Source organism: Ochotona curzoniae, unplaced genomic scaffold (assembly GCF_017591425.1).
Source record: "Ochotona curzoniae isolate NIBS_2020 unplaced genomic scaffold, NIBS_Ocur_1.0 contig_3498, whole genome shotgun sequence".
NCBI lineage: Eukaryota > Metazoa > Chordata > Mammalia > Lagomorpha > Ochotonidae > Ochotona > Ochotona curzoniae.
In genome coordinates, this window is record NW_024465885.1 from 4179851 (window position 1) to 4324029 (window position 144179).

The 144179-nt window shown below is 37.7% G+C and overlaps 1 protein-coding gene across 3 annotated transcripts; it reads right to left on the bottom strand.

Moving 5' to 3' along the window:
* Positions 1 to 7691: 7691 nt before the first annotated feature.
* Positions 7692 to 113830, bottom strand: NECTIN3 (nectin cell adhesion molecule 3). 3 transcript variants are annotated; one of them, XM_040980509.1, is made up of 9 exons: positions 113465 to 113636; positions 90648 to 90989; positions 77133 to 77429; positions 74866 to 74983; positions 66339 to 66490; positions 46872 to 47010; positions 44868 to 44952; positions 9069 to 9131; positions 7692 to 7978 (listed from the first exon to the last, which is right to left on the bottom strand). In XM_040980509.1, exons 1-9 carry the CDS (start codon positions 113634 to 113636, stop codon positions 7802 to 7804), a joined length of 1545 nt encoding a protein of 514 aa, XP_040836443.1. In that variant the 3' UTR covers positions 7692 to 7801. The 3 variants fall into 3 exon arrangements, with proteins under 3 accessions (XP_040836443.1, XP_040836442.1, XP_040836444.1); XM_040980508.1 differs by lacking the exons at positions 7692 to 7978; positions 9069 to 9131; positions 44868 to 44952; positions 46872 to 47010 and adding an exon at positions 58249 to 60001 and having other exon boundaries at positions 113465 to 113830; XM_040980510.1 differs by lacking the exons at positions 7692 to 7978; positions 9069 to 9131; positions 44868 to 44952; positions 46872 to 47010 and adding an exon at positions 59664 to 59975.
* Positions 113831 to 144179: the final 30349 nt, after the last annotated feature.

Here is a 144179-nt window from a genome sequence, read left to right on the forward strand (position 1 = left end):
AACCACATAGTTCAAAGCCACAAAAATAAAAGGCAATTTCTGGTAGTTTACAAATAAAGACTATCTAAAAACAACCACACCAGCACCTACTATTTATAAAACAATCTTAAATTCAAACATAATCTCCCTATTTCTGCATTTCGCAGAATCTTCTTCCTTTTACAGCTATATTGTTCCAAAACTGTTTTACCAGTTAAACTACAGCTTGGGTAGTCCCTCACAAGCAAGTATACTACTGACCACTTCCTATATATCTAAGTAGGAATAATTCAGATGACTAAAAACTGATTTTCACTACAAAAAGGTGTGACTAAAATATTCCTTTTGAACACAGAGGGTATATTAGTATTTCAACCTGTGCTACAGAGGAACATCTTTCTACTTGGAGACTTTTTCCGCTTATCCGCTATGAATGTATATAATACAGGATATTTGTAAGATGGTATTCTCCATTGATTAGTCAGGACCCACAATATCCAGGTGCTGTGAAATAGCAGAATTAACCTCAGTTTACATGGAGAACAAAGACCTATGGTAAGACCTTGCCAAGGCCAGGATGTGACCTCCTTAGATGCGAGAATGTAGCGAGAGCCAGATGTGTTTTTTTGGAGGGAGAGAACAACATTAATCAATTTAATGATATGGGGAAATGTGTGAGGGGGATTAATTCTGGTTACATAAATGAAAAATTCAGAGCATAAATAATGTAAATAATCCAGTGTGAAAAGGTGATAAAGCTCTTTCTTGAGGACAACACTTAAATGTCTAATTGCCAGCCCCCTGCCCTGCACTATGAAAGGCCTATGAGGTAGACAGCGTTAACTTACAAAACTGAGAAGCACACAAGTGAGAGGTTAAGACCACACGGCGAGAAGGTAGAGAATAAACAGAAACTTCTACAGATGGACAAGTGGAATAACCCCGGGATCCAGTAGCAATATCAGCTACTTATTTTTACTTTTCTTTTTTTATAAAGGACTTGTAATTTCAATTACAGAATGAAACTTAACCTGAGAAGTACTTGTCTGGGTAGTGAAATACTCATTTGAAAAAGTACATACAATAAAATTTTCATAAGACTGTGGGGAAAATGAGCATAAATAAGCAATGATGTATGCAAGTACAAACATTTATAACAGATGTTGTCTTCAGTTAAAATAGAACGGACATTAAGCCATCAGTAAGATGTAGGAGAAGAATTTAATGCAGCCTGATCAATCTGCTAGGGAGAAATTTTAGGAAGTATTCATCATTACTGCAAATGGTATTGAAAAGAACAATAGCATTAATTCGGTTAGAAATCCATGTGCCACTTGGGGCTTCCGAGATTCACTGTGAGTTACTAAGGAAAAGTAGCCTCTGGAGGAGACACACCTACAATACGACAGGCCACAGTTCTAAGCCAGTGTAGCAAATCTGATGTTTTGGATTCCCAGGGTGTTTTCCCTAAAGTGTTCTCTAATCAACTTATACAGTTAAATCCCATGTCATGGTAATAAATACATCTAGTTTAGATCAGGATACCAACAATTGTGCTGGGTCACAAGGAAGCTGACTATAGAAGCTTTACGTAGTACTGGAGAAAACAAACAAAAAAATAGGAGTGAGGCAACAGCTGGTTGTCGTCCGACATTTAATGCAGCAAAAGATTATCTGTTTGAAACAGCTGTGTTTAATGTATCTACTGAGGATTTGGGGGGATGGCAACTATAATTAAAATCCAAGAGCCTATCTCTTTGAATCCAACTTTATACTTTCTCCGTAAATCATGTGCTAATGGTGACTGTAAGCAATAAGGCTGTGGGAAGGGAGATCTTCGGAGGACAGGATCTTATGCATTTTCAATTCATGCAGATTTGCTCTTTTCCATGTATCTTCATGGCAATATTATTCACACCATGCTTCTCTGATATATATGCATTGAACCCTTCACAGCTACAGCGTGAAGAATTTAGCTATTTTTTTTTTATGTTGCAGATCTATCATTTGATATACATTATAGCCTTAGCCTCTACAGAGGTACTGGAGCACACTGGAGGATGGATTAATGGAAACTTATTCATAACTAAGAGGAACGGAGGGTATTTTAGTTGTTGGTGGTAGTTTCTTTTGTCCTTAAGATTCAGAAGTCATTGTATCAATTTGTAATATTTGATAAAGTGGTGTTTAGTGTCGTCTGGATTTTTGGTATTCTCTTTAGCTCAGCTCAAAACTTCTACAGTCAAACCACAACTTGAAAAGAAGAGATAACTGATTCACTAAGGGAAGTAACAAATAACTATTTTAAATGGTTAAACTGACAATGTAGATGTATCCTGTGTTTTCCTGCTTCTGATCTTTTTGCAGTGATAATTTTAGAGCAAATGTTACAAAATGCATCTTGCATTAATGAGATAATCAAATACAATGATCTCTGAGTTGCATTTTTTCTTTTATTTTGAGTAGCAAATTGTAATCAGACTCCTGTCTCCCTGTTTACACTTGCACGGACACACATAGTAGTAAAGAAAAAGTTGTCACTAAGGATAAATCCCAGTGCAGCTCTATTCAGCAGGTTGCAGACTTCAGAAAAGTAGCTCTAACCCACCCTACTGTGTGGGCATGAAAACCCATGAAATTCTTAGAGTTTTTATACCATCTACCATTTCTCTACATTATTTTGGTATATGCTAATTAGTTTTCATACAAACTCACAGAATATCTGGTTGACAACTAAAATAGTCTAACTAGAAATACACCTTATAAGGATGGAGGGTTAGTATCTGAAACTCAGCTCATGTCACAGGCTACCACCAGACTGTTAAATAATGTTTTAAATGGTTGAGTTACAGATGTTAAAGGTTATGTGATTGGGCCCAGCCATTCTAAGAACAGGTCCAAGAATCCAGGATGCCCAACAGACCTGGGATTTCTAACCCATTCACTGAAGAAATCAAATGGTCAATGAATGGATCTGCTGGCGTATTTTGAGATTTACTTCTAATTTGTAGGTTGTACATGGTTCAGTTACCTAAAAGGAAAGAGTTAAGATTTTTTTCAAGCTTGCAGGACAGGTTGGATGACTGTTTCAATGTGTGCTTGTTCATAAACATGTAGGGGACAGTATTAGTTTTAAAATATGAATTTGGTATCACGTACTACTTATTTAGTTTTCAGAAAATGAGACCCACAATGCTTATATAACTATATCTACTGTAGACTGCCAAATAATTTAACAATGAGTGCCCAAACTGGCTTAGATTAGCTCAAATTTTTCTTTAAGGAGGAAACTTAAGTACATACAGGCACAATAGTAACCTAGTCATATTTTGTACAATAAGCTGGCAAATATTAGCACCTGGTCTGACAATAATACCTGATCCTTCTATGAGGTCTGCAATTACCCAAGGATGAGGTCACAGCCTAGAGCCTTCCCTGTCAGTCAAGCACAGGAAGGGAAGCAGAAGGCTAAGCTACATTGCAGGAAGGGGCAAGGGGGAGGAGCGTGGGGTGGAGATGCTAACATTTCTCCCCGCTACATACTTCTTTTGGCTTTCTACCAAAGACAGTCCCCTTTCCAGTTATCTGCTATGCAGATACAGATCTTACCCCCCTAAAAGTTCAATAATGGTGAAACAAAGGGAGCAAGAAGTGTATCAAAGAACCACATTGAGGGAGGAATCTAAAGGGAGAGTCCACTAAAATGCAGTCCACTGAAAATGGAATGTTTTCATTATTTAGTCATCATTTTGAAGCTATGATTAATCTAATAAGTATGAGAATTTTCTGAACATGTGGAGATCAAAAACTAGAATTACATAATGAACACATGTACTTGCTTCCACCTCAATAAACATTTTTTGTGGTTTTCTTCAATGGATCCTCTCTGTTAAATAAATAAACAACCATTAGCACCACTCCCCAAAGGCAAATTAAAAAGAAAAACATCTGGATGAAAAGTGGCATGACATACGCTTGTATTGCAGAAGAGCAGAGGCCTGTGTGGCCACACGGCACCTACCAAAAGGAGGATCCAACAAGGTCTGGTGGTATCCAATGCGATGAATCAGGTACAATTTTTCCCTTAGTATACCAGCTATATTGCATACTCTGTAGTCAGGTTTTGACATCAAACCATCTACATGACAAATGTTTATTGTAATAAAGAAATTAAAAATAAAGATGTCTTCACTTGCTCTTGACTATACATACATTAGGTCAAACTGAAATCCCATGTTGCCACCTGGTTACCAATGGAGATACTAAAACATTTTTGATGTAGGTGAGGGCACTGAAAGTTTAGGTTCAATTGCAACAATAGAGTTATAGATATTTGTCAGTGTGAAGAGAACATAAAATTTTCTACCATTATCTTGTTTAAGTCTCATCACAGGAGTTTGGCAGGGAAGGTATTATAATCCCTGGAAGCAACTGCCATCTTAAGCAGATACCCAGACAAGTTAAATGGCTTGCTTAATTTTCTATGAGTAGAAAGGGTTGAATTTGGAAACAGGACCTGTTCTCTTGATCTTTGGAATAATTGTCTATCCTGCACATACCTGTGAATAAAAGCATTGAAGAAAAGTTCTAATAGCACCAGAAATCAGCAAAGGTTAGGAAAGAACTGAATAATGAAAAATAAAACAGTAAAGTTCAGAATACTATTAAAAGGCCTTGGGAAATAATTCACAAATAAGATTGGAAAAGCTCTTTCAGTGGACAAGACCATAACAATTAGTAAGGGAACTGGCTTATTTAGTTAACCCTGTTATTTCTTTATTCTATATCATGTGCATATTATAGAGAAGCCAAGCACAGGTATATTAAATGTTACAAAGTATGGGCTTTTTCAAGCTTGGAAAACATGACTAGAAACAGGAAGACCTCTCCAGGAACAGACAATAAATCTATGCTATTTAAGATTCTGTCCCATGCCAATACTTTATTGTGCAGATGCTTTTAGTGTGGTGTATAAAGAACCTGGGGACAGTGCCCATCGTGAGCATGCACAACTTTCTCAAAACATTAAGGCTGTGGGGACGATGCATTGGCTCAACTGGTTAATCCTCCACCTCCTCCTCCAAGTACTGGCATGCCATATGGGCACTGGTTTGTGTCTAGTATGTTCCTCTTCCCATCTTGCTCCCTGCTTATGCCCTGGGAAAACAGTGGAGGTGGCCCAATGCCTTGTGACCCTGCACCCATGTGAGAGACTCCTTAGAAGCTCCTGGGTCTTGGCCTCAGATCAGCTTAGTTCCAGCTGTTGTGGCCATTTGGGGAGTGAACCAGCAAATGGAAGATCTTTTTCTGTTTCTTCTCTCTGTAAATCTGCCTTTCTAATAAATCAATCTTTAATACAAAAATCTAAAGCTGCAAACACAGTTGCTGAGTGTCTGGGAATCTATTTCTTTTAATGTGTTTTATTTTCTAGTTAAGGAAAAAGTACTTAACCCAAGTTTCATGCACTGACCTTTACAAATCTCCAAAATCTACAAAGCATCACCAAGTAGTCTAGGCTCCAAATTTAGAAAAGGCTTATTTAGGATGTAGTTTTTTGGTTGAGGAGGCTAGTTGATCAAGCCTCTTTTAAAGCTTCCTTCTAATTAGCTCAGTTTCTTTTTTTTTTTTTTTCCAGAGAGGAGCCAGGAGAGACAAAGTCAGCAGCTGTAACAACTATCCATTTACTAAGTAAATATCACAGCTGACAGGCAAAGAGGATACTGAACAAACTGGCTGCAAGATAGGTGACCATATCCTGAATTTTGTCCCTCATAACTACATGAAAAATGTTGAAAAGTTCAAAGGTAGACTGTGGTTTTCTTACGACAGGGAGGGCTCTGAGGTCAGACCAAGGGCTCCTGAAATCCACTGCTTCCAAATCCCTTCTTCTGGCACTAATGAAGATATCCGTATTCCCCCTTGGTGGGTAAATGTGATGCTATTGTGTAGCAAAGCTACACAATAACCTGCTTCCCAGAATCCTAGAGAAACTAGGGTTATACCTAGTTTATAATCTAGAGTTTATAATGCAGGATTGATAAAAAAAACTTCACTGTTAAGGATAACTCTGGCCAAAGTCATCTTCCAGTTGGAAACAAGCGCCAGCATGACTATACCTTCTGTTGTACTAAGTCAGCAATGTGTTCCGTGCAATGAATGTGAATATCTTCGTAGCTTACAAGGGGGCAGTAAACTCTTAACTCTGAGGTAGTGCAGTGATTTAGCCATGAGAGTCACACAGACCTTTGGCCTTCCGAATTGCTAATCATGTAGCCAAAGCATTAGGTTGAAATACAAGCATCCTTTCTCTCAGAACTACTGGCCTTCCAAGTAATGAGGGAGGAGGGAACTAATATATTATTTCTATAGAACAATCTGGCTAACTTGTCCAAAAATGTAAAACATGGAGCAAACATACAAAGAACTACATCCAGCACATTGATCATGAAGCATCTTTGGTATTTCATTGGGAATCTATATTACTATTTTCCTCTCCCGGCATAGTTTCAGGTGGAATTGTATACTATGCAATCTACTTAGTACTTACTCTCTCCTTTCTTCACATGTATGACAATGTTGTGGTGTTTTTCATACTGGCAACACATCTCAATTCTTCCAGAAAATACAATGAAACAACAACACTCTCCTTTAGATGAGGAGAATGAACGTTTGTGTATCTGTGTTCCATTCATTCCAGTTTACCCCACTATAACCTTACTGTCTGACACAAAGTTAGCAAAGGGAGGTAACAAAACTCAAAAGACGTTTGCAGATATCCAAGTGTTGCATCTCCGTAAGTCCTTGCATTTGATTTTGAGAAAGTCTTTATGGACCATGCATGGTAGAAGAGGAGGAATAAAGGACATGTGAGTTCAGCACACATAAGCATATGGGAGATTTTGTTTTCAAAATTTAAGTGTAGTAGTTATTTCACAATGACTCTTTTCCAGCAGGTGTTTCAGAGGTAGAATAAATATGGGTGAAAAGTAACAAGAAGAATGCAGCAGGGTAGCTAAATGTTGAAAAGAAATTTCAATAGTGAAAGTTGAGCTTGTTGTGCATAATACCGATGAAAAGAGGGATGAAGCTAAAGGCTATCTGCCAATCAACAAGGGTTTGAGCATTTAACAGGTGTTAAGCAGGCTAATCTGGCTAGTACACAATTAGTAAGAGAACAACCTTGGTCACATGCAGCTATCTAACAGCAGGCAGGTAACAGCAAGAAATAGGCAAACTTCAGGACCTCGGTGACTCAGAAATAACACACATTACAACACAAAGTTTAAAGTCAACGAATAGGCTTGAGCTTTAAACTGCTTTTTTGTTTTCTTGTTAGTAAAATCTGCCACCTACGCCTCTGTACACAGGTATTGTATTAAGCATGTCAGGATAATTCAAATGTAAGCTAAATAATTAGTGAAATGAATTCTGAACTAATTTTTTTTTTTCCTGCTTGCATTTCAGATGAACAGGCTGGGCTGCTGGAGACCCACTGAGGTTAATAGTACAACCTGGACTTGCATTCCAGAGAATCACTGCAGTCATTATGGGCAGAAGCTGTACTTTCAAATGAACATGTCATTGTAGCCAAATGTTAGTAGTTAAACACCATTATCATTGAACACACAAGCCTACAGGTCAGTTCACAAACACAGCTGTGGCTGAAAATCCTTAATCAAGGAAAGAAATTCACTGCTGGCTCCAAGTTATTCATCAGCCAGTACCCTTAGACCGGCATTATTTTATGTGAGAGAAAATAATTATTGGCTTCAGTTTCTGTCCCCAAAAAACATTGTTAGAATACCCACTGGAAAAAGACAAATCACACATAATGTTCTCGTGGGTTGATATAGACTCTTTGAGGGTCGTTCAGATGATGTTTGCCAGGGCTCATGTCTTGATAGCATATCTGATTGTATAGGGGGTACATCTGCTGAATCCCATCTTCTCCCATTGCATTCTCATCTTCGTAGTCAGACCTCTTGCTGTTTAGTGCATTCTGGAAATTTAAACGTTGCTTACATTAGTATAACAGATGCGTATATTTTCTAGCACTCAGGTCAAAATGGGCAAGAATAGAATTTTTTTAATATTTATTTATTTTTATTGCAAAGCCAGATATATAGAGAGAATAGGAGAGACAGAGAGGAAGATCTTCATCCAATGATTCACTCCCAAAGTGACTGCAAAGGCCAGTGCTGTGCCAATCTGAAGCCAGGACCCAGGAACTTCCTCCAGGTCTCCCATGCGGGCGCAGGGTCCCACAGCTTTGGGCTGTCCTCCATTGCTTTCCAAGGCTATAACCAGGAAGCTGAATGGGAAATGGAGCTGTTGGGATTAGAACTGGAGCCCTTATGGGATCCTGGTGTGTTCAAGGTGAGGACTTTAGCTGCTAGGCCACCACGCTGGGCCCAAAAATAGAATTTATTATAGTCAGTGTCCCAGATTCATTACTTCAAAAGTTATTGAATGGTAAGATAAAGTTTAGCAATTCATCATTTTTCAATCATTGCTTGCGGTACCTGTATTAGAATGGTGGCAAATTCTAACATAGAATTGTGATTAATGAGGACTGTGATCAACTTCAGATCTTGAAACTCAGAACTGGTTTTAAAGTAAACCAGAGAACAAGGTGGTGATGTAAGGAATCTCTCAAAAGGGGCTTAAGCTTGGAGTGACTATAGGAGAAATGTAAAAACCTCAAGATTCAGAACTGGGGCATTAGAGAGAGGACAAAGCATGAACTGGCATTTGACCACATGCTTGAGAAAACAGAGAATAAGAAATACTGCCAAAAATATCCAAGCTTGATCTTGGACCAGAGCTGTCATTTACTATAAAATGAGTCCCCCTTGATGTTCTGTGGTATGTCTAGCACAGAATTGTCTGCCTAGTTCATGGTTTTATAAAACTTGAAGTAATTAAGAGTAAGCAAGCTCAAGGACTTTACTAAATAGTAACTTAGTAAAAAACGGCACTCATGTAGGTGAGAGATAGGGGGAAAAAAAACCTCTCAAAGATACCAAATATTTTAACAAGCATGTAATCATGTTAGCTCTCTGCTGATGTAACATGACCATGTTACTTACAGAAGGCTGAAGATTGTCAGCTTCCCTCTTTTTGAATTCAGCCTGTAAAGCCAAGTGTTCAGTCTGGAAAAAGACAAAAGATACATACTTCAAAACAAGCTCAGGGTCCACTTATTGATCGATATCAGTTAATACTCCTGCTGTTAAGAGTCAATCATGTCTTGTTAAATGTCTACAGTTAAGCAAAATGTTATAGAGGAGGATGAGAAAATTAACTACATTTCTTTTCTATTATATTCAGCATGGTGTGAGGTCCACCTGAGTCGCTGGTTTTAGCAGTACACACTGGTAAAAGGCCACGGCAGAGCCAGCTTCATGGACATACAGCTAAGTCACACAGGGTACCTGGAACCCGATGCTCTGTAACTTCTAATGTAGGCTTCTTAATTTTTGTTGCGAGTTTGTATTCTGTGGGTAGTCTTTTGAAAAAGAAGAACTTGCCTCCAGGTCTTGCAGCCCCTGATTGTGGGTGGCCTACCTCCACTGGCTGGATGCGACTGGTTTTTGGCTGCTTCTCCCCCACCCCAGTTTTCCAATCCTCAAGAGGCCCCACTGCTTATTCCTATCCAGCCCTGGAAGAGACTGTTTAATGAAAGTCAGGGTAAGAAGTGCACGTGCTGAAAGCATCCTTCCACATATGCACGTGACTGGAGGCTACATTTTATTTACCACAGTGCCTAATATCTTCCTTAACAGTCTTATGTTTTGAACAAAGGACCTCACAAATTATGTAAGTGTTCCTGGTATAAGTAAACTTGGGGAAAAAATAAATTAGTATTGGTAGTGCTTTATTAAAATATCCTTACTGTTGTTCTCCTTCCATGTCAATACAGATAATGAAGGCATGAGTACAGAACTCACAACTGAATCTGACTTGACAAGAGGCAGGGGCCAGTTAGAAGCTTCTCTTTAGAAAGAAAAGCTGCTGTGGAATTTCTGATCAACTACAGTCAATCCATTCTTTTTGGAGATGTTATCTAGTCATTTTAAAACAGAAACGATTTCCTATTTATAAGCTCATTTCCCCCTCTTTAGTATCTTCTGTGCTGTAATAGAACCTGAGTGCATCAGGGTTCAGTTTTAGAAGCATAGGTTAATAAAAGTCATCATAACGCAGCAACTCCTTTACCAATGTCAAGGAACCTCTAACAGAGCCGTGCCACAGACCTGCCACACCCTCTGCTTCAGTGGCTCCCCACCTCTCACCACAGCTTAACTTCTAAGTCTGACACATCTGTAGAAAGGAAAAGCAACTAAAGTGATATTCCCAGCAAACTCAGCTTTCAAAACGGAATATATACTTTCTGCCAAATGGAGGGCAACCAAAGACGTCTGTTGGTTATTATGGTTTTTTTCTTTCTCTCTCTTTTTTTTTTTTGCCAGTTATTATTTGTTACGTACAATAGTTCAATCATGTGGAAAAGTAAAAAAAAAAAAAAAAGTAAAAAGGAACTAGGAAGAAATGTGACAACAAAAATAAAAGGTGTTCATGAATACGGCCCTTGTGTATTCCTCTCCAAAGGGGGCTAGGATCATTCCATGATCCTAGAAACAGGATCATGGTCAACACTGAAAGAAACCAAATTCCAGGAACACAGTGATTACAGCCTCAAAAGACAACCACAGAGGTGATCAGAAGATGTGCTGTTCTTTGTTTATGCTACAAAATCCCAAAGGCAAAGATTTAATATGACCAGGAGAGAAATGATCAGTAACACTTTTCTGAACACACTGGGTAAGAACTCCATTTGATCTCATTAACAAAGCATAGTAACATTCACTATACCTCACATGAGCCAAAATTTTTTATAAAGTAATATCCATGTAAATTGTTTATAAAGATAAGGCTCCTGCACAGACCACTGAAGACCCTGATTTGGAGATAATGATTTATGGACACCTGTGTAACTATTCTGCATTATGTGGCTACCCAATCTCCAGCAAGATTCCATAGCTTTGGTTCAACACACATTAAACAATCCAATGGTAGGCGTGTATGTGTGTCCTGTCTATCCACATACCCGCAATATTGAATATGCTAATTTTCTAACAACAGATTATGTATTATAATGAAGTCTTTGCCTCCCACAAAAATTGCGTGGAAAATATGGAGTACCCACTTAACCTCTGTGCTTCAATACAACCCCTCACTTCCAACCACCACCAACATCCCGTATCACAACACTGCTCTTAAGACCAATGATCCATCATACTGTGTCATCATCTAAAGTGCATTCTTTAGGTTAGAGCTCGTTCTTGGTGTTGGGACCATATGGGTTTTAACAGACATAGAATGTCCTGGAAAAGTTAAATATCAATGAGAGGTAGCAATTGATGGACTATGTTAACGGAAAATTTGATAGAGCAGAAGAGTGTTATTTTTTTTTTAATGATTTATTTTTATTATTTTGTTTCATTTGAAAGGCGGATATACAGAGAGGAGAGACAGAGAGGAAGATCTTCCGTCCGATGATTCACTCCCAAAGTGAGCGCAAATGGCCGATGCTATGCCAGTCCGAAGCCAGGAGACTCTTCCGGGTCTCCCATGCGGGTGCAGGATCCCAAAGCTTTGTGCCGTCCTCCACTGCTTTCCCGGGCCACAGGCAGGGAGCTGGAAGGGAAGCGGGGCTGTCGGGATAGAACAGGTGCCCATATGGGATCCCGGGCGTGCAAGGCGAGGACCTTAACCACTTGTGCCACCGCGCCAGGCCCCAGGACAGTCTTAAGCCCAAAAAAGTAAAAACCTTTCTACTGACCATCTGCTGCGTCCACAACAGTCGTCTGTTAAGCACTGTTGCACCTAGATTGTCTTTTCTACTCTGCCAATACCATCATGGTCACAAACTATATCATTCTATATCTTCACCTCATCACTTCTTTGACTCTTCATCCACCTTCTGCAAACAACTACAACACCAGCAAGAACTTTCAAAGAGCTCTTACCCTCTTATTACCACTGATTATTTGCTACAAGAGAATATTCTGAAACGTTTTCTGCCTTTAGAAAGAAATGAAAGGACAGCATTTTTAATACACTCACTTCCTGAATCTCAAAGGCATTTAACTGACCTACTAAAACCTTCACTTAACATAGAGCCTCAAACTCGCCCCTTCCTGTTGGAAGACCATGCATCCCTCTTCAGTTCCTTGAGCTCTAATTTGTACTTTGCAGCCTATCAGCTTACACTCAGTGTGCAACTGGACTGGCCACTGCTGGCTTCCCCAGTCAAGCATTTGCTAAGCTTCTCTGACACACCCCTTGGCTAACCTTCCATTGCCACTTATAGTGTTCCAGACATCATTAAACATTTTAATGTGAATTCACTATTCTTTTATGGAAAGAGTACAGGTACTATGACAAATACACAAATAATGAATATAATAATTCTTTGATTCTGCCTTATCTTATCTGGTCTCCTACAAAAATGGAACAGATTACTATAATCTATCTGCCAAGAACCTCTGGGCCTGTGATAACATGGCATTTTTAAAAATTATTATTTTTTAAATATTTTTTTAAAAATTATATAACATGGCATTTATATTACTTTTCCCTTTTCAATTCACATCTATTTGTGCTTTTGTTATCTTCCCTATTTCACTACTGACCAGTGAAACTGTAACTCTTCTCTAAGACTTCAGAGCTTCAGGTTAATACCCAAGGTTCATGTGGAAATTACTTTCCACAGGACTCCGAACAGGGAGGCTTCAGGAATTACTGGGTCACTGCAAAGCCAGTCATTTTCTCTGAGCCGAGCCATTGTTCTGTGACCTGTATTCCTTTATTTCTGGTCTACTCCCTGTAAGATGCTCTGTTTTTGCCTCTGAAAGGCACAAAGAATTCCATTCTACTGACATACTTGGCCTTAATGCTTCTTCCTGACAACTAATACACATTTTCATTTCTGCGTCTACTCATGGTGGAGAATACCAGATAAGTCCTTCCGTCATAAATTGCTTTTTAAAAAGGTTTCAAGACAACAGACAACTGTGTTAAACAGGGCTGGGATCCCAGAAGAGTGGAGAAACACCTGCGTATGTACACACACACACACACACACACACACACACACACACACACACACTACCCTGTGATAGTCCTGACTTCCCCGATGTATGAGAGGAAGCAAGTTACAGTGCAGCAGTGTTTTTGCTGAGGCAAACTGAGGCACCTGGGATCTGACAGGTACTACAGAAGGGGATTCACATAGGAAAAGCTTCAGAAATCTGCATAGGAGAGATTCCATGGCTCAAAACTAGTCTGGGCTTGCACACAGTAGACAAAAAACATTTACTGGAGAAAGAAAATTACCAGGGGGCTCTTAGATTAATAAGTATTAGTGCATGATTAGAGCTGCTGACAGCTTCCACTTCACTGAGGATTTGAGACAACTCAGGAAAGACCCCAGGTAAGTAATGTTTTAGAAATAAACAAAAGTAACACTCAAGAAAATACTATTCTAGAACACTGTAACAATTAATGCTTCAGATCAACATTTCAAATTAACTCACTATTAGAAAGCAATTCAATTCTTACTAAGGAAAGACAGTACAATTTAAATAACCTGCAACATAAAATTCACAATGTCCAACATCCAGTTAAAATTTACAGATTACCCCCAATAAAAAGGAAGAAAAAACCCAAATTAGCAGAACCTAATTCAATAATCAAAAGTATGACTGAGTAAGTACACAAAAGCTTTATAACACCCATGATAATATGTTTAAAGTTACAAAGGAAAACAAAAGTATGAGGATTGACAACGATGAGAAAGAATCAGAGACTTCTAAAGTTAAAAAATACAGTACCCAAAAAGGCAATGTCACTGGATGATCTTAATCACCGACAAGAAATAAGATCAGTATACCGAAAGGAAAAAATTACCAACACAAAGAACAGAGGCAAAAAGCTTTAAAAAAAAATAACCCTAGTTATCTAGGGAATTATACAATGAAGCATTTGTGTCACTGGAACCACACAAGGGGAGAAACCAAAAAAATAATTGAAGAATTATTAAAACTTTCAAAACCTAATGAAAAGTATAAACCAATAGTTCTATAGAGCCCCATGAATCCCAGAAACCCATTCCCACACATTTCAAAGCCAATTAGCTAAAAATTGGCAACAAAGAGAAAGCGAATATGTTGCCAAAGAGAAGGTACAGAACATTTACAGACATAGAGGAAAGAATTCTCCATATCTTCTCACCAGAACAAAGCAAATGATAGACAATAGCTTTGAGAGTATGCAACTAAAAAATGGAGCTCAAAATCAAAGTCCTATATCCTACACCAAAGTATTCAAAAATGAAAACAAGATGAAAATTTCAGAAAAATAAAAGCTAAAATAAAGTTTTTGATCTATATGCAAGATATTAAAGTGTAAAACTTCTTTAGGTTGGAGAAAAGTGATTCCAAACATAACTATTATTCTTTTTTAAAAAAATGCTATAGTTTGAAACTAAAATAAAAATTCAAGTGGATAGCATGGATAGGTCAAACATTCAAGAACAATAAGGGAAGGAGGGAGAAAACAAGTATATACTGAAGTTTATATAATACAAATAAAGTAGCATGATGTTATATTACAGAAGATAGCAATAAATTAAACATGCATATATTACAGGGGAGAGGGAACTTTTTCTGACAAATATCATTTGAATGTTTAAAATATTATTCATAGGCCATGAAAAATTATCAGCTTAAAAATTAGCCTGCTATAGATTTGCTAAATTTTGAGTGCTATCTGCAGTTGCCTTGGCACGGCCAGACCAAATGATTTTGCAGATCTAACATGGCCCATACGCCAGACATTCACTACTTCTTGACACAAATGACAAAAATTGTAAAAACAAAGTGTAAGAAAAAAAATGTAAAAACAAGCAACAACTCAATAGATAAGAAAACTAACTCACTCAGGCAATTCAACAGCAAGCAGGAAGAGAAGGGGAAAAAAAATCAAAGACAGAAATAAAAATCAAATAATAAGATAATGAGCTTAAGTCCAACCATACAAAAAATAATAGACTAAATAGAGAAATCAAAGAACCTACTGATTACTGATACCTACTTATATACGATATACAAAAATATATGTAAACATAAAAATACAGATAGGCTAAAAATAAAAGGATGGGGGAAAAAAACCATACCTTTAAAACATAAATTGTTAAAAAAAAGTTTAAGAAATAGAGTAGCTACAATGATATTAGGCAGAGGATTTCACAATGAAGAAAATTATGAGATACAAGAAATTTTCACCATGACAAAAGGATCTTATACATACATTTATCAAATGGGAGTTATAAAAGCAAATGAATAATTTGGAGAACTGAAAGAATATATAGGTGGGAATAACATTCTTTTTTTAGTTACTAATGGAAATGTAAAAGGAAAGTTAGTATGTATTTAGGAAGTTTTCAGAAACAGTACTGACCAACTTAGCCTAACTGACATTTATAGAATCTACTGAATACCCATTTGTTTCGGTGTACATGGAATGCTAATTATGCTAGAACATAAGCTGCTGGATCATAAAAAGTCTAACATTTATTTTTATTATGCAGATTTACAGAAAGGAGGAGAGACAGACAGAACTGCCATTTGCTGGTACACTCCCGAAATGGCCACAACAGCAAGAGCTGAGCCGACCTGAAGCCAGAAGCCAGTAGTTTCTTCCAGGTCTCCCACAGGGTGCAGGATCTTAAGGCCTTGGGGTTGTCCTCCACTGCTTTCCCAGGCCACAATCAAGAGCTGGATGGGAAGTGGAGCACCTGGGAAACCAACTAGCACCCCCACATGGGATCCGGGCACATGCAAAGTGAGGATTTTAGCCACTAGGCCTCTGTGTCAGGTACAGTCTAAATATATTTAAAAGCAGTGAAATCCGTTACGTACTATTTATACAAAAAAAGAATTCATGAAGGACAGGAATTTGGTACAGCAACTAAGATGCTTTTTGGGATGTCTCCATGCTGTACACGAGTCCTTGCATTTGAGCTCCAGTTCTGCTTCCAATTCCAGCGACCTGCTTATGGTCACCCTGGGAGGCAGCATGTGATGGCTCAAGCATTTGAGTTTCTGCCATGTGGGAGATAACAATGAGTTCCAGGCTCATATACTGAAGCTATCTCAGGCCCAGATATTGTGGGGCACTTGAGAAATAATCAGTGGATCAAAAAGCCCTGTTTCTTTACCTGCCCTTTCCCTGTTTTTGAAAATTAAAAATTAGTAAAAACCACCTGAAAAATCTTACATATTTCAAATTTAAACATACTTTAAAATAACTCATTTACAAAAAGATAAGTAAGAAAGATTAGAAAGAATTTGGGGGCCACTTTTGTGGCATATAAAGCTAAGCTTCCACATGTGGTGCTGGCATCTCATACAGGCATTGATCAATTAGTATCTTGGCTGTTCCACTTCTGATCCAGGTCCATGTTTATGGCCTGGAAAAGCATCAGAATATGACCTAATTCCTTGGGCATCTTCTCCATGTGTGAGACCCAGAAGCCCCTAGCTCCCTAGGTTCTAACTTTGGGTTGGCTCAACTCCAGCTGCTGTGTTAATCTACGGGGTGAATCTCTGCCCACCCTTCTCTCTCTGTAATTCTGCCTTTCAAATAAAATAAAATAAAATAAATCATTAAAAGGAAAGTATTTTTAACAAAACATATTAACTAATGTTGCAGGATTTCAAAGTAGTACTTAAAACAAAAATTATACTTTTATAGGGGTGGGGAACACCTAGGCTGTCTAAGGCCTACAACATCATTTGTTCTGACCCTGCCAAGGAAACTGCAGATGGAACTCAAAATTCAACAAATCCATAGCAGGCTACTTTTTAAGCTAACAATTCTGTAAGGCCAGCCAATGATGTTATAAACTATCCAGATAGCCATTGGCAGAAAAAAGTTCCCCACTCCTGCAGTAATGTTTGTACTAGAAAGGTCTCAAATTGTTGGTCAAAGCTTTGTTTTTAATGAACAACAACAACAAAAAACCAAACTAATTGCTATATTAATAAATAATAAAGAATCTAAATAACAAAAGAAGAAATATGTTATGAACAATCTGGTGCCAGATGAAATGAACAAATATCTTGAAAGACATAATTAAACTGCTCTCTATAAAGAAATTGGTGGGACAGAAGAAGCAACTTGTAAATTTAATCAAACATTTGAAAAAGGATTGTAGTACATTTAGTATCAATAGTACTAAAAGTACAAAATAAATTCTCAAATAGTTTTACAATAGATTATCCTTGGTGCAGAATTTTCTCTGCTAAATTAACCAACTGTTTGTGTTCTAATGACTAAATTCCTAGTATGTAGACATGATTTCTTCACACTGTAAGAGTAACACATAATTACTGACTACTCTATGAATAATTCATAAAGAAAGGCTTCTTCAAGACACACAGGATATTAAATTCCTATGAATTGTCTCTGAAGAAATTAATAAAATATCAGTGACACCATGAACTAAAGGCCAATGTCCTTTTAACTTTTTTTCATAATTGAAACCACATTGCAGGAGTAACAACTATAAAGACTGAGTTCTAATCAAGCAAAATTTATAACAACATTAATTAGGTACTTGTTTAATGAGACACATAATTGTTACCGTTCTCCATGATAATTATGCATATGGGAAAGCTATTCACATGCACGTCTCTTAGTATTATGGTACATTCTCAGCATTCACAGATTTAACATTACTGGTTTCAAGCATTCCTAAGTGAATGTAAAAGCTTTATGACAGGTAGTAATTTGTAATTTTGTTGAGGCACAAATTGGAATCAAAACCTAGGAGGGTTTTGTGATTCAGCTAATCATAAAGCAAGTTAATGAGTTTAGGGACCACTCCATATCACTTCTCAATATATCTTTTATTCTCAACTTTTGTATAAGGATTTTATAAAAGACAGGGCTATTTAGAAATGCAGGGTTTCTCAAAAGTCTATAAAATGCCCTCTGTGAATATCAAAGGGGTTACTGTATTATTACTCAACCTTTTTCTTTTAAACACAAAGCTTTTCCTCGTTATTTTTTAGCTAATTTATAGTTATTTAATATCTATCAATCACAATTAATGCAGGTTGCTATCACACACATAATGTAGATGTATTATAGTCTGGATTTTAATTTTCAAACCTGAACTTCATTTACTTACAGTTCCTCTATCTGTCAGAGTAGGGTTCACTTCTGTGATCTTTCCATGCATCTGATCCCCAAAATCCTAGGAGGGAGAAGTGGGGTGATAGCTCTCCAAAACCTTACCTATAGCTACCATGGTCCAGGTGCTCCTAAACACTTGCAAGGTACTATCAAAGCATGGGATCTGTTTTCATTTCTACTTTTAGTCAATGGTCCCTACAGAACTGGACCCTTTCCAGTTTCCACCGGGGAACCTGTATTGGTTGGACTACAAATCTTGAGTTCTGATGAATTATCATTTGCAAAGAACAGGGCAGAGATGTGTCTGAATAGTTCATGAGAAAGAAGTGAGCAACTTAAAAACAGGTTCTAGAACTCTCTTTCAGGAGTACAGTGAAGCAAAACTGGAGAAGATCTAGCATTAAAGAAAGCAAAGGAGTAAAGGGAACTCAATAATAGGAACACAGTTAACAAGACAGCATTAGGTTCAGCTTGGGAAAAAGTTAATTTCTAAGTACTGACAAGAGATTGTTCTTTCACTTCCTTTTTCCTCTTTTGTTTATAGTTACATTAGCAATTTCATGCCAAAGGCTTTAAGATACCTAAGAAATTTTAGATATCTATATGACAACATTTGCCTGAAAGCATAACTGAGGTAAAATTTTATTACAGCCAAGATTTAAGACAAGAAATATTCAAGTTGCTCCAGATGAACCTACTCATTATGCCCTCGAGGCAATACTCTTATTGCTCCCTTTATTAATCAGAGATGTGGAAGAAATGCTTACAGGTTCATAAAACTAAGATTTAAATATACATTTGTGAATTTCTGAAGCCTGTGTCTTAAACTATTTCATAAAAATGTGAATAAATTGGACTTGCATAATGGCTCAACTGGCTAACCATACACCCTTTAACATCTATCCCACCTGCTCATGGCCTGGGATAGCACTGGAGGATGGTCCAAAGCATTGGGATCCTACACCTGCATGGGAGACCTGAAAGAAGCTCCTGGCTTTAGATTGGCTTAGCTCCACCAATGAAGTCATCTGGAAAGTGAATCAAGTTGGAAGATCTTTCTCTTTCTCTCCTTCTCTCTGTAAATTTGGCTTTCCAATAAAAGTAAATAAAAAAAAAAAACCCTACCTATAAATTAAGTATAAATACTCTTTTCCTGATATGACTGTCAAAAGGAACTGCAATGTGGAGAAAAAGGAGGACGGAATAAACCTAAGATTGTGGACGTCAGTAATGGCCACCTTTCCCTGTACTCTACCTGTGTCCATACTGATACATCCCAAGGCCCAAGTTACTTTATCTCCTACCTGGGATCCAGCCTCACCTAAAAGAAAACACCAGGTTTTTCTTGAGTGATTCTGAGATCTGAAAGCTTCCATTTGCCTCAATTCAAGACTAAATATGTGGTGGTCATTTACTGTAAGACAATATTTAATATTTTCCCTCTTTTGGATGACATGTTTATACCATGCATTAATAAAGCTAGTAGTTTACAATGTAATGTCTAGTTCTCCAACTCATAATATTAAAGCTAGTAATTAGATAAAAAAGAATGATTGCAGAAGTTCTCATGGCAAATGGACTCAAGTCATAGTAATTTTAGGTATTTCATTCCTGGAATCAGCTCTGAACTTTTCTCAAGTCATATCTGAATTATTACTACTTTGCTGAGGAACATATTTTCTTATTCAAAAGTAAGGCACTGTTCTTTCTTATTGCCGGTAAAGGCATTTTATTACTTTTAGTAAGTATACAAATTAGATTTTAATTTTTTCAAGTGAAATCTGATATGGCACATTCTAATGAAATTTCTTATCTTGGCTTATGGTCTTTTTTAATCCTTACACTAAAATGTATAAAAGTGACAGTTCACCTAAATCGCAATATATATGCAAAGCAAAGCATCTAATTAAAGCAGACAGATGAGAAACGTGACAGGAACTTATTTGCAAACAAACTAGATTTCAACACACCATTCTCAAATGTTCCTTATCACAAGCCTTACCTTTTCAAAGGCAAAAATCAAATGCTGAGGCATCTATATGCACTGTTCTCCATGAAGAACAATGTATGCATAGTTCAGCATCAGAGTATTTGGTACTGTTACAATATGCACCTTTGCTCTTCAACCTTGTGCCCATACGCTATACCTAATTACTAACACACAGTGCTTTTTATCTCAATTTTCCCACAGGGAAACCTTCAATTTATCTACTAATATAATTTCATTCATATATCCAAATGCTCTCAAAGAGGATAGTGCCTTTTATGAATCAGGCACAATTCTGAACTGCCAAGCCAAGTACACAAATAGTATCCATCAGGCTAGGGCACACATCTTGGAGAAATGTGCGTTCTTAAGGCCGGCATTGCGGCACAGTTGGTCAAGCCACCAAATGTGATTCTGGCATTCCAAGTTAGCACCAGTTCTGATTCTGAGTGCTGCTCTCCCATCCAGCTCTCTAACATGCCTGGAAAGCAGTAGCAGAAGATGGCCAAGTGCTTGGGGCCCTGCACGACATGGGAATGAAGCTCCTGGCCTCAGGCTTTGGTCTGACCACTCAGCTCCAGTCATTGTTATTTGGGAACTGAACCAGTAGAGAGAAGATCTTTCTCTTTCTCTCTGTAACTTTGCTTTCCAAATAAATAAAATTTACCTGGTTTTTTGTTCTTTTAAATGTGTATTCTCAGGGAAAATAAATCAAATCTCATCCTCTATGGATGACTAAAATGTATAATGGTCAAAATTTTCAAACTTAGGTAATAGACATCATCTATTTCCTGTCTAGAGATCATGAATGTAGCCTCCCTCAATGTAACAATTATTCTAACACTTCAGTTGCTTCTTGCTTTAAATTATTACAATATCTATACTTACAATATTAGGGAAACATCTGATATTTCAAAATATAGGAGTATATTATATAAATGTCAACTTGTCTGAAAATGTCAAATTACTTTACAAAATGTAGTTCTGCCTTTTAGAAACTTTCATTTTTTAACCTTAAAAAGTAATCTTAAGCAATTAAAAGCACATTGCTGAAATTTAACTCATTGCACTGAGAAAAGATACTCTGTTAAGACTTTCCTTGTAGTTAATTAATCATACCATTTTTCACAAAATAAAATTTTTAAATATTCAGTATAAAACACATTTTACATCCATCAAAACGATAAGATTACTAAATCTAGACTACCACTTTCCTTATCTTCCTTTATGAAAGGTGAGCCAATACAGGGTCTACTTCAATTACCATTATTCTAATTCTTCCATGAGAGAATAACAAGTACAAATTTAGACAACTGAATATAGAAGAGTCTTTATTCTTATTTGTTTCATTATTCCCTAAGTCATCTAAGTTACCCAATGAATGTTCTTAGCCAATAATAACATGTATTTTTCTTGGAATCTTAAACAAATGATATTTTCTAACATTTCCTGTTAAAGGAAAAAAAAAGAAAATTAGGGATAAAAGACAATTACTTCAACATTGTAAAAGAGTAGATATATAGAGAGAAATCAGTCGCTACTGTTATGTTACGGACACCAATTCATTTGAATTAAAGAGGTAACCATAATCCTAGTTTTGCTGTGTTCTACAAAGGTGCCAAAGCTTGGAGTAATTTGCATAAAGGTACCTTAAGTGAAATGAGTCAAGCACGACCAGAATTCATCAGTGATCAACGTGAAGGTTCACAGTAACTCCACGACAAAAGCGAATTAGATTGCATTAATGTACGAAAGGAGGCGAGTCCTTCCACTGGACAAACCTTATCTAGCTAATGAGTCGAGGATTTTTATTATATCTTCAATTCATCCTTACTATCAGCATTGCTTCTGTGGTGATTTGTCATTGGATGCTGTGATGCAAAAAATTGGCAATAACAAAAACACAACTTTTGCTTACTTAAATCCAACAACAGTTAGACATTTTCCCTCTATATATACAAAATCTATGCTGTCTGGGCACATCATATTATCCCATAAAACAGGCTAACAAATACAAATAATATGCCATTCATTTATTGTTAGATTGGAAAAATGCCACCGGAGGATGACATTCCTTGAACTGAGTCAGTCACTCCCTTATGACATTATTAATTAATTATTATTATTAATGTGCATTCCATTATTAACAACTAAAAGCAAACTTTTGGACAAACAATACAAGTAAGTAGAATTTTTAAAACATGAACTCAAAAATCATGACCTGTTTGTACCGCATCCCAGCATGTGTTGGATTGGCCCTAGGGTATAGGTGATCCTATCTGGAAAAGATGCTACCTACAAATGTCTCTTGGGAGCCATCAGAAAGCATGCTGAAACAGGAGGAGGCCTTCCCTCATTTGTACACACTGAGTTCAGAAACAGTGTTCTTGAGAAGCGCTGTCCTGTCTGGGATAGCTGCCTTGAGAACTGAAAGTTGGGTTCTGCAGATGAATGCAATCAATATTAATGAAGCTGGTCCTTTGAATAACTCACCATCACTAATAGTTGACCAAAGGGTATGCAATGAATTTATGAGCATCTACTCTGCAGGAAATGAACAATTCTTCTTTTGCCTTGTCTTTCACACTGTTAAACAACAAAGCCAGGAAGTCTGAAAATAAGCGGAAAGCCTGTGGATGATGCCACATTTCCTTGGCTTCCAGTGTGTGGATTCCATAGGATTACAAGCTCAAATCCCTACATCAATAGAGCCCCTCATCCCCAAATTCTCAGGATCAGATGCATTTTGTATTTTGAAGAGGTGATAGGCATATATGCCATTTACTTACAAAGCAGTATGAGCAGACTCTAGTACAAAACCCCATAATCAAGCATGTAAATGTTTCTATGGTGGAAAATATGATTATAAAATAACACTGAGTACTTCTCACGTGGTGTTGCAAAATGAAGTGGGAAAAATGTGAAGCATTGAGAGCTACTGGAAACTGCAGAAACAGAGTAAAGACTAATAGAGGGCACAAAAAGACAGGAATTCAGAGACCAAAGCAATCAGCCTAAATTAGAAAGAGTGAAGATTATCTAGTATTAGCAAGACACAAACTCTAGTGGTAGGAAGGGAGGGCACACATGATCACACTGGAAGCAGTAAGCAGGACATGGTGAAGTCAGGTCACAAGCTTTCAAGCCCCCCAGATTTGAGGTGGGCACTGACCCAGGGGAAAAGCTGCATTAATCTGGCCAGTGATGATAATGACTAGCATCTTAGAGCCTTGAAGAGTCCAGGATTTTACTACTGGTAACAGAGGACAAAAAAGGAAAGACAGCAGAAACAGCCAATGAAACTCATCAAGCATGCTGAAGCTACAGACATGTACAGAAAAAAAAAAGATGAAATATTAGTAAATGTGGGCTGCAGTTATTAAAGGTTTACAGGACAAGAAGGCATATTTGTGAAAAGGGTAACAGTGGATAATTGAGATTATCACTATAGATTGGGCCTAGGAGTAAGAAGGATCATGTGCTCAATTCAACAGAACGAATTATTTTTTCTCAGTGCACAACAGGAGAAAGAAACGCCTTGTCAATTTAAAGTGGAAATATGTTATTGAGGAGGCTCGGGGTGGGAGTGCGGTAGGGGAATGGTTGCTCTTGACTAGAGAACAACAATTACAAACTCTGGAGTGGTGAGTGTGTGGCTCAGATTATAGACATGAAGGAGTAAAAGAGCCAGGACTAGAATGTGCTGAGTCAAATGAGTTAAGACTTCAGAAACCTATAGAAGATCCTGATTAAAAAGATCATGCGTGCTTGCAGGTCTAAGATCTAGAAGAGAAGACCATTGCTCATGGCCTGAAAATGGTAGGATGTGAGAAAACCGAGAGGGATAAATGTTATCACATGGACAGAAAACTGCTGCTCATGTGAAGATGAGAAGAAGTTGCAGGTTCAGAAATGGCCCTTCCCTGTTCATGCAGAGGAAGCATCTTGTTCTAAGAGTGATATGCACTTGCAAGAGGAGTCCTGTTTAACAGTTCTAGAATGAGTAACACATCAAAGAGAATAAGTACCATTTTTGTACTCAGGAAAAAGGCCTGTTTGCCTTTTGACTACAGATTGGTTTTTAAGTGAATGTGGCTTCTGTGGAGAAGGGCAAGAAAAGATAATATTTAATGTTATGTGGCTTGCAAAGCCAAAAGTTTCACCACTCTTCTTCCAAAGCAACTACAGGTTTTCTACTAATCTCCTTTCAGGGTCAAAGGACTTGACGAAACTGAACAGTACAGGGTAGAACAAAAAGGTTCTTGGAAAAGCTTCTGCAGGATTTCCCCGGTAAGCCTAGGTGCTCACAGAAAAACAAAACAAAACAAAAAATGAAGCCTCCAAGCAATACATGTGTAAATGACAGATGAAGGAAACAGCTGTCAGGAAAAACATGCACCTGATAACAATTTGTGGGAGGAGAATGTTGCAAATGGAGCACCATTAAAGTTTTACTTTTAGCTTGCTCAATAATTTAGCCTAAGGAACTAATTTCCATCTCTCTTCCTTAGTCATGTTTGCCCTCTACACTAACTTACATTGATTTCACATGTATTGGGGAAATATAAAGTTTTAGAAAATGAGTGCATAAAAAAGCTTGAGTGATACAGTTTTTCTTTTTTTTTCTTCCTGTGAACAGAATCTACATTAACTTTGCTCTTCTGCAATGTGTAAGACATTGGACTTTTTAAAATTTCCATCCTTCCATATTTCCGAAGATTTAAACATGTTTACAGTATTGTACACATTTTTAAACCTAGCAGCATCCAGGCTTCTACACTCAGGTGAAGAGGGCACCTGACGTGTGGGTTTACATGAATGCTCATGCATTGAGCAAAGGCGTAGCTGGAGACGGAGGAGCAATGCTGAGAGGTGCTAGAGGAAGAGTGTTACGACAGAAGAAAAAGGGTCATGGACAGAGGAATGCTACACACAAAGGATCAAGCTTGAAGGACATGAAAACCTACTCGTATAAGTCATGGATAAGAGTCATAGAGTATGGGCCTGGCGCGGTGGCGCAAGTGGTTAAGGTCCTCGCCTTGCATGCCCGGGATCCCATATGGGCGCCAGTTCTATCCCGGCAGCCCCGCTTCCCTTCCAGCTCCCTGCCTGTGGCCCGGGAAAGCAGTCAAGGACGGCCCCAGTCTTTGGGATCCTGCGCTGATGTGGGAGATCTGAAAGCAGCTTCTGGCTCCCAGCTTTGGATCAGCTCAGCTCTGACCTTTGCAGTCATTTAGGGAGTAGACCAGAGCATAGAAGGTCTTTCTTTCTGTCTCTCCTCTCTGTAAATCTGCCTTTCCAATAAAAAATACATACATCTTTTAAAAATAGTCTATCAGATTTCTAGGCTGCATACAAAGTGCCAACTTTTTTAGCTGCAAATAATTGATGTAGTTTTGTTTGTTTATTTTTGTTTTTGTTTTAGTTTTCTAGATCAACTTACCTTGGGATAAGCATGCCCTACCTCAATTACAAGTCATTACCAATTTACAGATACGGAAGCCTTAGCCTATAGGGAAATCTGTATTATTTGTTTGGGAACATGGTAGAAAGAACTGTTAACTCAAAATCTGTTTTCACAGATCTTACTTATTGTGATTTTAGATTCAATGTGTTAGTCTGAGTGGACAGCAGTGGTTCTAATTGCTGGTTGACTCAAATCCAATCCCAAAGATTAGACTAAGTGAAAATAAAAATTCTAGACTTCTCTTGTTGACTGTAGAGAAAGTTTTCAAAAGCTAAAGGTGATTTACCATGTAAGATCCATCTATCCAGTCACTCAACTGCACCCTCCAGAGGATTCTAGATCACTCCCTTCCTCTACAGTCAAATGTGACAGTTGGTACTGCTAGTATTAAACTCTCAGAATTAAATGAAAAAAATGGCATCTTAGAGCCAAAGAGACCAAGAGGCAGCATTTAATCACCAGGAACAAGGTGGACATGTACCACCATACAATACTTGCAGACATCAATTTGGCTGAAACTCTAGCTCATTAATCAGCATATCCTACGTTATCAAACTGAACTGGGATAGCTTCAGAAGCCCATTGTATTCAATATTTCTCTCCACTTCTTTACTCTGTGACTTCATTTACTTTTGCTTTAAAGAGTACAGGACATAAAAAAAATTGGTCTATACCTATTCTATGCTCATATTAAATGTACTTTTCTAATTAGGAATAATTTATCAAATGACTGTCTTGCTGGTAAAACACAAAAATACAACACGGTGTATAAATGCACATAAAATTAAAAAAAAGTCACGTGAGACTGTTGATATGGAGGAAAAGCAGTAATCGCAAGAATCTGAAAAATGCACATCATACAGTAACTGATTTTTAGACAATTCAGCTACATCTTGCCACTTGAGCTATATCATTTTGGTTTCCTGCTTTTCAGATCAGTTCAGAAACTCAAAAAAGCTAGTATTATCGGAATTTGAGTATATTAGCCTAAATAGTTACCACTAGTTTGGCATACTGATCCAAAAACAAAGATTAGGTTTAATCACAGCTGGATTAGCACAATGAGTGACAGGAGTTTGCAAGAATAAAATAAAGAATGAAGTTGTCAAATCAAACACACAAAACACACACATGCACAGAAATAAATCATTTTAAGAGAAGTACAGGATTAGAAACACTAAAACTAGACTCTATTTTGCTTGGCACTTACCATTCCTAGAACATTCTATTTTGTTCCTGTCAACATATTTCACGGGAAATATTAAACTAGAGTTAGCTAAAGGAGAGGGACTCATGAGCAGAAATAAAACTACCTTAAGTAGAGGACGGCTGAAAATACCAGAAACAAGAGAGTGAGTCTCAAATGCAATGAGACCAAGTCACAGAACTTGAAATATTTGAACAGCTATCAATTCCTTAAGGGTTGCTTAAGCATGTGAGGTATGCATAAAAACACTTGGGTTCTATGTGAGTGTGTATTCTTAAAATTCTACTTTAAAATGCTTAAAATAATTTTTCAAATTACAGAGATATTAATCAAGACTCATTCAGTTGAAAGTTGGCTAGATTTCTTATCTAGCAATTTTGACTCACAAAATGGAACATGCATAAACAGCAAAGTTGGTTTTTGGAGGAGGAGTAAGTTTTATCTCGAGAGGAATGCTGGGTTAAAAAACATAACCATACAGTGGGGCCCAGTGCGGTAGCCTAGTGGCTAAAGACCTCACCTTGAGCGTGCCAGGATCCCATATGGACACCGGTTCTATCCCAGCAGCTCCACTTCCCATCCAGCTCCCTGTTTGTGGCCTGGGAAGGCAGTTGAGGAGAGCCCAAAGCCTTGGGACCCTGCACCCGTGTGGGAGACCTGGAAAAGCTCCTGGCTTCTGGCTTCGGATTGGCTCAGCTCCAGCCATTGCGGTCACTTGGGGAATGAACCATCAGACAAAAGATCTTCCTCTCTGTCTTTCCTCCTTTCTGTATATCCACCTTTCCAATAAAAATAAACAAATCTTAAAAAAAAATAGTGATGTTCCCAGCTGAAGGGCAGTGTCTCAGATTTCTCACATGCTGCCTTAATCTATCTAAGTATTTCTCTTGGAAAGTGATTCATCTTATAATACTGCAATCCTTATTTATAAAAGAATTAAGTATGGCAAAAGATAGGCAGTTAACAATTATGAAAATTTTCACCAATGGTAAGATTAAACAGTTGCAGAGGCCATTAAAATAATGATACAAACTAGTCATTTCTTGTGGAACCCAAAATCATAACTCTTTGTATTGTAACTACTGTGATAAAAGTGGGGAAAAGAAACGTTCCCCAATAATGTCTTAAGTGTTTAGACTTCTAGCTACGTAGTACTTTGAGACATACGGATAGAAAATAGTAAGCAAAGATAAACCCAGCAGAACAAAAATATAATAAATGTAAGCATGGCCATCTTTGTATAACGTAAGTTAAAAGATTTACACCTTATCACTCTGCTTAATATTAGCAGAGTCTACTGGCATTTAACTTCGGTTTGCTTTATATTGTTCTAACAAGTCACAATTCACAATAAGTATCTCTTGGTGGGTATATTGGCAAGTATATTTTGACAAAGTGCCTGCATGCATCTTATGTCAATTGTGTAAAAACTGGGTTGCTATCTTTCTAACAGTAAGTTTTACACTTCGTTATAGAAAAAGGTCTGTTCAATATTAGCACAGGGAAAACTGGATGTCTACATACAGAAGAATAAATTAGATCCTATCTCTCACAATATTCAAGTCAATTTAAAATGGTTTAAATACTCAGGGGCCCAGCATGGTAGCCTAGTGACTAAAGTCCTCACCTTGCACACACCAGACTCCCATATGGGCGCCGGTTGTAATCCATGCGACCCCACTTCCCATCTAGCTCCTCACTTGTGGCCTTGGAAGGCAGTGGAGGATGGCCCAAAGCCTTGGGACCCTGTATCCATGTTGGAGACCTGGAAGAGCTCCTGGCTCCTGCCTTCGGATCAGTGCAGCTCTGGCCATTTGGGCCACTTATGGAGTGAATCAGCAGATGGAAGATCTTCCTCTCTGTCTCTCCTCCTCTCTGTACATCTGACGTTCCAATAAAAATAATAATAAAAAATTGGTTTAAATACTCAAATAGCAAGGAACCAGAAGAAAACAAAGTGGAAATGATTCAGGATATTAGAACAGACAAGGGTTGTTTTTTGGAAGCCAAAACATGAAAAGCAAAAGCAAAAATAGGCAAATGTGATTTCTTTTTTTAAGTTTTGCTTGGCAAATGAAACAATCAGGAAAGTGAAGAAATGACCTACCCAATGGGGAAAATATTTGCAAACCTTATATCTGACATGAAATTAATAAACAAAATAGACATTCAATATAAATCAATAGCAAAAATGAAACAGTCTCATTTAAAGCAACAATAGATTTAAACTGACTTAAGAAACAAGGCAAACAAATGACCATCAAGTGTATTAAAAGATGTTCAGCATCACTAATCATCAGGGAAACGCAAAGCAGAATCACAGGAAGATATCAACTCTCTACAGTTAGAAGACAACAGATCTACCACACGACCAAGTCATCACAGTTCTTGGGATCTATCCAGAAGAGATCAGTACATGAGAGTTAGCTGCACCTCCTTGTTTATAAGCAGCTCAGTTCACAATAACTAAGATACAGAATCAACCCAAATGTCCATTAACTGACGACTGGGTAAACAAACTGTGGTATATATACAGTACTGATCCCCCCAAAAGAATGGAATCTTTTGCAATGAAATGAATAAAATTGGAAATAAGCTTATGTTTAGTGAATAAGCACCCAAAAGATAGGTCATCTCTTCTCTGATCTGTGATAACTAATATGCAAAATAGAAAAAATATAATCTAAATAAATAAACAATATTGACATTATTGACATTTGCGGATTTGATAATTGTTTAGATTCCTTACCTATTCTCCTGAAAAATGAAAGGCATTTTAATATAACTTTTTGCTATGCATTAATATCTTTACCTAAGCGAGTGTTAAGCCTATGATTCTGAAATGACATTAAAGTATGTCATTGTTTAAAATTGGAATAAAAATAAAGAGTGCAGGATGGGTGGAGAATGCAGAGAGGAGGGAGAACATGGTGGGAAAGACCACTATGCTCCTGAATCAGTAGTGTGAAATAAATAAGTAAATTTAAGACAAAATAAAAATACATTTTTGAAAGTACTATCCAGGATATGAACAAAAGGGAACCTCTCCACACTTCTGGTGGCAATCTATGTCAGTATAGCCATTGTAGAAAGTAGTATGGAAATATCACACACACGTTCACACACACGCACACACACACACAAAACTATCATGATATAGTGCTCTGATTGGTGCCTACAAAGGAATGAAATCAGCCTGTTGGAGCGGCATCTGTACCCTCCCCTCCATGTTTACTACAGCACTATCGCTGGTAGCCAAAAACTGGAATAACTAGATTGCCCATAAAAAATGCTATACACACACAAATAGGATATTATATTCAGCCATTACAAAGGATGAAATCCTGTACCTGACAACATAAATGGAACTGGAAATCACCAAGTTAAGTGACACAAACCAGGCACAGAATGGTAAGTACTTTACAGAGACTAAAAATGTTGCTCTCAAAGAAGCTGTGGGTAGAAGGCGAGGGGAGTGGGGAGGAAGGGGGTCTTGAGGGATGAGGAATGGTCGCTTAGTGAGTGCAAAGTTAAGTTTAGGAGAAAGAAGTCCTGGTGCTCTATTTTACAGCAGGCTGACAACAGGTAATTGCTTGCACTTGCACACGTACAAAAGGATTGTGAATGCTTCCCCACAAATAATAAATTTCATTTGAACAATGTTATATATGTACTGAAACATCACATGATACCCCACAAACATGTAAGTTTTGTGCTTTAAAACACACATAATGGAATAAAAAAAAAAAAGACTTCTATAAACTCTGTATAATTTTCTTATCTGATATATGTTATATTATCCTAATTTATGATCTACCTTAGTTTTCTTAAAGGTTCCTTCAAAATAACAAATGCTTTAAATGTTAATGAAGTGCAATTTAGCACTTTCCTTTGTATTTCACATTTCCATGTGCTAGCACAATTAATTGTTAATTGTGTGTGTACATACATATATAGTTTCACAGATTAATATGAAATTCACATCTCCATGGGAAATAACCACATTAATATTATACAACTTTGTAGCTCACATCTCATGAATGCAGCCTGTAATTCCTCAGATTCTACTTACAAGTAAAGCCATCATTTCACATCATTTTTCTGAGCAGGTATTTGTGGCTTCCATGGGAACACACATTAACAATAAAGCATTTCAAATGTTTCAAGCTAAACTACACTTACATGCCATGTCTTTACGCAGAATTGATAGCCAAAATAATTAATGCCTGCAAAATATCTGAAATTGAGAATAACTTCTCTTAGGTGCCAAAATAAATTTAAATAAGAATCATTATGAACTAAGTACTTCTTTAGAAAACCTCAAAATTATCAGTTTTCCCAAGTCACTTACGTTCCAGAATTACAGCTAGCATTTTTTTTCCTGTCAAATACACACTGTGGTTAAAGCTACTATATAAAGATACCATTCAAAGTACATTTTAAGCTTCTAATGTCATGTGAACAGCCATCACCATGATGAAATGCAATAAAAAATATAATTTATAAATTTAAGAAAATTCTTTGTTATTTAAAAAGCAGAATATGTTCAAGCAATTTTTGTTCTTGTTAAATAGCTCTTTAAAATATTCAATGATATCTGGAATTGGCAATGGTTAGTTACTAAAATCAAATTTATGGAGAACACACTTAGAATAGAGTTATCGCTAGTACATGTGCTTCTAATAACTCATTAATTAATCAATTACAGTTGAATTTTACACTGAAATTCACATTTATGTAGAAAAATGTTATCAAGTAAAAGAACATTACTTTTTCAGTTTACTACCTGTATTATTTTCTCAGAAATACAAACTGTGAATCAACTGGACTACAAGGGGGCCTTGACATTTTAGTTCAAGAGTGAAAATACCTCTATTAATCCATATCTAAAAGCAACAGCTCAATACTTGAACAATGAGGCTTTTACTTCTTATTGCATCAGTAATATTATCAGAAAAGAATATTGGAAAAGTTTTCATACTCAGTACTCAAATCTATCTCATCCTCATCGCAACATTTACCTTCTGGTTCTAGCTCTGCTTTCTAACAGTACAGAGAAAGAGTAAACCTCCAAATCAAACAATACAGATCATCACAAAGTTTGACTCTGCAAAAAACAGACATGTAATTATGTAGCTATGGAAACAGTGAAGGAACACAAGCTGAATCTCTTAGGAAACGAAAAGTAGGCCTGAAGGAATTTAATATATTTTTCAGTACTAAGTTTTTGTTTGGTTGTCATGGAAACTAATAATATGGAATGATTATGAATGTGAATGTGTTACACATGTATTTAATCAACGGCATACACAAGTAGAGAAAGTGATTTTTGGCATTACATATATATATGGAAGTGATTTTAAGAAACCTAACACAGCTTCAGTGATTCAAACTAAAGAACCACTCCAGGTAAGTCCCCACTGAATTCCTCCCCTTGCCCCCACTTCCCTCCCCATCCCATTCTGCTTAACTTAATAACAAATTAGTACGTAGCCTAAACTGTGGAAGGATGCAATTTTTTAATTGACATGTCCTAAAAAGCACAGGAAGTGCTATGGGGCTTATTTCTTTTGCAAGTGAGATAACCAAATAGCAAACAACATATTTAAAATAACTGAGTCACAAACAGACTAACTGCTTGCCATGAATACATTCCCAACCAATGAAATCTCTCACAAACACAGTGGATAAACACCTCAGTTTGAGAATACATTCCAAGGAATCAACAAAATACATTTGGAATCACATCACACCCAAATTTAACTAGTGATAGAAACATGTCTTCTAGGAAAAAGAGAAATGTAATTGTGCACAGTAACAAGAAAATTTTTAATATAGCAGCTTGATAACCACAGAAACGCATCTGATAGCCTGCTAAGGCAGATTAGGTGATTCCCTTACTCTCATAAGAAAATGGGGACCAGCACCATGGCTTAACTGGATCATCTACCTCCATTTGCTGGGATTGCATATGGGAGCTGGTTGGTGTACTAGCTGCTCCACTTCCCATCCAGCTCCCTGCTTGTAGTCTGGGAAAGCAGTAGAGGACAGCCCAAAGCCTTGGGACCCTGTTTCTGCATGGGAGACCTAGTAGTAGTTCCTAGCTCCTAGGTTCAGTTTGGCTCAACTGCAGCCTTTGCGGAGATTTGGGGAGTGACTAGTGGATAGATCTTTATCTCTCCTTCTCTTTGTAAATCTGCCTTTCTAATAAAAATAAACAAATCCTTAAAAAGAGAAAAAGAGGCTGTTGTTCTAACTCATACCAATGGTTGACCTTGTTTCATGGCTTCTCAATGATGGAAATGTATAATGATGAGTACTGGGGTCTACTATATCCAGATGTGGGGATATAATGCAACATGCATCCCTGTTTCCAGACAAAAGATGGATTCCCAATGAAAATGTTGGACATGTGTAGACAATGGGATGCTGGACTCTCTGACACTGTCTGTACTAGCAATGCAGGGATACACTTAAATAAGAGACTGGTGGAATTAGGATTCCTTGTGAAATGGTATACCACTGTAGTAAAATGAGGAACATCTGTTGGGGAGTGGGAGTTTGGAGGAAATCCCAGTCCATATGAAATTGTACCACATAATTAAAAAATTCAAAATAAGAAAAAAGTGTGTGTGTGGAGGGGGGCAATGACAATAAAATCAACAGTATTCTTGATATCAGCAAGTGGTAGAACGTCTCCTAAAACGCAATCAAATAAAAAAATTCTTAATATTTAAAATAAAAAGCAACAAAAAAGAGAAAAAGGAACAATCCAGTGACTCTAGATAAAATGGCTAAAGCCAAACAACTGAAAAATATTTCTTTCAATGTTTTCTACCCAATAATTACTTTTTAACTTTTAAAGTATTTTAAATAATTGAATAGTCCACAGATTCAAACACAGATTGAAAATATTATGTCATGAATCCTTAAATATAGTACAGCAGCTATTTGCTTAGCATTACATTATTATTGCGGATTATCTTAGAGATACCTTAAAATGGTAGGATGGGCATAGATTATATACAAACATTATGCCATTTTATATAAAGTGTTTCATTATATTGTATTCTTCAGGGGTTTTGGAACGAACTTCTATAGGAACAAAGGGCCAAGGGCCAACTGTAGTTCTAACTTGTAGCTTTCTAGAAAATTATGTTTTACTTTTTGGGCTTTTTCTTTTGGGCCAATGGAGTCTTCAGAAAAATTTAATTTATTCATTTAAATATATTTTCTTCACATGTAAGAAATATCTAAACTAAAGCTATTGAGAAACTAAACGGTGGTGTTGTGGCACAGAGGATTAAGCTACTGCCTGTGATGCAAGCATTCCATGAGTGAGCCAGGACTAGTCCTGGTTGTTAAATTTCCAATTCAGCAAACTGGTAAAGTATCTCAGGAAACAGGAGAAGATGACCAAAGTGCTTGGAACTGTACTCCCGTGGGAGAAGTGGACGGAGTCCTGACTGCTGGCTTTCCCATGGCCCAGCCCATTGGGGCATGTGGGTGGTGAGCAAGCAGATGGAAGATCTAAGTATCTGTCGCTGTAACTTTGCCTTTCAAATCAGTCAATCAATAAGTCACTGTTAAAAAAAAAAAAAACTGTTTTTAAAGAAGAAACAACAAGTAGAGGGAGGCAGTGGTACCCGCTGACATAAGTGTGGGCTGGTCAGTGGGGTCAGCTGGGCTGAGCTAGGCTTCCACACCCATTATACGTACAAATGCTGAATGGGATACATGGCAGACTGGATCAGTTTGTTGCAAAGACCAGCATGCACAGAAACCATGGCTGGGAGCGGGCCTGGTTGGGGATCAGGGGTCACTCCAACTAGGCTGTAGTTCCCGCTAGTATGCATGAGGTCCAAGTGTGTGATGGGCATGGTTGGGCTGGGACACAGCACCCATTGGTTCGCATATGAGATGAGGCTAAGGACTGAACTGTCCTACTGTGTGTAGGCTGATTTGGGTGATGGATTGAGCCAAACCCTGCACTGGCTGGCATGTACTGGAGTCAGGCTGAAGTCATGTCTGGTGAGGTTTCTTTGGGAGCCCCCTCCAACTGGATCCCTGGAGTCAGAACTCCAACCAAAGGGGAAAATCACAGATTCCATGGTCTGACTGTAGAGTGCGTGTTTCAGAAATTGGTCCCCACAGTTGCTGACACCTGTGCAATGGAAGGCACATCCAGAAGTCCAGGGAGGATGTGACAACAAGCTCATTGGGGCCTGCACATAACATCTAGTATCATGGAGGGCAAACAAATTAGACAACTCTCCCAGATAAGCTTTGACAGTGAGTATCTGGGCAAATTAAGGCACTAAGGTGCACTATGTCAGCCAATAGACCTTGGAAAGATTTCCCCAACCTTGGAGCAAAAAAATCAACAGCATCTCAGAACTATCAAAATCACTTAATAAGCAGTATCCTCAGAACATGCTCCACAGTGCGGACCCTGGTATGACATCAGTGGTCATTGCTGATTCCTGAGTACTGACATGGTTGGGCTACTGGGAGTAGCCCACTCTCATTCTCTCCCCTCCTTCTCCACATACAGAAAGCAAAAAAAAAAAAAAAAAGAAGGGGAGATTGGAGGCAGCTGTCCCATCCACTTCCCCTCATTCCTTGACCCTCCCCACACTAATTAGTGGTCCACAAGGGCATGCATCACTCTCAGCCATGTAAACATCATCAAAAATAAAACTAACTTATTAAGAAAAAGATATTCCTTCTGTTAAAAAGAAAAAAGAATGTAATTCAGAATTATGTAGCAGTATCCTAGAGAGGTATCAAGTACAGGTGAAAGCTAGTGAACTGAGATAAATGTCTAAAAGGAAGATCGAATTTTTATTTTGGAACTTTTGTTCAATCACAATGAGCAAGAGTTAATTTTTTTTAAGATTTATTATTATAGGAAAGTCAGACTTACAGAGAGAAGAATCTTCCATCAGTTGGTTCATTTCTCAATGGCCACAACACCTGGAGTTGAGCCAAACTTATCCTAAGAGCTAGGAACTTCTTCTGGGTCGCCCATGCAGAAACAGGGTCCCAAGGCTTTGGGCTGTCCTCTACTGCTATCCCAGGCCACAAGAGGGAGCTGGATGGGAAGTGGAGCAGTTAGGACATGAACCAGTGCCCACATGGGATTCTGGAATATGCAAGGCAAGGACTTTAGCCATTAGGCTACTGCACTGGGCCCCCAAGTTAATTTAACACTGTGTTTATTTTAGAACTCAAAATTGGGATAGGTAAACTTAAACACATATTGACATGAGGATACAAATATGTGAAATTCAGGATATAATATTGTTATGCCAATATATAAGAAACATATTGATAACAATCAACAGCATGAGTTGTTGCCCCTGGTACTAACATGTGATAACAGATGCTATTAAACTCTGATAGTGGGAACAGACACTGTGGCAGGCATGAAATTTTCACAGGCATTATTTCCATCATATTATAATGGTAGCTACCAACAGCAAGTTTCCACTTAACTAACCTTTAATTTGTCAAAGATTTCACACTGAATTTAAAGAATCGTTAAAAAAAAAGCAGGGGTAGGCTCAGAGATGTGAAGCACAGGGATGAGTGAATCTAAGTTGAGAGAAACAGTCAACATTTATTTTAAATGCTAAATTACAGGTTGAGCATCCCTAACCTGAAACTCTGAATTCCAAAGTGCTACAAAATCTGAGAAACTTAGAGCTCTGAGTTTTGGAGAATTTTAGAATTTCAGTTTACGAATATTTCAGTTTAGACCATTATCTAAAATCTGAAAAACTTCTAAAGCTGAAATATCCTTGGTTTCTAACACTTTAAATAAGGGATACTCAAAGGTATTGTTTGCTCAACATAAATTGACTTTTACCAACTTCCGAATTTTAACATGTCAAAAGAACTTCAACAAAACAATTTATGCAGACTAAAATCAAGACTACATGGGCAAATTCAAAGCAGAGTGATAATATTCACAAAATTTAATTCAAATCCATTCACTGAAGACAACTCATTTGCTTTGTTCTGAACACTAAAAATAGCCTTCCCTTTCTGTCCAGAGTTCTTTGGACTTAAAAAAAAGGAATCGTCCAACAATAATTAGAAAATCAAAAATGTTCTTAGAGATAACTACCAAGCGCTGTGAAATGTGGGAAGTAATTTCACAATACTTAGCTTTCCTTAAGTCGTTTTTTCACTTCCAGTCACTCATGAGTCAATCAAGAGTCACTCATAATTAAGACTCACAGCTTCCTGATGGCAGTGTAAGTTCAACACAAATCTCAAATACACTGCTTAAAATTTAATGTTCAGATTGCTTCTCAAGACTGAACAGTCTAAATTTAATTCTTTTAAAATCAAAGCAAAAGCCACAATTCAGTAAATTGCTGGGTACAAAATATCTTTTTTTGCATCACTTTTCTGGGATATTAAAACTGTTTGTTTTCAAATATTGGCCACTGCATCTGAGTTAGTACGTTAGCATTTCCTATGTTTAATGAGCTTTAAAAATCTTTGGTTATAATGCTAAAAAGTAAAAGTTCATCTGTAGTTATTCTGAATTGATTTCAATAATGTAACTTCAAGGTAGCACCTTTTCCAAAAGTTCCAGCACAATGCTCAAAAATAATGACGTTATAAAATTTCTAGACTGTTTAAAATCAGTTCTTTAGTATTACACAAGTTATAATGATGAAGTGATGCTATTATACATCGATTTTGATGTTTCTTGACCTTGCTAAATACTCTGTATAGAGCAATTTATTAGATATCAATAGCATACAAAAGGAAGTAGTAGCCACGATTTAAATGACAAAGCCACACACAAATAGAAACAAAAATAATGAATATGTAATTTTTTAATAAGCCATTTTTCTAACAGTACTTATATTTCAAGAGAAAGAAAGATACGAGATTTATAATGTAGATGAAATCAAGTGGAATTATACTAAACGTCTCACAAAAAGTGTGAATTATGGGTCCACTGCAATGCCTCAGGGGCTAAATCCTCACCTTGCTATGCGCTGGCATTCCATATGGATACTAGTTCCTGTCCTGCCTACTCCACTTCCCTTCCAGCTCCCTGCCTGTAGTCTGGGAAAGCACAGGTGATGGCCCGAAACCCTGTGATCATGCTTCTGCCTGGGAGACCTGCAAGAAGCTCCTGGCTCCTCGCTTCAGATCTGGCTCAGCTCTGGCTAAAGTGGTCACTTGGGGAGTGAATCAACTAACAGAAGTTCATTCTCTTTGTTCTGCCTCCTCTCTATAAATCTACCTAATAAAAATAAATAAATCCTTTTAAAAAAAACCTTTAAGAAAAGTGTAAATTAGATGTTCTCTCTGAACTCTTCACAGCAGTCTTAAAATGACCTCATTTAATCCTTTCAGTTAAACACTATCTTTTTTTTATATTATTAATGACTAGAATGATGCTAGCTCCTATAATCATTCGCTCTACACAAAACTAGTTTAACTAGCTTTAGAAAGAGCTCTGGGAAGAAATACTGTAGAACATACTGTCAGAAGCCAAGAAGTTGAGTTCTTAAACATCACATACTTAATGCAAGAATGAGGGCAACATTTGCAAATAATTCTGGTTGAAGTCTAAGCTACTCCCCTTTTCATCCAGTGCCTTGTTGGAACAGCAGCAGATGATGATCCCAATTCTTGTGCTGCTGCCCCCAGATGAGAGACACAGTGAGGTTCCCGGCTTCATTGCTGCTGCAGCCATTTGGGGAGTGAGTCAGCAGATGGAAAGATCTCTTTTTCTGTAACTGTGCCTTTCAAATAAATAAACAAACCTTAGGGAAAAAAACCATCACTCCAGGTTCCATTGGCTACCTCTAACTGATACACATATAATAAGCCTATTATAAATTTTCTTGGACAAAACAACAAAACATCAATTTTCTTAAAAAGACTGTTGGCTTCCATTTGATTCTACTAAGAATAAATATTATGGTTACAATTTCCCTTCATCTACCACATACTCATATCTTTCTGCAATTTCCACTGCTTTTCTATTTCTATTTCCACTATTTTTCTATTTTCAGACAAAGAGCACTCTCATCCACTGGTTCACCTCCGCAATGCCCTCAACAGGTAAAAGACTAGGTAGAGCTGAAGCTGGGAGCCAAAAACTCAATCCCAGCTTTCTTTGCACAAGGTAGAGACCAACTAGCCGAGATGTCACCTGCAACCTCCAAGGATACAAACAAACAGTAAGCTGGAATGGGGAATCGAACCATGACTCAAACTCAAGTTCTCTGGTATGGGCTGTGAGGGTCATAGCTGCTGAGCCAAACGTCCACTTCCATGTGTTAAAAATTGTACTAAACAGGGCCCGACGCGGTGGCGCAAGTGGTTAAAGGTCCTCGCCTTGCACGCCCGGGATCCCATATGGACGCCGGTTCTAATCCCGGCAGCCCCGCTTCCCTTCCAGCTCCCTGCCTGTGGCCTGGGAAAGCAGTGGAGGACAGCCCAAAGCTTTGGGAATCTGCACCCGCGTGGGAGACCCGGAAGAGGCTCCTGGCTTCGGATCGGCATAGTATCGGCCCTTGCGCTCACTTGGGGAGTGAATCATCGGACGGAAGATCTTCCTCTCTGTCTCTCCTCTCTGTATATCCGCCTTTCAAATGAAAAAATAATAAAAATAAATCTTTAAAAAAAAAATTGTACTAAACATCTCATGTGTGTTAATTAATGTTTGATACATACTAAAATTAACAATATAAAGAGATAACAGCTACTTCTATGCCATGAATGACAACATGCATTTAGAGAGGCTTAATCATTCTAATTTCCCAATTTCTCTGATATGGTAAGAATTATGTAGACTGTGTCTTCTAAGTACAGCAGATCCTGAAAATTCTAACAAACAAGGAAACCCACTACCTTTCAAATTAATGCATTAAATTTTATAGTAAGTAGTAACCTTAAAGTTAAAAAAATAAAAAAGATACAATACAAAAGACTTCAAAATGCTCAAAAAATTAATGAGTGAGTGTAGTTTGTTGAAAAATTTACAAATTCTTATTTTTTCAAAACACATTTCTAATGAGCTTTTTTAAGATTTCTCACATGCATGGATTTCAAAAAATGTGTTCACCAAAATACATGTTATTTCAATTTTCTAAGAATTTCCTGAAGTACCCTTATACAGTTACTATGTTTTGAGTAAATGGAATTAGCAACTAACAAAATTAGGTTCTCCAAACATGCTTTAAGAAGTACAAAATATCTGTGAAAATATTTGAATTCTAAAAGACCAATCATAACAAGTGTTTGAAAGGATATGAGGCAACTCATGTTGGTGGCAACAAACATGGTTAAACAATTTAGAAGCAGAATTGAATATTTCCTTTAAAAGTTAAACAAAATATATACTTAATCATAGGACCTGGCTATCTCACTCGTAGGTATTACAAAAAAAAAAGCAAGCATCTGTTTATACAAGATTTGCATGTAAATGTTCTTAATAGCTTTGTTTGTAATAGTCCAAACTATGCTGAGTGTGCATCTGATAAGTACATATACAGACAAAACGTAGTACAAAATACAGCCATGTAAAAGCATAACATGAATGAATCATGACCATAAGAGAATACACTGTATGGCACTCATCATATACATTAGTCCTCCTTTCCCAGGTTGTTTTGGTAGTTTCAGTTACATACATGCATAATCAAAAATATTTATGGTTTTTTTATATTTATTTCAGCATTTACAAGAGCTTATTTATCACATAATTTTCCTAGAACTTTTTGTACATGAACAGTTTGACCAATTTCTTATGTTGGAAAGCTAACAACTGGAGAGGCAGGGGTGTATGTGTGTGTTTTGTACTTGTGTAGGGAGGGGGCCGTTACTCAGAAACAAACACAAAAATATCATGTGAAAATCATATTCACTGTACCAAGATAATCATTAATAGTGTAGAACATTTCCACAGATTCTGTCCTAATCTAGATGTCAGATAAACCGATTCAAATATATTGACATATAATATCTGACATTTGGAAAGAATCAAGATGGAATAGGGTAACGACACGTTTAAACAGACAGAGAAATACTAGCCAGTGTGAGGCAGAGAGGACACATTCCAGGAAATAGGAGAGGACAGAACAGCAGCAGATGGGGTACCTGGAGACTGACAGACACAGGAAAGCAGCGGACACAATGGTGTGGTGTTGCAGTGACTGATATCCCAGCAGCATTCAGTGAACAGTGAGCCAGACTCCAGCAGCAGCCGGAACTCCACCAGCAACCAGGTGGGAAGGGATGTTTACTGGGAGCTCAGGCGGTAAACCCCAAGAACTGCCCATCTTCCTGGTCTGTTTGATTTTTCCAGGAGCAGACAGAGTGGCAGGTCCCAGACAGGCAGTATGTCAACAGGGTGGATTTCACAGCCCAGACCACCTGCTAGAACTGAATTAGGCACCATTTCATTTTAGGAGGCAAGGGTTATGGGGCAGGACTGCGCATGCACAGAGCTGGGAGTGAACTCATTTCTGGCTCAGTGAACTGCAACAACATGGCATACTACAGGTTCCACCCAAGACAGATACAGGTAGTCCTCAGACCTGATGGCCAGCAGATCAACGACTCTAGTAGTGGCACATCAGACACCATTTCATACAGTATGGCAAAGAAGTTAAGACTGCAGGGAACAACAGTGAGCTGTGGAAGCGCTGTGCTCGGTGAGAACTCACTGAGCTCACTACATTGCACCGGTCCCACAGGAAAATAATACTGACTATGGCTTCGTACAGGTCAAAATAGGTCCGTGTGGCCCTTGGACCTAACAGCCAAAAGGTTATAGCAAGATCAATACCACCAACAACCTAGCTATATAGGATACCCTATGTCTCCCTAATCCTGGGACCTACTTCAACCAGAAGCGGGAGGAAGGTTGTAGACAAAGGTGCAGCCTCAGCACAGCATCACAGGAGGTGGAGAGTGGTGAGCTAGGAGCTGGGGCTATGGAGACCATGGTGGAAGTCTAACATAAGAACCCAGATCTGGAATTTGCTGGAGATGGTGAAACAAAGAGCTGTGTGCCAACTGCAATAAATAAAATCGAACTGTAGACCTATGGGTGACACAGCTTAGAAACCTGCCCTAAGGAGAAGAATCTCATAACCAGAAGTACAGAAACCAAAAGGAAAAGAAGAGACAGAGGCACGATGAATATTACTGCAAAGGAGCAAAACTATCAATCTCACAGTTAACATTGATAAAATTAAAAAGAAAAATAGAAAATCATATTTTTGATTGCTTAATTTTACAACAGAGGAAACCTCATGGTACCACATAATCAGTTCTGACTCCCCAAGACCATTGTTTACTGTCCATTACGTTTTCTGTAATCAAACAATTCCCATTGCTCTTTAATGTAACTTCATTTTTTTTTCTTTTAATGTTTACATAGTTGAATAGGGTGGGAAGGATACAGGGTTCGGGAAAAGTGGGGGTAATCATTGTTTCTATAGTTTCTATTTCTTCTTCCCATTTCTGGGAAGAGGAGAGAGATGAGGAGAGAAGCCATATCCAGCCTCCCAACCATCCCAGTATCAGGGATGGGGAGCAGCCACCCGATATCGACTCAGGGTCCCAATGTGGTACACAGTTCGAGGGTTCTACCCAAGTGGATGAGACAGTTCTGAAATGCGGCCAATCTCAGCAATCTATGAACAAGGAAACCTTTCCAATCCATTTGCCCAGATATTTGCTGTCATTGTTTGGCTGGGGTTATTTGTCCACGTGTTCTGGTCTCCACTTTCTGTTGTGGTACCATATGTCTTCTATAGGCCCCAAAGGGCTACCATATCTTCTATGCACACCAAGGCATGCCGTCCCAACATTTCATCCTTTACACTGAGAAGGACTAGTTCTCACAGGTGGGCCAGGTGACCCACGCCCGACCAGATTCCCTGTCCCTAGAGTTCACGGATCCTACACCCATTACACAGGTTAGTCCTAGGACCCTAGGTCAGGTGACCCAGGCCCTGTAAGGCCTCTGCTCCTGGGGCTTACCCAGCACCAACTATGCAGTGGGCCCAAGGACCAAAGCCAAGTGACCATGGCTCTGCCGGACTGCCCCTCCCCTGGGGCTAAAGGATCAAGCACGGGCCAAGAGGCAGGCCCAAGGACCCGGACCAGGTGACTTGTTCCCCACCAGAACCCTACCCTCCAGTGCTCACGGATCTGAAACCCAGTTTAACTTCACTTCTACACACATTCATGTCTTTTGTAATTATTTAAACAGTGTCTATATAATCATATTTTCTTAACAAAACCCAGGTCACATGTTCTAAATCCAAACCCTCTTTCCAATTAAGATGCATTTGTAAATATTTTATAAGTAACAAGTTATATAATGAATGGATTTCATCTAATAAAAAAAACTAACATTATATGCGATTATAAAGTTGTCCTAAAACAAATTACTAACAATTTCAAAACAAAACACTACCTCCCACCAAATACAATCTAGAATTCCTCTCGCCAATTACTAGCTTTGCTAATGGAGGAAAATGTATAGTTAGTTATTTTGTAAACGTTTCACACTACTTGTCATCTTCATTTTTTCTTAAAGTGACGAGTTATTACCGAGTTGTTTAAAGAACAGGAGTGTTTTAAAAAGATGACACTTCTTCACCCTCAAGACACATAACTGAAATTAATGACAAACCTGGTGTCCATTGACAGTGGGTGTGCACACGAGGGAAAGCTCTTTCCTGCCCCATGCCTGTGTAGTACACTATTACATGCGCAGCTGGTTAAGGAACAGGAGCTGACCTCTCAATAGAAACATTACAGTAGAATTTCCCACAAAGTTAAATTAATTGCTGACAATAATCTGCCATATTCAAACTAAAGATAAATATGTTTTAAGGGAAAAACCTCTGAAGACTATCTCCCAGGGGTACAGTCTGGATAATGCTAAAGAACCACTTTATATTTTATATGTAAAAAAGAATATGGCAAAAAGAAAAACTAAAAAACGAAACCTGAGAATAAGAGTTCAAATATTCTAAAGGTCTGAATGTTCCAAAATACAGAATACATTAATCCAGGTATATTACACAAGATATAATCCCCGAAACAACATTTTCATTTGACTTACAGTAAACTCATCTGAAGACACATTTTACAAATTACCACAATATGAAGTCCAATGTTATTGAGGATTTTAAAGTGTAATGTAAACTATTCATTGCTAAACAAAGGCATGCTAGAATCTGGATCTTGAGTATACTAAAACAAAATAAATAAAATACAGATAGATGTTGGCAATGGCAAATAAGATGCTGCTTCGGATGTCTGCAAGGCCCAACTTTGATGCCAAATTCAGCTTTCTGCTAACGCACTCCCTATGAAGTAGCAGATGAAGACACAAGTATTTGGGTCCCTGCCACCCACTCCTATGGGGGACTCAGCCGTGAGCTTTGGCCTGGCCCAACTCTCCATGTTACAGACATCTGAGTGAATAAAACAGCAGAAGAGAAAGTACTGTTTGCGTTTTCTCTCCCTCCTACTCTTCCCTACTCTCTGCATTTCAAAGAATAAGAAAAAGAAACTTAAATCCAGTACAGTACTCTAAAAAGAACTACTTCACTATACTCCTCCAAAGACATTCAATATTTCTAATTCTCATTTTATCTAAAATACATATTCTAATGAATCTGTATGTCAAACTGAACTAATATGTCATCAATCACAAGCTTTTGGTAAAAAGCCTAATATGATAGTGATCACTCTTATCTATACTCCTTAAAATTTACTAATCTGTAGATAAGATTTGATTCTCAAAATATTTCAGCAAAATTATTGAGCATGTTAAGAACTGAATGTACTGTGCAATAATTAACATATAATAACTAGACATTCTGAGAGAAAACATAAATGGCTAAGAATTTCCTTTACTGTATTTTATATTAAGTGTATTCAAGCACACATACCTGACATAGAAAGGTTTTCTGAGGCAAGGGGGGCGACCGTTCTTCATACACAGGAGGTGGGTTATGCGTGGGTGGAAGGTCAATCCTGCATTCAAAAGGCTGGTTACTGTGGTTATCACATAAAAACGTCACGTTTCTCATAAGCTTTGAGGATATTTTTTGACATACTATATAAATATGTAACTATATACTAGTCTCCATGTTTAATTTAGTTCTTCTATTTCCTTTTACCTATTAAACACAGTATAAAGGCAAATACTGATTCTAAATGTCCCAAAATCTAGGTTAAAATTGAGGGTTAAAGTAGCAATTCACACAAAAAGCTTTTGTAAAAACTATCATTAAGCAAGCAATTGTCACATTTAACTATTCCTACCAGCATTTTAAAGACAGTCGAATATTTGTGTCATTACACTTCCCTGCAATGTAGCACTAAAATGTTTTAAGAGTGTATCTTAAATCTTAAAAAGTTTATTCTGTATTTGAATTAATCTTCAAAAGCCATCATCACCTAGAATATTTACCACACAACCTAAGATTTACAATTAACAGGTATAAATCTTGCCACCTGAAACAAAGGGAACATTATATTTTCAGGAAGGACACTTATTCTGTTCAAAGTAACCTAATGTATATAAAAATATCAGCATTTTCACACATTTTAAATGGTTACAAAACTTACATATTATGTATCTATGTAATTTAAGAAAAAAAAATATATATACTCATTCTTTTGAAAATTACAACCTTTTCAGGATATAATTAGCAAATCAAAAGGTTGTCTTTACTAAAAGATAAAGTAAAAATTTTAAATAATGAAGTAATAATTTGATTTAATAAAATTTCAGTGAGCATAAAGTAAAATGACATAGAATTCAAATAAATAAAATTGTTACATGAATTTATCCTACTAGTAAATTACACATTTAAAACAATAGAAATGACTAAGAAAATCTGGAAACTAAGATGATACTAAAGATATACTTTTGACTCGAAAAACTCAATTACTGTGAAAGAGCACTTGGTTGCACTTTGTAGAAAATAACTGGTTCTTTTTATCTAATGAAAAACACAACAAATTTATACTTCTCAAAGGTCTAGGCGTCTGGGTAAGAAATCTGGCTCATGAAAGGACTTGTTCATCATCATATCATTAACTTTATCATGACGGAGCTGAAACTGGTTCTGCCATGTCTTAAGCCTACTAAGATCAGTGATGTAATTTTGTCACAACAGAGAGCAGAAATATCTACAAAGCACTTTTATGTACAAAAAAAATACACTCTGAAAGTTAAACTTGTGGCTTTAATATCAATTAAACACTAGCAACTGCACACAAAAATAATACCATTTATATAGAATTTCAATTTATAAAACATTAGCTCATTAGCTAATTCTCCCCTCCTGCAAGTTCCAAAATCCAGTTCTAATCCCGGCTGCTCCACTTCCCATCCAGCTTCTTGTTTTCGGCCTGGGAAAGCAGTACAGATTGGCCCTAAGCCTTAAGACCCTGCAACCACATGGGAAAACTGGAGAAGACTCCTGGTTCCTGGCTTTAGATCAGTACAGCTCTGGCTGCTGAGGTCGTTTGGAAAGTGAACTAGCAGACAGAAGATCTCTCTCTCCTCTCCTTCTTTCCATAACATCTGCCTTTCCCATAAGAAAAAAACTTTGTAAAAACAATTACCTTGTTCTCTCATCAAAATCATGTTAGGTAAGTAGAAACAATATGAATCCATTTCAATTATGAAGCAACAAAGCTATGTCTAACATACTGCTGTATAAAGTGTGTCCAGTATAATTTGTCTCTACCAGACCCTGGTAGTGTTCACATATCAAGATGTAGTCTGAGACATTTGGACCAAATGATAGCCATCTAACAAAGGTCTAATACAATCCTCATTTTAATCCTTTGGAGGCTATGTATGTATAGCTGCAATTGCAAATATAAAATTGATGGATAGTAAATATGCACAGTTGAACAGAGATAAAACAGTTACCTACACTTTGTCAAGATAGGATGGTCTCTTTTTCCTTGGAGTTAGCAGCACAGTCATAAAGACAGCGATGATGAAAAGGGCAAGGACAGCTCCAATTACGGCTCCAGCAACTGCTATGGAAGAGGTCTGCTTAAGTGGAACATCTGTAAAGTAACAAAAATTAGTCTTCTCAAACAATTTTTAAAGAGTTTTGGGAAATCACATGTCTTATTTTTTACAGTGTGCGAAGCCCAGCTGACTGGATTATTTTGTCCAAGAGCCATCCAAGAGGAGCCCGAATTGCACTCATTACTTCCAGTACCGTTATGCTACTACCCTTTCCCCTTCCACCACAGGACCCCATCTTTGTGTCTTTCCAATAATAAAAAGAATATTCCTCATTAGACATCAACAAACAAATCTATTCTCTATAGTCAAAGAATGTGTAGACCAGAAAACACTAAAAGTGAAAATAGAACTTTAGGATCTTAACTCTAAAGGTGACAAAAACATCAGTGCTCTTCATGAGCAGACTGATATACTTATCATTTTTATTCTATTAAATTTTTTAAAATTAAATAAAAAACCTTCAAAGAAAATCAAACAGACATCAAATATATTCCACATTATATAGCACAGAAGTGACACTGAACACTGTAAATTTTTAATATTTTAAAACAGAACATCTTAAAAACAGGATTAAATTACTAAAACAGTAATTATCACACAAAATTACTCTAATTTATATACACTTAGTACAAAGCAAACTTAAAACATCTATTTTAAGATTAAATGGAAATTCATTCCTATCTCCTGGCTTACAGGCACACTACATCATTTCAGAATACCAATTTCCCTTCCAAGACCATATCACAATTTCATAAAGTGCTAAAAATATGTAAACAGTATTTTACACAATTGTGAAAGTTATTTTACTTCATTAACCCCCTGAAAAAAGAGGAATCTATTAAAATTATTTCATTTAACTATGTATTTGCAAATACAATTATTAAAGGATATGATAAAATATCAATCTGTATTATTTTGGCAGTATCAGACATATTAAATCCAATAGTTAAGTTTTATGGGGTAATTCATAACATGTCAAGCTACTTCACATGTGCGATTCTGATTAAAAATGTTACTGAACAACACTCAGCAAATGAAAATTTTACAGCTCTTAAGTCAAATAATCTCCCAAAGTTCATAAAATGAATGGTTAGCGAAGAACTCCGTGAAATAGTTAGAATGGGATAGAGTATACAAGGATGCATAAACTTCCACACTTACACCCCCTAAAAAATTTTTTGACATTTTACAAAGACTTGTCTGTTCAGTAGGGAAGAATTCAGTTTTCACTTAACACTGACAAATATTAAACTATGAATAAATATAATTATTTTAGTATTCAGATATAGCAGTTAAAAAGTACTATCAAGTTTGAAATCTATTTTACCTACTTACCACCACAGTATTTTCATGCTCTTATAAAAACATATTCTTAAGTATTGTCCGACTGTCATTTCTAAAAATGAGTCATGTGGTACTTCACATTGCTAAAAGGAATGTCTTATTTTTACCTTAAGTATAAAAATTTCTTTAATCTACTTAGCCCAACACTATGGCTCAATCGGCTAATCCTCTCCTTGAAACGCACTGCAATCCCAGATGGATGCTACTCCAGGTTCTGGCTGCTCCCTTACATCCAGCTCCCTGCTAATGGCCTGGGAGAGCAGAGAATGGCCCAAATCCTTGAGAGCCTGAATCCACATGAAATCCAGAAGGAGCTACTGGCTACCGGCTTCAGCTTGGCTCAATTCCAGCCACTGTGGTATTGGGAGTGAACCAACAGAGCAAGACATTATCTTCCTGTCCTTCCTTCTCTCTATAAATCTGCCTTTTCAATTAAAATGTATTAAAAATCCTCAGTATATTTTTAGTTGGTTACTGAGCCTCATTCTAGTTTAAAATTCTTACACTAATATGTACAAGTCATCACATCACCTATTTCAGTTATCCTGATTGCAATTTTATCTGCAAATAGCAAAAATACCACACAATTATTCCGATACATTAAATCCAACTCATGTAATTCACCTGTTACCCTCCTTTGCTAACAGAGCTTTGACTTATGTTTTTGCTGTTACATTTATTTCAATATAAGCTAGATGAGAAAAATACTAGAAACCTAGTGCCATTCAGCATAACTTTGCACTTATGTGAAAAACAGATGTGAAAATACTTAGAAACACTCTGTTCTACATCATAATTTTTCATATAATAAATTTAGCTTGGGTCACAGGGCATGATTACAAAGGTGATTCTCTTAAGTTTTTAATAAACAGGCAAATGAAACCTATAAAATATGCTTTGACCAAGGTCATTCTAAGCACTGGTGGCACAAATAAAACAACCCATTTTTTACATTTACTCTGGACTATTGTAAAGGCCTCTATTTAACGTAAGTATACTTTTCTGATGCTAAAGGGTAAAGAAGTCCTATCATTGTTGTCCACATCTACAGAATTTAAATTTGTCCTCCTTATTTTATGATAATTGACAGTATTAACAGTAGCTATATTAAGACTTACAAAATTAGCCTAAAATAAGACTTTTAATCTACAGGGCATTATAAATTAACCAAATCTGTCATCTCTATTGAGGAAACTTTTCACTTAATCTTAGCAATAATCTAAAATTCAGCAGTGCTTTAATACTAAAACATACTTTAAACAGTTGCTAATTTTTAGATATTAAGACAACACTATCGCTATTTTTAATATAAATAAGTTAAGTCTTAAAAGGACACCACTTTTGGGCCCAGCGCGGTAGCATAGTGGTTAAAGTCCTCGCCTTGCATGCTCCATGATCCCATGTGGGCGCTGGTTCTCATCCTGGCGGCCCAGGTTCCCATCCAGCCCCCTGCTTGTGGCCTATAAAAGCAGTTGAGGACGGCTCAAAGCCTTGGGACCCTGAACCTGTGTGGGAGACCCAGAAGAACTCCTGGCTCCTGGCTCCGGATTGGCTCAACTCCAGCCATTGCGGCCGCTTGGCAACTGAACCACCGGACTGAAGATCTTCCTCTCTGTCTCTCATCCTCTCTGTATATCCGCCTTTTCAATTAAATAAATAAATAATTAAATAATAAAAAAAATAGACACCACTTTTAAAAATACTTCCACTACGCATTTTTTATCCAATTGTTACATTAGCCTTACAATTTCTAGCTCTGGGTTGTTACCATTAGTGGTCTGCATTCACAGCACATACTTTTATAATAATTTGTGCATTGTATTTCACCTGGTTCCATTTATTCTTTATTCATATGTATCCTTTTTTTATGCATACCTCTTCACAGTATCATAATAGGCAGATAAGCGCTGAAATGAGCAATTAGAAGACAAACGAGGCATGCAACCACTTACCTACTACATAATATAGTTTATATGGGAAATTAATTGTGTCAAATATATGAGCTACATTTCATATTTCCTTTTCTGATTCCTATGTTAATAAAGAAAAATAAAGATGTAATATATTTAAAGGTATTGGTATGTCAAGAATATTAAAAGTTAATACATGTAAGTATGAAATACAAAGGTGAAATTTTTTGCATTCATGCCAAAGTATTTAGATGAAAATTAAGAATTTAGGTCTAACAAAGTGTACAAATTGACACACACACACACACCACTTAGATTGTATTCCATCAAACCATTATAACAGAAAAAAATCAAGGAACCACAAAAATAAAACTTTACATTTTTAAACGCTAATCTTGTTCACTGCGTGACCGGTATCAAGCAACATTACCATCAACTAAGAAAATGTTCCACTAAATCTGACATGTTTAAAATTAGTGGCAAAAACAAAGAAGCAACAGCACTGAAACACTTATGCTTAAAAATTTTGTGGGGCCCGGTGCCGTGGCCTAGCAGCTAAAGTCTTCGCCTTGAACTCCCTCGGATCCCATATGGGCGCCAGTTCTAATCCCAGCAGCTCCACTTCCCATCCAGCTCCCTGCTTGTGGCCTGGGAAAGCAGACGAAGAAGGCCCAAAGCTTTGGGACCCTGCACCCGCATGGAAGACCCGGAAGAAGTTCCTGGATCCTGGGTTCGGATCAGCATAGTTTCGGCCGTTGCGCTCACTTGGGGAATCATCGGACTGAAGATCTTCCTCTCTGTCTCTCCTCCTCTCTGTATATCTGACTTTCCAATAAATAAATAAATCTTTAAAAAAAATTGTGTATGTAACTCTAAAATGGAATCTTGTTTTCATTGCAGCTATTGCAGCCCACATTAAACATGCACAAGTTTTATATTGACACAAATGAGCATTAAAAAGTGGTGGCTTCTTTAAGCATCTATACATAACTGAATGTGCACATGACACATTTGTAAAAGCTTCAGTGATGACATTATATGGCTAAAAGGTTAATGTGATGGCCCACAAGTCTAACCTCATTTTATTGCTCCTATACTTTGTATCATTGTATTACTATTTATCTCACTATTATTTAACTGCACTTTTATTTTTCATTATGACATGTGAGCCTTTATAACTACCCAGATATTATCTCTGAGTTTTGTTTCAAATTAAAGCACTCGATTTTGGTCAATCATTTTTTTTAAATTTCTCATTCAACAAATTCCCAAGTACTCAGTATGTGCCAAATAGTGTTAATTTTTAAAAATGAAAGAACTGCACATACTAATATTCTCCTTAAAGGGAGAAAATGGGATGAGAGAATTCATGAACACAGTAATTTCATGAACCAGAACATATTACTACCTATCTTTTTAAAGGGCATTTTAATACAATGTTTAAAAGAACTTCATACTCAGGCTGGCACTGATGCCTCCACTTATTCTAACCAGATAGAACACAATGGGCATCTATAGTATCATATGGCAAAAACGGAATGGGTTGCAGAACTAAATCGGGCAGACTGCTACACCCTCAGTTGGTTATTTCTTCTTAACATAATGAAAATCTTGTGACACATAAGAGCTCGGCTCAATGAAGTAATATAAAAATATAGCCAACAATTACAATGCGAAGGAGGAATGGCATGGGTTTCTAATACAACAGGTGAATACCTAACACATGGTCCAAGACAGCCAACCCATCTGAATTTGTTATATAGTATTACATACTTCTTTGTAACTGTCACTGTGGCAGAAACCAGTCTGGTAAAATAAAAATAGCACTAATAATGAAAGTACAAGTAACAAGAAAACAGCAATATGAATATTCCTCACCTCAAATAAGAATTTTATCAGCTACATAACAAAAACTAAGGCAATCCAATAACACGAGTCACACAAAGAAATTCAAGTATACAAGGCAGTAGACTAAAATACTTTACTAACAGAAATCTTCACAACCTATTCTGTGTCAACTAGCTAATGTGAGGGTTAAGATTACTCTGATTACAAGACAAAAATCTGGACGTAAAGATGAACTCCAAAAACAGTGAGATGAACCCTGATCACGTCCCTAACAGGGTGCAGTTTCTACTTGCTTCTACTTGTGTTCAAGAGGCAGCATTTTAGCTAGCACACTTAAAAATCAACTACCAACATAAACAGAACATGTAATACAACCCTTCCAATAGTGAATCAAAAGGCATTAAAAAGAAGTGATGCTGTCAAGGTTTTGAAGAAAATGAGTGAAAATGGTAATTTTTCAAATGAACCACAATCATATGGTTTTATTAACAAAACGCAGAAACATCTTAAAAGTATCTTCTGTTAAAATTTTCCATCAAGATTTTACCATCTACTAGCCCACTGCTTCAGTAACACATATATATTTTGCATACATACTAATTTCTAGTTGACACTCCAAAGAACTTATGTCTAGAAAAGATGGGAAAAAATCAGAAAAAAAAAAGTGAAGTTATGGTACATGCCAGTTGCTAGAAAAGATTATGGGGGAGAGCCTGGCGCGGTGGCGCAAGTGGTTAAAGGTCCTCGCCTTGCACGCCCGGGATCCCATATGGACGCCGGTTCTATCCTGGCAGCCCCGCTTCCCATCCAGCTCTCTGCCTGTGGCCCGGGAAAGCAGCAGAGGACGGCACAAAGCTTTGGGACCCTGCACCCACGTGGGAGACTCCGGAGAGGCTCCTGGCTTGGGGTCGGCATAGCACAGGCCCTTGCGCTCACTTGGGGAGTGAATCATCGGACGGAAGATCTTCCTCTCTGTCTCTCCTCTCTGTATATCCGCCTTTCCAATAAAAATAAAATAAATCTTTAAAAAAAAAAAGACTATGGGGGAATCATTAATGATTTTAAAGAAAGCTTTATAAGCCACTTGAGCTAAGCATAAAAAGGAAAGTTACTTTCAGATATAAGCTACAACACAGACATAATTAGATATCAAAGCACATGGTGCTTCCTGCAAACCCAAAATAACAATATGTGAAGATACTGAACAGGTTAACTGTTATCAGATCCAGACCTTGAATATCAAATAACTACTGAAACGAACATTTCATGAAAGCCAGTATATGTGCCTTCTGATGGAAGATCACACCTTTGTGTATGAAGTAATCATGTCCTCAAAATTGTCCCTGAACCTAACCAAACCTCTCTACCTCACTACCAGCTTACAGAGAACACAGGGTGAGTCACTTGGCGTGAAACCAGCACAATCTAAACTGTGAAACTCGAACAAAACATAGTTTTGTCCACAAGCAAATTGCCAAGGAAAAATAAGAGAAGGGCAGGTGATGGCATAGAATCAATGACATTTCTAGCAAAATGGATCACGTCCAGATCCTGAGTAAACTTTAAAAAAAATGACTAGAAAATTGGGTGTTTTATAATACATGATATTCATGAATTATGAATTGTTCATTTCCGGAACAACAATATCTTAATTTTAAATAGTTGTCATCTTTCAGAGCTTCATACCGATTCATACTGATTTATACTTAAACATGAAATTATTGTAAGAGAGCTTATGTGAGTATGGGTATAAGTGAGATAATGCTGATTAAGAAATAAGAGTAACTGAAGCTGAGGTTTGTATTTGATTTTTGTGTGACTTGCCATAAAATAAGCTTTAAAAATGCAGAGAAGTGTTCAAAGCTTTTATATCTAACTATCCCTAGCTTTTACATAACAGTGTCTCTTCAAAACTGGATTTCTCTAAGATACTTCTCATAACAGATTCCAATTAGGAGGTATCACATCCACCCATAAATAGTAAATCTGTATAAAGGAGTCCTCCAATTATTAAGTTTTGAGGATCATTTGCATTCTTAATTTTTCATTCTATATCTCACTTCTCAGCCTATTTTAATCAGCAGCACCCAGTCAGAACCTATTATTTAATAAGGCAACATGGTACACATGTTAACTGAAAGGTAAATAAAATGTCTTATCTTCCTATTGAACCATGATGCAACTTTCTCAAGTGAAATGAATATGAGTCACTAAGGTTCAAAAAAGTTGCTAAGAACGCACACAACAAAATCTTCTCAAAAACAAAGCTAAATTTCAAGCTCTGGACAGAAATCAATCACAATTTAAGTCAAAGATGGGAAACACAGACTATTAAAACATAAATCTTGCTGAATCATGTGCACTATTCCAAAGACATTTTTCAGCATTTTTGAACATGAGAAGAACCCATGATTCCAAGCTGTATGTTATTCACAAACACAACATGGCTTTTTCTAAACTGAAGTTTAAAAACACAATTTTAAGCATCACAAATATTAAAGGTAGTGAAGATGATAACCAATCAATCAAAATAAAAAGCATATCTGAACATAACAACTCACAAGCAATAATTAAACATCACTAAAGGTCAACATTAATATCTTATGAAATATGTTGTTCGCTTCAAAGTGAATACCAACGGACATTTCTTGGTACCAACAAGGAATATTCAACTCCCTTTTCTAAATTGGTGTAGTATTTGTATATCCTTAGAACATCTTCCCATATACTTAAAATCATTGTTAGATTAGTCATATTAACCACCACGATGTAAGGAGTTATATTGTACCTTTTAGAGATTAAGGGGAAAACACTATAAAAAGTTCAGTACAGATTAAATTTTTTCACACATTATCAAATGTCATTTATATAAGTATAAACATGAATATATAATATTTATTTAGGAATTATGTGATTAATATATTAGAATCTCATCCATAAACACTGTACCCGTTCTTTACAGTAACATAAAATTTTTAGGACATAAAAATTTTAAACAGAATTTTAAAGATCAAAGGTTAGTGACCAATATCCAATCTAGATGCTTACTATTAACTAGTAATGCTTAACATTGTATCAGTCTTATTTAAGAAATCGACTCCAATTCTGTAATTTGACCACTAAATGTGGTGCGCGCACAAACCCACACACACAGAGCAATATTATTCAATCATTAAAAAGAATAAAAAGAATAAAATCTTGACGTCCAGAGCAAAATAGATGGGACAGGAGTCCATTAAGTGAAACTAGCCCACTAAAGAAAAGCAAATGCTGTGTGTGGTCTTTCATGTTGTGGAAGTTAAAAGAAAGGTTAATCTCAAGGGCCAGTATTGTGGCACAGTAGGGTTAAACCAGTAACTGTGACACAGACATCCCCACGGACAACAGGTTTGTGTCACAGCTGCTCTATTTCCAACTGACCTCAGTCATAATGGTTTGGGAAACGCAGTCAAGGATAGTTCACGAAGTCTGACTCCTGCTACTCATGTGAAAGACCTCAAAGAAGCTCTTAAACTTTATCCTGGCCCAGCCCTGCTGGCCTCTGAGCTCATCAGGAGAGTGGATCTCTCTCATTCTCTCCACCTGCCCTGCCCCTCCCCCACCATCTCTCTGTCTCTGTTTGAATTTCAAATAAACAAATCTTTAAAAAAAAAGATATTTAAAAAGAAGTCAATCTGAAATCAGAAAGCTGATATGCAAAAAATGGACAGAATGATGGAAGAGGCAGAGAGAGACTGAATAAAGGATACCAAAAACTTAGTCAGAAAAAAGTAAAAGGCTTCAGTTATACAAAGCACATTGTGGTGAAAACAAGCAACAAAAATGTGTCTTTACTGTAAACACACACACACACACACACACACACACAAACCTGGAAGAAAGGAGCTGGCATGCACTAAACATGCAGGAAAGGTAGGGCAGACGGATGATGCATCTCACTTGTTCAGTTCACACTGTGCATATCAGTTGAAACATTTCTCTGTGCCTTACAAAGTTACCTATGTACTATATGCTAGTAAAATTTTTAAATAAAGGAAAATAGGTTACACACACACACACACACACACACATGCACACACAATCACACACCTTAGAAAATACCATGAGAACAAAGAAGGTAATGCAGTCATAGGTTCCACATAGAAATATCTCTGAAGGATTTTTTTGTCTTAATTTTTATTTAAATATTTCTTTCATGACTACTGGAAATAACACCTAGTAAGTGAGTTGGTAAAAAAAAAAAAAATTATCACAGTACAAACTAAAATTAAGCTCCAACAAAAATAGCCAAATTTTGAGAAAAGTTTTTATAAACAGTGTATTTTGAATTAACAAATAGAAGAAATAATTCAATCTGTTCTATCAGAATTAAAAATTTACTATAGGTATCATTTTTCCTTCTCTCACATTTCATATTGATTACTTCCATATATTAGTTTCTTACTTGTCCATCTTCTTCATTTCAGCACTATCTGCAAGTAACAAAATAGATGTTTCCCACAAAAAAAAAAAAAAGTTTTCTCAGTTTTAAACTTACATATTGAACTTTCTACACTCCCTTAATACAAAGAATGTAGTCTTGGTTGTTTAATAAACTTCCCTGTATAAAGCTATGAGATGCAACACTTATTACTGCAAAATCTTGCTGGTTTCTTTAATACTAACCAAAAAATCTATTAGGCACATGACAAAATACCAAATCTTTAAAATGCAAATAAGCATCATTATTAAAGTTAACTCCAAGGTTATCGACGTTTTAATGTATTTTAATAAAGAGTAGCTAGAAAAATAAGAGTTACATTCATCTTCATTGTATCAATGAAATATTTTAAGCAGTATCAAATAAAATGCCGAAGTGAATACAAAAATGCAAAAACTGCTGAAAACATGAAAGAAATAATTATATACAAAAAATAGCGAAAATATAATTTCATCTTTACTAAGATTATAATAAGACTTTCATATATTCTTATCATTAGCTGTGCACATCACCGATATTAAAAATTAATAAACTGGCACTTAATATGACTATTCATGTATACAAGTAAGTCATACATACAGTAAACATACACAAAGTTCTAACAGACAATAGTGCAATGCTTCCAAAGTCATACGTACTAACAGCATAATTCTTAAATTTGGAAATCCGCCCCCAATTTGCCAAATTATTTGTATTAAACACACAGATTAAATACTCACTTTTGGGTTTCTTGCTTACCTCTGTCACAAAAATAAAAAACCAAGGACACAGTGGTCACAACAGAAAAGGAAGTTCCAAAATCAGTAAACAGATGTTTTTTACTAAAGCTCTTAAAAGACATGAATAATTTCCTTCAAATTATACTCATACTGAGATTCATGTATAATCTTCATTGAGATTATTTGGTTTAGCTTCATACAGTAATTAAAATTGTTACTTCTAAAGATAAATTTGAAAAAGTCACACATCTGTATCTTTCATTGAAAGAAATTCTAGACTTATCATTCTGACAGCCCTATCATTGCTGATACTTTAATAAAAAATCAAGTCACTTCAATCACAGTGTATTACTAAGAAAGAATTCTTCCAATGGTATCAACTAAAATCTTACTATTTGTATAAAAGTGGTTAACTATATTAAACAAGACTTTAAGTATTAGTGTTATTAATTGGCGTTCCTTAAACTGGTGCTGTATTCTTATATTATGCTTGGGAAGAGAAATAGAATTTTCACAAAATATTTTTAATTAAAATAAGGAAACAACAAGTTTATAAATCACTTAAAATACTCTATGAACATGTTAGAATTCTATCTTCTGTAACACAGGTTTGATGAGGACTTAAAGCAAGGTGGCTAGCAGCATTAACAAAATATCTACTTTGTTTTTTATTAAAAAAATAATTTATTTATGATTCACCTATGCCCACCTCATTGCCCTGACAAAACATTTATCCTAAACAGTCCTTTTATTCAAATGAATCAATAGAAAAACATTCTTTGGGCTTCAAAACAGTTGTTTTACAATTCTATAGAACTCCACTGCAAAAGTAATTTAATTACCTCACAAAGAAGATCCATATTTGGAGACTTAGATAACATTTCTTTCTCAAAAGATACATGATTCTGGGAATATAATGAATTATGCAAAAATAAAATAAACAAAAACAAAAAACAAAAAAACTCCTCATGATATGTTTCCAGTTTTAATTGGGAAAACAAAAATCTCAAAACATACATACATTTAGAGGGAAAAGGAGGAGGAATTGCCAATATCGATCTACAATTGTTAATGACCGGTTCTATATTTTTCTACTTAAATTCCAAGTTTGAAAGTTTACTCTAATTTTTTTTTCTATACATTTACCCGTTTGAACAACATCAACATTAAATGACTAAACAACATGGTGTAGAAAACTTTTTATAGCTGAACTATTTAATTTCTAAAACTGAAACTGCGCTGTATTCAGATTCCTTCTCTGCAGTGTATTGAATTGTGTACCTCTTATCATTACAACTCATATATATGGATCACAAACATTAAAATAAGGCTATTGCTTTTTGTACCAAAATCCAGGTTTACAAGACAATATAATTGTCTTCCAGAGATGAAAAAAAAAAACTAACATTAATAATGTTTAAAAGGCATGTGTTTTATTCTTCCTGTATATATTTTAGACAAAATATTTATCAGCTAATTATGCTCTCTCACACACTGTATTCACTGAGTTTACTACCACAGTTTTAGTGCAACAAAATATCTCTGCAAAGCAACTCTACAGTAATTACGGCAAGGCTCATTAAAATGCAGAGGTAAATATTTCATTTGTGTAGAAACTTAGAAAATGTTTGAAAATGTTTGATCACACTGAATATTTGCTGTATGCTAAAAATATTTAGAAACATATCTTGAATTAACCTTTCAATCGATTTTGGTGCATTATGATTTAGTGGTAATAAACTTTGAGAGGTATATATTTAACAAACATTACTGAGAGTATAGTTTTGGGTAAACATTTAATACACAATGCCAAGGTAGTTTTTTTTTTTTTAATTTTTGTACCAAAAAGTCTTACATTTAACATTGACATTTCCTCTTACCTGTGTGCCTCAGATTAATAAAGTACTCTGCATTAAAATTTAAATCTTGAGACAGTAGTACAGCATTGAAAAAAACTGTAAAGCAGCTCAGATACACTGAATCTAGATTTTACATTTTCATTGGTCAGAATAGAATATAAAAAGTAAGCTTGAAAATCAACTTGAAAAAGCTTATTCTTCCTCAAGAAAAAGTATGAACAATCTGAAAATGATCAACAAGTATGAATGAAACATTGTACATAGTTAAATCACATTTAGCGGTTGCTAAACATACCACTCCCTCCTGGAAATTACTGAACCATCTACATGTGAAACTAAATCATCTTCATTTTCATCATAATGTTCATCGCCGACAAACTTCATTCCCATTTTTACATCTTCATAATAATCCATTGGTCTTTCAAATCTATTGAGATTTTCTACATTGTTCCACTGAGTCTTTTCAGGCTCTTCTAAATAGTCTTTACGTATTAGATTGTTCACTGGATTTTTGTTTTCTTTTTTTACACTGTCTGGATAAGACTCAAGCTCATCTTGTTGAAGCACATCTATCTGAGATTCTTTCTGCATATCAGACGGTGGAATGTAGTTCTTGGCAAAGTAGTCTCCACGGAACGTCCGTCTTCTCCTATAGCAGAATATTCCAGCCAGTACGCTCAGAAGCACTATGAAGAGAGCCCCACCCACTACACTAGCAATGATTGTGCCAATTGTGTCATCCTTAATTGTTGCCAAGGTTGATAATGGAAAAGGCAACTTTTTAGGTTCTGTTGCTAGATCCTCGATGTCAGCAGTTGAGGGTTGCCACTGAATGGTAGGCTGAAGGGTGGTAGTAGTAGGAGGATCTAATGGAAACAGTAAAGATAAGACAAGACACAGAAAGGCAAAGAATGTCAATGCAAGCTGATTCAGCAGCAAGTTGAAAAGATAGCACAGTTAATGAATATATACTCACAGTAACAATAGTTTTTCATTCTTAATTAAAATTAGGTATTGGAACTTGCATATTTAAAAAAATTACAAACTTGACATATAGTCAGTTACAAATTAAGCATAAACAATGAAACCTATGGTTTGAATCCTCAATTATTCTATTAAAATTTAAGAGGTTTTTTTTTTCCCATCAGGGAATAGGTTATCTTTTTTGCCTAATGAAACTTATTGTATTACATATTGCATACAGAACCGGTTTAAGAATTAGTATATCAAAAAATTTAAATCTAATAATTCAAATGTATAGTTTCTTAGCCAGTAGCACAACTGAACAAAAAGAATCAAAGACTAAAACCGGTTTCTTAATACTTATTTTTCCATAATGATTTATTTTCATGCTATAAGATTATCTTTAAAAGAATGAAAAACTATAGATTCTTGTTAAGTGGGCATAGTACAAGCCATTGTTTTAATAATTCTCTCAAAAATATTTTCCTTAAGTAAAGATAAATCTAGACATTTTAAGAAATGAACTATGTAATAAAGACCATTATTTAGCAATCACAAAATCATAAGTTTAAACTGTGTAAACCAAATTAAAATTATAAACCAAAGACTGATAAAAAATGTTCATTTTACATCTAACACTCTATAGGTTAAGACATCAGAACATTTAGGAAATTAAGGAATTTCAACTATATATGAAAAATTTAATGTCACCGCTTTAGAATGGAGTCTCAAAACAGTATCTAATATTTTAGAGAGAATGTTCTAATAATACTTAATATTAGATGCAAATGAACCTGTGAACTGAAATTAGATTATAGAGTAAATAGCCATTAATATTAATGCAACTAAACATAAACAGTCAAAATTAAAGATTGGTTAATTATCAATTAAGTAGTATCTGTAGGTCACAAAATAGAGTTTCAAGAAAGGATGAGTTCAAAAATCTTCCATTTTTTTCTTAGATAAAAACAAATGACCCAAATGATAATCTTCTCTAATTTTTAAATGAGAGGGACTGACAGAGTTTTTAAACAATGATTGTTAGAAAACTACTATATCTACATGGGGTAAGTTATTCTAATATTTACAAGCTAAAAACAATACTTACTGAAACAGGTTTCATCACGGAATGCCATATGTATAGAATGTGGTAAAAATTTAGAGGTGCAGTATAAAACTTAACAAACACAGCAAAACTAATGTCCCATGAATTCAAATTAAGATATACCAGGTAATGCTCTGAAGTACTGAATATTAGCTATCATAGTTTATGTAACATTAATCAAGGAAGGATTTTAATTGAATGAATTTTGCTATTAGCTGAATATATTTATTTTGAGGAAAACAACTTGTGGAACTGAAGGGTCATTTGTAGTTTAAAATAAGTAAAGCCTGAAATAATCCATTTTCATATTGAAAAACACACTAAAATTAAACCATTTATAAAAATACAATAATATATTTATAGTTTAAAGGGGTAGAATTACTAAGAAAGCCAAGTATTAAAGGCCGTCATCTTAACAATGATTCTTCAAAAGAAAAAAAAACTACAATAAGCTGCCACAGTACATTAAGTAAAAGAATATAAGTAAAACACAATTTGTATATTTTTATGTAAGATTTTTGGATTTTGGATAACTCTTGATATGGTAGTCTTTTTTTCAGAACAATGCATATACATGAGCTCTTATCAGTCTAAGATACACAGTTAAACATTTTTACCAAGTATCTTAGAAAAAGTGACATTTCTTATTTCTGCTTTAAGATTCTTTCTGTGAACACAAATGTCTGCTATTCTTTTCAGATTTAACCAAATACAGCTTTTATAAAAAATAACTTATAAAACCCTATTACTTAAAAATCTCATACTATTTTACTTTACTGGTTCTAGAAAGTTTCAACTACCATCTTCCTCTTTAATCTATTAAAATGAATATGGCTCTATTATTAATATCACGTTACAAAAAGCCCTATTGTTATTTTGTCTACCAATGTCATCAATTTTTATAACAGCTTAATGAAATAATTATAATTTTATAGATAAAGCACTAAGATACAAAGATTTTTAAGTAACTTGATCAAGTCATAAGGAAAAGTAGAGATGGAACTCAAGTCCAGTCTTATTTCAGTTTAACTTTTTACTAATATATGCCTGCCTTGCAATTATAATTTTATTAACATTAAACCGCACTATAATTCCTATTCAAAGAATGAACTATGAATCCCGTTCCCACTCCTTCTAAAATCCATCATTCCTTGGTCACTGACCAGTGGTTTCTTCCTTGTGTAAAGTATTTACTAATAATATGAAGCTAATATGCAGCCTGTTCTCTTTACCATCATTCTATGTACACAATCTGCAATCTGTTGACATTTGTTAGCTTTTTGTTCAGCCATCCCCATAACAGACCTAAAAGTTATGATCATTCTTACACTAAAAGCTGGGGAGAACAAAGATTAAAACAACAGTATAATCTAAGGAACTATTATTAATAACAACAATGGAGCTAAAAATTAAAAAAAACTCACTGACATACTTGTTCCTGTTTTCTGATTTAGAATGACAGTCAACAATTTATGCAAGAAGGTAGGATTATTTTGTAATCAGCAAGTATTATTCATAGTTCAAATCCTCCACAACATACTTTATCAATTTCAGTCAGTGTTTTTTTATATTCTTTGCTGAATATGTGATAAACTAGTACATAATAGGCAAATGAAAAATGAACTCTGGTAGACTGTTCTAATAACATGAACTTGTTTTATTTCCTAAGGTGTTCTGCCAAGTAGAAATACAAATAGAATGGCACCTATACTACAAAATCACATTTTTAGCCCAATAATGACTGCATCAAAACTACATGCACTGCTTTCCTTTTCTTATACACTTTCTCTGTATGGTTTACAAAAGTAAAACCAAGCATTTGAAAGTATAACAATTGCTAATTATGGTTTCTTCGTTTTATACTGTCTGGATTCTACAATCAGTATAAATTTAAAGTTCAAGTTTTAAACAGTTAATACAAAGCTTAGACATGGACCATTAGACAAGTAAAAATCTGCTTTGTCTATTTTCAAAAAGAAATGGCAAGTATTACTAAGGGAAAATGCACACTAAAAGCAAACCAGAAAAACTCAATTTCCAGCACTTAGTACTGAAAATAAAGATCCACTATCCCCCATGAGTGATACTCCACCATAGTATAACCCAACCACTGACTCTGAACTTCAATCCATGATGTTTTATCCAAAACTGTATGTTCGCCAAAGTGGTGAACATTTTCATTCAGAATTGTAAAGTCTCCCCAGAGTCCTAAAATACACTTAACATAAATATGCTTTTAAAAATTCATTCCTAAAAATTTTAAATGTGTATTTTAACACTGAGGAAAAAAAATACCTAGGGGGGAAAAATACACTTCCTTCTAATGATTAAAATTCACAATTTATTCACTCTGTGAGAATTACAGTCTCTTATACGGACAGAACCTACAAAGTTTTATTATAGTAATTTCAGAAACAGTGCTGCATCTGTGTTACTACACAAAGTTCTCCGAAGAATTAAGCAAAAATAGCAGAGCACACTTAAGTTACAAAACAAGACATAAAGGGAAGGTGGAATGTAATAATATAGGTTGAGATATTAAATACCGTGAGGAAGATAGAAGATCTCACCAGCAAAGGTAAAAACTTAACAAAGATATCAAATAAATGAGGCAAACTGCTAGGAGGATCCCTTAATGAAGAACATGTCAGGATGGAATGCAGCCAAATACAAAGACTTCTAAGGAAGAAATCTGTTGCATTCAAAAAACATGGAATCAAATGCAGCTGCACATGTAAGCATGTCCATGCAGCAAGAAATGAGTTCAGGGGGTGGTAACCTGGAGCCAGAGCACGTGCAGAGTCTCATAAACTACTGCATACAAAATTGGTTTTCATGGTAGATAAATAGATGAGTCTTTTGAGAAAAGGAGTGACATAACCTTCAGAAGAATGGCTCTGGCTGCTCATCTGGTGCTAGATTAAAGGAGAATGAGATTCAAAGTGATGGATTAAAATAATCTATTGTGAAGGAAGAGTTGCTGATGTGTGAGAACAAAGTAGCAGCAACAGTATGAATATACTGACTTGCAAATGACAAACATCATGAGTCAGGCATGTTGTCCCAGGATGGTGAAAGATATAAACTTAGATTAACACCAGTCAGTATATTTGAGTATTCAAATTGAGCCTTCATATTTAAAGGACTACATAACTAAAACACTGGGACTAAGATTTATTAATCATATCCAACAACAAATTGTACAACAGAAACAAAAGGTAAACAGCCCTTACAGAACCATATTTTAAATATTAAATTCCTGAAGCTTATCTTCTATGGGAGCAGAAAAAGATTAATATATTAATATTTAATTTCCTTCAGATTTCTACAAGTACTGCCTGTAGCAAGAAAGGCTAAGAAAACATACAACTCTACTCTCTCTACATTCATGCAAAAAGCTGAGTTTATCATGTACCAGACATTAAGCTAATTGCTGAGTAATCAGTGCTGAATAAAACAAAACACAAAATGCTAAACGGTAAAGTCATATTATATATAAATAAATCTGCATATGATTTATATAAATTGTGTACAATATGGAGAAAATAATAAAGGAGATGACTCTTGGATGGAGATTACACAAGGGCAAGACTGTAACAGTTAAGCATAAATCTAAAATCTTTACCTAATTTTTAACTCTGGAGAGATGAAAACCTAAATTACATATTATATAGTTACCACACAAACCTGAATTTCTCAAAGACTTTTCCCCCTTTTCCTCCTGAGTTTTCTATTTACCAGACATAAAGACTACTATTTTCTTGTAGTCAGCAAGAAAAATATTTTAATATCTGTAAGCAAGTATTTCCAGCTAATACATTACTTACAGCTACACTCAGTAAAGTTTCAGAGATCTTCTGAAATTTTGTGAATGCCCAAATTAATACTTAAGCAAACAAGAAAAACCTCACACTAAAGCAGACAATCTCAACTCAGACAGAACGGCTATCACCCAGAAAATCAAAAGGCAGTAAGTGCTAAAGAAGATATGGGGGGAAAAGAACTCTAATTCATTGTTGGTGGCAATGTAGACTGGTACAACCATTATGGAAGACAGTATGCAGATTTCACAGAAATTGGACAATAGATCCATCATACAACCAAGCCATCCCATTCCTGGAATTTACCCACAGGTAACAAAATTAGCACATGAAAGTATTTACACTTTCATATTTATTGCAAATCAATTCACAAAGTCTAAGACAGGAACTCAATCCAGATATCCATCAAATGATCACTAGATAAAGAAAACATGGTACACATACATGATGGAATACCACTCAGCCATAAAACAGAATGAAATCCTGTCTTTTCTAACAAATTAAATGCAACCGAAAATTAGTGGAATACACCAGACTCAAAAACACAAACATCTACTTTTTTCCTTTGATACATACTTGTTAATATAGAACACAAAAACTACACAGGAATCAGACATACACCTTGTGATTTTATTGTTGTCTATTTTATGCTCCCTTGGAATTATGGTCTTTTAAATTTTGCTTGTTCAATATTAAGATTGGTGGTGCATTACTCCTGTGATTATAGATAGAATGAAATCTTGTATTTGCAAAAATTAAAAAATGGAGGGGGTTGAGGCAGAGAGGCAAATACAGTTAACTTCCTAGAACTGCATCTATGAAATCTGTTCTCTTATGTAAGTTTAAGAACTTAAGGATTCAAATTAACAAATATCATTGTGGTGAAATCCTTTTTTTGGAGCATATAATGTTTCTCAATAAATCAAATTAATATCCCACTTTTTTTTTAGCAAAAATCCTGTTTAGTGTAGCCTCAAAAGGCAGGGGATGGGGAACTTTTGCTCTTACTGTCAAGAAATAATAATGTCTAGAAAGCCATGTGACTTATAAAAGGAATATTAAATATTAACTGAAAAAGTATCCACACATATAAATATTAAAATGTGCATAAACTTCCCATAGATCCATCTTTACATTTATTTAAATAAAGGCATGGCCATCATGTGAGTATTTCAGATAAAGTTCTTTATGACATCTGTTTAATTTGAGAAATCTCATTCTGACAAACCTCTTCATGTCAATTACTACTTAAAATTATACAGTTATTACAGGAATATTTTAAGTAATTAATTTCTCAAGCAGATAGCAACTTACCTGAAATGTAGATGATCTTTTGATCACTTCTCTGACCAAGAGAATTGGTCACTTTACAAACGTAAACACCAGAATAATTGAAAGTCAGTGGATGGACAAAATGAAGAGTATTGTCTGAAGCCAATAAACCATCAGGCCACTGTCCATCCAACCTACATTTTAAAAAGCATGAAATTATTTTCAATATTTTCAAACTGTATTTACTATCAGCTATTTAAAATATTACACAAAAGATTTTATGAAAAGAACTTGTATCTTTTAGATAGAATTCATTATGAAATAAAAGCGAGGTTAATATTGTTACACTTTAATAGACAATTTAAAACATTAAAATCCAGTAAAAATATTCTTTATAGGTAGTAATTTTTTAAAAATCTATTGAAGGGAAAAATAAGGGAGAAGAGAAATGAGAGAGAAGGGGAGCTTAGGTTCACCCTCCATTTGTCCCAATAAAGTGGCATGGGGTGGGACTCAGGAAAACAATCTAGGTCTTCCAAATGGGAGGAGGGAAACCAACCACCTGAGCTATCACCACTGCCTGCAGAGTCAGCACTAACACACACCTGGAACTAGAAATCAAAGCCAGCTTCTCTATTATATACTGTGGGTATCTTCACTGAACCACAAAGCCAAATGCCCACCTCCTCGATATTCTTTCAAAATATTAATCTATGTAAGTGAAGGCTAGGTAACATTATAGGATGAATAAGAGAAGTAGTATGATTAAAAGTATTTTCAGAAAACAGCAAGTTAGCAAATGATCTTTTGAAGGTATAATTAAATATCAAAGAAAAAATCAGAATTATGTATCTTTATAGGTTACAGCCATAATTCTATAATTAAAGTCACCACATTGAAATATGTGCTTTAGCATTACCTGTGACATATCTATAGAGCAGCATTTCATACTAAAGCAAATTCATACCATATCTCACTTAAAGATCACTTCTGAAGAACCAAGAAAGGTTTTCTTATCAATAGTTTTATTTGGAAGGTACTTATTAAACTAAGACACAGCACCATGTGGCATAAAGAATTTTTTCTAAACTGTGTATACACTATTTTGACTAAGAGACCCTGTATCTAGCATTATAAATTATCACTTGTCATACAAGTTTCACCACAAAAACCTTAAAGTCATTCACTGAAATGAAACTAAGACAAAAATCACTTGCAGCCTGTGTATACCAAAACACTAAGAAGAATCTACTTTATAAACTGCTTTTAAATTACACAAATTACTTTTAAGAGGATAAAAAGTCAACTAAATGTATCTATTTGTCATAGCATGGCCTCTGCAGATTTTTCAAAGTTCACTCACTCACTGATTAATTACAAAGCATTTACTATTTGTTACTTTGCTCTATTGATGTTGCTGGAATGCAGAATAATGATTAGACCCTGATCTTAATGTAAATAGATCAAAAAGTCATTACAAAGACAGCAAGAGCCAAAATAAAAATACGCAGAATGACTTAGTCTTGCAATAACAGGGATAGCAGATGGGGGGGAAAAAATAAGTAAAAACTTCTGGAGTTACTAAAACAAGTTAAATTTTCCTTGTCTGAAATGTCAGATGTCCCTGTTTTAGATTTGAAAATATTTTCATAGATTTTACCAGCAAAATTTTGGAGCATCTCAATGATGAAATAGTTTTGAACTTAGGAACACTGTAAAATTTGGTTTTCTGGATTTGGGGTGCTCAACCTATATTTTTGTTTAACAGCATTAAAGGATAAAGATAACACTCTCACATGGTTTAAAATACAGAAGAACACAAGCTGGTTATAAAAATTTCAAAAAGAAAACACTTTGCAAGTGCTTCCTTTCAAAACATGAACTCTATGGATGATGATTATGAACAATACAGTCTTAAATATTTCTGTATTTTGGGTCAAAAATTCATGTAAACTTTAAAGAACTATAAAAATGTGTTTATAAATCTCGAACATGGTTGTTAAAAGTCGAGAAAATCTAAATATCTTAGCAAATACACAACAAATGATTTTGCCAAATATCATTTATATTCTTATAGAAATATGTTCACTCTACACCATTACAAAAACTCATTCATACTTTATTACTGACAACAAAACCAAGAAATGGAAGAATTAAGTTACTTACTCAAAAAAACACATATATTAATTCTGGGATAAGAGTCTAGAACTGTAGGGCCTGGCGTGGTAGCATAACGGTTAAAGTCGTCACCTTGAACGTGCCATGGATCCTATATGGGCACCAGTTCTAATCCTGGCAGCCCTACTTCCCAACCTGCTCCTAGTTTGTGGCCTGGGAAAGCAGTCAAGGACGGCTTAAAGCCTTGGGACCCTGCACCCACATGGGAGACCTGGAAGAAGATCTTGACTCCTGACTTCGGATTGACTGAGCTCCAGCCATTACGGCCCCTTGAGGAGTGAACCATCAGACGGAGATCTTTCTCTCCATCTTTTCTCCTCTGTGTATATCATATCTGACTTTCAAATAAAAATAAATCTTTAAAAAAAGAAAAGAAGCTAGAACTATGTAAGTTATATTAACATCCAAGTGAGTAGACACCTTAACCAATGACTGCTTCCTACTTTGTTATTATTTAAAGGCAGAGAAAGATAGATACAGAAATTTTCCAATCACTGGTTTCACTCCCGCAAATATTCATAAGCAGCTAGGAGTGGGCTAGACTGGGTATCAGGACTCAAATTATTTCTAAATTTCACCTAAAAGTATCAATTGCTGTGTGCTAGAGTATGTATCAACAAGAACACAGAAATAGAATGATCCACCCTTGAAACATCCTAAGGCCTGAGCCATGAGGACAGAGGTTGTTCTGGTTTCAGCAGGCCTGGAGCCTGGGCTGTAGGGCATGAGCCATGCAGGCAGGGTCATCCCAGCCCTGACACCAGCCCAGCTTTGAGAAGACCTGGGACCCTGGGCCCAAGCCATGCGGATAGGGGTTGTCCCAATCCTGCCACCACAGCTGATCCACTTGAAGAGGGTCCAAATTGGGTTGTTGCTGCGTCCACTCCATGTCCCAAGAGCCAAAGTAGTCATTAACAAGCGGCAGGCCATAAATATGGAACAAGCAGTAGTCCATACCCTGACTAATGGGATCTATCACCTATAATGCTACTACATTAACTGAAAGGGGCATTACAAACCTTTACATGCAGGGTAGTAGCATTTACAGTCTACACAGGGGTAATCTATGAAAAACAATTATTTGGAAAATATTAAGATTTAATCTTCCCTTATTAAAGGACACTCAACTTGCAATGTATTTCTTTTCAGTTCTACTATATTTAATGATAAACGTATCTGTTTATTAGAATATACTTTTTAGAACAACAAAGACCATGTTGGGGGACACAGACAATGGCACGGACTAAAAAATTTCTGACTTACGCTATTGATTCATTACAAGATAGAGGTTTCTGAAACGAGAACTAGGCAAAGCCTATGTCCCTAATCAGCAGGAAATAGTTACAGAAGTTGGGATAAATCTGTATCCTTCAACAACCCTTAAGATCAAGGGTTGGAAATCTCTGAAGACAGAAGAAATGGGAAATAGGTAGCTGGCTTAGGGTCACAATAATTTCCTCACTCTATGCACGCCCATCTACCTACCTATTGACCAAAAGATATATTCCCCAAACATATACTTTCCCTCAACAGACAAGATGTTTCAGCAAAGTTTTTAGAAGACAGAAAATTATATGTGCTACACTTGAATCCAGTGTTGGTCTGTTATAGCTTTATTTATTCCATATTTTTTAAAAGATTATTCATTTTCCCCATGATTCCCCCTTTAACATCGCCCCTACCAGTTATTACAACAGTGTAGTCCTTTAGCAACATTCACAAGTCCAACATTCTGTATCTTAAGTATATCACAGCATTGTGGGCGACAGTAGAAAAATTTAGTATCTTATTGTCAAGGTACATTTAACAGCTTCATGGGGAGTCTTTCTTTCACTCAGGAACAGAAATGCATGCTACAATATACCTTCACATCCCAGCATGCTAGTCTCTCCGTTACATAGTTCAGCTATGAGAATACATGTATATACTTGATCACATATATTAGTATTTTGTATGAATGTTGCCGTATACCAGAGAACATAACTGTCCTTTTAAGACTGGCTTATTCACTGAGCATAACTGTCTCTATAACTGGAACCATTTTATTGTAAATGGTAGGTTTTTATTATTTTTAATGGCCAAGTAGTATTCCACGTAGTAGATGTACCGCATTTCCATATCCCATTCTTCTTTATACAGGCACATGTATTGTTCCCATGTATTTGCTACTGTGGACAGTGCTGCTATAAATATAGGGTTGCAGGTCCATTCTGCTTTTGCAGATTTCACTTTGGATATATTCCCAAGAGTCAGATAATAGCCACAGGGAAGATCAATTCTCAGTTGTCTTGGCACTCTCCATAATGAATTCCATATAGTTGTACTGACATACACTCCCACCAAAACCAGAGTAGAATATCATGATCCTCATAACTACAAGAGCAGGTGTTGTCAGCAGAGTTCTGAATATAGGCCAATCTCACTGGAGTTAGATGGGACCTCAATGTGGTTTTTACTTCTATCTTCCTGATGACTAGGGAGCCTAAGCATTTTCCATATGTCCATTAGCCATTTCAATTTGTTCTTTTGAAAAATGCCTGCTCATTTCCTTCACCCATTTCTTCACAGGGTGGCTTGATGTGCTGTCATTGAATTTCTGAAACTCTTTGTTAATCCTGAATATCAGTCTACTATCGGTTGTGTAGTGTGCAAACATTTTCTTCCATTCTGTTGGTTGCCTCTTAGCTTTGTTAACTTTTTCCTTTGCTCTACAGAAGCTTCTTAGTCGATGTAGTCCCAGTTATTTACTTAGGCGTTAACTGCCTGTGCTTCGGGTGACTTTTCTAAGCAGTCTTTCCCAATGCCTCTGTCTCATAGAGTGGTTCCTATGTTTCTCTTTAATAATTTGATGATTTCTGGGTGCAGATTTACTTCCTTGATCTATTTAGAGCTGATTTTTGTGTGAGATGACAGGTCCTTTATAGGATTTGCTTCTTACTTTAGGCAGGCTGCAATCCAATTGCCCACTGAATCTGTATATCATGTTCAATAACATGGATATTTTGATGATACTAATTTTACCAATCAAGGAACATGGTCAATTTCTTCAACATTTAGTGTCTTTTTTTTTTTTTAATGTTTTGTAATTTACAACAAAGAGGTCTCCCACATCTCTACATCTGTTTGTTGTACTGTTGGATTCTGTTAGCTAGTACTTTCTTGAAGCCATTTTGCATCCAAGTTTATCAGGGGTATTTGTCCATAGTTCTCTTTCTTGCCTATCGTGTCCATCTGTATTATGTCTCTATCAATATTAAGGCAACAAGGACCTTGTAGAAAGAGCTTGAAAGGATTGCCTTTCTTCCTATCATTTTAAACAGCCTGTGGAGGATTGGGGAAGTAATTTTTGAAACATTTGGTAGAATTCACCAGTGAAGCCATCTGGCCCTGGGCTTTCCTTCATTCGGAGTGATCTAATTACTGATTCAAGCTCCATCCTGGTTATAGGTCTATTTAGATTTTTAATTATCTCATTATTAAGTTTTGGTAAATTTTATGTGTCTAGAAATCTACTAGGTCTTCGATTTGTTGGTGTATAGTTACTTGCAAAAGCTCCTGGTTGATTTATAATTCTGAGGCAGGCATGCTTGTTGTATTTCCTTTTTCTTCTCTGATGCTATTGATTTGTATGTTTTATTGTTTTTTCTTTTCTTTTTTTTTTTTTTTTGATTAGTTAGACTAGTGGGGAATCTATTTTGTTGATATTCTAAAAGAACCAGCTCTTTAATTCATTCATTGATCTTATGTATATTCTTTTGGTCTCCATTATTTTTCTGGGTCCATCAGGAACCCGGTTAACCTGTTAACCTGGTGTCTCTAATTTCTTAACATAAGCATCAACTGAAATGAACTTTAATCTTAACACAACTTTTGGTATATTGTGTTAATTCCTTAGTTTGTTTCAAGCATTTTTTTTTTCATTTCTTCTATAATCCATTGTTCATTTACCAGTTTACTGTTCATCTTCTAACAATTCACATATCCTCTGGGGTATTTTGAGTTTTTGGTCTCCAGTTTCATTCCATGCCAGTCTGAGAAGAAGCATGTTGTGATTTTCATTTTTTTAATTTGCTGAGTCTTATTCTGTGCCTATAATTTGAGCAATCCTGAAGAAGATTTTGTAATAATGCGAAAAAAAAAAGTGTATTCTGTGTCTGCAGGATGAAAGGCTCTATAGACATCAATTAGGTTCATTTGTTTTATTACTGGGTGAGCTCTACTGCTTCTTTGCTGAGTTTCTGTCTGTCGATCTGTCCACTGATATTTCTGGATGTTATTTTCCTGAAGTCCATTTCCCCTTTTAAATCCATTAATATTTGTTTCACCTAGCTAAGTGTCCTGGTATCTTGTGGTTTCTTCTTGCTTAATGGATCCCTTAATCATTATTTGGTGTCCTTCTTCATATTTTTCAATGCTTTTCATGTCAAAATCTATATTATCTGATATTAGAATGACTGTATCAGGTTACTTTTCCTTTCCATTTGTCTGGACTATCCTTTTCCATTCTTTCACTTTGTTTCTGCACATCTTTGCTGGTGAAGCGTTTCTGTTATAGATAACAGGTGGGCCCTGTTTTTTGACCCAGTTAATCTATGTCTTTTGGTTGATTATTTCGGCCACTTATGTTCATGGTTGATTTTGACAGGTACTGATTTGGTGCTGTCATTTTAGCACTGAGTTTTTCACTGTTTGATTTGGGTGTCTTTTGTTTTATTGAGATGTTCTCCACATTTGCCTTTGTATTTGGGACTGTGATATGAAATGAAGCATCCCAATAGGTAGTTTGATGCACTAAGCCAGAATGCCAGTCCACCTAGACCAATGCTTTTCTATGTGATTTTATCTCTAAGAAACATCTAGCACATCTGAAAAGATCTTTGGTTTCCACGAGGCAAACAACTGGTGGTTTTGATTCTGGAGAGATTAGCCCAGATGTTGTTAAACATACTACACTGCACAAAACTACCACCACAAAAGAACAATTCAAACTAAAATGTCAATTGTCCCAAAGCTACAAAGCTTTATAATAGACTGAAGAGTTTGATAATAAAGCAGCCAATTTAGTACCAAGAACACAGAAAAGGTTTAGAATTTTCCTCACCATACTGCAAAAGATCAACATGAGGTAGAAGGATGGAAATAAGATTAGTAATATTATAAAACAAACCAACAGATTTCTCACAATTCTATATAAAGGCTAAGTCTTTCTTTCTCAGCAAAATAATGAAGGTTAATTAAAGAAACTGAATGTCATGAAGACAAGACTGCAATTCTTCCATTAGAGATTTGTTAAGGAAACTACCTCTCTACTGGATGACTCCAAGAAGAACTTACTAATGAGTACTTCTCACCCTTTTGAGTTTCAACTGAACATTTTATCTTAATTCCTCACTGTGAAATGACTAGACAATTAAGAAAATTAAGAATTATCTACAAAACGAAAGGTAGAATCAAACCAAAAAAAGAAAAAATAAAACTTAGGTAATTACAGATAATGTAAAGAAAAAACAGTATGATAGTGATTCTAATATTTCTACATTAAAAAAAAAAAGCACCATGTGTTTGTTACAGTAGAGAGACATTATAAAAATAGAGAATAAGGAGATGATAGGATAAAGTAGAACTGTCTTTCAACTTTATTAAATCATTTAGTTAATGGTAATTTTTTTGTTTTCGTTTTTTTACATCAAGAAAACAATTTAAGAAACACTTGAAGGGATATTTTAAAATAAACACAAGCTGTAGTAATGTGAATGGGGAAGGCGGAAAGAGTAAATTGCTATCCAGATTTGATAAATACAAATCTCAAGACTAAAAATGATCTATAAACAGAGCAGCATGAATGAAACCTTCAGTGTAAGTTTAAAAAGTCATGGATAAAGATAATTAAGGACAAACAATTACTATGCTACAAGTGCAAAATACTAGCTTCCTGGGCAAACAAAAGAAAACAGAACTGTGGTGTACTGCTGAGCTTTCCATACAGAGTATTAGCCTGTTACATGGAGACAAATAGTTATTAAACAGTTACCTTCACTCAGATTACGAAGGATTAGAATGTGTGTATGGATTTGTCTGTGGGTGAAGCAGTCCATAAAAATTAATTATTCATGTATCTAAGATGTCAATAGTGTTGAAAACTGGTAAATCAAAAAGTAACAATTTACCATATCATCAGAAGACTGTTAAAATTATTAACATATCTTCTGAGGAATAGATCTGAAGGAGTAGGATGACAGAAAAAGTAGGACAGGAAAACACTTCAAAAATCTTTTATTTGATTGAATTTCCCAGCTGTTTTTATAATCACTTACTGTACAAATAAAACATTTTCAATGTGCACTTAAGAATATTTTTCACTTTAAAATATTTTGTTTGTACATAACTTTACCTGCTCCACACAGATTTGAAGGGTGGTGGATTAGCATCAGCATTACACTTCAGATTAACACCCTTTCTTCCTACAAACCAATTTCCATCATATCCTGTCACTGAAACTTCAGGAGCATCTAGAAAATAAATCCATGATAGGTCAGATGATTACCCAATGAAATGTACCCAAAAATATTTCAGCATGTATACACTGAATGAGCAATTCTCTGTATCTACCAAAAAACTGTAACACTTATACTGTAAGGGAGGTAACATTACCTTAGCAACTTTAAAAAAGGAATGCTTGCATACCATAAACACAAAAAATCAACAATTTTGTATTGTAAAATACCACTAAAATGTGCTGCAGGGCAGGTATCTGCATAGTGGTTAAGACATCACGTGAGATACCAGCAGCCCATTCTGGAATTCCTGGATTCAAGTCCCAGTTCCATCTGCACGTCCAGTTTCCTGGTAATGTGCATCCTGGTACTTGTCACAGGTGGGAGACCCAGAAGGACTTGGCAGGCTTCCTGGTCTCACACAGCTCCAGCCCTTGCTGCTGTGAACACTCTGGGAGGAGACTAAAAGATGGAAGACACCTCTGTCTCTTTCTCTCTTCTCTTTCCTTCCTCCTCTTCTCCTCTCCTCCTCTCTCCCTCTTTCTGCCTTTGAATAAAACAAAAAGAAATCAAAGTGAAATAAACTCTTTTCAATATTGACAAAATACATGGAATGGTAAAAAAAAATGTTCTTCAAAGAAGTTTAATCTCATTCTACTCTCCAATTTTTCATTTATTTGGAAAGTCAGACGAGACAGACAAGTTTCATCAGCTAATTTACTACCTAAGTTTCTGCAACAGTCATGGCTTGGCCAGGACAAAGCCAAGTGCTGTGCCCTCCATCTAGGTCTCCCACACAGGTACTCATGCTCAATCACATAATTGATAACTACCCGGGTGTGCATTAACAGGAAGCTGGAATCAGAAGGGGAGCTAGAACTCAAACTCAGGCACTCTGATACAAGATATGGGTATTTCAAACAGTGGCTTAATCACTGGACTCAACATCTACTCCTAATCTCTTTTAAAAAGAGAGTGAAGCCACTAAAACATGCCCGAAAATACATCAAAATTCTCAGAAATGAATAAGATATAAAACTATCTCAATGAACAACATCTACATTCTCTATAGGTTCCCAATTTAAAGGAAAAAAATAAGCTATGAACATACTAAAAATATTCTGGAGGCAAGCCAATAAATCTAAACCATAATTTAAAAGACCTGCCTTTAGGGGAAAAAAAATACTTCTATAAATCTAGTATTGCATTCAAACAAACTAATAGCAAGTAATAAAAATTATAGAAAATATCAATTACTGATAGACATAAGTAAAGATATATGTGTGTGTACATATATATAAAAAAAATTGACATCACTTAGAACTCGTATCTGAATTTTTCAAAAAGGAAAAAGAGATAAAAATGAGAGCAGAAAAGTTTATCACAATCTGTCTAATTTTCACTGTCCATCATAGAAGCTGTCAGCAACTATCATCATTTCTCTTGCCCAATATTCAAAACTGCTATGTAAATCATGGAGAATGTATCAAAAACTGAGAAATAAAGGACAAAGTAGATACATCAATATATAAATACACATACACAATATATTTACACAATATTTACACATACAAAAGAGCACTGTGATGTGGACCAACTCTGAGTCTTATTTACACTAATTATGCCAATGATGTTCTTAAAATAATTTACACATGCGAGAATCTTACACTATGACCAAGAAGACTAGACTAGAAATAATACTGAAAAAATACAGGATTTTTACAAATGAACATGTGTCTAAAAAGTAGATTTCAGGATTCTTGTTGAAAACAGCAAGGGCAATATCCATAAAATTGATTAGCAGCTCAACTAAATAGAACAGAGAAATGTTTTGTTTCCAAATATTACCCATTTTAAAGCAGAAATTTCTACAACTACCTGAAGTCCAGCCTACAATAAAGCTGGTTAAGAGGTGAAGGTTAAATAATTTTAAGTGGCTAGCAAACAAACAACTTTAAAGTCATTTACACATCACTACAAAACTCATTTTAAAAAAAATGCTTTGGTTAAATGATGTTTCCAAGAAAATTTAAAAAAAAAGGAAAATGCAGGAATATGTGAATCCTAAACATTCAAACTAATAATATTTTAATAAGCGAGTATGTCAAAGAAAGAACAGTTACAACATAGCACAATTCCAAAAACAAAGTTAGCATTTACTTACACTGTATATCTAATATGAAAGAGTATCGAACATCCTTCTCTAAGGCTGGATGTTTTACAACACAAGTAATTCGCCTTCCTCTAGCAAATCGAGTTGGAAACAGCTTGTATTGGCTAACGACTGTTGCTGTTTCATTTGGAAAAGAAGTAGTGGTGGATTCCATTTCACCAAGATCACCTTCCCAGTCAATACGTGCAACTGGTTTTCCAGTGGCTGCAATACAAATGGCTGCTACTGTTTCATTTCCTCCATCAATTAGAGAATCAGGCCCTTTGATCAGGCTCACAGTGGGTTCAACTGTTTAAATTTAAAAAAAAAAAGGAATTAAACTTCAATTAAGAATATATTTATGTACTTTCAAATCACATCTAGGAATATTTCACAAGCTTAGCAACATGCACATGTAAAAATCTTTGCACAATCACATTCTTGGGTAATACTAATATCAACTGCATTCCATAAGATAGGACAAACAAGAAGCCATTTTAAAATTCGAAAGTCACAAATACAGAAAAATAAAAAAAAAACATTTCCACTCACTGATTCATTCCCCAATATACCTGATACAAATGAAGCTGTAAGCCAGAAATTCAATGTACGTCTCGCACATGCACAGCACATCCCAACTATTATGGTTAATCACCACTATCTCCCAGAGTCAATATTAGCAGGAATTAGGAGATAAGACTCCAATCCTGTCTACTGGTACAGAAAAGCAAATCAGCAGGATAAAGTAACAATATTAAATCTCTCAATCTGTCCTCCATATCTCCTTATCTATCTGGTCATATCTTGCTAAATAAATTCCTTAGTGCTTCATACATTTCTTTAAAAAAAAAAAAAACTTATTTATTTGAAAGTCAGTTACAGGGTAGGAAACACAAACCTGCTGATTTCACTCCCCAGTTGGCTGCAGCAACCAGAGATGGGACAAACTAAAGCCAGGAGCCTCAAAAGGGTTTCCCCATGTGGGTGGCAGGGGCTTTTCCCAATCAGCAGAGCTGGCTCAGAAGTCGAGTAGCCAGGGCATGAGTGAGATGCCAGTATTATAAACATCAGTTTTACCTCCTACGTCATGACAGACTCCTCATTTCATAAAGTTTTGTTTTGTTTTAATGGTTTACTTATTTTACTTGAAAGTCAGAGTTTCAGAGAGAAAAGGAAAAACAGACAGGGTTCTTCTATCCACTGGTTCACTTCCCAAATGACCACAATGGCCAGAGTTGAATGGGTCCAAAGCTGGGATCCAGGAGCTTCTTCCAAGTCTCCCACATAGGTTCAAGGTCCCAAGGCCTTTGGCTATCCTCTGCTGCTTTCCCAGGCCAAGCAGGGGGCTGGACCGCAAGTGCAGCAGCCCGAAATAGATGGGATGCTGGCACTGCAGCAGAGGATTCGTTTGCCCACACCGGCACCTCATGTCATAAATTCTTAAGTCTATAGTTTATTTTTGTGCGTTGAGAATTTTTTACCTCAATGACAAATTTTCTTTCCGTTCCATGATTTCTAATAGACCTTGTCAATGCTGTCCTGATCTGTATTTAATTTTGTTTCATTTCACTCTAATGGAATCTTAATATGTTTCTAGATACTTCCTATCACATACAATGCATTACTGTAAAAAACAATAAAAGTCATTAATGCACTAACATATACAATGGATAACTTAAAACATCTTTAAAAACTTTTTAAAAATCTGTAGAAAAAAAAAACTTAAAACATCATAATTACCACCCATTCTATTAACATCTAGATCTGTTTCTCCATGTGAAACCATTTAATTAAGTTTGGAAACAAAATTCGGCTTATTTCTCATTACAGTTCTGTAATAGCAACAAATATAAACACAAGTTTCATTTTAACTGAATTTTTCACGGGAGCCTTGGAAGAATGAATAAAACTACATATTTTTGTATTTTTTCTTTGATTCAACTTGTGCTCCAGATACTGAGGTGGAAGCCTTTTTTTCTGACAAGGACCTCTCGGAAATCAATAACAATAGTAACAGACCATACAAAATTATCAACTCAAAATTTAGCCTAGCATAAACTTACTGAATTTTGAGACCTGGTACAGTTAGCTTGGTAGAACCACACCAATGATTTGATGCACTTATATGACCCTGTATTACAGCATTCTGCTTCACTTTTTATTTATTTATGTATTTATTTATTTAGGAATTCAGGATTAAGCTTATTGAAATTACTCAGACTCACAAAAACTGTATCATTGGTTTTAACTGTTGCACAATTTTCTCATTTACTGGTTGACACAGGCTATTTCTTATTGGTCCAGATAACTTTACTAGAAGCAGTCTCAAGTATGTATATCTGTGCAGAAGTTATTCTAATTTACCTCCTGTAGAGTTGCTCTATTTTTTTTTTTTTATTTTAACAGGTCATACCAAATGTGTTTCCAAAGTAAAAACATATTTCCAATCTTAGAAACTCTGCTGGTCCACATACCCACACTACAGCTGGTACTGTCAAAAGTTCCAATGTCTGCCAATCACAGATATAGAACAGAATTTCACTAAAATTGCATTTTTAATTTTTCAGATTACGAATGGATTGTCTCACTATCTGTGGGACCTGCAGAGCTTCATCAACAACAAACCTATTACAGCCTACTTTTTCTCTTTTTGATGTGTATAAGTGCTACACAAATTTGGGGAAAACAGTCCCTTTTTGAAGAAAAATTATCCTCTCCTTGCTTAAAATGTCCTTTTTATCATTATGGTATAATTTGATAACAAATTTTCAACTCAAATGTGCTAGAATTTATGCCAACCTACTCAAAACATTAACTAGCTCAGCATCTCAAAGTTCAACTAGAGTAAAGCAGGTCTAGAAGTCTATAAGAAACCTGGTTTACTACTTTCTGAGAAGGCAGAATCTTTGGAGCATAAGATGAATATGAGAATTAGTAGATACCACATACTAAATAGAATTACATTCAGATGTCTCTCTCACTTTTCAAGGTTCTCAAACTTTTAGCTCAGTATTTTAAAGCATTTTATTCTGAATTTTCAAACATTCCCAGGCACAGCTTTCACTGCTAAGGTTATTTCTATGTTTTCAGCTTCTAATGAATTTTGTCTAGGTAAAATCCTAACTACATTTATATTTCTATGAAATTTTAAACTTTAAAAAAAAAAACTTTCACCCCCTAGTGAGAAACTTGGTCTGAATAACAAATCATAATTATTACAAGCATTTCTTTTACTGAAAAAAATTACCTTTAATTTATAAATCATGTTATTTATAGCTCTTATAAAAGGAATCTATTTATTGTTCAGTTTATAAATTTCCTCAAGTTCATTTTCTTATATACCACAGCATTTCCAATAACTTCTCTGTAAATATAATTCCCTGTCAGCAACTGTGTTGCTGCTTCCTGTGACCACTTAGGATGTTATTCAATGTCACCTGTACTGTGATAAGTGGAACAAAATTTTTCCCAACCCTGCTTGAGCAACAAAATTCTGCATTCCTTCTTTACTTCAAAAGTTTCCTTTTACATGTACAAAAGCCAACACAAAACCAAAAGCTTTAGGAAACTTATTTGCATGCCCTTAATGTCTCCCCAGCCTTCCCAGTGTTCAGCTTCATGAGTTACGTCACCTCTTTTCTGTGAATGTTATCTCTTCAACCAACATAATTTTAGCTGCCTAAAACTCTGTGACCTAAAACTGCTAACAGCTTGTTTTCCATCATTTATTCAGTAATCAAAGTCCTATAATGGCTACTATCCAATGACTAAAACCGGTTGGTTGTCTTTCTTGCTCCCAAAGAAATGGAATAAATCCATTCTACTTTTCCAATATATTCGTATTTCTTCCTTCTATTTCTATTTCTTGTTTTATATATATGTAATTATTTATACCTAAATTTTGTGCCTTTTAGTTTCAAACATTTAGTACTTCTCTTAACCATAAGTAATTTCAGCAGCTATATAAATACTCCATCAAAACTATGGAATTATATAACAACTCTTCCGTGGGGCATTTCTTTTTCAATTTTCATAATGCTGTTCAGTGTCTTCTTAATAAAGCAACTGTAATTAACACTGCATTAAACTGTACTGCTACCAATAACCACCTAATTCACAGTGTTTTTGCATTTTCTTTTACTGCCTTTGCAGAATTTCATACTTTAGCACAGTCCTTCCCAATCACTCAAAAAAAATTATCTCCTGATACTTTAAGACATCTTCCTCAAGTAATGAATTAACTTCTAGGTTACCCTTAAAAGAATAGAAAAAAAAATAGTCAAATCAGTTTCCTTTAGGCTACTCATTGTGAAAAAAAAAAGTGTGGGCACAGAGGCTGCTCAAATAATCTTTGCTCAAAATTTTATCTTCTCTGGATATGAATTATGTTCCTCTGTCCAAATTCTTTCTATAGCTGTCTTGAACGAGTCATCTCAAGCTCTTCCCAGCTCTGCCTATAAAAATCAGTACTAGGTCTATCCTGTTACTTTGTATATCTCCCTTAAAACTTATATCTAATAAAAACACAAACTTCTTTTGACACAGCACTTAACTGCAGTTTCAAGCTACCTGCCTGACATCTTCAACTGTATATTCTCAAGCTCAGTAAGCCTAACGCTGAACTCAGCACCTGAGCAACCCAATCCCCAACACTTGTTTTTCATTCAAGCATGTTATTTACCAAACAATTTACCAAATCAACAAGTTTCAAAATCTTTTATATAGACCTCTCATTTCCGTCAATAATTACTCTGTGACACTGCCCTTCTCCAAGTGACAGAAATCACAAAACTAACTGCAAGCATTCCTTACATCAGGTTGACTAGGCACTACAAAGAACTTTCTTACTTCAATGCCTATCAAAACACTAAAGTGACCTTCCTAGAGACTTTATTCTCTTACTCTCCAAATAAGGTATATGAAAGCAGTGTTTCTCAAACTCTTCACTGCATACACATTACCAGGGTATCTGGCTCAGCCCACACTGCTATGCAGTAACTTATGAGGGATCTAAAATCCTGTTATCTATAACAAGCTCCAAATGTCAATGTCATGTTCATAAATCATGTTTTAAACAGCAAAGGTTGTACACTGAGAAGCATTGTGATTACATAACAAGATCACATTTTCAGTAATATAAAATATAAAACCTCAACTGCTTTATGAGTCCTTTTTTTAAAATAATAGTCATGAACTTGAAATTTAAGGTATTCATTCCTTTTCAATCAAACAGAAAATTTCATAATCATCACTCTCAAGTATAAGTTATACTTCTCCAAAGCTCTTAGGACAGTGACTTAAACACAGTATGTTAATCAAACATTAGATTTTACTTTTGGTTTCTGGCTGATGGTACTGAGCTAATCTCACAAGAAGGGCAGCGCCAACTTTGTATCCTGCATGGTCTGTGAGATCCACAGAACTGAAAGTGAGCAGCCCCTGATTCTCCAGCAGTGCCCGCCGAGTGCTATCTTGTGCAGTGGGGAATGGAGTGCGGTTATCAAGGGACGACCTAGAATGGGCTTTTTTCTAGATAACTGCACTGAGCTGAACCTACAGGAAAGCAGCACCAGCCTTGCATTCTGTAGGGTCTGTGTGGTCCCTGGATCTGATGAACAACAGTCCCAGATCTATGTTGATGCCCTGTAGGGCACCATCTTGTCCACAGGCACAAGGGTTCAGAGAATGGGAACAGTGGTAAACTGCTGATATGCTAAACCTGTAGAACTCAGATGTCATTTTCATCGGACTGTTAGACTGAAAAGAGGACAACTGAGCTGCGCAAGGGCTAAACTGGGAACAAAATCACTTCCAGCTTAGAGCACCGAGCAGGCTCCTCAGAAAAAACAGTTCCATCGTGGCATCCTACATACTCAACCCAAAATAACTCCAGGTGGAACTGAGACTTAAAGACCAGCACGTGTCAGCAAGATAAGCATTGCTGAAAAACCAGTTACTCAGCACTGCCGACAAACCAGTTATTCAGGCGACTGGCATCTTCCTAATACAAGACATTGATTGAACACAAAAATCAATTTGTAGGCCTGTAAATAACACAACCTAGAAACCTGCACTAAGAAGAATGTGCCAACCAGAATTGCAAGGACAAAAGGTAAAAGAAGAGACAGAGGCACTATGAATGTTATTGAAGACTCTCTGGCAAAGGTGCAAAAGCCTTTACCACCCCCAGAATTAACTGAGGAACACAATGAGAAAATTGGGGACACAGAATTCAGAAAGCTCATTATAAAGCTTCTGGCCAATAATGAGAAGCACACAATATGAAAGTTCAAGGAAGTTAAGGACCATGATACACAAGAAATGAATCAAATTATATTTCAGAAGTTAATATAATGAAGTAAATTAAAACTACAATGGAGAGTCTCAAAAACAGAATAAACGAAGCAGAAGAAAGAATATCAGAATTGGAAGATATTTCCTGTCACCATGGGGAAACAAAAGAAAAGCTGGAAGCAGAGTTTGGTTAAGCTAAAAGAAAATATCCAAGAATTAAAAGAAATGATTAAAAGGCTCAACAAAGGAGTTAAAGTTATGGGATTTCCAGAAGGTGCAGAAAGAGAAACTAGGATTAAAGGTGTAGTCAATCAAATAATAAATGAAAACTTCCCTAATCTGGAGAACGAATTGGAAAATAACATCCAGGAAGGACACATAACTCCCAACAAAGTTGATCAAAAGTGAAGATCACCCTGACACATGATAATCAAGCTCTCTTCAGCCGAACATAAACAAAAATCCTTAAATGCGCATGGGAAAAAAAAATCAAGTGACCTACAGAGGATCCCCAATCAAACTCACAGCTGACCTCACAGAAGAAACTCTACATGGCAGAAGAGAATGGAGTGACATATTTCAGATTCTAAAAGGGAAAATTTTTCAGCCCAGAATAACATATCTTGCAAAACTCACCTTTGGCTTTCAAAATGAAATAAAATTCTTCCACAGTAAAGAAAGACTCCAAGAATTTGCCTCTTCTAAACCTGCCCTATATATAATATTCAAAGATGTTCTTATGAAACAGGAAACAAATAGCAACTATCAAAACCAAAGGGGCCCGGCGCGGTGGCGCAAGTGGTTAAAGGTCCTCGCCTTGCACGCCCGGGATCCCATATGGGCGCCGGTTCTAATCCCGGCTGCCCCGCTTCCCTTCCAGCTCCCTGCCTGTGGCCCGGGAAAGCAGTCGAGGACGGCCCAAAGCTTTGGGAACCTGCACCCGCGTGGGAGACCCGGAAGAGGCTCCTGGCTTGGGATCGGCATGGTATCGGCCCGTTGCGCTCACTTGGGGAGTTAATCTTGGGGACGGAAGATCTTCCTCTCTGTCTCTCCTCTCTGTATATCCGCCTTTCCAATGAAAAAATAATAAAAATAAATCTTTAAAAAAAAAAAAAAAAAAAACCAAAGGCAAAAATGGAGAACATCTCACTAAATGCTAACAGAAGACTCAATCAAAGAACAACCCTTGCTTGAAATGACAGGACCAAACCACCACTTATCCATATCAATATTGAATGAAAATGGCTTATACTCACCAATCAAACACCACAGATTAGAGGACTGGATCAAAAAACAAAACCCATCTATCTGCTGCTTATAGGAGACACATTTCACCAACAAAGATCAGAAGAAACAAAGTGAAAGGATGGAAAAAGATATTCCAAGCAAATGGTAAGAAAAACATGCAGATGTAGCCATCCGTACATCAGATGACATACTTTGATGAGCAAAAATATTAAAAGAGATAAAGAAGGACAACACATAATGATCAAAGGATCTTTTTGGCAACAGATCACCAAAATAAATGCATATGCACCAAACGCAAAGCATCTAGTTACATAAAACAAATATTAATGGATTTAACAAATATTAATGGACTTGAAGGGAGAAACAGACTCGAATACACTAATTCTGGGGGACCCTAGTACCCCATTAACATCAATGGACAGATCAACGAGACTGAAATTCAGCAAAGAAACAATAGGACTTACCAAAACAATACAGCAAGTGTACTTAGTTGATATATACCAAATCTTTCATCCTACAGATAGAGAATACACTTTTTTTCACCAATACATGAAACCTTTTCCAGAACTCAACATGTTATAGGCCATAAAACAAGCCTCAGCAAATTTTTAAAAATCAAAAGTATTGCATGCATCTTCTCAGACCATCAGGGAATGAAGCTAGAAACCAAGAAGTCAAAACACCAAGGAAAATTTGTAAACACATGGAGACCGAATAATATGTTACAAAATGAACATTCTGTTAGAGAGGAAATTAAAGGGAAAATTAAAAACTTGCTCAAAACAAAGTCATCAATACAACTTATCAAAACTTATGGAACACAATCAAAGCAGTGTTAAGAGGAAAGTTCAATTGATGCGTATGTTAAGAAACTGGAAAACACCAAGTAAATGAGCTAACCTTACAGCTGAAGGAACCAGAAAAAACAACAGCAAAGCAATTCCAAGATTAGTAGGAAAAAACAAATAATCAAAATAAGGGTGGAAATGAACCAAATACAGACCAAAAGAACTATATATAAGATCAATGAATCAAAGAGCTGGTTCTTTGAGAAAATCAACAACATAGACTCACCACTAGCCCAACTAATCAAAAAAAGGAGAAAGAAAGTACACATCAATAGCCTCAAAAATGAGAAAGAAAATATAACAACAGATACCTTGGACATACAGAGAATTACTAAGAACTATTACAAACAACAATATGTGAACAAATCAGAAGACCTAGAAGAGATGGATAGATTTCTGGACAATACAATCCAATAAAAGTGAATTAAGAAGCAATGAACAATCTAAACAGCCCAATAACATGTACTGAGATTGAATCAGTAATTAAAGCCCTTACAACCAAGAAAAGTCCTGGACCAGATGGCTTCACTGCTGAATTCTACCAAATGTTTCAAGAGGAACTTACTTCAATCCTCCACAAGCTTTCTCAACACAAAGGGAGGTAATCCTTCCAAACTCTTTTCATGAAGTCAATATCACCTTAATAGCACAGCCAAATAGAGAAACATTAGAATTATAGACCAATATCCTTGATGAACATAGATGCAATGATCCTCAACAAAATGACACCCAACAGGATCCAACAGCACATCAGGCAGATCATTTACCCAGACCAGGTGGGATTCATCCCAAACATGCAGGGATGGTTCAACATCCGCAAATCAATAAATGCGATACATCACATCAACAAATTGAAAAATAGAAAACAATATGATCCTCTCAATAGATGCAAAGAAAGCATTTGATAAAATCCAACACCACTACATGCTGAAAACCCTAAGCAAGATAGGCATAGAAGGAACATTCTACAACACAATCAAAGCAATTCACGAAAAATCCAATGCAAGCATCATACTAAATGGGGAAAGATTGGAAGCCTCACTAAAATGTAGAACTAGACAGGCTGTCCACTGCCATCACTACTCTTCAGTATAGTATTGGAAGTCCTTGCCAGAGCTCTTAGGCAAGAAAAAGAAATTAAAGGAACTGAAATTGGAAACAAGGAACTGAAATTATCTCTATTCGCAGATGACATGATTCTCTATATCAAAAGACTTAGTCAAGAGACTACTGGAACTCATAAGAAACTTTTGCAGGTCAGCAGAATACAAAATTAATGAATACAAATTAATGGCACTAGTGTACACAATTATTTCCATGGCTGAGAAAGAAATTGTAAGCACAATCCCCTTTAAAACAGCGGAAAGGAATCTTAAATAACAAGGAATTAGAACAACTAAATATGTGGAAGATTTCAATGATGAAAACTATAGAACATTTAAAAAGGAAATAGAAGACATTGAAAAATGAAGAAACTTGCCTTGTTCCTGGATTGGCAGGATCAACATAATCAAAATGTCCATTTTACCAAAAATAATATACAGATTCAAAGCAGTCCCAATAAAAATCCCAGCAATATTTTTTTCAGAAATAGAAGATACAAAAGTTCATCTGGAAATACAAGATACCACAAATAGCCAAAGCTATCTTAAAGAATAAAAATCAAGCTGGAGGAATCACAATTCCAGACCTCATGACATACTACAGAGCAGTGGTCATCAAAAGAGTCTGGTACTGGTACAGAAATGAAGATCAATGGAACAGAACAGAAACACGAGAAGGGAGCTGACACATGTATAGACAACTAATCTTTGACAAGAAAACTGAACACAATCCAGGGGAAAAGCCTGGTCTATTCAACAAATGCTGTTGAGACAACTGGATAACAGCTTGCAGAATTAAGAAGCAAGACCCACACCTGTCACATTATAGAAAAATGAACTCTAAATGGATCAAGAACCTAAATCTACACTCAGAAACAATCAACCTATTAAAGGAAAACATAGGAAACACTCCAATATGTAGGAACAGGGAAAAACTTCTTAGAAAAGACCCCAAAGGCAAAGGCAGTCAAAGATAAAATAAACAAATGGGACTACGTCAAACTAAAAGTTTTTGCACAACAAAGGAAACAATAAAGAAACAACCAACTAATGGAAAAAAATTCCGCACGCTACACAACTGATATAGCACTAATATCCAAGTTTTACAAAGAACTTCAGAAATCCAGGGACAGTAAAAAGGAAAGAAAAAACTGAAAAAATGGACAAAGGAAATGAACATTTTTTCAAAAGAACAGATTCAAATGGCTAACAAACATAAGAAAGACTCATGGTCCCTAGCCATCAGGGAGAAAATCACATTGAGGTACCACCTAACTCCAATGAGTTTGGCCTACTTTCAGAACTTTACTCACAACACCTGCTGCCATGGATGTGGGGAGAAAGGCACCCTCCTTCACTGCTGTTGGGAGTTCAGGCTAGTACAACCACTATCAAAATTAGTATGGAAAATGCTTAGAGAATTGCAAATAAGCCTATCATATAACCCAGCTATCCCACTTCTAAGAATATACCCAAAGGAAATGAAAACTGCCTTTGAGAAGGGGAGCTGTTAATCCTATTTTTACAGCAGCACAATCAACAATAGCAAAGACATGGAAACAATCCAAATGCCCATCCAAAGAGGAGTGGTTAAAGAAACTGTAGTACATCTACTCCATGGACTATTACTCTGCCATTAAAAACAATGAAATCATACCTTTTACAACTAGATGGTACCAATTAGAGATCATTATACTCAGTGAAATAAGTTAAGCCCAAAAGGACAAATGCCATTTATTCTCTTTAATATAATGAAACCATCATGCAAACTGGCCTTCTGTGTTTTCTTTTCATCACCCATGCATTGGTTATTCAGTGACATCTTAATCAACTCTGGTGCTGTATTTTTTTTCTTTTTGTTTTATCTTCATACCAGTTATTGACCTTAATTCATGGGTTCTCATTTAAGGGAATGTATAGTGAAGAAGTAACAGAGACCACCATATCCAGATGTGAAGATAAAATACGTATCCCTACTTTCAACTAAAAAATGGACTCCCAAAGAAACTGATGAACATACCAAGACAATGGGTTTATGGACTGTCTGAAATTATCTGTATCATCAATGTTTGGACCCACTTAAATAACAGCCTGATGGAATTATAACTTGTGATGAAGGACAATACTATTTTAACAATATGGGGAAAATCAGTCGGGGAGTGGAAATTTGGGGGTGGAAATCGCAGACCCTACATGATTGTACCATAAAATCAAAATAAAAATTAAAAATTAATTTGTAAATCTCTTAAAATAAAAACATACATAACAAATCACAATAAAACTGCTTCTCTATATTTCAAAGACCTTTATATTACAGGTTTAAATACTAGAAGCAGTGAACTTGCTTGCTTTTCTAGGGAGATGACACCAGAAGCAAGCGAGGTGTCAAAACGTTTACTAGGGGGCCAGGTATGATGGCCTAGCAGCTAAAGTCCTCGCCTTGTACATGCCAGGAACCCCATATGGGTGCCTGTTCTAAACCTGGCAGTCTTGCTTCCCATCCAGCTCCCTGCTTGTGGCCTGGGAAAACAGCTGAAGATGGCCCAAGGCGTTGTGATTCTGCGCCCACAAGGGAGACCCAGAAGAGGTTCCAGGCTCCTGGCTCCTGGCTCCTGGCTCCTGGCTTCAGATCAGCGTAGCATCGGCTGTTGCGCTCACTTGGGGAGTGAATCATCAGACAGGAGATCTTCCTCTCTGTCTCTCCTCCTCTCTGTACATCTGACTTTCCAATAAAAATTTTAAAAATCTTTTTAATAATGTTTATTAGGGATTAATATCTAACAGAAAGATTGAGTAGGCAGAGCTACCAGTGGACTTAATAAAGTATCAGGCCAAAATACAGGATCTAGACAAAGCAACGACTTTCCATTCATGGAGTCCTATGCTGGGTGGAAATGAAATCCCTTCATTTCAGTCATAGCCCTCCCTCCTACCACTGTCTTGTTCTGTCACTGGCCTGGTGTCATTCACATCAAGAGCATGACCTCAACTGATAAAGCTCACAGCTGAAAGCTGCCAGCTAGCCACACTAATAGATTGGCAAGGAATCTTTTTGAAGGAGGAATTGAATAATGACTTTCCATTGTGAGCTACAGTTTGCTATTACTTCATCTCTGTTCTATTATTCCAACAGCACTCATCAGCATTTCCAAACCGATTTTCCTTTCACTGTATGTGGCTATCTCAACTCTAATAAGCTCATTCAAAATTTCACCATAAACTCTAACAGAGATCAGAAAGGAAACAGGGGAATAGCTTTTATTATCAGCAACAGCATAAAATTCAAATAGCTATATAAATCCTCAGCAACAAGAATAAACTTTGATATAAAAAAACTAAAACATCAAGCATCAACAGCTCCTATAAATCAAACTAAGTAATTTTTTAAAAGGAAAAAACAATTAAAACTTGAAATTTTTTGAAGTAATGAAAATAAATGTCACAGGAACTCAACCTTTAGATTTAAAAACATTGTCTTTTGTGAATGAAGTAAGACAGGGCATGGTGCTAGGACACAGTGGTATCACTGACACCTACAGCACCAACCTCCCATTCAGGTGACTTTGGTGGCTGGAGGCTAGGCTGCTCCACATCTGATCCAGCCCCTTGCCAATGAGCCTGGGGAAGCAGCAGAAGCCCAAGTGCTTAGGCCCCTGCACACATGTCAGAGACCCATTAGAAGCTCCAGGCTCCTGGTTTCAATCTGGCTTAACCCCAAAAGTTGTGGTGATTTAGGGAGTGAACCAGAAGACTGAATACCTCTTTCCCTCTTCTCTTACTGCAGTTTTTTCCTTTTTTAAAAAGCAAAAGTCAAAATTATGTAGCATTGTTTATACAAGTAGGAAGGTACACATAAAATGAATGAGCGCCTAGAATTATAGGATTTTAAATCAGACTTTGGAATTCATATTTGAATCCCCTGATTTTAAACCTAAATTTAAATAGAAGTCCAAACATTTAAGCTTCTTGAAAATAAAAAATGTTTTGTTATAATATTCACCGTATCATATAAAATACGATTCAAGGACACTTACCCAGCACAGTCACAGTTGTAGAGGACTGGGCATTTCCAAGGGGGAAAGTAACAGCTTTGCATATGTATTTTCCAGAATCAGAGAATCCTATGTTGCGGAGAGTAATTGTTGCATCATTAAGTGATTCGTTTTTAAAGAAGACTCTTCCCTGATATTCTCCTTGAACAGAGAATCCATATTGAGGATGATGAACTGCTATAGTCTGTGAACTTTTGCCATGTATTTTCTCCCATGAAATTTGTGTTATGGTTTCATTTACTTCAATTAAACACTTCAAAGAAACATTCTTTCCCCATACTGCTGTGACATGCGGCTCCACAACAATTGGTCCAGCTAAAGCACCTATTGGGAGAGAAGGAAATACACACTGTTAAAAAACAGAAACCAAAAATCTATAGTTGCTGAAACGGAAAGCAGTTATGCTAACATATGAGCTCTCTCATTTAGATTTATATATCCATTTAAACTTAAATACACACAAATGTTTATGACTGAATAATGAAAAAGGACTGGAAAAAGCCAGACGTTCTTCGGTTTGGATGTTAGATCCAAAGAATAAATATTAAATAAATCACATTTGTCAATATGTATTGCAGGAGGAAAAACACAAGACTGGTATCAGCTTGGAAGCAAACCCTTATCCCATCAAGGCTGGCATAAGATCCAGCCCTGGCTGCCACCCGGTTACTTCGTGAGACTAAGACACAGAAGATCCAGTCAGACCATGAGTAGATTCCCAACACACAGATATTAACAAATAATGAGGCAATGTCATTTCTAAGTTTGCTCCCTCTTTTTTTGCACAACAGATAATTAAACCATCTGATATCTTTTGAATCAAATATAACACGAGTTACAAGTGTAGAAATAGTGAGCATTTAGCATCAGCAGCTAAGATGTCCTCATCACCTATCAGAGTACCTGGGTTAAATACTCAGCCCCAACTTCTAACTTCCTCTTACTACAGTTTCTGTTCAACAGCAGTGGTGAAGTAAGAAATTGGATTCTGGATCAATGCAACTGCATTATAACATAAGTAAATTTTTGAAAGAAGGAAGGAAGAAAGAGAAAGAAAAAATGGAAGGAAGGAAAGAAGGGAGGGAGAGAGAAAGGAAGGAAGGAATTGGGTTCCTACCACCCACATGGAAGATCTGAATTGAAGTCCTTCGTCCCAGACTGCAGTTCAATCCAGTCCAATCCTGACAGATGGTCTCTCTCTCTTTCTCTCTCTCTCTCCTTCTCTTCCTTCCCTTCCTCCCCCCAATATGTAACTGAAAAATAATTTTGTTGAAAAAAAATCTATAAATTCATACAGTACTTTTCATAATGCCTATTTTCCATGAATGCTTTTAATCATATGCACTGAGGTCAAAATTTAGAGACACAAAAATCAATTTATCTTTCAATTTCATTTTCCACCAACTTTAAGAAGGAGCTCTATATCTTACTTTGGAGGATTATTACAATAAATGTTTCTGTAAAAGGTTTTTAAACAGGCCAATTTCAGAAAAATACTACTGAAAAATACTTACAAAGATGTGAATTCATTTATCGTCTATTGTAAGGTAAAGGAAAAAAATCCCAGAGGCAAAAAAACATTAAAACAAAATACCATTAAACTACTTCTACCTCACATTTATTGCCTTTTTAAAAGCCATGGAGTAAATTAATTTACTTGGAAGGAAAGCAGAGCAACATTCATTGAGGGGAATGCAAGGAAGGGAAGGAAACAGAGAGGACTGGAGAAAGGAAGGAACCAAGGAAGAAAGGCAGGAAGACACCCAGGAAAGGCCAGCATTGTCACAAAGATGTTGAGTTGCCTCTGGGAAACATGGAAATCCAGAGTGTCCTGCAGTCAAGTCCCAGCAGCTCTGCTTCCAATTCAGCTTCCTCCTCATTCATCAAGGAAAGCAGCCACCCAGGTGGTAGATTGTAATTTAGTTCCGGGCTCCAGAAGAAACCTGACTCAGATCTGGCACTTAAAGCCAGTTAGTAACTTATTAAAAGGATGAAATACCTCTCACCCATTCTCAGCTTTTCAAATAAATGAATAATGTCTTTTGAAAGATATTCATGAATAATATAGCCAAGCAAGATGCTATTCATTTACAAATATATCAGAAAACATACAGGTCCACAATTTACCACTCTCATATATAATCTGACAAAAGAAAATATACTCTTAAGAAATAAACCAAAAAAAAAATAGTAAAAACAGAAGTCTTACACACAATTGACAGATATCTTTATAAATGATACTTTTAAAAGAATATAAAAGCATAAGTATATATCACTGACAAGATAATCAGAAAAAATACGCTTAAACACGTTTTTAAAAACAAAAATTTTACAAAAATATGTTCACAAATCCTTTTTATAGTAAATTAAATTTTTTCTCAAATTAGTGACCATCATCACTAACGTGGAAAAAGTGAAATAGTCACAACCACCCAAAAATGATTAGGATAATGTTTTGCGCATCATTACCATTGCTAACCTGGGTCTGAAAATTCAATCCAGCACAATAAGTCAACAAAAAGAAACAGGGAAGGGTTAATGTTAGAAAAGTAGAGAAACAATCATTATTTGAAAAATCTAATACCCAAAAAGTCCAAGAAGGTGAAATGAAACATTTCAGAACCAGTAATGTGGCTGGCTTATGAAGACAGGCAAGGTGAAAAAGAACTGTTGTATAGCCAACAGGTTACAAGAGGTGGTGACTTCATAAATTTATCACAGAAAAGATTTAACTGGTATTTAAATGATAAGCAACACTTAACCATGAATAAAATTGTAAATAATCTATAAAACTGACTACTGTTGGAATACATAAAAAGTCATGTCATGTTCCTGGGTGGGAAAGTTTATGCACCCATACACATCAGTTTTTCCATACGAATAAACAAATTCAGTGCAACACTAGAGCAAACTGGCAAAAAAAAAAAAAATTGGAAAAGATTAGGAAAAAGAACTAAGAAATATTTCAAGATAACATGGGTTAAGAAGAGGCAAAATATTGAAGAAAAACATAATGAAGTCTTTATTAGCATAAACAGTTGAAAAGATGCTGACATATAAGATAACGGTGTAGCATTAAAAAGGTTAGTATTTTAATTCTTTGTCCTTTGTTGTCAAAAAGCATTCATAGGAAGTAGCTGCGATACTAGAAGGATGACTGCCCTCTCAGGGAAGAGAAGCATTATGGACTGAAGGCTCCTGACTCTACCGTTTGTTTGACTCTGACACATAAGGACATAGCAGGCAGGCAATCAATCAACTGTAGGAAAATGAGAGGGATCACCTAAGCAATCCCATCTGCTAGTGCCTAGGAACTGAACTTCCCAATTCACCAGAACCAGAAAAATCTCTGTGTAAACCATCCAGTCTGTATTTTGCCTCAGCAGCCCAAGGTGACTAAGACAGGTAATGACAGAGTAATATGGGAAGGATACCACTAATTGTACCTCGTGACAGCAGAACCGTGGCCACCATTAAAAAAAAAGGGAGTGTTGGGCCTGGCGACGTGGCCTAGCAGCTAAAGTCCTCGCCTTGAACGTGCCAGGATCCCATATGGGCGCCTGTTCTAATCCCGGCAGCTCCACTTGCCATCCAGCTCCATGCTTGTGGCCTGGGAAAGCAGTCGAGGACGGCCCAAAGCTTTGGGACCCTGCACCCCTGTGGGAAAGCTGGAAGAAGTTCCTGGATCCTGGCTTCGGATCGGCATAGCACCGGCCCCATTGCGCTCACTTGGGGAGTGAATCACTGGATGGAAGATCTTCCTCTCTGTCTCTCCTCCTCTCTGTATATCTGACCTTCCAATAAAAATAAATAAATCTTTAAAAAAAAAAGGGGGGGGGAGTGTTTGCCTTTGGAGACAAAGACTGACCAACGAATCAAAAAAAATATATATATATATTTAAATTAATCATAAGTGAGAAAACTCCTCTCTCAAGTGACAGCAAAGCGAAAACAAGACAATCAAGGAAACAACAAAGACGACAAGATTTCCTTAACAAAATAAAAAGTAAATGTATTTTAAATTAGTAATGGTCAGTTTAAAGTAATTGGCTTTACTAGCAAACTAATATTAATATAATTATCAGTTCCTTTTTCATTTCTTATTTTAATTTCTATGGGTAAGTGAAATTCTTGGTTTTCATAAAAATGATGGCTGGTTTATGTTGCTTTGTTTTTACCTTTTACATTTTTTGAGTAAGGCTTTCTGTTGTTCTTGGAATATTTATCATCTGGCTCTACAGTCAAAGAGCTTTGGATTATAATACTTTTATGTTAGCTAGTAAGGAATCTGCTTTTTGCAAATCAAAGTGTCTATGACATTTTCATTCCCAGATTAACTCCTCAAAAGTTTAAAAGAACGAAATTCCACCATTTACAACAAAATGGTCCCAACCACAGACCGCTATGCTCAGTGAAATAAGTCAATCACAAAAGGACAAATATCACATGTTCTCTTTGATATAAGGCAAGCTTCATGTAAAATACAAGATCAGTAGATATATATATGTAAACAAGTATATGAATTTATTTATCTAGAAGTTCTATATACTTGAGACAAGCAAATCATGAACTGGAGATACACTGCAGTATGCAACTCTACTTCTGAATTAAAGACAGACTCCCCATGAAACTGTGAAATATATTTTGATGCAAGAATGCTGGACTTTATGTCATTCTCTATACCGACAATGTTAAGACATACTTAAACAGCAGAATGATTGGCTTGAGACTGTTGAGGGACTAAACTCTTGTTACAATATGGGGAAAACAGTGCGACGCAGAGAGTGGAGGAGGATGGAAGGGGAACTCCCTGAGCCTATAGAACTATACCACAAAAATAAAGAATTCAAAAAAGTACAATTTTTATAATGATTCCCCTGTGGAATTTTCAAATTGTAAGAAAAAAAAAATCACTGTGGTCCTTAAACCATCTATATTAAAATGCCTCACTACTCAAGAACTTGAAAACACTGGTCTTACTCCATGTGTCATTTCTTATAAAGGTGTATTTCACTACAAAGCATAAGGGTCCTAGAGAAGTACACATACTTGCTATTAATTAAAGAGTTAAGTTATTTAAAGTCCACAATTACTGCTGATTTCAGTCTGGAATATAGGAGCCAGCACTGTAGCACAGTAGGTTAAGCATCCACTTGTGACAAGGCATCCCACACCTGAGTGACAGTGGCAAGCCAAAAGCTGAAGCCAGGAGCTACATCCAGGTCTTCCACATGAGGACTTGCACCATCTTCTACAGTTTGCCCAGGCCATAAGTAGTGAGTTAACACTAATGTGAAGACACCAGGACTCAAACCAGCACAGACATGGGATGCCAGTGCCACAGACAGCAGCTTGACCCACTATGTCAAAATGCCAAACCCTCGATATTTTTAAGACATCAATGTATAAGTTGACCAAATACAATCAAACACCATCAGAAACTGACAAAATGTTTCTAAAATTTGTACAAAAAAGTAAATTTTGGTGACCTAGTATGAGGCAAATATTCATGTTTTAGCAGTAAAACTACAATTGGTGAGCTTTATCAAAATTAAAAATTGTTGTTCATCAAGACACTCTTCATCCACTGACTGGGAAAATCTTTGTGAAGGCATGTTTCTGATAAAGGAGTTATAACTGATGCAGATTAAAATAAAGAACTCTAAAATATTCTTAAGAAAATAAGCTAATACAACGTGATCAAGGCATCTGAATAGACACACTGCCAAAGAAAACACATTAAGTGAGTGCATGAGATGTCCAATATCAGGGAAATGTAAAATATTATAAATATTCCACTACCTATCCATTAGGATGGCTAAATATTTTACAAAAACTACTAGATCAACTGTTGAAAAAAAATTAGATCCATTAGACCTCTTCTAGATTGCTGATTGCACTGTAAAATGGGGCAACCATACTGGAAGAAACATAGCACTTTCTAAAAAATTAACATATACCTTATAGTACCCATATTACTCTTTTGCCTTTACTTCATTAGATAAGGAAACACGTTTCCATACAATGTCTTTTTACATATATGTTCATACCTACTTTATCCAAGATAGCCCAAAATGGGGAAAAAAACCAAATGTCCACAAGTGAATGAACAATTGGTGGTAACTCATATAATGAAATACTACCAAGCAACAAAAAGGGATATCCAATCACTTTCCTATATACTGGCAATGAACCTGTGCAACATGAAATTTAAAACAAATTATTATTTATATTAGTAACCATAATACTGAAATATTTGAATTCTTCTTTCACAAACTTCCCTTGCATTTCAAATTTTCTGTAGTCTCCGGATTAAAAAAGAAAGAGAAGCCTATGTAAAGATAAAAAGGTAGGCACTGCAGGTATGCAGGTAGAAGAAAGGAGTGTCTGCAGCCCTCAGAAGCTTCAACAACAAGGAACAGAATCTTCAGCAGAGCACTGATGGGAGCACAGCATGCCACCGCCATGCTTCTGGACTTCTGAACTAGAAGCATGAACTAGAACTCTGAAAGCATAAATTCATTTCTAGCCACCAGATTTATGGCAATTAGTTGCAGCAGCTCTAGGGATGTACTTCAAGACACTACTATACTACATACAGCAAAGACTGCAACGCCTAGAAAGAGAAGAGTAAAAACACAAATGCAAACAAGAAAGATGTTCAGACTTATTAATGAATTGAAACTTCCATAATCTCTACTAGGCAATGTAGAGCAGTAGGTTAAGCCGCCAGCTGAGATAACTGCATTAGAACTTCTATTGCACTTCTAACCTGCTTTCCACTTAAAGCATCCTCAGAAGCAGCAAAGAAAGGCTTAAGTATTTGATAACCTCAGAAGAGAGGAATTGCGGCTACAATTACTCTTGCAAATACAATCACTCCCAACTTGGGTGTCACCCTGACCGTCTGACCCACCTTCAAACACTGACCAGAGTTCCCTGGTGCAACCCAGCACACAATTCGGAATATCCACTGAAGCAGCAGACACCACTAAGCCACAGAGGAGTCAACCAAAAAGTGACTTAAAAATACCTAAACCTAAACAAAGAAATACGGCATGAATAAGGAAGGCAAAATTGCTCCCAAAAAGGAACACAAAAACACTTCAATATTAGAATGTAAAGACAAAGAGATTAATGGAATACCTGAGAAGGAATTTAAAAGAACGACCATAAGTTTACTTAAATACACATACAGTCTGTCGTGATGGCTCAACTAGCTAAATCCTCACCTTGCAAGCACCAGGATCCCACATGGGCGCCAGTTCTGCTGCTCCACTTCCCACCCAGCTCCCTGCTAATGGTCTGGGAAAGCAGTCGAGGATGGCACAATGCCTTGGGACCCTGCCCCCTTATGGGAGACCCAGCAGAAGCACCTGACTCCTGGCTTTGGATCAGCTCAGCTTCAAGGACAGATCTCTGTCTCTCCTCTCCATAAATCTGAAGTCACAACATACCTTTCAATCTATATTAAACTCGAATGAAGCAGTTCATCTTTCTGTCTTACCTTCTCTCTGTAAATCTGCCTTTCCAATAAAAATCTAGAAAAAGACAATTCCATTGATACAATTCAATCAATGAGAAAAATAAAAAGAACACAATGAATAAATTTAGCAGAAGCACAAAAATTATGTTGGAAATTATAAAACTATTAAAAATTAAATAATTTTAAATAAATGGTGAGTTAACCAACATTCATGAATAAGAAATAATACTGTTAAAATGCCTACAGTCTCCAAACTAGCCTACAGATCAACAACATCTCTCTATCAAATTCAAATGGAAACTAATGGGACTAACAGCCATCCTAACGTGATGAGGAAAACAAATCCACAAATCTAACACGTCCCAATCTCAGGACTGTCCTCTAATGAAAATGAAAACTGTATGGATAATAACAATAATAATCATATTTGTGACACCATAATAAAGACAGACATATTTTCACAGAATAGTGTCCAGATGTAAATGATCACATTAAAGGTCATTAACTCCAATAAAGGTACTAACCTAATTCAATCGGGAGAGAATAAGCTTTTTAACAAATAGCTTTGCAAAAACTAGATAATCAATTTAGCCCCTAATTAATCCACAGATTTCACATATGCCAAATAAAGACTCCTGTAGACTTCCCAAAGAAAATAAATAAATTGCTACTAAAGAACCTAAAAGCACAATAAACAAATAGGAGAATTAACCTACTCTTACCTAATACCAAATTATAAAACTATAAGATATGGTATTTGTGCAAAAATTGAAGAATGGACCAACACAATGGAGCTAAGAGCAAATCCAGGCAGATATGAACAGTTCACTTACCAAAAAAAAAAAACCTCCAACAAATGGTAATGGTAAACTGAATAGTAAGCAAAGAGAAAGGATAGACCTTGCCTCATACTTAGAAAAGAATAGCATCTAAATACCATATAGAAGGCAAAATAGTAAAACCTCCAAGATCAAAATTTTTATGATGGTGTGCAGCAAAATTTTGTAAATAAGACACAAATAAAGAAGACTTGTTTAAATTATGGGGATACGTATTAGGGAATTTCTGTACAACAGACATTGTTTACATAGTGAAAAGGACAGAATAGCAGAAAATATTTGTAGCATATACAACAAGCAAAGTGTTGATACCTGGCATACACATACAACTAAAATAGACACAAAGACAAGACAACCTAACTGAATTAACAAGGAACAGAACAAACAGGCGCTTCACAAATGAGGATATTCATAGAGCCCATATTCCTAAAATCTCAAACACTAATGAAATATAAATTAAAGTTACAACACATTAAAAGAAGAAAAACACTGATTTTGCAAAGGGCTGTTAAGGATGTACAACTCCTCGTGATACAGAATTATGGAAGTGTAAATTGTTGCAAACACTTTGGAAGACATGACAAAAACACACATAATATGTGCCAGCAACTGTATTACCAAAACACTGAATGATTTTCACATCAGTACTATTCACAAAAGCCTCACAGTGAAAACAATACACAGGTTTTCCAATATTAAAACTAAAAAATTATTAAAACAAATACTAAGCAATGGTTAAAAAATACTTCTCAGCACAACATATGAATGACTCTCACAACTGTCATTATTACATAAAGTTAAGCAAAAACCAGGTAAATCTAATTTGTGATGTTAGGAGACAGATCCATCCAGTTTACCTACCAAAAGTGTGACAGTGGCTTCTGGAGTGCTAGCAAGATTTTGCTTCTCATCCAGGGTCATGATTTCACAGAAAAGCTCATTTTTTAATAGTTGAGACAGCAAACATACTTATGTTTTGTATGTATGTATCAAAAGTTTTAATATTTCATGCATCTATTTCAAGGCTTGTTTAAATTAGTTCATGTCTTATTTCTTCAAAATGCTTTATTCACCTAGCACTTTGATTTGAATCAAGCCTCATATCTCACAGTGTACACAGTCTAAAAGTAACCATCAGGGCTTAGTGCAATGGCTCAATTGGCTAATCCTCCCCTTGCAAGAACCAGGGTCCCATACGGGCATTGATTCATGTCCCAACTCTTCTACTTCCCATCCAGCTCCCTGCCAATGGCCTAGCAAAGCAGTAGGGGATGACTAAAAACCTTAGGACCCTGAACCCATATGGGAGATCCAGAAGAAACTGCTGGATTCTGGTTGGCTCAGCTCCAGCCAGTGAGGCCATTTAGAAAGTGAATCCCAAAACCTTTCTGTCTCTCTTCTCAGCAATCTGCCTTTTCAATAAAAATGAATAAAATAGAATAGAATAGAATAGAATAGGATAGACAGATAGATAGATAAGTAAATGTAACATCACCTTTTTGTTACTAGTATTTCCCTTTTAAAAAAAATAGTTGGAGTTCTAACCTCTGGTATCTGTGACAATGACCCTATTTAAAGACAGAGTCTCTGCACATTAATTAAGATCCGGTTTAAGATGAAATGATACTGGAGCAGGGTGGGCTCTTAATTCAATATGGCTGGCCTCAAGAGGAAAACACTTTGAAAGCATGTCATGTGACAAAATGCCACTATTGTAGTGATACAACTGCAAGGCAAACTAAGGCTTGTCAGACAAAACCAGAAGTTAGGAAAAGGCAAGAAGGAATCTATACAGAGCCTGAGAGAGAACAAAGCCCTACTGACACCTTGATTTCACTCATCTAGGGCTCTAGATCTAAGACAGAACAAGCTTATGTTGTTTTAAGCCCACTAATTTATATTATTATAGTATGGCAATCCTGGAAAATGTATCTTTTTAAATATGAGATTATTTTTATTTGAAAGGCAGATTTACAGATAGAAGGAGAGACAGAGAGGTCTTCCATTCACTGAATCACTCCCCCTCAAATTGTTGCAACAGACAGGGTTGGGCCAGTCCAAAGCTCGGAACCAGGAGTTTCCTCCTGATCTCCCACATGGGTGCAAGGCCCCAAAGATTTGGGTCATCCTTCGTTGCTTTCCTGCGCTATAAGCAAAGAGTTGAATCAGAAGTGGAGCAGCCAGGACATAAGCCAGTGCCTATATTGGATGCTGGGGCCAGGGAATGGAGGATTAGCCTGTTGAACCACAACACCTGTCCCCAACCTTTTCTTACAATTATTACCTGAATTTTTCAACAGTATTTATTCCTTCCTATCTTTCCAATATAAAACACTTAATTCATTTATTTATTTCCACTCCTCACGTCCTGGAAGCCAAGGAAAATATTTTAATTTTGGCTTTCAATAATCTATTGCTAATAACCCTTTTCTTTCAGTTTGCACTTATCACTGTTCTAATTCTGGAATAATACTACTTCTAGAACATCTGCCTTATAAATCTGAAATAGCACCTTCCATACACTAATTCTCTCTCTCTCTGCAATTTTCAGATATCCTATTACATCATATTCAAGAGGTACCCAGTAGTTTCACTCTAATTTCACCTGCTTCAATACTTAAACATAATTTGTTTCCTGGATCACATTTTATTTTACTAACTCCATGTACTTCAGTAATCTACATTACACTTATCACTCATTTAAATATTAACAGTAACGAACATAAACATACTAGCAATCTGCAATCATCCTTTACATTCTTTACATTGATCATTTCATTCAATCATAACTATGTCTTATTCCATTTTTCTTCCAAAATCCTACCTTAACTTCCAATATTATCCCCACACTCAATTATCCTCAATGTTACAAAAGTCATTAGTTAACCAAAGCCTCACTACAATTTCTATTTCTTAGAGCCAGAAGCTTTTCTGCGGCCCCTTGGGGAGTGAATCAATGGAAAGATCTCTATCTCTCCTCCTTTCTGTATATCTGATTTTCCAGTAAAAACAAAATAAATATTTAAAAAAAAAAAAAAAAGGAAAGACTCCAGAGGCCCAGCAGAGTCTCTGCAACTAGAAAAATGATTTGTTTTTTTCCATCAAGTCCCATCATCCCTCTTTTTTTTTAACTCCATTTTATGACACAGTTTTATAGGCTCTGAGATTCCCCTACGCTCTCCCCTCATACTGAATTCTTCCATATTGTTACAGTAGTACAGTTCATAATCAGTCATGATTCCTTCATTGCAGTCATGGACCATGCAGAGTCCAGCATCTTATTGTCCAGATAAATTCAACAGTTTCATTGGGAGACCATCCTTGGTCGGAAAGTAGAGCTGGCAGAATATGAACTGTATTCATTCTTCAAGATACAGATCAAAAGTTTCATTTATTAACTTTTTTTGACTCCTTCAGACTTTACTGATCTTTTAAAAAGCTTAATGATATATTGCTTTGATAATGCTATGGATTGTTGCTTCTATACCTACCTTATTTAGCATTTTTAACATGAAATGGTGTTGGGTTTTGTCAAAAGCTTTTTCTGCATCTATTGAGACTATCATGATTTTGTTCTTCAGTTTTTGAATGTGATGTATTACATTTATGGATTTATGAATGTTGAACCATCCCTTCATGCCCAGGATGAACCCTACTTGGTCAGAATGAATGATCTGTCTGATGTATTTTTGTATTCTGTTGTGATCTTAGCATCTATGTTCATCAGGGATATCAATCTGTAATTTTCCTTCTCTGTAAATTCTCTGTCCAGTTTTGATATTAGGATAATGTTGGTTTCATAGAATGAGTTTGGAAGAGTTGTCTCCTTTTCTATTGTTTTTGAAAAGTTTGTGGACGATTGGGGTCAGCTCTACTTGGAATGTTTTGTAGAATTCAGCAGTGAAACCATCTGGGCCTGGGGTTTTCTTTGTTGGGAGAGCTTCAATCACTTATTGAACCTCTGTTTCAGTTATACGTTTATTTAAGTTTTCTGTTGCCTTGTGACTGAATTTTGGTAGACAATGGAACCTTTCATTTCCCACAGGTCTTCTGGTTTTTCGGAGTACGGCTGTTTGTAGTAATTTCTAATTATTCTCTTTATGGCTACTGGCAAGGATGTGGGGAAAAGAGAACCCTATTCCACTGCTGGTGAGATTGCAGGCTGGTACAGCCTCTACGGAAATCAGTATGGAGAATACTCAAACAACTGAAAATCTGCATACCATATGACCTAGCAATAGAAATATATCCTAAAGATCTATTACACAAAAAAGCAACATGCACCCCTATGTTGATAGCAGCACAATCAATAATCGCAAAAACATGGAAGCAAGTGAAATGCCCATCAACAGAAGACTGGGTAAAGAAACTATGGTCTATCTACTCTATGGAATATTACTCAGCTATTTAAAAAAAAAATACATTTCTTCGTGGCCAAATGAGCCCAACTGGAAAGTATTATGCTAATGAAAATGAGCCAATCCCAAAAGGTAAGGTCAGGGATCATATGTTTGCCTTAATATAAGACAATATGATGTCAAATATAAAAATAGTACCTGTAAATTGTATATTATCACACCTCCAAACTGTCTGTACTACACACAACAAGATATTGTGATGCAACCTCTGAATTAATAATTAATGAGAGACGGATTGCATATGAACACCTAGGATTTTTTATATCCCTCTTATCACTCTTAGTACTACTACCCAAAGGTAAAGATGTTCTATTTCATACTGTACTCCAATTTGAACCACACGGGTCATACACTAGCATTAATTTCTACAGAAAGATATTAGACACTCTTTTGCACCAACCCTAGCATCACATTGATACCCCTGCTACAAACCAACAAAACCATGGAAATTAAGGCTCATTCTTTCATTTTACTTTTTTTTCCTTCTTTTTTCTCTCTCAACCCGAACAGGATTGTACCTAAGGTGAGATATAATTTAAGTGCAGCAGGAATAAATATATCCATAGGCAGAAACAGAGAGAAGTTTATCCTTATACTTGAAATACAAGGATGGACTCACAGTGAAACAACAGGTAAGTCCCTACATTGTTGGGAGACACGTCAATGGCACTAAGATGGACTTCTGAGGGCACTCAAAAGACACCTAGCGAAAGACTAAGACTGGAGAGGAGACCAATGGGGAGGGGGAGAGGAAGGAGAAACCACAATACCTATTAAACTGTGTAAATAGGTATTTACTGTGTAAAATAAAGAACCAAAAAAAAAGTTCAATCAAATCACTTGGTATACTGCTACAAATATCTATCTTTATAAATATTTTATAGCATGCAGTTGTTCATACTAGCTAGTTTACAAGCTGGAGGGCAGCCACCTTGGCCTACGGCTCTACAGTACCCTCTATATTATGCAGCACAAACGTGTGGTTGCTACCCTATCAACTAACTGCTGACTAATACTCAATAGTCCTTAACCCCAATTATTAAGCCTTTTAATTTTGCAGGTCTAGATCAACTGTTAGAACTGAATTTTACCATATTTTTCCAGTAAATATGACTCAACATTGTTTGAAAGTCAAAGAAATCTAATCATCTGATGAGAAGAAAAACCAGTGACAATTTTAGATGACTCTAGAGGGCAGCAAAGCTACAAAAATATTTTTCTTTGCAGACTTCAATATTTTAACAGATGCTGTCAGGATTAAAGGTTCTGAAAGACAGGAGACTTTAGGGACACATGTCACCAACTATGCAAAAATTTAAACATTTTCACTATTAATCATGATGAAAATAACACCAATAACCAAGATACTTTGGAAATACAGAAAGCAAGTGTAACAAACAATACATGACAAATAGTCACCATACCTACTGACTCCTTTAAGAATCTGAAAATTGAACAGCCATAAAAATGGTATCTTTTTATTACAGCAATGCCAAGAGTATTTACTGTTAAGAAAAAAAATGCATGTCTCTGGGTCAGTGCAACATAGTTCAGCTGACAACAAACCATATGGGAGCTGGTTTGTGACCTGGCTTCTCCACTTCCCATCCAACTCCCTGCTGACAGCCTATTAAGGCAGTGGAGGATGGCCCAAAGCCTTGGGACTCTGTACCCGTCTGGAATACCCAGAAGAAGCTCCTGGCTCCTGGCTTTGGATCAGCGCAGCTCTAGCATTGTAGCCATTTGGGATGTGAACCAGAGCACGCAGCTCTTTCTGTCTCTCCTTCTCTCTGTAAATTTGCCTTTCCGATAAAAATAAATATAAAAAAATAATAAAAAAATGTATGTCTTTATCATTAGTAGTAATTCAAGGTGTTATATGCCTTCTTTTTATTATCCAAAATCACTCAGTCAATCGTTGGATCTATAGCAACTTAAAAAAAAGCTGAATTCTTTGACACAAACTTCCTTACTGTGATTTCAGTATTAAAACTTATTATGCTTTTCATGGGTACAAGGCATATAAACTGGCCAGCCAAATAAACATACATTTATTTTTGATAGGCAGAAAGAGAAAGGAAATGCTTTTAACTGCTGGTTTACCTATCAAACACATGCAACAGCAAGGAATGAACGTTGGTCTCCCAGGAAGGTGAAAAGATCCCAACTGTAGCCTTGCTGCAATAGTGAAAAGATATAGGCAAGAAGCAGAGCCAGGAACCAAAGCCAGGCACTCCAAAGTGGGATGTAAGTGTCTTAACCAACAGGTGAATATCCACTTCCTGGTAGCAACTTTTTCTCTCTTTTTATCTATTTTTGCTTGTTCTTTGAGTCAGTGTTATAGAAACAGAGATAAGGACAGAGATACTCTGTGAGGATTTCCCACTTCACATGGCACGGACAGCTGGGGCTGGCCAGGCAGAAGCCAGCAGCTTTCCCCCTCATTCTATGAGCTGGCAGCGGTCCAAGCACTTGGGCCTTCTTCCACTGCCCTCCACAGGCCACTGGGAGGGAGCTGTATTGCAAATGGACCAACAGGGACTCCAACCAAGGCCCACACTGGCTACTGGCACCACAGGTGGTAGTTTTACCCATTATGAACCCCTGTCCCTTCCTTTAACTGAAACAAGCAAAACAAGAAACCTGGGATAGTTGTTGGAGCTAATAAGATAAGCAAATTCAGGATTTAGTGGAAAAAAGTGATTCCTAACCCTTTGCAGTGCCTTTAAAATCTTTTCCCACTTGAATCTTGTCAACCCAAAATCATTAAGTGAAAGGAAATTCAGTGAGAAGAAATTTTTAATTTTGCAATTAAAGAAATTAGGGTCTCTCTAGGAATGTTTTAAAACTACAGCTTACTGTCTTACTATTAATTTGAATTACAAGAGCTCAGCACTCCCACAGTTTTCAAACACCGAGCCCCAGCTCTGTGTACTCTTCCCATATTCTGCATGAATGGCACATTTTTCCATTACAAAACAGACTAGCCATTTTAAATGTATCCTCTATATTCCTAGAACACAAACTAAGAGTGAGATATGTCATACATAATGTAAAATATGTTTCACAGAAGCTTTTAAACTGCATGCATCCTAGGATAAATACACAGTTCATATTACAGGAAATCTTGTAGCTCTCCTACAAGGTCAATGTTATAGCCATCCAAAGTACAAAATAAATGGGTAACACAATAGTGAATAAAGAGAAAAACTTCTAAAAATCAATTTCATCACTGCCATATTCAGGCCTACAATTTTCTAGTTAACATCTCAACTTTAATTGGCCATGTCAATATGCTGGTGAAAAATGAAATTAAGACAACAATACTTAGCACAAAAGTATTTGGAAATTCACACACAACTTTCCTTAGTATGCATTTCACATGAACTTCTTATAAGTGTAATTTCAAAATATAAATAATACTAAGAGTTCAAACCACTTTGAGGATACATGGCTTATGTGTGCTATGCATAACAGAGTTACAGTAGGCACAGCCAAAAAAAAGGACTTAATGAGACAGCATATCTTCCTAATTTCTTTGACCATTAATGGATTACAGCACACTGTAACATCCCATATTAAGAATATATGATTAGCTTTTTCATTCCAAAATGGACTCAATCATGGTGCTTTCTTCACAAATTTTCTCTTAAATTTAACATTTTATGGAAACACTTTAAGAAACACTGTCCTAAACATAATAATACTGATATCATGAAAGAGAAAATGCATCCTCACTTTATCCAAGAAGAGAGAAACAATCACAGAGAAAGAAATATCTACACAAAGCACTTCAGAATTTGACGAGGCAGGAAGGAAGAGCAATGCCACCTGAGACCTTATTAATCAGTGCTGAGGAATCGCAGAAGGGCATATCCGAGGCAGTGAACAGTTCACACCCGCACTGTCCGAAGCCGCAGCCACCAGAGAGCACATGTGATTACTGAAAGCACTGAATGTGGATCTGCAAAGGTAAAATGCCCACTGGATTGCAAAGACTTTTATGAAATATCTTAATTTTTTAAATGTCTCAATTTAAAAAAAAAAAATTTGCTGGAAAGTCAGATATACAGAGAGGAAGAGAGACAAAGAGGAAGATCTTCTGTCCGCTGATTCACTCCCCAAGTGGCCTCAATGGAAGCCAGGAGCACAAAGCTTCTTCAGGGTCTCCCACACGGGGGTGAAAGAAAGGTCCCAATGCGTTGGGCCATTCTCGACTGCTTTGCCAGGCCATGGGCAAGGAGTCGAGTAGGAAGTGGGACCACCTGGATCAGAATCATTACCCATATGGGAACCCAGGTGAGCAAGACGAGGACTCTAACCATGAGGCTACCTACCGCACCAGGCCCGTAAAAGGTCTCAATTTATAACACCAACTTCATGCTAAAATATTTTGCTTATATTATGTTACATAAAACTTATTAAGATAAAATTCACCTTTGTTTTCATGTATCATTTGAAAAATGTAAAAACAGCTGGCTCACATCTTTCTATTGGATGTATTATTTATGCTAAACTTGAATTTGCTGCTGAAGTCTTCTGAACTAAAGAAATATGAATCTCTTCTGTATGCCAAGGACACAGGTATACAAACAGCGAGCTAGAGAGTAGAGTGGTCACCTGTGGTCAAATCAAACAAAACTGCTACAATTCATTCTGATAAGGAGAAGAAAAAAACAAATCAAGGTTATCTCTCAAAATACAAATTTCCCATTCCCTTTGTAAGCCTGTTTATCCACCAAATTGGTAAGAAGGCCTAGTTATATTATTTTGAAAAACATTCCCTAGTAACTATGATTTCAAACCATATATACAGCCTATTCTGGCTGACTCTTTGAGAATGTTGATACACCTCCATGCTTTTTGTCATTTCACTTGTACTGAAGAAATGGGAACGAGCTTGAAAAGTCTACTGTGTTTAATAGCCAATTTATTTAAGATATGAGCAAGTTTGATTTTTTTCTACCCATTACAGGAAATCAAAACACTTTACTGAAAAGCTACTATAACCTCTCTTATATTTGGAATTACAACTTGCCATATTTTTTTAAATTTATTTTTAGGCACAGCATGATGATTCAGTTGCTAAAACCTCTCCTTGAATGTACCACGGGAATCCCATATGGGCGCTGACTCACGTTTCAGCTGCTCCACTTCCCATCCAGCTCCCTGCCTGTGGCCTGGGAAAGCAGACAATCAAGGACAGCCCAAATCCTTGGGACCCTGCACCTGCGTGGAAGACCTGAAATTTCCAGGCTCCTGGCTTCAGACAGAGCAGCTCCAGCCTTTGTGGCTGCTTGGGGAGTGAACCAATGGATGGAATATCTTTGTCTCTCCTTTCCTCTGAAAATCTGCCTTTCTGATAAAAAAAAAAATAAATAAACCATTAAGGAAAAAAAAACTTTTAAAAGTGATAATACTGTATCAGAGCCTATCACACAAAACTAGAGATATTCACTTTTATGGAAATCAAGAGAAGATATGTGTTCAAGAACTTTAAAGCATTTCACAAATATATGATAATTAAAATGACACATTAATGGTGGTCAGATCTGGGGATCTGAGTGCTTAGCAAACAAAATCATCTTTAAAATTCTGTAACTGGGGCCAATGCGGTGGCACAGTGGGCTGATTCTCCACTCAGTCACATCAGCATAACATAGAGGTGCCAGTTCACACTCTGGATGCTCCACTGTGGACCTGACTTTATGGTCTGGGAAAGCAGCACAGAACGGCCCAAGTTCTTGGGACCTTGCACCCACGTGGGAAACCCAAAAGCTCCTGGATCCCAATTTCAGATCACCTAAGCTCCAGCTGTTGCAGCCATTTGGGAAGTTAACCAATGCAAGATCTTTGTATCTCCTTCTTTTGTAAAATTTGCTTTTCAAGGGGCCCAGTGGCCATGGCATAGTGCTAAAGTCCTCACCTTGAACACGTTGGGCACCAGTTCTAATCCCGGCAGCTCCACTTCCCATCCAACTCCCTGCTTGTGGCCCAGGATCTTCCTCTCTGTCTCTCCTCCTCTCTGTGTAACTGACTTTGTAATAAAATAAATAAATTTTTTAAAAAAAGAAAAAAGAATTTGCCTTTCAAATAAAAAATAAGTAAATCTTTTTAAAAAATTCTACTACTGACCCAAACGTTACTGGATTTTTACTCATACTTACATGTTAACAGTAATTATTCATTAAATGTTGCATTGCTTACAAACCATTTACTGCCTCACAGTCAATTCCTATGTAACTTAGATTATAGAGTAGGTGATATATCCTTGTTTAAAAAAAATAGAGGTTATTTTGATGTTCTGTAATCTGCCTTCTAGAATTCATAAATATTGCCCCGACATATCCAATGATATAGCTTACTGCAAAAAGGAAAGATTTGATATTTTCTGCTAGCTTCTAAATTTGGTTATCTATAGGCAATGTGTATTATAGTTCTCCAGTTAATTCTATCAGGAACTTGGTCAAATGGAAGCTAGACTATGACTCCTCCTTCCTACCCCACATTGCCAATGTAATAACATTCAAAGTGATTTTATGCCAAATTTTAAAATGCATTTAACATTACTTGGGGAAGATTTCACCTAGTTAGGTAACTCATACAGCTAAATTAATCTGACTGTATTCCAATATTCCAAAAATTGGTTTTATATATATGTATACCTATACATATAATTGTCTGCACCTATACAAATATTTAAAGATTACTAATCAAGCTACCCACCAAATAGACATAAATTTCAAATACACAATTAACTTAAAAATTCAATTATTCAAGACATAAGACGTAAGAATAGAATTTAAGAATCACCAATTGCAAGTGGGTTGGATTTGTGCTGTACAATGTAAAAAATGCTAACATTTGAGTGTTATTTAGACACTCTAACTGCTTTATTTTATCCTTTCATTTAATACAATTATTAGCACATAACATTATGCTTTCCTAAGTGACATGAAATTAAATTTCTAGGGTTAAATAATCTGCCAAGGATTCAGTTAGTATGAAACTTTAATAACTAAATCATAAACTGTACAAGAAAGAGAGCCAGAGATATTGTATGACTTAAAAAATCTAGTCTCAACAAAGATACATCCCAATAATTATAAAAAGTGATTTTGTGTGCGCTCCACACTGTGCATGTCCCTGCCTGATGGGCTTTGGGGCAAACCACAGTACCTTGGGTTCATCTCCAGCATACGCATCAATCTGCCCTACACTCATCTATTTCCTTTCTGGTTGAGACAATTCTGAAAGCACCTTGAAGCCAGGACTGTCCAACTCTTGTGTTACAGGCATAACCACTTATAAAATACACAGAACACAATATGTTTTTAAAAGTTACATATCATATTAAATTTTTTCTTACAAATATGTTACAAATTTATCATCCTACAGATATCCATCATTAGATAAATCTGGCTTAAGAAGCAGAGGCCAGAATCTCAAATGCAACCTTACAAAGGTCAAATCTTATTACGAAACACATAGCCCTGCTGATATTCTTAACTTCATAAAAAAAGTAGGAACAAAAAGTGAGATCAATTTGACTATGAATTTGTCATCATAAACAAATATGAAACTTTAAAATTACATAAATGAAGTTTATCAAGTTAGATGCTACAAAAACGTAATCCATTTCACCTTTGTATCTAGGAAGTTTTTTAAGCTTGAAAACCCGTAAGTTTATCAACCCATAAAATTATTTTAAACCTTAATTTTTCCAAGCAATGTAACATGTATCCCCAAAAAACCAACAGCTCATTTGTATATTTTTCCCAAGTTTACAGATTAGCAGTGTACCAATTGTGAAGAATTATTCTTACCATACTGACATGATAAAATTTATTATAGCTAATGTTATCTTACATGTAAAGAGTATCAAAGCAGAAAAAAGAAAAATAATCTATATGTGATAAAAGTAAGCAAAGCACTGCTTAGAAAATTGGCAGAAAGTCTTTCAGTTCTAAATTGTGTCCACTAAGTCGAAAAAATACTCTAGTGTAATTAGAATCATGAACACCAGAACCACGAACCTTAAATAATAGCTCGACCAACACAAAGTGTAAGATCAACAGCCCACTTACAGAAAACGCAGTTTCTATACTTAGTAAATACCCATAAGTCTTAACAACTATGTTCTACTGCAAGACTGAATTCTGAAGTAAACGTCAACTTTTCGTAAGAGTTCACAAGTTAGGGGGTTACAACACTATGGCCCCCCAAAAAGGGGAATTCTTTAAAAGAACACTGAGCATGAACGCAAAGCTTATCTCTACCACGACTACGAGCAGAGTCCACTCCAAAAACTTGAGTTCACACCTCCTCTCAGCCTACTGCCTACACCGCTCAAGTGCCTGGGCTCCAAAACGCAACAGCAAGCCCTTCCAAGGGCACAGGACAAAAGCCTCTTTCCAAACAATCTCTTCTTCCACGTAAAGACCAGTATGTTCCTTCAAAAAGGAATCAATTCCTTTGCACAACTACTGTGAAACTATTTCTGTAAATTCTACCTACAGGATCAATGCAGCCTTCCCTGGGTCTTTCTCTGACTAGATCTGCCTGAGCAAGTATTAGTATTCTCTCAGTTCTTCGGCTGCACTGAAGCAGGAGAGAAGGCTGCTAGCACTCTCTCAGACCGGCCTGGAAAACCCACCTGCAAGGCGCATCCACTCCCGGGAAAAGCAGAGCTCACAATGCAATCTAGAAGCTCGCATCAATTTAAGGGGGTAACAGCCCCTCTGGAAGAAACGTGCCTTGGCACTAAACACCTAGGGATCAAGGCGGTGCAAACAGTGCACATTATAAAACATGCCATTTAGCATGTAAATGAGAAACTGTCACCACAGAGCTGCTGGAAGTGCTGTGGTGACTGGTAATAGAAATCTCAGCCGGTAAGGGGCACCCAATCTCACCCTAACTTTGCTTCGCTCATAACCAGCTATCCCGAATCACCTATCAGGAACAAGGCACCCGCACTAGCCACGAACTGTGCACACGGCCCTGTTTTTACTGAATTCTAGTAAAACTTTTAAGACTTCATGAGCCAAATGCTAACTTTCGCCCCCTCCCATTTCCTCACCAAGGGGAACCCTTGAATGAAAAACGGCGGTGCTCCGATCCCACTCAAAGATATTCACAGCTCTCCTCCAAAGGCCAACGGCCTGGCGTCCCCAAATCACTGGCTTCCATTAATTATCACTGAAGACTATTTCGCCCGCAGGAAAGGCAGATCGAGTTAGGCCTCGTATCTGGTAAACACAACTTGCAAAAGAGCCAAATGTGATGGAGAAAACAAGGCAGCAGAGACGGGAACCAACCAGGGCACCGGCGATGTAACCAAGTATTTAACAGGGTCCTCTTGGTCCTGAGGACAGGCACGCTTTGCCACAGCGGGCATGGAAGGCGGGAGACGTCCCACAAACGGGAAGGCAGAGCCCGGCCGAAGGACTGGAGGAGATGCTGGGCAGGGCAGGGTGGGCGAAACGGTGCCTTCGGGGGGGGGGGGGTTCTGGAAGGCCACGAAAGGCAGTGGACCCCAAAGGCTTCATTCCTTCAGGCTCCGGGTTTCTGGGCTCACAGCTCAAGTTTCACATGGGGAAAGGGGGGGGGGGGGAAAGAAGGCTGCAAACGTGCATCTCAGCAGCCTCAGCCCGAGCCCAGCAGTCCGCCAGCTGCCCTCTTGTGCTCCCGCGGGGTAAAAAAAAAGACAGAAAGAAAGAAAAGAAAAGCGAGGAAGTAACGGTCCCCGGAGCACCACCCGGAGCAGCCCCCGCGGCCCGCAAGCACCCGGCCGACCCCCCGGCCCTCGGCGCGGCCACCCACCCGCGCGGCCGGGGCGGAGGAGAGGGCTGCCGCCGCCCGTGGCTCTCGCCCCGCCGGCCCCTTCGCCCGCCTCGCCCCGGGCGGCGGCCAACAAAAGTTTGCAGCCAAAGTCCGCGGCGGCACCCACGGCTCCTCGCGCAGCCAACCGCCCCAACACAACGGCCTCGCCGCCGCCCCGCGGACCCCCGGGCGCCGCCTCCCCGTCCTCAGCCCGCCGAGAGCTTCACCTACCACAGAGCCGGCTGAGGAGCAGCAGCGGCAAGAGCAGCAGCAGCAGCAGCGGCGGCGGCGGCGGCGGCGTCGGGGGCGCCAGCGGGAGCCCGGCCCCGGGGGGAGAAGCGGAGGAAAGTTGTGCCTTGCCGCCTCCGGGACACGGCGGGGCCGGCCCCGGGGTCCGCGCCATCCCCCACCCTCCCCCCGGCTCCCCTCAGCCCCGGCGCTGGAGGCTCTGGGCGGCGGCGGCGGCGGCGGCAGTGGCCGCGGTCCGGCGCGCGCGCGCGTGGCCCTAACTCCCAGCTCTGGCGCCGTCGCCGCCGGGGGACACTGAGCGCAGCTGCTCGCGGCCGCCCCGACTCCGCCGTCGTCGCCGACGCCACTGCCGAGGCTCGAGCCGGAGCCGCCCCGCCGCCCGCCCGCCGCTCCCCTCCCCTCCCCCCCACGCCCCGCACCCGCCCGCCTCGAACTCCTGGGAACTCGGAACGCACCACCCCGCCCTCGAGGGAGGGGGGGGAGAGGAAGCCGACCCTCGGCCGCCCGGGTCTCCCCGTCAGATGCCCCGGGTGTGCCGGCCGCGGCCCCTCGCGCCCCGCCCTGCCGCACTCGCTCCTCCCCTCTCAAGGAGACAGCCAAAAAAAAAAAAAGGAACCTCCTCACATCCACTCCGATTGCGCCGGGAGGGAGGGGGGTTCCCTCCCCAAAGCAGAGCTGGAAAAAGGACCGGAAAATCTGGAAGAGGTTAGCAGGCCCCGCCCCTCGCTCCCGCCTCGTGCCTCCCCCGCCACCCCCTCGCCGGGCTCGGCGATGGTCTCGCCCACTCCGCCCTCGCGGTCCGCCCGGCCCCGGGCGCACAGACACCGAGGGCTGCGGGACGGAGCAGCTGGCCGCCGGCCGGCCGCCCGGGCCGGGAGCCGGGACGGGGTGGTGGGGCGAGGGCAGCAGGAGGCTGGCCTTCCGCCGGCCGCCTGAAAGGTTCCTGGTGTGGGAACGGGATGCAGCCTGCCGGACCGGTCCTCTTCCTTCTCGCCGGCACTTGGGGGACCTTTGGAAAGGAGAGGCGGTTCTCCTTCCTGTTCCTTGGGGCGGCTGTGCTCTCCGAATCCTCCCTTCTTGCCAGCTCCGCTCCCCGCCACCGCCCCTCCCCGGTTGTCCAAAAGCACGTTAACACCGGCGCCGGTCCGGCTCCTTTCTTCGGGAGGGCTGCTAGGTAGCGGAGGGTCAGCGGGGCTGGGTGAGGGCACGAGCCCCTCAAGGTTTCTGCTTCCTCGCTGTGGGTTCGCCGGGCTGTCCACTTTCCGCGCCGCGAGACTGGCAACAGGAGGCCCTGGATCTCGCCCATCGGAGGGCTTAGCGTGCGGTGCTGGTTTTTTGTTTTTTCTTGGGTTTCATTTGCATGCTTGTTCGCACGTGTCACGTTATTTTTCTCTGAGCAGAAAGTGACATTTGCCGGGTGAGAGGGGCGTCTGGCCCCTCGGACACTCTCCCTCACCCCTGGCTGGCAGCCCGCCCGCCCTCTTCACAAACCGTGTCCGGCACAGCCCGGGCGACGTGACCTTGCAGCCAAGGCCACCCAAGTTCCTCGGAGTGTGTGCAGGCTGGTGGACGGCTACTGTAGCCTGTGTGGGTCCGGGGGATGGAGGCGGAGGACGCCCCCCTCCAGCTGGACATCATTAATTCCACGTGGCTCCAGCCATCACCACAGCCACAGATGTGACCCAATAAAGACGAACAAGGATCAGGCGACAGCGATGAGCCTGTCTCGCCTGGGCTGGGGCATGCAGGCGACCGAGACCACGATCTCCTCTGCTTCAGTTGCTCGGATGTCCCCAATCCTCCGTCCCCCTGAATTTGGGGATTTTACTCGCCACCAAGCCCATGCGCCATCCACCCCCGCCCACCTCTCCTTTTTCTTTGCTAACTTGGCGCCTCCCACCCAGTGCCCTAGCACTGGGTCTTTTTTCCTCTGCTGCCTTCTCTGACTCCGAGGGTTTGCTACTGTCTCCTCCGGGAAAGCTGCCCTCTGCAACCACCTATCCTCAGGATGTGTTTAGGAATAAACTCTGTCCTGTGTCGCTCCGGGAGGTCTGATGGTCATCGTAATTGACGAAATGTTGCTATTGTGGCATTCCTCAGCTGTGCTGACACCACGTTTCCCTGGAGAAAATTTCTTTTCCTATTTTCGCATTTCCTAAAACCTAATTTCACTGCTATATTTAGACAGAGCCCACTGTGCAATCACTAGCTAATTATCTGTTTAGATCGCACTTTAACACGTTGTTGAGACTCAGTTAAACAACCAAGATGTTAATATCCCTGGCCAATTTTCATTCCTCCAGTTTTTCCCTGATGGTTCCAGGCTCTAGGAAAAGTAATTTATCCAACATTTAGAAAGGTGCCAAAGGCTTCCTATGAAAGCCGTCGAGCAACTGCTACGGAGACGCTAAGGAATTAGCAGGTTTCGTATGTCTCAGGAGAAAGATGAAGCGCTCTTTAAAAATGTATTTCCTCCATATTTGGAGAAATGAGTAATAACAGCATGCCGTGATTCCGTTTGCTCATCTAACGGAGAGAGCAAGCTGGAAGAACGGCATCTAGATGCTGTGTGTCAGAAGAGTACCATGCTGGCACTTTGTGTGCATGCGTGCGTTATGTCCTAATAGTCACTGTTCACGTTGGTGTAGCATCCTCAGCCCGCGATATCACCGCTCACCGTGCTGTCTTCCCACTGGACGTGGCAGTTCCCATTGTGCATGACAGCCAGAGAAACCTAGGCACAGGCGCTCAGGGCTTGGAAGTAACAATGAGCGCTGTGCACAGGTCTCTCTGCCAGACCAATGTCCTCGGAAACGCATTGACTGACATGATTACTCGGATTTGCACCTCTGAGAATGCACAGCTTTCAGGTACACTCGCCTCAGGTTGTGTGACACTTACACATGTCTATCTTGTGCTTCCCTGCTTGAGATTAATACTGCCCACAGACAAGATTTTACCTTCCTAACATTTGTTTTTCAATGACTGGAACCACTGCCAAGGTTTTTAAACCTTTAACACACGATGGTGTTACTTGGCTTTATCCCACTTTTCATTCTCTAACCGTATTCACATTTATTGCCTGAGCAACACACTCATTGAGGGCATCCTTCATCACAGGTAACTTATTTCTGATACAACTCAATAACAAAATGTGCCTGAGTTGACTCAAAAAAAAAAAAAAGAAAGAAAGAAAGACCCGCCCAAACGCATGTTCCCAATGCTAACAATGATTTCATTGTTCTGGGTTAAGAGTACCACTGCTGTCCATCCTGCTTGCCACTGAAAGGCTGTTTCCCAATTATCCAAGTTCATTAACTCTTTACTGAAAAAAAATAAGCATGGCATGCTAACAAAGAAGTAGTTTTGTACAGTGTTGGATATTTTACACTTTCTCAAATAATATATTGTGAAGGCCTGAGACTATTACAAGGTTTGCATAGCTGACTGTGAAACAAAGAAATTATTTTGCAGTAGACATAGGACATTGTACTTCATTGCACTATTCCCCTTATCAGCAAATTTTTTTATAACCTACTGTGTAAATAAGCACAGATTTCCTCCACAGTGGGAGAGGTGAGCAGTACCTTGTGGAATGTTTAAACTTAGTCCTATGCACTTGTAAAATGTTCACCAACCTCATATTTATCAGATGCAACTTTTTCTAGTTAGAAAACATTCCTCTACACTCACACCATTTTCTCCTCCTAATTCCACTGAGTCTTTGCTCAGGTTTCACCTGGTCAGTGATGTGCTGCAGGACCACTTCTTTGAACGCACTGCCATTTCCAATCCCGCCTTTTTACCTGTTCTGTTTTCTCTGTTGTCTCTGCGCTTGTCGTCTGACACGCCCTTTTCCCTTCCCTGGAATGACAGTTCTACAAGGACAGGCAAAATGTGTTCTGTTTTTCACTGCTAAAGCCCTAATGTCAGCCACCTAAATTTGAAATTGGATTCTTAATTACCATAGTAATACACCATACTCAAGTGCGTGTCTAATGACCAACTCAACAGAAACACTTGCATAAGGTCATAAGTATATCATGTTGAATCTTTTAAGCGAGAGCCTACTAGAGTCTTGATTCAGTTGCCACTTAGTGCTGCTTCTTAAACTAGTGTCTCTCCACTCCGGGTTCATACTTCAATGCTCTGAGTTTGTAATGCTGGAGCTGAGATGCTGTAGACTAACTCACTCCTTTTACCACCTGGTTTCTTACTAGATACTGTCATTGGAGGAAAGCAGAAGGCTAACATGAGGCTAAAGGGACTTGCTCGTTTCCATTTGCTTCTTGCTTCTATCACTACCATCTCGGTGGCAACAGCTAGTCACGCTGACCTCAGCAACTGGTCCCAGTCTCCAGTTTAAATCAGTCCCATCATGGACCCGAAGGACAGCAGCCTTGACCACACTTATGCCATTTTCAGCAGTCTAAGACACCGCATCAGCAGGATCCTTGCTCTCATCTTCCCAGTTCTAATAACCCAGCTATTCCTTTTGTTGGCCCAGCTCAAAATAGAGTAGCAATTTTGTTCGGTCTGTGTCAGGATCTCCTCAGTGTTTCTCCTTTGGACCTCAGGACCCGCTCCAGAGCCTGTATAAACATTTCTCTGTATTGAGTTCTTTCCGTTGCAATGATGCTTCCTCATTCCTCATTGGACCTCAACTGATGCTTTCTTTTTCAGCGATTATTTCCAAAAGCCTTGTCTTGTAACAGTTCCTTTTCTTGGAGTGAAACAGTTTAAAATCACAGTGCCAATATCAATCTATCAATTAACATCAATAGAAATACTAAGGTAAATAAGCAAAAATTGTTGTTTCCTTGGCAATAATCCAATTTGGTATAATAATGTTGGCTTTTTAATCATATATACATATGCTTTTCTTGTTGGTGGTGGTGGTATCCTTCATGCAGGTCATGGTTAAAAAAAAAAAAGATGAATGAGAACAACTGTACTACCCAAAGTTATTTCAAAAACTTTGTAGAAAACACAATTATCTTGATGCAGAAAAGAGGCTTAAAATCCAAGCATAAAAGCGGTTTTTAGTTGTGAAAATATTTATTGTAAAGAACTATACATGAATTTCAAACTTTTTACACCTAAAATAAACTTGATTTTTAATTCCACTCTTCTTACAAGTGTTGAAGCACCCAAGCAGCCTTAAATAAGGATAGTTACTTTGCCAAAGCTGACTAAGCCAGTAGATATTGGATTCTAGTTAGGTATTAGGGATGGAAAAATCCGCAAGTTGTCACCCCATGCACTAGTTACATGCTTACAAACATTTGAGGAAACTAAGCTAAAGGAGAGAAGAGAAAAGGTGTGCCAGGTCAGCCTAAAAGAGGTGAGCATGTCCTCACACCAGAGATCACAGGTGAAGAATCTTAAGGAATACAAGGGTGCTTTCCATCTGGGTTGGGGAAAAGTAGCAGAGGGAATAGTGGAATGACAGATGTAAGGTTCCAGAGGCATGACAGAGTTCTAGCAACCAGAAGTATTTCCCGCTGCTGCAGAGAAACATGCAAACGAGAAGTAGATGAAGAAATTGAAATGAGATTAGCTAAGCAGATAGGAATTTTTCTAAATGCTAAAGAAGTTTGGGCCCGGAGCAGTAGCCTAGTGGCTGAAGTCCTCATCTTACATGCACCAGGATCTCGTATGAATGCCAGATGTAATCCTGGTAGCCATGTTTCCCATCCAACTCTCTGCTTGTGGCCTAGGAAAAGCAATCTAGGATGGCCCAAAGCCTTGGGAACCTGTGCTTGCGCGAGAGAGACCGGGAAGAAACTCCAGGCTCCTGGCTTCAGATTGGTTCAGCTCTGGCCAAGCAGCCACTTGGAGAGTGAACCATCGGACAGAAGATCTTCCTCTCCGCCAATCTTCCTCTTTGTAAATCTAACTTTCCAATAAAAATAAAGTAAATCTTTAAAAAAAAAAAAAGGGAATTTGAGGGCATCACTGTTACATATAAACTGCCGAATAAGGTACCAGCATTCTCTACGGGCTTTGGTAAATGTCCCAGCTATTCCACTTCCAATCTAACTCCCTGCTAATGTGCCTGGGAAAGCAGCAAAAGATGGCCAAAATATTTGGGCCTCTGCCACCCACTTGGAAGATCCAAATGAAGCTCCTGGCTCCTAGCTTGAATTCTAGCACAGCCTTTGTTATTGTGGCTGTCTGGGGATGGCCAACAGTTGAAACATCTTTCTCTCTGTAGTAATCTCTCGGTTGGTCTCTCTTTCTCCTTGCCCCATCTTGCCCTCCCTTCTGTAATTCTGACTTTCAAATTAACAAATCTTTAAAAAAAAAAAAAAAGCATGGGTTTTTATCTTGCAGAGCATCAGAACAACTGGAGTGGATGAGTGATCGTTACTGGAAAAAACAGGGAAGAGTGTGAAGGTGAAGACAAGCGGACGGGCCTGAGACACAGAACTGTAATCGGGGCTTTTAAAACAAAGTTGTGATGAGCACAGTAAGGTAAAAGTTTGCGTTTTCAGTGGTGAATGGAATAAAATACCAAAAAGAGTTCATTCAGGGCAACGTTCATATTCCTAAACAAAACTGCTTGCTTCCAGGGCAGATTGAATGCAGTGCAGTTAGAAGATAACAGTTTAGGTAACTGAAAGAAGTGGGAGCAAAAGACATAGAGGTAAAGTGATGGAAAAACAAAGCAAAGAAAATAATGACAACATGGGTAGAGATAGAATAATATTAAAAAAAAAAAGACAACCAGGAAAACAGCTGATAGAGGGAGAAAACCAAATGACAAACGCTGTGAGACAGCATTTTAAGATTTATTTTATTCTATAATTTATGGAGACTTTTGAGCTTTATGTCTCAGTTATGTTGGTTTCTATAATGTTAGCACAGTTCCTCTGGTTATCGTCAATAACCAGTAAGCATTGTTTTAATGATAGGAAGAAAGAGTTACTTGGGAATGTTGGGCTGATATAATTTCTGAAATTTTGTGGTATCAGATTTCCCCTCAGGTTCTCAAAGTTATGCACCAATTCTTACTGAAGCCTTTTGGGGACCACTCTGAATTTTTCTCTCTTTAATCCTCCTCCATCTTTTTCCCTAGTTCACACATGCTCATTGGATGACAATACTTCTTATTTCCCTGAGAGAAAGCAAAGTTTTATCAATGAACGACATATCTCTTAATTTCTCTTGCCATTCTTTTCATTGTTTTTCGGCAATATTAAAAAATCCAATGATGGTAACCTCATTGTCATCCTCCCCAGAAATCAGAATCTGTGGGTGATTACATTCCAAACAAATGAAGATAGAAGAGAATAAATACAACTCATTTTTTGAAAACAGATCAAGCAGTGGGTACTAGAATTCTTAAAGTATAATTTTAGAATCAGGTTACCCGCCTTGAAGATATTAGACTACTGCTAGTGTGGCTGCCACACTGAGCCCCAGAGTCTTTCTAGTGTAGGAATAAGAAACCCAACTACTTGACCTAATAAATAAACTGGGGAGTTACCAGACAATTTCTCCAATGACTCAGTTCTATCTACATCTTCTGTGACCAAACAACTGGATTGTTTAACTATTGCCACTCACTGTTTGAAAAGTATCATTTTGGTGCAGAGTGTGTATGAATATTTGAACGAATCAATATGTTTTCTCTTAAAGGTGATTCTGTAACTAGATGTGTTAGAAACTCAAGACTAAAGAGAATCTTCGCTAAGCTTGTCTTATTTACTCTCCCTTTCAAACACTTCTTAAGAATTCCATCTCTTTCTCTTTTTGAATTTGTCTTTCCTATCCATTTTCATACACGTCTCCATCATCCCTTAAATTACCGTGATATTCACTAGATTACTGAAAACTATTTAGGAGTCATACTTCCAATACAACTTATCCAAGAAACTAGTTTGTAACTTATTTCAATCTCTGCATTTACAACATCTGCAAATTCCTGAAAAACTGACATTTTACTACATTATAAAATAACCATTTGCAATATTTATCCTAGGAAATATCAATAATAGTTAATGAAGTAACTATGCTTTACAGTGCTATCGTATAAGTTCATCTATTCAGCAAATAATCTAGATCTTTCATATACTAGGCACTGGAAGTAAAACAATGAATAATCATGTAGCTTCTTTCTTTCCTTTGTCATATTATCCATTTTAAAATTTCAATTTAGTTTTACATGTTTGTAGGCACAGTATGATATTTTGGTAAATGCACACAAAGCACGATAATCTATCTAATCATGAGTTGTATTTCTGCCTCCTTGAGCATGTTGATCAGTTTTTTTGTTTTTTTTTTCTGCTGTTGTTGTTGTTGTTTTGTTTTTTTTTTTTGTAAAAACACTTTTTGTTAACTTCTGCTGTAGACAGCATTGACAGGACATTAGAAGGTAGGAAAAATGAAGAAGTTCCTCGCCCCATCCACCCCCACTTTTTTCTGCTTCTGGTTTGGCCTGAGTTAACAGCAATAAAAGAGGTAGAAGACTCTAAGTTCCAAAACTTACTAAAAGTTGTATGGGTTTTCCTTTTTTTTTTTTTTGAAAGTCAGTGTACAGAGAGGAAGATCTCACACCTCAAGTGTGGCTGGAGCTGAGCTGATGTAAACCCAGGAACCTAGCAATTCTTCTGGGTCTCCCACATGAATGTGAATGCTGGGTCCCAAGGCTTTGGACCATCCTCAACTGCTTTCCCAGGCCACAAGCAGAGAGCTGGATGGGAAACTGGACTGCTGGGGCTAGAACCTGTGCCTATCTGGGATCTTGGTATGTGCAAGGTGAGGACTTTAGTCACTAGACTACCACTCCGGTCCCTCAACACTTAGTAAAAGTTTTAACAGCAGTTGTAGAGGGCAAGTTCCAGTTTAAATCCAAGCAAGTTGGGAGCAGACAAGTGTTTCAAAGAGAAGTGGAAGTTAGTAGGCTCCAGCCCTGGGAGCAATCTGATTACCATCCAAAAGATGTTTTGGTGAAAATAGTACTAGATTCAGGAATTAGTTAAGTGAATGTAAGAACTGAAGCAAAATAAATAAATAAATAATGGTTGTTGCATCCAAAGGGATGAAAATGCGAGGGTAATTTGAGTATTCATTCAAAACGGAATTAAAAGATAAGCATATTTTGTTACAAAAAGATCTTCAAAAAATTCATGAAAACATGCTATGCGAACTATGATGGGTTTCAAGATCTTTCAGATGAAAATAAACTTATCACTTAATTCCATTTTTCCACAAACATTTTGAGGACCCTCATACAGAAGTTGGCAATAAAAAGGTAGAGATTGTTTGAATGTAAGTAGCAAAAGAAATAAAGTCAAGGATGATGGTGATGTCATTCACTGTAGGTAAGATAATTTTAGGAATAAATATTATAACTTTGAATTTGAATTCTTGTAAGACACCAGACCAGATACAAGTGAGTGCTACTAAATGTGCAAATACGGAAGTCATAACATTAGTCTATGCTGGGAAGGTAAGTTTGGAAGTGACTAGGAAAGTGATTGTATTTCAAACCAAGTAAGTACATATATATGAAATCACTTCAGATATCTATAGTGTATCTTGAGAAGAAAAGACCTAATTCTGAGTGAAAGAGACAGATGAGTTACCAGAGAGGGAGGGGGAAAAAAAGAGAGAGAGAGAGAAGGAAACTAAGAAGATGGTGTCGTAGAAACTGAGGACAAAAAACGTTACTAGAAAGAGGAAATGATCCCTTAGGTTGTTCGCTAAGATTAAAGGAAGACATTCCTCATCTCAGCAAGAGCAAATAATAGAAAGCAGTTGAAGGTAATATAAGCAAACAGTGAATTTATGGATAAGAGATTGAGTAATTCACCCGTGAGGTGTGGGAAGCCAGTGTGGAAGGCAGCAAAGCCTGAACTGAGCTAGAGAGGCGAGCAAGGGACCACCGAGGCAGCCCCTGGGCGTCAGGCATCACACTGAGCTTCAAGGAGAAGGCTTGAGCTCTACATTAGATATCGTGTCTTACGTTGCTGCCACTGTCACCTCTGGAATTCAGTCCCCCTGCAAATACAACAACCCCAGAAGCGATTTTAGTTCCTTGTGATTTATACTTAGGCCAGTGCATCTGACCCACCTTGTCAGGAAAATTAATAGCAGAATGTGCAGAAGTTGAGATTATGAGAATAAATACAGGAAACATTTCAAGGTTTTTTTAAACCTGTGAATTAAATGAAAGAGTAGTAACTGGGGGTTAGTGTGATGATATCCACAAAGTTGCTTTTTTTTTTTTTTAAGAATAAAACAAACTAGTCCATAGGAAGATGTTGATAATACAAAGAAGACCTGAATAACCTGAATAACTAGGCAGATGTGCTTACACTCTGTTGTCTAAACACAGAAAACAGAAAAGAGAAATTTAGAGCTTAAGTATGAGAAAGGAAAAGGCTAAATTATCACTGCTTGTAGTTGGTACCATGTAACACATGGAAATTTCTTACAAATTTACTATAAACCTATGAAATTTTGAAAATTCAGAAAAGATAGTGACTACAAAATTAACACTCAAAAGTAGCCATCATATATTTAAATGAGTTAGGAAGGTCCAATTACAATACAGTAAGTGATGTTCCTTATGAAAAATACTTAAGATCTATCTGAAGAAAGTTTTGGGGCTGCATTGTGGCACAGCACTACAGCAAGTTAAGCTGCAGTTTGCAAAGCCATAGGACATGTCATATTGGGATGCTGATTTGAGCTCCAGCAGCTCTGCTTCCAATCCAGAGAAAGCGGTAGAGATGTCCGTAGTACGTGAGCCTCTGTTTTCCATGTGCGAAAATTAGATGGAATTTCAGGCTACTGGCATCAGCCTGGCTCAGTCCTGGCCTTAGTGATCATTTGAGGGGTGAAATCAGGAACCACAAGATCTCTCTCACACTCTCCCTCACTTTCTCTGTTCCCAACTCTTTCCCTTGGTTCAAAGAAAGAAACAAAACCTTTAAGGAAGGAAGGCAAGAAGGTCAGAAGTAAAGAAGGATGGAAGGAAAGAAAGGGGGAAATTTCAACGCCGAAACTATAAAAGTGGTTGAGGAAGAATATTTTCCCCATAATCTTGGAATAGGGAATCACTTTATAAGCACAGCATGTAAGTCAGAAAATATAAAAATAAAGCTTCATTAATTCTGAGTGCCAAAAAATTTTCTGTAGCATCAAAAAAATTACAACATCTATGATGAAAGTTTTCTTTACTTATAGCTTCTGCAAACCACACTTTAGGAAGTACACCATGGAAAAATAGAAGGATATGAACAAAGAGTTCGTACAAAAGGAGCTACAAAAAGTTTTAATTATTTGACAATGCTCAATTTTAGAGTAAGCAAAATATGAACTGAATTTATGTAATCAGCAAAAATCTGTGATGGCCTTCTGTAAGATAAATGTTACTATAATTTTAACGAGATTATAATTTTTTACTTGATATATAAAGGATAAATGAGCAATATTGATCAAAATATTAAACTATGTTTGCTCATTGTGTAACATCACTAGAATGAGCATATAGGTATATTTTTACATGCATGAAATAATATACAAAATTGTGTATTCCAATGCGGCCATATTAGTGAAAGACTACTGACAAATTAAATCTTTAAATCTTTATCAGTTGAATCAGGTAAAATACATCATGAAACAGTCATAATTTATATTAATCACAATGATGCAATTCAGAAATAATGAATCAATAGTTTATGAATTGGTCTTGGGCCCGGCGGCGTGGCCTAGTGGCTAAAGTCCTTGCCTTGAACGCTCCAGGATCCCATATGGGTGCCGGTTCTAATCCTGACAGCTCCACTTCCCATCCAGCTCCTTGCTTGAGGCCTGGGAAAGCAGTCAAGGATGGCCCAATGCTTTAGGACCCTGTACCAGAACAGGAGACCTGGAGGAAGTTCCTGGTTCCTGGCTTTGGATCAGCACAGCACCGGCCATTACACTCAATTGGGGAGTGAATCATCAGATGGAAGATCTTCCTCTCTCCTCCCTCCTCTCTGTATATCTGACTTTGTAATAAAAATAAATAAACCTTTAAATATATATATATATATATATGAATTGGTCTTGTCTCCAAGATACACCTACATGAAAATGAAAGATATGTAACAATTGCATAAATGACATTACCATTGGGTCTGATATGGTAGCCTAGTGGCTAAATCCTCACCTTGTATGTGCCAGAATCTTATATGGATACAGGTTTGCATCCCAGTTGAGAGCAGAAGTATTTATTCTAACAATCTCCCATCCAGCTCCCTACTTGTGGCCTGAGAAAGAGGTAGAGGATGACCCAAAGCCTTGGAACTCTGCACCCACTTGGGAGACTCAGAAGAAGCTCCTGGCTCCTAGCTTCAAATCAGTTCAGCTCTGGCCATTTGACCACTTGAGGAGTAAACCAGCAGAAATCTGCCCTTCCACTAAAAATAAATAAATTGCTTTTAAAAATTACATTGCTTTTTAAGACTCAAAAAAATAGTTTTCTCTACATTTGCTTTGAAGTATATAGAATATCTCTGACAGGACACATGCCATTAGGAGAAAATAGCAAATTGGTACCTGGCATGGAAAAGAGACTATGCACATTATTTCCTTTTTTCATTCTTGAACTTCAAACCATTTAAATGTATTGCCTACTCAAAACAATTAAAATGTAAAACTTAAAACCTTATAAATTTGCTCAAAGCTTATATACAAGGGGAAATAATTTAAGTGATTGGCCTTAACTGATAATGGGAAACATTAAAAACATGGATTTGAAATCATGACAGTGTAAGATATATAACAAGAATAGGGTACCAGAGCTGGGGGGGGGGGGGGTGGTGGGGGAGAGAGAGAGAGAGAGAGAGAGACCACCCACTGGTTCATGCCCTCAAATGTACAGAACAGAAAATATTAGTTGAAAACTGAAGTTTGCAGTTGGAGATTCAATCCATGTTTCCCATCGAATTATTTAAGCCATCATTGCTGCTTCCCAGGCTCTACACCAGTAGGGAACCAGAGCCAAGTACTGAATCCTGGTAACTCCAGTGTGGGATGGGAGTGTATCAAATGCCTGCCCTAAGATCAGAAGTTGGAAATAATTATTGTGAGTGTAGGAAAATGAATTGGGCATGGGAGAGTAAAATTGCAAGACAGTGTTGAATGCCAAGTAGAGGTTGGGCTTTAGAAATTCAAACTAATTCCTATCTTCTTAGTTGCCTGATATTTGTCTATCAATTTTAACAGAATGGGCAAGACAAAAAGGTTAATGAAAGTGAAATGTTTAACTCTACACTATTCTTGCTATGGAAAAGGGGATGAGATGATTGCTTTGGGTAAAACAGCCTAAGAAAGGGTGATTGGGCTGCCATGAAATGCTACTTTGGCAGGGAAAAGTACCTTTTTACTGCTTGTCAACATCTGCCACAGAATGACAGAAAAAAAAATGACAAGGATTTGCTTACATAGAATAAGACAAAGTACTTAATTTTCCCAAGTTCCTAGATGTTTTTGTGAGGTCCTCACAGAAAGTTCAAGTTCCATCTACAAAAACTATAAACAAGCTGTCAGCTTAGTGGAAACCTTTCTACTTATTTGTTACTCAAGTTAAATAAAGCTGTTCTGAGAAGTTTTTAAATGGAATGTAAAAAAGAATAGCATGCTGAACTGGTTTTTAAAGTATTCAAAGAGCTAAATCAAATCTAGAGCAGAACTATATCTTGAATCATTGCTGATTTGCACTTCTTAAAACACTCAGAGTAGAAAGACTAATTGAATATCTAGTTTTGGTATATTGACTTAGTGGTTAAGGACTTGAAATGCTGGAGCTGATGCCGTAGTGTATCACATTAATCCTCCACCCGTGTCAATGGCATCACATATGGGTGTTGCTTTAAATCCTGGCTGCTCTACTTCCAATACAGCTTCTAGTTAATGTTCCTGGGAAAGCAACAGAAAATAGTGCATGGCCTTGTGTATTGCATCTATATTATAGAGTCCTGGAAGAACTTCCATGCTTCTGGCTTCAGACCAGCCCAACTCTGTCGTCTATCGTGGCTGTCTGGGGAGAGAACCAGCGGGTGGAAGATCTTTCTCCACTACTTCTTCTCTAGGTAATTGTTCCTTCCAAATAAAAATTTTTTTAAAATCTTTTTTAAAAATGGAGATGCATAAAACAGTATGTTTCTACTGACAGCTGTTTACCTTAAAAAATATCAGTCTAATTCTGTTTTCTAGAGCTACTGGTAAAAAATTGACTTGAAAGATTGGAAATGAATGCAGTTTCTCAGGAATTCAAGATTCACACATAGTTAAGGCTATTATATTATCTAAAATGCCTAAAATTATATCTGAGAAAGCAAAATAGTTTAATTTTACTGTGGTAGCATAACCTACTGTTGAAACTAGGGAAATATTTATTCTCTGAAAGTCTTTTGTTGCAAATCTACTTAGAGAGTCCTTTAAAAATACATTTACATTATTGTGCCTATGGGGTTAGTTCCCTGTCAGTGCCCAAGCATTACTTCCCATAGTGATTTACAAATAGTAACAATAAAAAGATGTTCTCTGAAAAGCTATCATTGAAAAAGGTACTTTCCTGTGGGTCTCAAAGAGAGAACTCGATTGGCAGGCTGTTTATAATTAGATCATAGTTCTCTTACACTATACACTTACACTTATACATATATATTAAGAAAAGAGTTATTTAAAAGGTAAAATAGCAGAGAGAAGGAGAGAGGGAGGAGAGATCTTCCATTACCAGTTCAATCCCTAAATGGCTACAGGGGCTGGGACTGAGCCAGATGCACAAGGCCAGAACTCAATCATTTTATCCCACGTTTGTGCTTAGTCTGTCTGCCTACCTTCTGAGGGAGCTGGATCAGAAGTGGAATAGCCCAGACTTGAACTGGGACTCTGATATGGAATGCCAGCATCACAAGCAGTGGTTTAACCTGTTCAGTCACAACACTGTTCCCAAATGTATATACTTTCAAATGATAGACCAATAATTCTGAATGTATTTGTGTAAGGAAATATGTATTATTAGTCTTTTCCTTCCTTTCCTTTCTGTTGTTTTCTCTTTCTTTGTTTTCATTTTAAACACAGATTTACAGAGAAAGGAGAGACAGAGAAAGATCTTAGGTTTGCTGGTTCACTTCCAGAGTAGCCACAATGGCCAGAGCTGAGCGATATGAAGCCAGGAGCCAGGAGGTTCCTCTGGGTCTCCCATGTGGATGCAGTGTCCCAAGGCATTGGACCATCCTCTGATTCTTTCCCAGGTCACAAGCAGGGAGCTGGATGGGCAGTAGGTAATCGTGACACAGACCGGAGCCCATATGGGATTCTGGCATGTTCAAGGTGAGGATTTAACCACTGAGCCACAGCACTTGCCCTATTATGTATTCTTATAGCAGCAAAAACTCTTTGTTTTCCATACTGGCTCAATAGGAAAAAAGCAGTACATTAGTGAGGATGAAAAAAATCATTAAAATTATTTAATCATTTAAAAGTAAAACATGTTGGGCCCAGCGCGGTGGCGCAAGTGGTTAAGTCCTCGCCTTGCACGCCCAGGATCCCATATGGGCGCCGGTTCTAATCCCGGCTGCCCCGCTTCCCTTCCAGCTCCCTGCCTGTGGCCCGGGAAGGCAGTCGAGGACTGCCCAAAGCTTTGGGACCCTGCACCCGCGTGGGAGACCCGGAAGAGGCTCCTGGCTTTGGACCGGCATAGCATAGGCCATTGCACTCACTTGGGGAGTAAATCATCGGACGGAAGACCTTCCTCTCTGTCTCTCCTCTCTGTATATCCGCCTTTCCAATGAAAAAAATAATAAAAATAAATCTTTTTAAAAAAAAGTAAAACATGTTTAAAATATGTACTAAGAGAATCCCTATGGCACTACAAAGATAATAAAATTCAAACCAGAATCTTAAAAAGTTTATGGAATTAAAAAAAAAATGTTTCTGAATGCATTCAGACAAATGTAACTTTTTGTTTTTTAGAAAATGTATTTATTTATGGGCCCAGTGTGATAGCGTAGTAGTTAAGGTCCTTGCCTTGCACGCACCAGGAGCCTGTAAGGTTGCTGGTTCTAATCCCTGTTGGCTTCCCATCCAGCTCCCTGCCTGTGGCCTGGGAAAGTAGTCAGTCGAGGACGGCCCAAAGCCTTGGGAACCTGCACCCGTGTGGGAGACCCGGAAGAGCTCCTGGCTCCTGGCTTCAGATTGGCACAGCTCCAGTCGTTGCGTTCACTTGGGGAGTGAACCATCGGACAGAAGTTCTTCCTCTCTGACTCTCCTCCTCTCTGTATATCTGCCTTTCCAATAAAACAATAAATAAATAAATCCTTTTTAAAAAAGAAAATGTATTTATTTTTACTGGAAAGGCAGATAGAAGGAGAGAAGAATATTTACAGAGAGAAGGAGAAACAGAGTGGAAGATCTGTTTGCTAGTTCACTCCCTAATTGCCAGGTAAGAGACTGAATCAGAAGTTGAGCTGCTGGGACATGAACTGGTGCCCATATGGATGTAGCGCTGGAGGTAGAGGATTAACCTTTTGAGCCATTGTGCCAGCTCCAGAGTGTAACTTTTGAATAATAGAAATCTTAGTTCTGAAAGGACTCAGTCATCCAGTTTATACATGCTGAAACTCTGGCTTGTAAGAGAGAAAAGCTTTGTTTTCTCACTCGTGTCTACATTCACGGCTAAGCCCTTTATAACAAACAGCATTCAGAGAAAAGTATATACCTTCGTCTAACATAAATTTCATACAACACATGAGCCTTCATAAGGAAATGCAGACTCAACGAAGGCATCGTCTGTGTGTAGTTAACGCTAAGTTTAACTGAGAGGTGCTATTAGACAAAGGAGGTATAATCTAATCACAATCAATTGGGAGAAACTTGAGTTTGTTGAGATTTTTTATGTCCCAGTGTTGTCACAGATAAAATATTGCTTCCCTCTAGGCATTGAGAAAGCGTCTCTCATGATGATCTTATGACCTACTTCAAGAGACAAGTTTGGAAGATAGCAAGATAGTGATTTTCCTTTTCCATTTTTTCAAACGCCTCAGTGCCATATTTTGGGGTAGCATGAACTAAACCTCATTAAGCCTTATGTTATTTATTGATTATGTTTAGCTTTACATTTCAGAACACATCCGAAACAGTAGCTTAAATCCATAGGGATTTACTTTCTCACATAATGGTAAGTAAGGATGGAAGAAGCCTATGTCTGTTGTCAGTTCAACTAATTATCAATGCTTTCTCAGATTCAGACTTTTCCCCTCTTTTTGCCATGGTTTCCATAGATGTCTAATTCTCCATCCTGACAGCTTCAAGGTTCACAGCTACAGTAATGCTGCCATAAGTCTAAGCATTATGACCAAATTAAAAGGAAAGCAGAAAAGATTAAGATATGCATATTGGATGCTCTGAACAAATTGTTTCAGATGCAAAAAATTTCTTGAATATATCTGTATATCTGTGATGTAAATATTTTTATATCGGATGATTTTAAGAATAATTTGTCCAGAATAAAGTCTTCTGCAAATACTTTCCAGATATTCAAAAATTTCTCTCCTTTAGTGAGGCCTTCTCTGGATCTGTAAGCATCTAGAAAAATATTTATTTTAATTTGTAAGATTATAAGATTCATGAAAGTCTTATCTATTTATTGACTCATGCTTATTCAGTGTGTAGCTGAGACATAGATGCACTCAGTGAATATTTGTTAATGAATGGTAAAAGCAAAGAATAGATAATGTTTTCAATGAAAAAACTCCATATTTACACACATATTCTACCTTTCATAAAGAGAGAGGTAGGAAAACAGAAAAGAAGACAGAAAAAAAGAGTGAGAGAGCAATTTCAGAGGAACTTTGACACAAAGATTTTCTATTATTTTCAACTTTCGGGTCCCAAACCTGAAAATCTGGCGCAAGGCAATCGGTGTCAAGGTAGTTCTTGAAAATCCAGCTTAACTGCACAGTATTAGGCAAGATTGGAGGCATCTTTTTGCCTGTCTGTGCAAGCAATGCACATTTGGGGGAAAAGACAAACAAGGCAAAGTGGTTGAGAGACTTCAGGGAAGCAGGTGGAGGGGTTCTTGCTGGATAATTCTCTCTCTTGTCCTGCCCTGGGTAGCAGGGGGGCCTGATGCTTACCCTGTTTGTATCCCATTGCTTGCCTTAGTGAGAGCAGAGACACATTCTATTGAACTTACAGCATTTCCTAAGAAAATTGATGCTGACTACAAAACTGTTGCTTTTCAAGCATCCATTGCACCAGCCCTGAGAGCTCTGCTTATTATCTTGAAACAGAAAAAAATAAGTGTATTTGAAGCAACATTTTCTTAATTTTGTAGTGTAGAACAAGTAGAATTAGTCATATTTTTGCAAATTTGATTTCTAACTACATAATCATTACTCTGAGTAACTCACTAGGTGCATAAAATAAACTATCTCTGAATAATGTGTAATGTATAAAGAATAGTTTCTAGATAACCAATGATTGCACTGCCAATGCTTTTTTTTTTTTCTCTCTCTCTAGGATACTGGATTTTCTGTTACATTATACTAAGAGTATGACACTTGGTACTGAAGCATACTTTTGTAAGTTAGAATTCCTGTCATATTCTTTGACTCAGGTGATAACTAGGGAACTTTGTTAGAAGTTGTTATAGCTTCTTATAACGTAAGAGGGCCCACAGTGACCTACTGTGCCTCTAATCTTTCCAGCTCAAAGAGAAGTTAGAACTAGATGCCAGGAATCACCTGTTGGCCATAGGGCAGCAATTCAGTGCCTGAAAGCTTGTTTCTTTCAAAATTGGCAGCATATAGAAGAGGAGTTTCTCTTGTTTGATGGGGAGTATAAGCCTTTGGAGTTGAGGGAAGTTCACAAGAAAGAGTCCTTTAGTAAGCTGTTCGAAACTTCTCTTAGACCTGAGAAGGCAGAAAGCAAATCAATCTTATTCCAATTGTGAGAGGTAAGATAGCCATTTAAAAAGTTATTTAGTTTATACAAAGATGATTTTCTGACCGAGTACTCAGGTGAAGATGGCATAAAGACTCCTCCAGCTATTTACACCCTGAGCGCTCTAAAGTGGCAGAACTTGCAGATCGAGCAGGCATGACAATGTGTATTTTAAATGAAAACCCATGAGACAATAGCTCGGGGGAAGGTACAAAGTGGTGGGCTACCCCAACTGCACAAGGTGAAACCTCCCAACAGTCTTACTCCCTATTTTCAAGCTGGCTCTAGAAAATACTTTCTAATGGAACAGCATCTGTAGATACATGGGATCAAATAAATTATATTTCTTAGTTTGCTCAATGGTTAAGGAAAGATGTTTAAAAAAACCAGCTGAAGCCAAATATGAGCACTCTTTCCTTTACAAACACACACTGGCTGATAACAGATTCCTAGAATCTCTAAGATATGATAAATACCAAGCCACTTCAATTTTATTTGTTTTGTTGTTGACAAAGGGAAAGCATACACAGGATTTAATCAAATGACTTATGAAAACATGACGTGTTTCCTTATTTTGGGGTGGGAGGAGAAGAAATACGTAAGCCTACGTAACTGTATGATAAAACAAGCAAACAAACAGGATGTGAAGAGGAAGATAGCTTTACAGCTCAGGAGAAATGAATTCAAGCTAAGAACTTATTACTGGAAGAGCAATTCAATCTTTGCGTCAATCTTCAAATGAGGAGTTTGAAATACAGCAATATCGTCAAAGAGCGGTGGGCAGATGCAAGATTTCCACATGAAGACCATGGCAATAGAATAGTTAAGCTAATCCCCTCAACACTCTAACATCCTGATATTCTAAATCCACGGTATAGCAAGGGAACATCTACAGACATTTGCTGTGGTCTTTCAAAACACGCCTTTTTTTTAAAAAGATTTATTTTTATTTATTTTTTCATTGGAAAGGCGGATATACAGAGAGGAGAGACAGAGAGGAAGATCTTCCGTCTGATGATTCACTCCCCAAGTGAGTGCAATGGCCGATACTATGCAAAACACGCCTTTTAAAAATATCATAAAAGGAAATGTCATGATGGCTCAACTGGCTAATCCTCCCCCTGTAAGCACCAGCATCCCATATGTCTGTTCCAATCAACGCTATTTAAAACAGCACTGGAAGTCCTCACCAGAGCTATTAGGCAAGAAAAAGAAATTAAATGAATTAAAATTGAAAAAGAGAAAAAATATCCCTGTTTTCAGATGACATGATTCTACGCATAGGAGAAACAAACGACTCAATAGAGACTATTAGATTTCAGCTGAAGGCAATTGTCTAGGTTTAATTGCAAATGTCACACTGCTTGGAGAAAAGCAATTAATATCTGGTGGGTCTGGCTAATGCCAAATTTGTGTTAACTATACCAGTGCGCCAGCATAGATGCCTATTCTTCTTCTTTTTAAAATAAGATATGTGGGTGGCAGACACCGGCATACCAGCAGACAGGGTCTGGGGACCCACATCTGAGCATGCTGTGGGCCACAGGCAGGCATGTGTGTAGGAGATCAGCTGGATCTCTGCCTGCTTGGCCTGTGTGGGAGATTCATTGGCACACAGCACACCACATCCCGGGGGGAGCCCCCTGACAGTGGTCTCGGCTGACCGAGACCTCAACCTGGCCCGTGCACTGGTCATGGAATCTCTCTTCTCTAACCCTGAATCAGCTGTGCTGGGACTTTCTTGATAAGCATCTCTGAGAAGTTGCTGCAGGCCTGTATTGCCTACCAATGACATGTGATGTGCATGACTTTCAGCTGACCCACAACCACACGTGGTGAACTTGACCTGCAGCATTCTGGCCAGCCTGTGGGAAATCACCCCTGGGTCTCTGCCTGTTACCTGGTGGGCGTGGCTCACAGCTTATCTGCCCATGACCTGAGACACAGCTGACATGACTGGAGGGTTTTGGAGGGTCTTCTAAGGAATTACAGTGTCATTGTTGGGTGCGGGGACTATCGAGAGACCCCCCCCCCGCCCCAGCCATCTTCTTCCCTAGTCTTGCAATGTGTTCACAACAAATCAGAGATCCCCCACCAGTTTGTCCTCAGTGGTCCTTGTTGCTGCAGAACACCGTTGCCTCACCCCTCAGTGGCCTTGGGGCCTGCTGCCAGGCACAAACCCCAAGATCAAGCATGTTTGTTGTATGTGACCTATTACATGACCGGAGAGTCTTGAGAGACATACATGCCTTCTAGCCAAATTTACAGTGACTTTGATGGGTGGGAGATGCCCCTGCTGTCCTTCCCTAACCCTTTCTTGGCCTATAGAAGTTTGTGCTTGCTTTACAATAAATGGACATGCTCAATCAGACTATCTCAAGTGCTTCATGCTGAAGAACCCCATCATCTAACCCCCTCGATGGTTTCAGTGGCCTGCTGGACGGGGAACCCCTGAAAGGCAGGGCCTCAGGCTGGCATGGCATACTGTGAGAGGAATGGGCTTAGGGATCTGTGTGCTTGAGGGAATGGGGGGCCGTGAACTGCTCAAGAAAGGGGATATGGAGATGTATGTGGAGGGAGGACTGCTGAAGAATGTGACAGGCGAGGAGTAACTTGTGAAGCACTAAACAGCCTACTGCACTGGTAGGTAAATGAGGCAGCTGAAATTGGGTGGTTTAGAGGAGAAAAACTGAGGACCTTTCAAGGTCAAACCAATACACCCACATGGGAGACCTGAGCTGGGCTTGCTGGTATCAACCACTACCTACTGGCGCACAGGCAAAAGCCATTGCTGAGGGGTCTGCCTGAAAGGGATTACCCCAATACCCACCAGTGACTGTCAGGCAGCGGATATGACCGTGTTAGGCTGGGCCATGACACTAATCAGCATATGAGAAAACTAGGGCTGGGAGCAGATTCTGTGGAGGATTTATGGGCTCACACATGTGGGACTGCCATACCAGCTGATTTGCCGAAGGGCTGGGGTGGTGATGGACCGAGCTAGACACGACCATAGAATTCACCAACATTCATGGGTACTGGGGTTGGGAATAGGCTGGGCTGGTCCAGATGGTAGCACCTACACCATACCCAAGAATTGCATGTGGGCAGGTCAGGCTGCAACATCCAGGAGCACACACAGATGCTAACACTGGTTGGTGGACTATACCAGCTAAGAGCCCAACACCCAGTGGCAGGAATGAGATCGAGGTGTGGGAGTGGGCCTAGTGGGGGAACTTGGCTATAGATCCTATTGGTGACTATGTAAGTCAGCTGAGTGTTTATCAGGCCGGGCAGGGCTGCTTCACTTGTTGGCAGGTGTGTGGGTTAGCTCTAGGGTGGTGGACTGGGCAGGGCTCGACCAAACTGTAGCACAATGACAATGCAGGAACCCGTATGAAGTGTAGGCCATGCTGGGCTTAGCTAGGCTATCACACCTACTGGTTTGTGTGAAAGTCAAGGATGGGGGTCAGCTGGGCAGGGCTAGGCTGCAGCACTCACCAGAGAAAGTCGGAACTGGGGGAAGGCCAGAGCAAGCCAGGCCACAGTATGAAATGGCAAAGGCCTAGCTGGGTGATGGATTGTTCTGAACTGGGTCAGAGCAACCACCAGCACACACAAGGTCTGTGGCCAGGAGCAGACCTCATCATGGAGCTAAGGGGATGCCCCAGCTGGGCTGCATTTCCCACAGGAGAGTGCAAGAGCTGGTCTGTGGCCAGCAATCTGGACTGGACATGGTTGCAGTATCCCTCAGTATGTATGTGGGCTGGATCTGGCACCTGCTAGTGCTTGGAGGAGCCAGGGTGGGTGTACAATGGGCTGGGCTAAGTTTTGACAACTGCTGAACCACGCAGGAGCAGGTTCTAGTGGTGTGCCAGGCACGGCTGAGTTATAGTACCTAATGGTAAGAGGTGGAATGAGTGTAGGCTGATTGGGCAAGGCTGTTTTACCTGCCAGGACTAGGCTAGCCCAAGAACCCACTGGTGTGTATGAGATCTGCCACTGGGAGGTGATCTGACAGAGTAACTGGAGATACATCTCTGTCAGGATGCAATCCCTGCAAGTGAGTGCAAGAAACAAGGCTGGAAGCAGCCTAGACCAGGCCAAGATATAGGATGTGCCAACATATGTGTGGCTCAGGTCTGGGTGCAGGCTAGGCTGGGCCATTTAGTAACACCCTCTGGCAGATGTGAGAACTAGGAGAGAATACAGGACAGGTCGAGTTGGGCCACAACATCAGTCACTTCACATTAGGGCTGAGACTGTGGGTTGGCTGTGCTGGGTTAAGTTGGGCTGGGCTGTAGCACCTGCCAGCATTAGCTGGAACGGGGGGGCAGGCAGGGTCAAGCTAGGCTGCAGCACCTGCTGGTGAATGCTGAGAAGAGGTGAGCCATGCCAGAGTGGGCTGCAGTACCCGCCAGCACATGTAAGACCCTGGGGGGAGGTGGCAGTGCAAGCCCCTGTTGGGCCACTGCTCCCACTGTTGATGAGTATAAGACCAGGTTGGGCAAGGCTACAAAACCCACTGGCCTGCATGTGAACTGGGCTAGGGGGAGAGTCAAACTTGGCTAAGCACTGTTGCATGCATGAGTCTGAGTAAGTGCGGGCCGGTTGGGCTTTACCATAGCATTGGCTAGCAGATGCTTGGACTGGTAGCAAGTCCTGTCAGGCTAGACCGCAGAACCCCCTGTAAAGTACCAGATCTGATGCTGGGAGTGGACCTAGAAGGGAAACTGTGGGGATCATAATTCCAGAACTCAATACATACTACAGGGCAGTGGCCATAAAACAGCCTGGTACTGGTGCAAAGCCAGAAGAAGAAAGTCATTGTCTACTTACAACATCAGGATACACTTAAATAGCAGAATGATGGACTTGCAACTCCTGTTGAAGAACTATACTATTGCTATAATACAGGGGAAATCAGTGTGGTGGGAACGGGAAATCCCTGACCCTATGGAATTGTATCATAAAAAATAATTACATCCATATAAAATCATAAAATATGATTTATGCTAAAAGAGATCAATGGAATAGAATAGACACCTCAGAAGTGAGCCCACATATGTATAACAAACTTTTTATTTAAAGATTTATTTATTTTTGTTGGAAAGGCAGATTTACATAAAGAAGGAAAGACAGAGAAAGATTTTCAGTCCACTGGTTCACTCCCCAAGTAGCTGCAATGGCCAGAGCTGAGTTGATCTGAAGCCAGGAGCCAGGAGCTTCTTTCTGGTCTTCAATGCACATGCAGGGTCTGGAGGCTTTGGACCATCCTCTACTACCCTCCCTAGGCAGGGACCTGGGTGGGAAGTGGAGCAGCAGGTCATGAACTGGTAGCCCACATGGGATCCTAGCGGTTTCAAGGCAAGAATTTAGCCACTAGGCTAGGGCATCAGGCCCCAGCCAACTGTTTATTGGAGGCTAGGGAACCAGAAAACCAGGAAACCAAGAAGCACTGTAGTATGCATCTGTACTCCTAAATTAAAGAAGGTTCCCCATTAAAACTATGTGTGTGTGTATATATATATATAACTTGACAATTTGATACTAGATTTTCTTCCATTCCTCTACTTACAATGTCAAGTAATTAACAGAATTGTTTGCATTGTGACTTCAGTTGAAATCTTATGTGATTGAAATAAGATGGGATAAAATAGTGTGTGGGGGGTGGGCAATGGGAGGAAAGAAAAAAAGGGAAAAGGAGGGAAACCTTATACCTATAAAACTGTATTATGGAAAATAATAACAATAAAAGGATCCTTTCATTACCACTTAAGATATTTGCATGTGAAAAAATGAAGTAAAAGCACAGGACTCCTTATTGGAAAACAACAAAAGAACAAACACAAAAAGGAGCTGGTGTCTCTGGACTACCTGACTGAGCCGGGAGAGGGGCAGCAAGCAAAGCAATCTTCCCTCTCCAAGAGCAGCAGGTGCTCTGCTCCCAGTCAGCTCCCAAGGCTGAAACGCGTGTCCGTCGGGAGTGTCTGCGGAAGTCTCTCAGCTCGATACTTTTCCTACCACACAGTCAGCTGCTGGCTGCACTGGCGTCTCCGGCTCCTGTCCTCTTGCTGCATGAGGTTGTCTCTCTTCGTTTTTGTATTTTTACTGATTTGTTGAAATTTTTTTGCCAGTTACACCTCTGGAAATGAGGTCTTTCCTTTATTTATTTATTTTTTTATATTCCAATGCAGCTGCAGTTAGTGTGGCTGTCCCCTCCCTGTTTAGCCATCTTGGATGTCTTCATTATGTGCATACAGGAAATACGTGAACTTTTTCCAAATAAATAGATAAATAAATAAACAGATAAATCAAACTTTTGTTAAGTGCAATGATTCATGCTTGACCAATGCTAGCAGGAAAAAAATGTTAAAATCGTACAATGACGATAACACCCTCTGTAATTGTTTCTTTTTTCATTTTGACAGACTTTAGATCATTTTAAAATCACTCATTTGCTTTTTCCAGAAGCAAAACGTAATATTCACTCCAAATCTCATTGCTACGTTTCTAAATCTCAATCTTTTCACTCATCTGCTCTGTGCAGCTGGAGGTGGATCCCAGTCGGTGCAGGACTTCCCTGCCAGCAGGGACCCAGCTTTCATCTTCCCAGCAGGTTGCCAAGATGCCCAAGAGAACAGAGCCATAAAGAGAGATGAGGGGAGAACCGCAAGGTGGTCAGCAGAATCTTCTCCTGAAAATGTGGAAACAAAACCAAAAAAAAAAAAAGCAGCAGGAAAGCCCAAGTTCTCAAAGAGAAAGAAGTGCCGACCAATGGGAAACGAGAATAAACAGGTCAATAGGACCAATCAATACCTAAACATTGACCTGTAAAAAATAAACTCTGAGGGAGTGCAATTGGGGGTGGAGTTAAAGTCTGATGAATGTCATATACCATCATGGTTCCTGTCTCGGTGATACAGTTCTGACGAGTGTACCAACTATTTTGGCAAATGCAATTTTTTAGCAGTTTTTTTTTAAAGATTTATTTATTTTTGGGCCAGGCGGCGTGGCCTAGCAGCTAAAGTCCTTGTCTTGAACGCGCCGGGATCCCATATGGGTACCAGTTCTAATCCCGGCAGCTCCACTTCCCGTCCAGCACCCTGCTTGTGGCCTGGGAAAGCAGTCGAGGACAGCCCAAAGCTTTGGGACCCTGCACCTGTGTGGGAGACCTGGAAGAAGTTCCTGTATCCTGGCTTCGGATTGGCATACCACCGGCCGTTGCACTCACTTAGGGAGTGAACCATCAGATGGAAGATCTTTTATTGGAAAGGCGGATAAACAGAGGAAGAGAGACAGAGAGGAAGATCTTCCATCTGATGGTTCACTCCCTAAGCGGCCGCAAGGGCTGGAACTGAGCCAAGTCAGAGCTAGGAGCTCTTTCTCGTCTCCCACATGGGTGCAGACTTCCAAGGCTTTGGGCCGTCCTCAATTGCTTTTCCAGACCACAAGCAGGGAGCTGGATGGGAAGCAAGGCTGCCAGGATTGGAACCAGCAACCGTATGGGATCCTGGCGTGTGCAAGGTGAGGACTTTAACCACTACGCTATCGCTCCGGGCCCTTTAGCAGTTCTTAAAATACATTCAAGAAGGAAGGAAATCCACCTCATTCCATATTGAAGTATAAATAATTTTCTAATAGTGAAATCAGAGGCTGGCAGTGTGGCATGTCACCTGCAATGCAGTTTTCCACGTGAGTACCAATTCATGTCCTAGCTGCTCCACTTCCAATCCAGCTCTCTGCTTGTAGTCTGAGAAAGCAGTGGAAGACCGTTCATATACATGGGCCCATGCTACCAATGTGGGAGACCTGGATGGAATTGTAGGCCCCTAGCTTTAGCCTGTCCCGGCCCAAACTGTTGTGGCCCTTTGGGGAGTAAACCAGCAGATAGAAAATATCTCTCTGACTATAATTTTGCCTTTCAAGTAAATAGTTTCAATTAAAAAATTTTTGGTAAAATCATGAGCTGGCTAGTTGCTTCTTTTGGTTCAACCAGAGAATAGTGGAGTATTCTATTAAGGGACAAGTTGATTGTTCGATGTCAGCTTATTCCATTGATTGGGAAGGGTAGTTTATATCCTTTACTCAGAGCATACTAAATAGAAATTTGGAGCTACAACCATGCATGTAATATGTCTTAAACAGTTTAAATTACTTCTATTCCCGTGTTGATTTGTAGTAGAATCATCCCTTTGATGGCTGCCCAATCAGAACTGTCTCGACTCTGTAACATCTTTGGTCATGGTAGTTCAACTTTCCTAATAGTTTTGTAGCGTACTGTGAAAGATTGAAAAAATTGTGAATATAGTATTCGATTGTGAATTGGTGGTGCTTATATTGCAGTTTATCAACATTTATATATATTGTGAATTAATAGCCTCTTAAGGAAAAGTTGCCTCTAAATTTGGAACTGGAAAATCAGTGGAATAGCTTTTTAAAATCACGATATATGTTCTTTAGCTCTTCACTAATATGTTAAATAGTAAATAAATTGAAATGTCTGTGTACTGATTCTCAACCCAATCAATATAATCTCAATTATAGAGGGAAAAATAGGTGCTCCTAGTGGTGTTCCATTGAGAGAGAACATCAGTTATATGATTTTATAGCCTGCAATAGATGACTGGTGATATTTTCCACTACCATAATATTTAAAAATAAGTAATAGGCTTTATTTGTTTTGGAGCAGTTTTACATTTAAAAAATGAACATGAAACAGAGTGCTCTCCATCCACAATTTTACCTTGTTATTAATATTTTTGCCTTGTGGTGCATTTATTATAATTGCTGAGCTTATATCTGTGTGTGTACATACATACATGCATATATATGCATATAGTTATTTTTAAGTAAAATCCATAATTCACATTAGGATGCATTCTTTCTATTATATAATCTATGTGTAGAATGGTAATTCTTGATTTTGTTGTTATAAGAGACTCTACAGACTGATTAGGCTATTAAAATGACAATAATTGATAGCAACAATAAACAGAGAGATACATAAAATTGTCAACTTGTGAAGATTTTCATCTGCTTTCTGTATATTGGCAATTAGACGTTTCACTTTATTCATAATGTTGAGAATGCAAGTTTATTATCTTCTCCCTCAGAAAATATTCTCTTTTCAAGTCTGTAGTTCCACAGAGAAACAACTTTGCTACCAAGCAGAATACCATCTCTTTTATATGCTGAAGGCACAAAGACACCGTTAGTGTTTATGTGGTTATGAGTGTTAGTTCTTTAACAAGCTAGCCTTTACTTCTTTATTGTAACCTAAAAGAGAAAGTAAAGACGAATAAAACAGTGGCAATTACTAGATGCTGACTTTAATTTTGATATTTACCAGATGGGAAGCATCAAATACAGTGCTTTGCTACTCCAAGGTTGAGTTTACTATAAATCAAGGGCAGAGGGAACAACATTGTGGGTAAAGCCACTGTGGGCTATGCTGGAATACTTTAGGGTCACTGATTTGTGTCCCCACTGATGTACGTATATCCTGTCTCCCTGCCAGTGGCCTGGGAAGAGAGCAGAGGATGGTCCAAGTGTGTGGGTCCCAGAAGAAACTCTTGGCTCCTGGCAGAGGTCCAGCCTGCCCAGCCATTGTGATCAACTGAAGAGTGAACCAGCAATTGCAAAATTCTCTCTGCCTCTCTCACTCAAATAAAATAAATACATTTTTTAATAAAAAGTATGAGCAATAAGATTAGACTCTCAAAGCCTTTCCGGAATGACGTATTGATTTTTCATTCTCTTTCATTCTCTGTCCTCGTCATTTTTTCTTTTTTTTTTTCATTTTTGCTCCGTTTTGCAGTCATCACCTTTTCAGAGTAAATTAACAACTGTAAGATTTAGGTGAATTGATCACAACCCCTCTTATGAGTACATACTGACAGTTTTTTTTTTTTACTTCTACATAAGAAAGGGAACATGTGATATTTATCTTTCTGTGTCTTATTTCATTTAACATAATGACTTCCAGTCCTATCTATGTGGCCAAAATGCCAGGAGTTCTTCTTGATAGCTGAATAATTATATATATATATAATGAATAATAATTATATATAATAATTATTATATATTATATTATATATTATTATAATATATTATTATAAATATTATTATATATACATTTTCTTTATCCATTCATTCAATGATGAACACTTAGGATGATCAGTCTTAATTAGTGTAAGTAGTGCTGAAAAGAACTTGGGAATATAGGTATCTCTTTGATTTTTTTTAAAGATTTATTTATTTTTATTGGAAAGTCAGATTTACAGAGATAAGGAAAGACAGAGAAATATCTTACATTCACTGGCCCATTCCCCAAATGGCAGCAATAGCCAGAGCTGAACCCATCCGAAATCAGGAGGCAGGAGCTTCTTCTGGGTCTTCTTTTACATGGGTGCAGCGTCCCAAGGCTTTGGGCACCTTGTACTGCTTTCCCAAGCCACAAACAGGGAGCTGGATGGGACGTGGAGCAGCTGGGAAAAGGACTGGAGCTCATGTGGGATCCCAGGACTTGCAAGGTGAAGATTTAGCAACTGAGCCCTTGCACCTGGCCTTAAAATTCTTAATAAGCTATTTATACAGAAGGCCATATTTTCATTTTACAGTGGGCATTGAAAATTATTTGTTTTATAGCCATTCTTACCTTTTGGTACCTGAACCTTCCACCATAATCAGAGGCCCACATGGGTGTGCATCCCTCTCAACTATGTAAGCAGTATTAAAAATAAAATAAAAAAATTTTTAAAGACTTGGAAACATAATTTATAACATCACTTTGCATTCTAAAACAGGTTGGTTATACAAAATAAGAACTTGGGGTTAGGGGCATATGGAAAAAGAACTGGCTGTTATTCCTAATAACTCCACCAGGAATATTTGATTTTTGTCAGAAATGCATGCATTGCTTTTCCAAAAAGATTATATTTTCAAAAACCTCATTTTGAACTTAAAGTTCTACATTACTGATTAAAATGACGGAAATGAACAGTCTGACTGTGCTGTAATCTGCCTAGTTTACTCTGATAGATACGGTATGATTTTAATCCATGTGTTTAATTCTTACTTCTTGATGGAGGTGTCTTAAAGCTTGATTGGCTAATACTTATAAACGGATTTTAGGTACTTGGATTGAAAGACTTACTCAATCTTAAAGCTATTTTTCCTAATGGAAAATTTTAAGGCACATTTAGTTATGACTTTTATTTGACATCAAATGACAAGGACTATAGGAAACTGCACATTAGAGCTACCACTGTGACATTTTTTCACAGACTGCTTTACAATTCTTTAGAACTTTTTTTTTTTTTAGCATTTTATACTTTCTAGAGATCACCAAAATGAATGAGAAATAAAATACGGTTTAAAAAGTTAAATCAAATTTTAAACACACTAAAAATGTTTCTTTTAAAACATAGAGAAGATTTAAGTTACATAATTTTAATACATTTCATATTGTGGCATGATATCAGGTAGTACTACGAGAAGAATACTGGGGACTAAACTTAATTCTTTCCTTCTTTTCTTTCTTTCTTTCTTTCTTCCTTCCTTCCTTTCTTCATATTTCCCTCATTCCCTTCCCTCTAAATTCCCTACCCCCCCACTGATTTTCTTTATATTATCACAATAGTATAGTTCTTCATAAACAATCATAAGTCCATCATTGCAGGCATGGGCAATGGCAGAGAGCCCAGCACCCTATTGTTAGGATATAGTTAATGGTTTCATTGAGAGTCTA

Coding starts and splice junctions, on each gene's coding strand:
- NECTIN3 (XM_040980508.1), bottom strand. CDS start 113,636: ATGGCGCGGACCCCGGGGCCGGCCCCGCCGTGTCCCGGAGGCGGCAAG. Junction 90,990..113,464: donor GCTCCTCAGCCGGCTCTGTG/GTAGGTGAAGCT, acceptor CTCTCCCAATAG/GTGCTTTAGCTGGACCAATT. Junction 74,984..77,132: donor TTTCATATTAGATATACAGT/GTAAGTAAATGC, acceptor TTTATTTTCTAG/ATGCTCCTGAAGTTTCAGTG.